The sequence below is a fragment of the Hemiscyllium ocellatum genome, chromosome 28 (genome assembly GCF_020745735.1).
Source record: "Hemiscyllium ocellatum isolate sHemOce1 chromosome 28, sHemOce1.pat.X.cur, whole genome shotgun sequence".
Classification (NCBI taxonomy): Eukaryota; Metazoa; Chordata; class Chondrichthyes; order Orectolobiformes; family Hemiscylliidae; genus Hemiscyllium; species Hemiscyllium ocellatum.
Window position 1 is genome coordinate 13,306,090 of NC_083428.1, and position 144,179 is coordinate 13,450,268.

At 42.0% G+C, this 144,179-nt stretch overlaps 1 protein-coding gene across 1 annotated transcript; it reads right to left on the reverse strand.

Annotated features, from left to right (window-relative positions):
• Positions 1-24,658: 24,658 nt before the first annotated feature.
• LOC132829125 (guanine nucleotide-binding protein subunit alpha-11-like) lies at positions 24,659-110,352 on the reverse strand. Its single transcript, XM_060846447.1, has 7 exons — positions 109,991-110,352; positions 59,796-59,980; positions 53,310-53,464; positions 48,250-48,378; positions 45,421-45,550; positions 35,910-36,063; positions 24,659-29,559 (listed from the first exon to the last, which is right to left on the reverse strand). Exons 1-7 carry the CDS (start codon positions 110,142-110,144, stop codon positions 29,372-29,374), a joined length of 1,095 nt encoding a protein of 364 aa, XP_060702430.1. The 5' UTR covers positions 110,145-110,352; the 3' UTR covers positions 24,659-29,371.
• Positions 110,353-144,179: the final 33,827 nt, after the last annotated feature.

Consider the following 144,179-nt stretch of genomic DNA (forward strand, 5'->3'; position numbering starts at 1 on the left):
ATGATTGGGGTGCAGGGTAAAACCCGATCAGACAGGGTTGGTGGATGGGGACTTTCAAAAGGAATTTGATAATGTTCCACAACAGACTTGTCAGCAAAATTACAGATTGTGGAGAAAATGGGACCATAGTAATGTGGATACAAAACTAGCTAGGTGATAGGAAACAAAACGTTGTAAAGTTCTTCCTCAGATTGGAGGAAGGGTTGTGAAATAACTGCACAGAGGCTGGTATTCCGTTACCAAGTCACCCTTTATTTACATATGCATGGTATTTGACACTGATCCAGCTCCCTGAGAGCCAGCTCCCAGAGTGAACAGAATCTCCAATACTCCTGTTTATATCTATCATCAGGGCTCCCTGATTGGATCAGGCTAACAGCCCCAATCAGGGAACTCATATTCTATGAGGTCACCCTGGCTGACCTTGTTACAATCACTACAGTTTGTATAAGGGTTCCCCAAGGATTGGTGTTAAGCCCTTTGCTATTATTCATATAATGGTCTTGGTTGGTGGTGTACATTCTAAAATTTGGGAGAGACACAGAGCTTCTAAATACCATGAGGAGGATAGTGTAGAATTTCAACAGGTTGTTTGAAAGGGTGGACAAGTGGCAGTTGAAATTCAATGTATGGAATGCTGTGAACATAGAACAGTACAGCAAAGTATAAGCCTTTCGGCCTTCGATGTTGTGCCGACCGTTTTTCCTACTCTTAGATCAGACTAACCTATATACCTTTTACCCTTCATTGTGCTATCATCCATGTAACTTTCGAAGCATTGCTTAAATATCCCTAATGTATCTGAGTCTATTACCACTGCTGGCAATGCATTCCAACATCCACCACTCTCTGTGTAAAGAACCTACCTCTGACATGTCCTCTAAACCTTCTTCCAATCACTTTAAAATTATGACCCCCCCTCATGACAGCCATTTCCACCCTGGGAAAAAGTCTCTAGCTATCCACTTTTATCAATGCCTCTTATCATCTTGTACACCTTTATCAAGTCACCTCTCATCCTTCTTCGCTCCAATGTGAAAAATGCTAGCTCCCTCAACCTTTCTTCATAAGACATGCCCTCCAGTCCAGGAAGCATCCTGGTAAATCTCCTCTGCATTCTCTCTACAGCTTCTACATCTTTCTATAATGAAGCGACCAGAACTGAACACAATGCTCCAAGTGGGGCCTAGCTAGGGCTCTGTAGAGCTGCAGCAAAACCCTGCAGCTCTTAAATTCAATCCCCCTGCAAATGAAAGCCAACACACCATATGCTTTCTTAACAATCCTCTCAACTTGGGTGACAACTTTGATGGATCTATGAACATGGACGCCAAGATCCCTCTGTTCTGCCACACTGCCAAGAATCCTGCTTTTAACCCTGTATTCTGCATTCAGATTTGACCTTCCAAAGTGAATCATTTCACACTTGCCAGGTTGATCTCCATCTGTCACTTATCAGCCCAATTCTGCATCCTGCTAATGTCCTGTTGCAACCTACAACAGCCCTCCACACTATCCACCGCTCCACCAACTTTAAGGTCATTGGCAAATGTTCTAATCCACCCTTCCACTTCCTCATCCACGTCCATCTATCATCACCCTCTGTCTTCTATGGGCCAGCCAATTCTGAACCGAAAATATGTTGCTGGAAAAGCGCAGCAGGTCAGGCAGCATCCAAAGAGCAGGAGAATCGATGTTTCAGGCAAGAGCCCTTCTTCAGGAATGAGGAAAGTATGTCCAGCAGGCTAAGATAAAAGATAGGGAGGAGGGACTTGGGGGAGGGTCATTGGAAATGCGATAGGAGGAAGGAGGTCAAGGTGAGGGAGTTAGGCCAGAGTGGGGGTGGGGGTGGAGAGATCAGGAAGAAGATTGCAGGTTAGGAAGGTGTGCTGAGTTCGAGGGATTTGACTGAGACAAGGTGGGGGGAGGGGAAATGAGGAAACTGGAGAAATCTGAGTTTATTCGTTGTGGTTGGAGGGTTCCTAGGCGGAAGATGATGTGCTCTTCCTCCAGCCGTCGTGTTGCTATGGTCTGGCGATGGAGGTGTCCAAGGATCTGCATGTCCTTGGTGGAGTGGGAGGGGGAGTTGAAGTGCTGAGCCCCAGGGTGGTTGGGTTGATTGGTTCGGGTGTCCCAGAGGTGTTCCCTGAAACGATCCGCAAGTAAGGGACCTGCCCCCCAATATAGAGGAGGCCACATTGGGTGCAGTGGATGCAGTAAATGATGTGTGTGGAGGTTCAGGTGAATTTGTGGTGGATATGGAAGGATCCCTTGGAGGCTGGAGGGAAGAAAGGGGGGAGATGTGGGTGCAAGTTTTGCATTTCTTGCAGGGGAAGGTGCCGGGAGTGGAGGTTGGATTGGTGGAGGGTGTGGACCTGACGAGGGAGTCACGGAGGGAGTGGTATTTTCGGAACGCTGATAGGAAAGGGGAGGGAAATATATCTCTGGTGGAGTCTGTTTGGAGGTGGCAGAAATGATGACGGATGATATGGAGGTTGGTGGGGTGGTAGGTGAGGACCAGTGGGGTTCTGTCCTGGTGGCGATTGGAGGGGTGGGGCTCAAGGGCGGAGGAGCGGGAAGTGGAGGAGATGCGGTGGAGGGCATTGTCGATCACGTCTGGGGGGAAATTGTGGTCTTTGAAGAAGGAGACCATCTGGGTTGTATGGTATTGGAACTAGTCCTCCTGGGAGCAGATGCGGTGGAGACGGAGGAATTGGGAGTATGGGATGGCGTTTTTACAGGGGGCAGGGTGGGAGGAGGTGTAGTCTGTTGGAGTCATCTCCTTCAGCCAATTCTGTACCCAGACATCCAGATTTCCCTGTATCCCATGCGTCCTTACTTTCTGAATGAGCTTTCTAGGGGGACCTTATCAAATGTCTTGCTAAAATCCATGCACACCACATCCACTGCTCTATGTGTTTTCTCACATGCTCAAAGAATTCAATAAGGTTTGTGAGGCATGACCTGCCCCTCATAAAGCCATGCTGACTATCTTTAATCAAACTATGGTTTTCCAAGTATTCATAAAACCAGTCTCTCAGAATCCTCTTCAATACTTTGCCCGCCACAGACATAAGACTGACTGGTCTTTAATTCTTAGGATTTTCTCTGTTCCCTTTCTTGAACAAGAGAATAACATTTGTCACCCTCCAAACATCTGACACTACTCCAGCGGACAGTGAGGATGCAAAGATCATTACCAAAGGCACAGCAATGTCTCTCCTTGCTTCCTGTAACAACCTTGGGTGTCTCCCACTTGGCCCATAGGATTAATCTATCCTCACATTTTTCAAAACGTTCAGCACATCCTCCTTCTTAACTTCAACCTGTTTGAGCATGTCAGTCTGTTTTGTGTTGTCTTCAGAAATGTCAAGGTCCCTCTCAGTTGTGAATACTGAAGCAAAGTATTTTTTTAAGTATAGTGCTGAGAGTAAAGGGTGTGTTAGGGCAACAGAGTTATAGTTTAGAAGAGTTTTAAAAAAAGTTTCAACTGGTTAGAACAGCTGCAAGAACAATTCAGACAAGGTAAAGTATTTCAAGTTGCAAAGGTACTTCAAGTTGGAGTTGAAGGAACAAAATAATTGTCCTCTTGGGGATGAAGCATGGATTGAGAGACTTGCTACAATTCAGATCAGCACCTATACCTATTACCATCGCAAGAAGATATTCACAAAAACAAAGTACTAGACATTGACACCAGGATTGCCACAGACTGACTTGGTAAATAAGAACTTCTTGGAAATATACACTAGAATCAATATTTCAAGGGAAATTCTGTGACCTTCTGGAGGTAACTAAAAGATAAATTGTTGTCTTTACTTCTCTTTCTCTCGAAAGAAATTGATCCGATTTCCTCAGAGATAACAACAAGGAAGAATAATCAGGAAGCTGAGAGCTTTGAAATAAGTGCAACATCTACTTCTGTTGGCTGCCTAAACCTTATTGTGTTATCTTTTTTCATACCAATACTAAGCCCTTTTACCGTTGTACATGTCTGTGTGTGTATATTTATGTGCGTATTTGTGAGGGCTCAAGTGACTGCATTAAGGCACGTACTCAATGTTGCGTCTTTGTAATTTTCCTCAAAGTTAGCAGGTAATAAAATTAATCTTTCTCTCACTTACAAAAGCATTGTAATTGGCTCCTTATTGCTTCCAGTAGAATATGTCGAAAAATGTGGTGCTGCAGTCCAGGCAGCATCCGAGGAGCAGGAGAATTGACGTTTCGGGCATAAGCCCTTCTTCAGGAAAGGCTGGTGTGCCAAGTGGGCTGAGATAAAAGGTAGGGGGAGGGAATTTGGGGGAGGGGTGCTGGGAATACTATAGGTGGAAGGAGGTGAGGGTGAGGTTGATAGACCAGAGAGGGGGTGGGGGTGCTGAATCCAGGAGTTGGGACTGAGATAAGGTGGGGGGAGGGGAAATGAGGTAGCTGGAGAAATCTACATTCATCCTGTGTGGTTGGAGGGTTCCTAGGCGGAAGATGAGTCACCACATCTCCTCTACACTGGGGAGACAGGCCACCTACTTGCGGAATGTTTCAGGGAACATCTCTGGGACACCCACACCAACCAACCCAACCGCCCCGTGGCTGAACACTTTAACTCCCCCTCCCACTCCGCCAAGGACATACAGATCCTTGGCCTACTCCATTGCCAGACCCTGACCACACGACGCCTGGAAGAAGAGCGCCTCATTTTCCGCTTAGGAACCCTCCAACCGTACGGGATGAATGTAGATTTCTCCAGCTTCCTCATTTCCCCTCCCCCCACCTTATCTCAGTCCCATGCCCTGTATTCAACACCGCAATCTTCTTCCCGACCTCTCCGTCCCCACCCCCTCTCCGGCCTATCATTCTCACCCTCACCTCCTTCCACCTATCGTATTCCCAGTGCCCCTCCCCCAAATTCCCTCCCCCTACCTTTTATCTCAGCCCACTTGGCACACCAGACTCATTCCTGAAGAAAGACTTATGCCTGAAACGTCGATTCTCCTGCTCCTCGGATGCTGCCTGGACTGCTGTGATTTTCCAGCACCACATTTTTCAACTCTGGTCTCCAGCATCTGCAATCCTCACTTTCTCCAGTAGGAGCTGGTTTATTACATTTTAATTGTAGCGAAGTGTAGCCTTGTGCTAAAAGGAACCATTGAGGAGACAGAAATGGGGGGAGCTGGTTCACTCCGTTTCATCTGGTGGTAACAAGGGTAAAATTCTAAAGGGTGCAGGGGCAGAGGGATTTGGGTAGAGATGTGCTAAGTCACTGGAGGTGAGAGGTCAGATTGAGAACCTAGTTAATAAAGCATATAGTATTCTGGACTTTAACCATAAGTGAATACATTATAAAGCAAGGAAGTTATGTTAAATGGTGCCTCTATCAATAGCAAAGAATGCTTTGTTAAATCCCCACTTAATATTTGATGTTCTGGTGAAAAAACTATAATTTGATTAGTCTTTCTTCCTGCCTGTAATTTCTAATTCCAGGCTGGAGATTTTTAATGCAACACTCAGCATCCTTTCCTAACTTATACAGATTTTTGATCTTACAAGGACGTAAAAGGTTAAGAGGGAGGAATGATCTGGCAGAACAGGCTTAAGAGGTTGAATGGCCTACAGCGACTCCTGTTTCTCATGATTTTGTGTTCTTAATGCCACACCCAGGACTACATGCAACACTCCAGCTGAAAATTAATATTTTGCACAAATTTATCATTTTCTCATTTAATCCTATTGTTTTTATAGACTTTTCTATCTGCACCCTTACAAATATATTAGCTGAACCACCCAGATCTTCTTTCTCCTTATCAACATCCGTGCCTGCATTTACCAAGCTTCAAACCCAGAAGGCAGACTTATAAAATCCTCCCAAAGAGGTTTACACTCAAACAAGCTAAAAATCAATTGGTCTATAATTTCATGGTTTAGCATTTCCTTTTTTTGTACAGGGATCTTCTAACCTTCAGTCCCATTTCCACTGAAGCTAATAATTAATGCTCCTGTCATCATTTCAAACTTTCTTCAATATTCTTTAGAGATGGTGAGTAAAAGCTATCTGCTTGGAGCTGGCTGTCTTGATGTCGAATGAATCATTAATTACTTTTCCAATCCCACTTGACATTAATTAGCTTTCAATTCCATCAGAAACATTATTCAATTTTACTTGCCCTTCCTTCAATCTTGCAGCTTTTTATAGTAATTTAACTTGTGCTGTCTTCCACACAGTTCTTAATTCTCTGTCTACTTCATATTTCTTGTTACTGCACGAAACTTGGCTCACTGATTTTGTGATTCAATTAGTTTAAGATTTTACAAGATATTCCTAATGTTGATAGTGATCAAATTTTATTAAACGTAAAATGTTCTAGACAGAGCTACAATATTTCTTTTTTATCATTGCAGGTCTTTGCTCCAAAATAAACATTACAGTTAACACCTCTGACTTCAGCTAGTAGCTCTGTCACCTCTGAGTCAGTAGTTCATGGGTTCAAGCCCCACAACAGAAGTTTGAACGTATAATCCAAGCTAATTTAGGTACCAAGATTTATCATCACTTGACGGTGTAACTTTCTCCATACTGTGCTGTCACATTTTTGGATCTAGACCATTTGCCGCAGATGTACAGTTGTTGTCTAGTATCTGACTTGACGTTTTTCAGGGATTGATGACATGAAGTTTGGTTGCATCATTGCAATGTCAAATGACCTAGACTGGACACAAGGACATAGCATCTTTTCATAATTTTTAGATTAGACTTACAGTACGAATGTATATGCTCTGCACAGGTTCCAGCTGCAATAGCTATCCACATACTTCCCATTTTCTCCCTTCTTTTCAATAACACTTCATGCACATGTGATTTGGTGGTGAGAGTGTGGGAGGGCAGAACTGTGTGGGTCTGTCTTCCAAACATGAGAGCTGTCAGTGAGGATGAACTATTGCCTAAATAATTGGCACACATAATTAAAGGAGCAATCCAAATATTTTGACAGGCTACATCATATTTAATTATCATAGAATTTACAGTAGAAACAACAAGTTCTGCAAAGTCCCTTCAAACTCAGAGAAGGTTGAGAACTATTGAAGATCCCATTTCCTGCACATCTTTGACGGATGCACCAGAGTATTACAGAGTATTGTCAGATACGTTTTGTTGACACCATACATACTGAATGTTACAATCAATATGTCAACAACTGTTGCACTAATGGTATCTTTGATTTGACACATAAAAGGGAAGTTGATGGAATAATCAGTCACTAGAAACTGGGAAACATCAGCTGTAATCTTACATCACAGCTCAGAATGAATCTCATGTGGAAGCAGAGGTTCCATTAACTGTTGGGGTTAATGCAATTGGCCTGTTCCATATGATGATTTGGTCATAATAGTCCCTACTAATGCCAGGTCAATAGGTGGACTCACCTTGGTTTTCATGGCACCCATGTGACTTACATGTATAGAGTCTGTTTTGCTTTGATGTGAAGCTTGCAGAATTATAATTTGTTTGGCTTTGGAGAGTCCTACTTTACCTCCGAATGATTCAGAATGAGTTGCACGAGCTTGGAGACCTTTTGGACGTGTTTTAGATTAGATTAGATTACTTACAGTGTGGAAACAGGCCCTTCGGCCCAACAAGTCCACACCGACCCGCCGAAGCGCAACCCACCCATACCCCTACATTTACCCCTTACCTAACACTACGGGCAATTTTTAGCATGGCCAATTCACCTGACCTGCACATCTTTGGACTGTGGGAGAAACTGGAGCACTTGGAGGAAACCCACGCAGACACAGGGAGAACGTGCAAACTCCACACAGTTAGTCGCCTGAGGCGGGAATTGAACCCGGGTCTCTGGCGCTCTGAGGTAGCAGTGCCACCGTGCTGCCCACAAATTCAGGCCACTCACTAATGATGATTGTTTTTTACCTGTTGCAATTGGTCATCATCTGGCATAATGTGCTGAATCTGCTCTGATTAGCTGTGGCCAAAGCAAACTGAATCAATATTAAGATAGTTTTCCAATTCATATTCAATAATGCCCACCCGTGGATCCAACAGAATATCATTGTTATGAGCAAAGTTGGAAGTTGTCTTTGAACATCAGAGCTGGTGTTTTAGGCTCCTGGTTTGCATTGTATTTCTGTATCATTACCTTTGATTTCAACAAGTACATGGAGTAATCATAGAGGGAAAATTGGGAGAGGCCTTTTGTCAGATCATTTCTAATGGTTTATAGTCAGTATGAAAAATGAAATGCTTGCCAAATCATTACAAATGAATCTATTGTATCACAAAGATGAGTGCAAGAAACCATATTTAAATGTAGGAACAGTTAGCCCGAACTAATGAAAGGACCTTCGAACCAAAAACAAAAGGCTTGTCAATTTGTAGCAGATATACTCCAAGGCTTTTCTGGGGTACGTCTATTTCCAACATAGTGAGCTTGGCAGGACGATAACACTAACTGGATGATAGAGTATTTTGGAGAGAGTAAAATAATATTCTGGAAATCTTCCTTGTATAAGCAAGATACTTTGATTGTAAAGTTTCTAAGATGCAAGAAGGAAAAAAATTGAAACACCCAAGAAGCCCTGAGAAACCATAAAACATACAGAACTGAGATGCTAGAAACCTGAAACAGAGACAGAAATTGCTGGAAAATCTCAGCAGGTCTGGCAGCACAACAGGTTCTGAATAAAGGTCATTGGAGCCAAAACATGCTCTGCTTTCCCTGCAGAGATGCTGTCAGATCTGCTGAGTTCCTGCAGCAATTTCTGCCCTCATAAGTCATCTTTGTATTGCAGTGTAGGCATCTTCTTCACATCGAGGAGAAAGTGAGGACTGCTGATGCTGGAGATCAGAGCTGAAAATGTGTTGCTGGAAAAGCACAGCAGGTCAGGCAGCATCCAAGGAGCAGGGGAATCGACATTTCGGGCATGAGCCCTTCTTCAAGATTCCTGAAGAAGGGCTCATGCCCGAAATGTCGATTCTCCTGCTCCTTGGATGCTGCCTGACCTGCTGCGCTTTTCCAGCAACACATTTTCAGATCTTCTTCACATCATCTATCTTGTTCAGGTCGAATACTGATTGATGAGTATCTAGAACTAAAGAAACTGATATAGTTCATGTTGATTTGACATTTTTGTTATTGAAAACAAGACCTTATTTTTCTGCTGAAGGGGGTTTGTGTCATGCTGTTATTTAGTTCATCCAAGAAATATGATTTCATCTATGATACAGAGACAACCTGTAGATTCTCAGTGATACCATCCATACATTGTTGGAAAATGTCGTGACTGATGGATAATCCAAATGGCAACACAACTGAGGAAACAGCATCGACTGAAAGGTTCTAAACGTTGTCAGTTTCTGTGACTCAGGGGAAAGATGTATGGACCAATATCCATTCTTCAGCTTGGAAAAATTCTTAGTGACTGAGAATTTGCAACTAAGCTTTCCAAGAGCACAAATCTGGTATAGACATTTTTTAGTGCATTATTCGGGTGCCTTGGATTTAAATATACAGGTAAGTGCCACTTGTTTTTAAAACAAATGTCATGGAGCTGTACCAATTAGTATATTTTTTTCATGCACGTGTGGCATTGGCTGGGCCAGCATTTATGGACCATCCCTCGTTGCCCTTGAGAAGGTGGTGGTGAGCTGCCTTCTTGGACTGCTGCAGTCTGTGTGCCGTGGGTAGACTCACAGTGCCCTTAGGGAAGGAATTCCAAGCTTTTCTGACCCAGGGATAATGAAGGAATTGGCAATATCTTTCCAAGTCAGGATGATGAGGGCTTGGAGGGAACTTTCAGATGATGATGTTCTCAAAACCTTTCAGATGATGTGATTCAGTACAATGGAATTTAATTTCTATTGGAGGTTTTCTTGAACACTTAGTAGAAGGGTTGATGCTTGGTTGGATACCATCTTTAGGATCTAACACTGCAGCACTTTGAAGTTGCCACTACCAATAAACTGGCATGGGTAAAGACAGCTCCAGCAGGATCTATCACAAAGCAATCAGTTGTCACCAGTTAAATATAGGAAATGTACAGGAAGCCTTGTTTCAAGAAAACTCCAATGTCCACAGTGAACATTCAACGATCTCTTCAAAGGAAACACGCCAAATATGTCCTCAAAACTTGAAATAACTTCCCTTTTCTGCAATCTTTTTAAGTCCTCCAAGCAACATTAAATATAAAACATCTTCAAACAGGATAAAGGTTTCTCATATTGCCATACTGCTGTCACCTTTGTGCATTCACTTATTGCTACTGATGAGCAGAGACGAATAGCTTTAGTATGCACTTACTGCCTCTGTGATGCACTTTATGGCTTTCTATATGGCTTTAGGGCGGCACGGTGGCACAGTGGTTAGCACTGCTGCCTCACAGCGCCAGGGACCTGGGTTCAATTCCCGCCTCAGGCAACTGACTGTGTGGAGTTTGCACGTTCTCCCCGTGTCTGCGTGGGTTTCCTCCGGGTACTCCGGTTTCCTCCCACAGTCACAAAGATGTGCGGGTCAGGTGAATTGGCCATGCTAAATTGCCCGTAGTGTTAGGTAAGGGGTAAATGTAGGGGTATGGGTGGGTTGCACTTCGGCGGGTCGGTGTGGACTTGTTGGGCCGAAGGGCCTGTTTCCACACTGTAAGTAATCTAAAAAAAAATATGTCTTTCCACCTTATATATGCAACAGAGTCTCAGGGTTCTTGTTGAGGCAGATGTCTTGATGTTTATTAACAACACTAACTACACTCCAGTATTACACAGAGTTATGCATTCTGTGCTTACTGATGCTAATTTATATTATATACACGCATCTGACTGACTCCATCGTCTCCATCTCGTGGAGAGTGTGACTGAAGGTGTTGCAGGTGCCTTAATAACAGAACAGCATATCGTGCTGTCATGTAATGGTCTTAAAGGTACAGGCCTGTCTGTTGTGATGCAACAGATTGAACTCAATCCAATTCCTGCCTGTGGTCTCTCAATGCAAATCCTGCCATCATGCTGCCACGAGTTACCAGTCTCATTCATGAGTTACCCGAGTTGTCTGATTAACATTATTAGAATTCTGGTGAGTACCCAATGAATTAAAGAGGCCATAAAGGCTGCAAGAATACTGAGCCGAGTTTCCTGGCATTCGTGCCAACTGAGATACGATCATCGATTTACTCCGCATTGACCCACAATATCCCAAAGAGAAAATTGTCTTCTGGCACCTCAACAAACCCAAAGGACAACTAAAAGTTATACATTGTTGGAAAATCCAGAGATTTGTACTTCCATAAACCTGTTTAAACTTATCAAATGCTGGATGGGCTCATACTGCCATCTTTTGGTTACTCTTTAGTTTGTCACAGATAAAAATGAAAGTCATTGTTTGGAACTACATGTAAGTAGTGTTGCCAAATCAAGTCAGTCCTGGGAGTTTGATCACATGACATTCTAAACCACTTCTGACCATGTGACATTTGATTCCCTGATGCCTGATCATGTGACTTCTGCAAATGCTTTTGTATCTCCTTTATTCAGCAAAGGAAACAATGTTTCATTATTTGTCCGCAGATATCTTTCCAATTATCACTCATCCCTTCATGGGCAATGCCCCTCAGCAGCTCTCCCATTCACCATGTTGCTGTTCCTGCTACTGACCCCTATGCATTCCCCATGCATATGTTCCTCTCTCTCCAACCCAATTGAGCCCAATTTCCAACATGAGAGAATTCTAGAATCTCCCCCATGAACACTGCTGAACCCTACATCACGAACATCCTGGGGGTTACCATTGTCCAGAAACTGAACTGGGACTAGCAATAAATAGCTACTGTGACTGTAAGAGCAGGTCAGAGGCTGGGAATTCTGCAGCCCAGATCCTTCATCCTGACTCTCCTGTGCCTTTTCACCACCTACAAGGCACAAGTCAGGAGGAGAATGGAATCCCCTCCACTTGCCTGGCCAGGTGCAGATCCAACCACATTCAAGAAACTCAACACCACGCTTGCAGCCATGCGTCGCTACCTACATTCCCTGCAATTAGACCTACCCCAGCTCAGGACAACACTCTCACAGACTTGCAAAGGACCTCTACTGGTCTTCATTCACAGAAGAATCCATATACTAAACAAACAGTTCTTCCTCGCCATATCGGAAATTAAAGACAGTAAGTACCAAAAACTTTCATGTACTTACCCCTACACTTAGGTCTTTCCCATTAAACTATGCCCTCTGGTTTTGGACTCCGCTACCCTGGGGAAAAGACCTTGACCATTCACCCTATTCATGCCTCTCATGATTTTATAAATCTCTGTGAGGTCCCCCTCAGTCTCCGAAACTACAGGGAAAACTGCCCCAGCCTATTCAGCCTCTCCCTGTAGCTCAAACTCTCCAACACCAGCAACATCCTTGTAAATATTTTCTGAACACTTACAAGTTCCACAACATCTTTCCTAATGTTGGGAAATCAGAATTGGAGGCAGTATTCCAAAAATGGCCAAACCAATGTCCTGCACAGTTGCAACATGACCTTGCAACACCTATACAATTATTCAAGACTCTGTCCATAACCCAAGTCATACTGCGGTTTTGTGCATCGACCACTGCTCTGCACAAAGATATTCATTTGTTCACAATTAAGCAACACCTATGTTAAAATTTTCGTCTTTGCTTTCCAAGCCATGGCCTTCTGGAGACCAACCTTCCACCGGACTCTTCACCAATTTTGGTCTTGAACATCCTCCATTTTAATTATGGCACCACTGGTGGCCATGCCTTCAGCTCTTAGGGCCCTAAAGCTCTAGAAATCCCTCCATTTCACAGTTTCAGCTGAGAAATTTAAAGCCCAATATTATCCAGGGCACTAACAATAGCAACACCCAAGAGATCCCTCCTGGGCAATCTGATAGGGCTGGTAACCCAACAGTGAAGTACCACAATTATTTGATCTCTATTTACTCCTCTTGTCTCCCAAAGGGAGCAATCAACATGGTCTGAGGTAACTGAGGTAATGGCCTCGGGGTATTATCACTAGACTATTAGTCCAGAAATTCTGGAATTAAGAACTTACTGACGACCGTGAAACCATTGTTGATCGTCAATAAAAACCCAGCTGGCTCACCAATGGAAGGGAAGAACCTCACCTGGCCTGGCCTACATGTGACTCCAGACCTACAGCAATGCGCTTGACTCTCAACTGCCTCCTGGACAATTAGCGATGGGCAGTGAATGCTGGCCTAGCCAGTAATGCTCACATCCTGTGAATGAATAAAAAAAAACTTGTGATAGGGTTACTATTAGGGTTAGGGTTTTGAAATGCCATCCTGAACTAATGGCAATAAAATTATTACCAGCAACAGGTGCTGAAGGGAGTGGGGTAATAAAATGGCTATTGCAAACCTCAGGAGAGCCGGAGAGGTCACAGAGGTCATAGAGATGTGCAACATGGAAACAGACCATTCAGTCCAACTCATCCATGCCAACCAGATATTCTAAATTAATCTAATCCCATTTACCAGCATTTGGAACACTTCCCTCTAAACTCTTCTAATTCATGTACCTATCCAATTGCCTTTTAAACATTGTATTAGCCTGCACCACTTCCTCTGGCAGCTCATTCCATACATGCACCACCCTCTGCATGGGAACGCTGCCCCTTAGGTCCATTCCACTTTAATTGTTTAAATATTCAGCTTTAAACATAAGCCTTATATTCTAACATGGGTTGACACGAGGTGACATGATTCAACACCTTTTAGCTTAGATTACTTACAGTGTGGAACAGGGCCTTCGGTCCAACAAGTCCACACCGACCCTCCGAAAAGCAACCCACCCAGGCCCATTCCCCTACACCTAATACTACAGGCAATTTAGCATGGCCGATTCACCTAACCTGCACATCATTGTGACTGTGGGAGGAAACCGGAGCACCTGGAGGAAACCCGCGCAGACACGGGGAGAATGTGCAAACTCCACACAGACAGTTGCCTGAGGTGGGAATTGAACCTGGGTCTCTGGCACTGTGAGGCAGCAGTGCTAACCACTGTGCCACCATGCTGCCATATCTTCTGATTCTCAATTATTGAGATATCGGTATTCCTGGGCCCCAGTGCACCCCTGATTTTAATCACTGGGTGACAAGGCTGTCTATGTCAGTGCTTCCCAGATTTCTTCCCACCGTGACTGTGTTGCAAGTGTTAAAAATTTTCATGACCTCTATGAGACCAGGAGAGGGTTACGTGCATGTGTGGGGATAGGCCTGTGAGAATGGGCATTGGGGGAGATGGAGGGTGTGGGTAGAGATTGGTAAGAGCTGGGGTGTTTGGAGTCCTATGACAGCAGACTTGTAACAGGCTAAAGCGCTGCAGATGTAGCTTGATCAGAGCTCTGTGGCAGCCATTGCTTCCTGGGTATTCATAAGCCTAACATTTCAACAGACAACCCCCCTTGGCACCTTGACCCCTATTTTGGGAAACCCTGGTCTAGGCCCCAAGCAATGAAATTCCTTCCTTTCTCTCTCCCACCTTAAGACATACAGGGAGGCGATGACCTAGTGGTATTATTGCTGGACTGCTAATCCAGCGACTAAGGTAATGTTCTGGGGACCTTGGCTCAAATCCTATCATGGCAGATAGTGGAATCTGAATTCAATAAAAATCTGGATATAAGAGTCTAAGGATGACTATGAATTGATTGTTGGAAAAACAAGGTAAAAACAATGACTGCAGATGCTGGAAACCAGATTCTGGATAAGTGGTGCTGGAAGAGCACAGCAGTTCAGGCAGCATCCAAAGTGCAGTGAAATCGACGTTTCGGGCAAAAGCCCTTCATCAGGAATAAAGGCAGTGAGCCTGAAGCGTGGAGAGATAAGCTGGAGGAAGGTGGGGGTGGGGAGAAAGTAGCATTGAGTACAATGGGTGAGTGGGGGAGGGGATGAAGGTGATAGATCAGGGAGGAGAGGATGGAGTGGATAGGTGGAAAAGGAGCTAGGCAGGTAGGACAAGTCCGGACAAGTCATGGGGGACAGTTCCATCAGGTTCACTAATGTCCTTGGGAAGGTAAGTGCCATCCTTACTTGGTCTGGCCAACATGTGACTCCAAATACACAGCAACGAACTGTTCTCCAGGCAATTAGGAATCGGCAATAAATGCTGGTCTAGCCTGCAAAACCCATATCTCATGAATGAATTTTTAAAAACCTTATTTTTTGGCAGAGCTTTGGCCATCTGCCCTACTACCTGCTTAGATGGTTCTTTGCCAATTTTTTCGAAAACACTTCAGTGAAGTGCCTTGGAAAAATAAATTACAGCTTGCCATTTTAGGAATACTAATAGTCTTGTTTGCAAAACTAAGATTCTCTCAGCATAGCAAGTACACATGCCAAGTATTAATTACTAAAATGTGTACTTTGATATTGAAAGCTACGTTATACTGCAGCATCGCTATAATTGTGCTAATTAGCAGTTGGGTTAATCAAGGCAGAGAACTTGCCACTTCTGTCACATTGATACTGAGAGTACTTTTGCGCAGTTTGGCCTCCGTCACTTAGCCCTTTTTAATTACTTCCACTAAGAGCTTGATTAAAGTCTAGACAAATCTTTTCCAATTTGTCAAAGTCTTCCTAACCTTACTGTTTTCACAGCTTTGTCCAAAACAAAAATATCTGAGAATTGATGTTTGTGTTTCCATCATATGTGTGCTTGCTTTCAAAGTCAAACTTTCTTTTCTCAGCTACTTTCGCTGAGAAATCCACCAATTAAACACAAATGGGCCAGCAATGCTTTCAATATCGCAAGGATTAATTCCCGCTCTGTGTTGGACTGTTCTGGTAGAGATTCAGCTGTAACTGGAGTAAGCTTCAGTTTTAAGAATCAGGGAGGGTGATATTAGAAAGCATTTAATCACACCTAGTGTGGTGACAGTCTGGAACATTCTCCTCCGAAAAACGTTTGATACTGACAGTCAATGGAACATTTCAATTCCGAAATTAGTAAACATTTGTTCAGCAAGAGCAAAGCCTAGTAGATGCAGTTAAGATACAGGTCAGCTATGATTGAAATGAATGATGGGAACACCTTGAGAGGCTGAATGGTCGGGCCTTGATCCTAGATTGCAAATTGGACAAATTGCAATGTTCAAACTGTTATTACCTACTTTGTAAAAGTGCACGCTCCTTCTAACGATCACAGTCTACTGCTAATTTTATAAAACAGTTTACAGTGCTCTGCTTAGCAAAGGAAACACTAGGGGCAAAGATTTCTGGGAAAGCCCTGACAATATAACCCCTGATGACCCCTGCCCCTAAACCCCAGGCCCAACTACAAACGCCAATTTGTTCAGGTTCCTTGTCTGCAATTCCTAATTAATGGAAAACAGATGATGCTCAACGTAAAAACAAAAATCGAGACTTTGTAACATTCAGGGGCACTTTGGTTCTAGTACTGATGTCCATGTATGTGTACAAATGAATAAATGCCAATCCTGAAGTGTATATAAGAAAAACAAGCAAATTCTCAAGGTGTCCCTCTAATGGCAAGGGCTGTCCACTGTCACTGTTTAAATGAGGTGACTGTCCTGTGATCCACACACACTGCTAAGGCCAATGATGCAGTTTGGTACAATCCCTTTGTAGACGAATGGCTGATCTGGGTACTTGTGGTACAGTGGTAGTGTCCCTACCTCTCAACCAAGAAGCCCAGGTTCTTCACTGGTGTGACTTGTACAGGTTGATTAGAAAATACCTGGGGTCACTGGTCAGGACTCTTCTCGAGCTGTGGTAGTGTCCATACTCTGGAACCAGGAGGCCTGGTTCAAATCTTACCTACTCCCAAGATATAGCATAATATCTAGAACATAGAACATAGAACATTACAGCTCAGTATAGGCCCTTCGGCCCTCAATGTTGCACCGCCCTATGAAACCAATCTGAAGTGCATCTAACCTACACTGTTCCATTCTCGTCCGTATGCCTATCCAATGACCATTTAAATGCCTGTATTGAACACAGAACAGAACAGGGGAGAATATTTCTCCAACATTGAGATTTTATGATCATTGATAAAAAATTTGAATACTGAATCTGTACGAGGAGAAATGGATATTCTTTTCAAGGGGAAAAGAATTGCAAGGCGATGATGAAGAAGCACAGGATATGCACCAACATCCCCCCGGAAATAATCTAACCTCAATCTGTTGTCCTCCTTTTCTGACATTAATTATATTTTGTTTCCTTTTCTTAAATTCCCGATACATGTTATGGTTGACTTGACATTATTTACCATCTATGTTAAAACGCTGGAACAGAGTGGACCAGTGACTTTTATTTCCCCCACAACCCGCTTTCTACAAAGCAAAGCCTTTTAGCTCTTGCAATATTCGGGTACAGCTTCTCCATACCCCTTGTAGGATTTGGGCATTTTTCTTCAAGCATGGTACTTAGAATTAAATTGCAATGTTATGGTTTTGTATTTTTGTATTGCTAACCGAACACTAGATGGCCACCTATCTGGAGTAATCACTTTGTAACAATTACACTTTCCTTGCATTGGGTTTTGTTAATTTTTGATGGGAACATTCTGAACGATCTGAACATAAATTAATCGCAGTAATGGACATTACAGTGGAACTTGACGCAAGCACAGATCGTCAAATCATCACCTTCAGTCCCAAAGTTTCCCTCATTCTATAAGAATACGACAGTCCAAATTGAAATCAGCTAACTAATCATGTACTTGAGAACAAATCAAAGACATCCTCAGCCTACAATTCTCTAACACTCTTCACACACCGCCCCCCTCCCCCCAACTCTTGCAAAACCAGTGAGCACTGAATCGCAAAATGGGATCTTTCTGGTCTCAATGACTTGGCTTGTCATTGGGAAATGGCTTATCAACTGAGCTGATATAACCAGAACATTTCCTGGGCAGTTAGCCACACAGTTATCAGGATTCAGGATAATATCAACAGATGGAAAGTGTTTTTACACAATCACATCACCACCATGCGCAAGCAATTTCAGTTGTAAAAGCGTTGACATGGACATCCTTGCAAACCGTCTTCCTTAACTGAATTAAACTTTAAGCAAATGCATTGAGTGTGCCCTCTAGACTGGCAGTTTATCACCATGGCTGTAGTTGACACAGTGAAGTGCCGTCATTTGGTTCAATGCAAGCTGGAAGAACTGCCTTATTCTCCACTTGGGGGCATTATAACCTTCAGGACTTGGCATTGAGTTCAATAATTTTAGAGGATGAACACCTCCTTCCATGACTATTACCCAACTCCACATCCCAGGGCCTGGCTTGACATGGGCTGCTTTCAGCACAGCCAACCCATTTTTAAACACTTATAGTCCCCATTATTAACTATCTAGCTTCTCTTCTTCCCTGGCTTACTATCATCAATCGAGGAGAAAGTGAGGTCTGCAGATGCTGGAGATCAGATCTGAAAATGTGTTGCTGGAAAAGCGCAGCAGGTCAGGCAGCATCCAAGGAGCAGGAGATTCGACGTTTCGGGCATAAGCCCTTCTTCAGGATTCCTGAAGAAGGGCTTATGCCCGAAACTTCGAATCTCCTGCTCCTTGGATGCTGCCTGATCTGCTGCGCTTTTCCAGCAACACATTTTCAGCTTACTATCATCAATCACTTTGTCTGTCCAACTTTTTTTCTCTCTCTCTCTCTGGGCCCTGTCTCCACCTATCGGTTCACTCCTTTGCCCCTAAATACCACCTCATCCTGGTTACTTTCAGTTCTGAAGAAGAAAATGTTAACTCTGATTTCTCTCCACGGATGCTGCCAGACCAGCTGAGTTTCTCCAGCAATTTCTGTCTCTGTTTGTTTCAGATCTCCAGCATCTGCAGATCTCTATTTTGTCTCAAACAAAATGCCCCGTCTACCCAGACACCAGGTGGCTCTCTGCGGTGCACTGCTCAACATCCATCCCTCACTCCAAATGATGACTATTAACTAGCCAATAATATCCATGTTACTATAGCAACATTCCTGCATAAATTAGGTTTCATGTTTTTCCCCAGAACAACATTGTTTTTATTTGTGGGATGTGACCATTTTTGACACAACCACCATTTACTGCTGTTGCCAACTAAAGGTGCTAGTGAACCACTTCCTTGAATAGTTGCAACCAAATTATTTATTAGATGTGAAATAGTTTGGCAACTCCTGAGAATGTGAAAGTTTCATTACAAGTTGGTTATTCCTTACTTGGCAAACATGAACATAGAACTAAAATTCAGTTGAATTTGCATGGCAGTGAAAATTAAAGTATCTTAATCTTCACAATGATGACTCAAGTGCTTGGTAAATCTTCTACTTCCTTTTGTGCAATGTCTCTTTAAGGTCAAAAAGCAGGGGAATATTCTGAAAGAGCATTAATTGGTTTCTGATTATGACATCATAAGACTCTGAGAAATGTTCATATGACCTGATGTTACTATGGGGATAAACAGCTGATAAGCAAAGGGTAAAATTGAAGCAAATTGCATTGTGGTTGGATTGGGTTGCATTTTCTGTTTGTCTGTTCACAACACAGAATTCATGTAAGCCAAAATCAAGGAAGGCTCTTTCTAAACAGGACAATTTTCTGTTTGGCAGTCTTTGAACAGATCCTGGTGTTGATGCAGGTCTCTTGAGAATATATTGTTGGAAACAGCAAAGAGCTAAAGACAGGAAGAACAACAGATTGTGGGTTGGACAAGGGTCCCTGCTGCACTTTAGGTGTTGCCAGAAACCACAACTCTCTTTGAAGGGGTCAGGAAGAGAGTCTCTGGAGATTCTGTGCCATTAGGATTGTCGTGACCCAAATGAGAGAGGGTTCATAGACCTGCACCTTGTAGGTGGTAAATATATGAGGACTTCTGCTGAAGTATGAATATAACTGAAGGGCTGAAATGATTGAGCGAGAAGTTAGAGATCATATATCTCCATAGAAGTGGAAAGTCTGTAAGGTTACACGTGGTCCCACATTTAGGCAGAAAATAATGGGAGTGTTTGTAACTATGTGAGGTATACCTTTGGTGCATTGACTAGTTAGGTGAAATTTATTGCTTATTTGAAAAATCCTTTGTCTTTTAATTAATGTTTGGATTATATTGATTTTTGTTGGCTTGTTTCAGAAAAAGTTTTAACAAGTGAAGTCTTGTCCAGTACTTTGGTGCACAGGCACTCCTGTCTCATTGAAAAGTTATTGGTCTCTAAAAGGGATTGTAGTACGGTTCAACAAATTATATATTTCTGTTTGTTTCTGGATGTTTGTCATATTGTACAATGTGTGTTTTAGAGAGATAACAGGTGTCAAGGTCAAGGAGGAATGACCTAGTGATCCCAAAATTCCTAGGGAGTGGAAAACTGGAAGCTTAACTCAAACAACCATAAAGTAATGCAAAGAGTTGAAAATAACTAATCTAGAGCAAAGAAAAACCTGAATTTGTGATTTATTGCTACATTGAAAAAGCTCATTTTTTTTCAACAAGCCAAGGCCCAGTTGAGGATAAAACTCAGCAGTTAGCCACTTTAAAGCTGCTTTTGAAGAGACATTATATCTGACTAGAAATTAATTTTTAAATAGCTGGTAATTTTGTTTTGAGTCATAAATTCAATAGTCAGCAGGTCACAAAGAATACAGGCCAAAGAGAAGAACAAAAATGCTATAACTCAGTTGTGGTTGGGAGGTCTACCTGACACAAGAGAGATCCTCCTGTTTATCTGCAGATGTGTCTCTATGTCTCAAAGGTTTCTTCTGTTGAGGAGATGATTCCCTGAGAATTAATTGGTTTAATTGGTCCAGATCAAGCCAACATTTCTGGAACACTTCTCACATGCAGAATGATGCCTCTGAAATCATGCCAGGATATTAATGGCAAAATGTGAGCAATAATCAAATGAGAGAAGGAGAAATAGGAGTTAAAGAATGTTTAAATAGAAATGTCTTAAAGCAGACCGTGCTGTGGAAAGGTGATATTTCTGGGGAGAAACATTCAAACTGGCACTGCAATATTGCTAATAATGAAACAGTTAATGAGATTGAGGCAGAGGTAATGAGGAATAGATTATCTTCAACAAACATTTTTTTTGTGGAGAAGGACGTAGAGCTGGAGAACATTGTGGAGGCAAGTTACAGTGAGACCAAGGGTGGGGTTTCAAGGTGAGGAATCATTTATGGGACAGTGGATGCCAGTGGAGCTTGGTGAGGATGGAGCCAATGGATGTGCATCCTGGGAGCAGATCAGGACATGGCCTGTAATGGTTTCAATTAGTTGTGGTTCTGTTCGCCGAGCTGGAAGTTTTTGCTGCAAACGTTTCGTTCCCTGGCTAGGGAACATCATCAGTGCTATTGGAGCCTCCTGTGAAGCGCTGCTTTGATGTTTCTTCCGGTATTTATAGTGGTTTGTTCTTGCCGTTTCCGGGTGTCAGTTTCAGCTGTAGTAGTTTGTATGTGGGATCCAGGTCGATGTGTCTGTTGATGGATGTTCTTACCGTTTCCGGGTGTCAGTTTCAGCTGTAGTGGTTTGTATATGGGGTCCAGGTCTATGTGTCTGTTAATGGAGTTTGTGGATGAATGCCATGCCTCTAGGAATTCCCTGGCTGTTCTCTGTCTGGCTGGTTTCAATTAGCTGTCATTTAGGGTTAAGAAAGGCCAGCAAAGAGAGCATTGCAGAGGCCAATCTTCAAAATCATATTGATGTAGATGTGAGATACATCAGCAGACGGTGAAGAGAGAATCAGAGAAAAGCAGCCATACAGAGATGAAAGAACATGGAGGGTAAGCCGATGGAACTGAGCTCGCACTATACTAAGGCTCTCCATCTGAGATGGTAGTCTCAGAGGTTGATGAAGTCGAGGGTTGTTTGGAAAGGATGGCTTTGGTTTTTGTGAGATTTTGTTGTAGGAAGTTTACGTTTTAATGTCAACCATCCCGGGCTTCAACCAGAATTCAACCTTGAAAATAACAGTCCATTACACTAAAGTAGTGGACAGCAGTGCTGCGAATGGGGTAAGAAATTCTAGCTAAGATTAACAAGCCACTCTGTCATAGAAGCTGAGCCTAAGGAACAAAACAATACAGTGCATTTAAGTCTCCAGGATTACAATTCAGTCTTGCCAAAGTATAACTCTTATTTCAACTTGTTGCAGGATTTACCATGACATGGGATTGAATGGAAAGAGCAGAATATGAAAATATCATTTCACAGAGATTGTGCAGCTGCCTAATGGTTACGTTAGTAATGATTGAAAGATCATCTCTGAAAACAATGCAAACTAGTATGAAACACAGATATTTACTAAAGTAATGAAATATATGCTTACATGATTTCATAGTGTAGAATGATTTGGAGGAGCTGGTGTTGGACTAAGGTGGACAAAGTTAAAAATCACAACACAATTCTGTGTCTTATGGTCCTGCTCCACAACCACCTGATGAAGAGGCAGCGCTTTGAAAGTGCTTCCAAATAAACCTGTTGAACTATAGCATGGTAGTGTTGTGTGATTTTTAATAATGTAGAGTGGAATACATAACTGTAGAAGGTGATTAAGTTTCTCATTGCAATCATGTCTTCATGCAACACAAATTGGTGAGGTGTAAAATGCCAGAAAAAGTATATCTACGAATATCATCATAGCACAGACAGCTACCTTAATGATTTAGAACAACATGCATTGGACAGCCAGTTGATTCCAGTGCCATTGTCTCATAAAGAAAGCAGAACTCTGAATCTGCGCACAGGTAAAGCAGGCATTTGTGGAGTCGGGTTTACAGGGAGAGTAGATTAGAGGGTCGGATGTCCAGAAGCCCTTCTTGATGTCCAGTCCATTGATCGACCACCGATTATCTTTAATCAAGAGAATCAAACCCTTGTCCCCCACCATAGCCAGCCCAATCCCTGGAGGTGACAAGTAGACTTACTGAGCTGTCCTGTTGCAGATGGCTTAATCCCAGCAGTGATGTGATGTGGCTCTCAAGTGCTCATTAATTAGCCATTTAAAGTCTTTATTTCACAGCATCATAGAATCCCTACGGTAAAAATAAGCACAACTGCAGTTAGGTGGTAGTGTGGGAGGAAAAAAGAGAAAGATGAAGAACAGGAGTGTCAGACATCCTATATATAAAAAAACACGAATGACAGAGGTTCTGTAAACTCTGAGAGGTGGCTCTGAGGAAGCCAGACTTGAATCAACTATGCATATTTAAATAAAGGGTGAGTTGGTAAAAGAGAAAAATAGAATCCCCACAGTGTGGAAGCAAGCTATTCAGGCCATCGGGTTCACACCAACCACCCAAAGAGCATCCCACACAGACCACTTCCCCCCATCCTTAACCTTATTTTCCCATGGCTAATTCAGCTAGCCTACACATCCCTGGATACTATGGGCAATTAAGCATGGCCAATTTACCTAATCTGCACAACTTTAGATTGTGAGAGGAAAACAAGAGCACCCAGAGGAAACCAAGCAGAAATGGGGAGAACTTGCTAACTCCACATGGCCAGTCACCTGAGGCTGGAATCAAACCTGGGTCCCTCGTGCTGCAAGGCAGCAATGCTAACCACTGTCGCCATGCCACCTAAATAGGTGGAGGTTGACAATGGACCTTTCTGCTTCTAACTCGATTATAGAGTCATAGAGACATACAGCACAGAAATATACTCTTCGGTCCATGCTGATCAGATATCCTAACCTAATCTAGTCTGATTTGCCAGCACTTGGCCCATATCCCTCTAAACCCTTCCTATTCATATACCCATCCAGATACCTTTTACATGTTGTAATTGTACCAGCCGCCACCACTTCCGCTGGCAGCTTGTTTCACACACACACACACCACCCTCTGAAAAAGTTGCCCTTTAGGTCGCTTTTAAATCTTTCCCCTCTCATCTTAAACTTATGCCCTCCAGTAATGGACTCCCCCACCCTTGGGAAAATACCTTGGCTATTCACCCTATCCATGTCCCTAATGACTTTATAAACTTCTATAAAAGGTCACCCCTCAGCCTGCAATGCTCCAGGGAAAACAGCTCCAGCCTATTCAGTCTCTCCCTATAGCTCAAGCCCTCCAATACTGACAACATCCTTGTAAAACTTTTCTGAACTTTTTTCAGTTTCATGACATCCTTCCGATAGCAGGGAACCCAGAATTGCATGCAATATTCCAAAAGTGGCCAAATCAATTTCCTATACAGATGCAACATGACTGCTCAACTCCCATACTCAGTGCACTGACCAATAAAGGCAAGCATACCTAAAGCCTTGCTCACTGTCTACCTGAAACTCCACTTTCAAGGAACCTGCACTCCAAGGTCCCTTTATTCAGCAACACTCCCCAGGACCTTACCATTAAGTGGATAAGCCATGCCCTCATTTGCCTTCTTCACTGTCCACTACACCTCTTGCACTAGAAGATGGCAGGGTTCAAACCCTGCAACAACCCACGAAATTTAATGCCCTTCCATCCTGTATGCTCACCACCAGCGAGGGCACTAGACCCCACCCACTACCACCACAGATAAAAAAAGCACGGGAAGTAAGTAAATCACGAAGCAGAGTTCAGGTCAGTCCAAACTTGGGTTTTGAAAACCTGCAAATTGGTAGAGATACAGCTAAGGGAAGTAAGGGTTACTTCAGTGTTGATGTCCTGGGAAAGAATGAGCTAAAATGATTTAAATATTTGTGAACTATTTATTTATAAAAATGTCAATTCTCTAAAATATAATCATAACATTGTTCATTCTCTTTACATCAAGCAATTCTGGTCCCCATTTCAGTGGCTAGTCTGAAAATGTATGGTTCACAGGTAATAGAATTTTTCAGAGATACAGTTGTTTGGTCACTTTGTACAGAAATACATTTAATCATGAATACAGAGGGAAATGTATACAAAACCACATATTATAAAATGTTCTGTATATTTAACCATATTTATATAATACACAGATTATTGCTTACATATTTATGACATGATTAAACTGAATTATAATTAATTAAATGATAATCCTTTCCTTGCAGTAATTATTTGTTATGCATTCCACAGGAAGACAGGCAGCTTAAAATTCTACTGTCAATGGTACCGGGCTAATTAAGGGAGCACCACCTGGCTATTTCAAAATTTCAGCCTTCCCACATTGAGTCAGTGTCACTAAAAGGACTTTATCTGCTGGGCTGAAACGTTCACAATCTAATTTAGAAGTTTTACAAGTTATCAAAAATGTTGAACACAATCAGTTCCATTAATATATCAATATGGAGAAGAAGATGGAGAAAGAAACAACAGCCTCAATACCTTACATTGTCATTTTAGTCGAGTGCATTTCACATTATATTCCTTTATCTTATTCTACCATTTGCAAATAGCAACAAGGTGCATTTATATGGTGCCTTCAATAGTTAAATTAATCAATCCTTTTTTATCATCCGTTTGGAAAAGATTCTCAGCACACCATATTCAAATAGTATGATCACAAACTGATGGCGGCTGGTGTAATTCTCAGTTGATCTTCTACGCCTTTGCAGCTGGCATGCACAATGTAATAACCATTTAATGTTCAATGGCTCTGTACTAAGAAGAAGGAAACTGGCACCGTTTCCGGCATGCTGTCTGCTGATTTCCCCACAGGAAGTGCAGCTAATTGAATAATAACAGGATCTGACTGGCATGTGAAGTTACTGCAGTCAAGTAAGAAATGAATAATCTGGACTATGCAGCTCAATGGTGGTTAGTGCCCATTGAACGATAGCTGGTGACAGAGTTGACACTTGCATGGACAGATGGCAGAGGTGAACAATTAATGTGAAATCACGAAAATTAGACAACAATCCCTAACTAAGTATAAAAATATTAAAGCCTGAAGCCACCTTTGGCCAGTTTTGAGAAGCTGAAACGATACTGCTCCTTTCTTTTGTCATAGAATGTTCCAGGAACAACTTGGCAAAGACCTGAGGCCTTTTGCTCACAGACTTCATGTTGCATTAATTATCGTCTTAAACCAAGATTGTGCAGATTTTGGCCTGTCACATCAATTGCTCACTCTAATCTATCAAAATTAATTCCTGTTTAATTTGATGATGTACAAAACAGGACTATCAAGAAGGTCTCAAACTTCAAAGAAGATTGAATCAGATATCTGGAAGAAAGCATCTCTTAAAGCACACATTATTCCTCGTTAAATACTAAAATCCAGAGTTACCAGTTCTTTAACGTTGTTTGCTTTTGTGAGCTAGTTTGAAAACAGTTCTCTTTACAGCATTTCTATCCTGGAAGCTTAGAAAAGTTTATTTAAGATGCAGTAAGATAGATAGTTAAATGCCTTCACTTAATGTTACATCGCTTTTGGATGTTGAAACAAACAAGCTTTGTGTTACCTTATGCTATTGCACCACTGCTGTCAATGGAACTGTAAGAACACGATGATACTTATTGAGATGTAACCCTTAAATGTTTTTGCTGCAAAAAAAAACTTACTCTGATTTTTGATGTGAAAATGCAAACTAAAGTCACCATCTAATCTGACCAGACCACAGGACCGCTTTCTCGTAAGAGAGAGGTAACTGGTGATGGTTTAATCTGAGAGGCACTACACCTCAGGCAAGGGAGGATCCTTCATGGTAATGTCAGCTGCACGGGAACCGAACTCACACTTTTGGCATTACTCAACATTGCAAACCCACTTTCCAGCCACAAGAGCTAACCAATCCCACTGGGATCAAGCTACAGGCATCATCAAATCAAACAGTACAGAAGAGATGGTTTGGAGGAACCGGTGTTGGACTGGGGTGTACAAAGTTAAAAATCACACATCACCAGGTTGGTGTGATTTGGTGTTGCGTGATTTTTAACTTTGTCCAGTGCAGAAGAGGCCCAATCAAGTCGGTACTTGCAAAGCGGTATGAAGGCTGATGCTATGGAGGCAAAAGCTAGTGACTGTAAATATCTGCCACCTGCTAATAATCCCAGCAGATAATTCAAGAGAAACATTTTCATCAGAAAACAATTACAATGTGGAACTTGTTAACACAAAAGAGCATCTGAGGCAATTTAAAAAAATGTTCATGGGATGTCATTGACCAGGCTAATATTTATTATCTCTCTCTAAATACCCAGAGGACAGTTAGTAGTTGACCACATGGCTGTAGGTCTGGGGTCACATACAGGCCAGACCAAGTAAGGACAACAGATTTCCTAATTGTTTTTAATGAACCAGATGGATTTTTATAATAATCAACACTGACTATATAATCACCATTGGGCCAGGCTCGTTTACACGCCAGATTTTTGTTAAATTCAAATGTCACCATCTTTCATGGTAGGATTCAAACACAAATCCTTCAGTCCAATGAGATTACCACAAGCCCAACTGTCTCCTCTATAGATGTGTTTACAGGGTGTGTGATAAAAAAAGTGATAAACTTACCCACGGTACAGTTACCAACTGTGTACAAGGTGTTACAACGCATTGATGTCAGATGACATGAAACCGGACTCTGGGTTGAGAGGATTTCATGCCTCTTTCACCATCCTCTGTTTACAGTGTGTTCAATGTAATCTGTTGCTGTTCACACACAATAGTGTGACTTTACACCTTACCAGAAAAGGAAGGTGGATAAACAAATGAGGGTTCAGAGAATTAGGTAAAGTCGGGGGAGGGAAAGAAGCAACGGGCGCACAAATACTGGCACAAAATTGCCACTTGGGCCAAAATGTATCTTTTTGCCTTGCACAGCATTTTGTGTGACACCTGTAGCCCAGGTCCATGTGATTCCACATGCTTCTGGAATGTCAATTGACAATGGCGGCAGTTGAAGTAGAGAAAAGGAGGCTAGCTGAACTGTCTCAAGAGCTGTCCTTATTTTCATTCGCTGGTCCAGAATCCAGAGTTGACATGCTGCCAAACATTGGCTCTACAGCACTTCAGAATCTTCAGTTTGCATGGACTACAACTGAGTTGGTCACCACTTTAGCTCTTCACAAAGGAAGTTGTTGACATTTGACAATTTATCTGCCATGGTTGCCAAACTTCCAGATTTCCCCTGGTGTCTCCAAGAATTAAAGATTAATCTCTAGATCACTGCTGCAAAGCAATATGAGGGGAAGACCAGGGGGTCAATGGAAAAAAATTTTTTTCATTTTCTTTCAAAACTTAGTTCTAGAGGTATTGGAGATGGGGAGAAAAGGCTGTTTGACCGACATTGAGGTATCTCCCAGGTAAAAGACTTCGTGTTGTACAATTTCTGTTAGATGCATCAAAGTGGGGCACTGTGAGAATGGCCCCATTAGGTAGTCAATGTGGGAGTGTGGAGGGTTGCCATCATATTATGGATCCTGTAGATCCATAGAACTGTGTACTAGAGCAGAAAGTAGAGCTTAGGCACTGCTATTCACCAAATTGGAGCTGCACGGTGTAGTAACAATGCAATATTGGGTACTGACAGCTTTCTAAAGACCTTGGCTATTTACCCTATTCCTATCCCTTATAGAAGTTCATAAAATCATGAGGGGCATGGATAGGCAGAATAGCCAAGATTTTTCCCCAGGGTAGGGAAGTCCAAAGCTAAAGGGTATAGGTTTAAGGTGAGAGGGGAAAGGTTTAAAGGGGTCCTCAGCGGCAACTTTTTCACGTAGAGGGTGGTGTGTGTATGGAATGAGCTGCCAGAAGAAGTGGCGGAGGCCGGTACAATTACAACATTTAAAAGGTATCTAGATGGTACATGTATAGGAAGGGATATGAGCCAAATGCTGAGAAATGGGACTCTATTAATTTAAGATACCTTGTCAGTTGGGCTGAAGGATCTGTTTGCATGCTGTATAGCTCTGTGGCTCTACATTGACATGAAGACACCATACAAACATTGCACATTGCCTGCCTACAAACTGTGAGTGACATTCTTTCCCCCTGGCCTTCTCACATACTGGGGTATAGCCCTTTACTGCTGATTCTGCAATCAGTCAGTCACTGTTCAAACTCTCATTTCTGAATGCGAAAAAGCAGTGGAACAACCCAGGCTTTAAAAACATATTTCAGGACATTGTGATGGTCAAACAATTGCCTTAGCAAATGCAGAATGCAACATAATAATTTCTTTTTTAGTTCGCCATCGCACCTTGGTTGACCTTCTGTCGGGCTTTTGTTGCTCTCTGGGGTGCACATTAATATATTCAAGAAAATATTTCCAGAAATGTCTTGTTTTGGTATTAGGTACTTTTCAAACTGGTGCTCTAACAGCGTAAAGAGCCTCATCCCATTGCTGGGAGCATCAGTCTGTATTTGTTTGAGGAATTTTGCTAATGTTCTCAGCTGTGCTGCATGGGAGTGGGGGTTAAAATTCCCATTTTTGCCTCTTTAAGGGGCAATGGTCACTGGAATCTCTTCATGTCTGACTACAATAAGTCCAGTTCTTCCAGGCTCCGCAATAAGACTGTGTCCCTGACGTCCATAAAAACCTTACGGATATTCTCCGTGTCTGTGGCACAGGTGAAGTGCCAGTAGATTTTTCGCTTCTCTTCGTTTTGCCTCAGGTACATTTTTAAAATAAAGTTCATGGCGGCGGAAGCATTTCTTCTGGCACCTGAAGACAAAGAAAGGTCACATTTATGTCAAACCAGAGTTCAGGTCAACTCAAGCATGGAAGAAAGTAAGAGACATTCAATACTATTTCCTGAAGGAGGGTCACTGGACTTGAAACATCAACTCTGAATTATTTGAATATCAGGACCCAGTTATTTCACTTAGAAGGGAATTCATTTCCAGTGGAGGAGGCCACTTGGCCCATCCTATCCATGCTGGTTTTTTCCAAGATCTAACTAGCAGCACTTCCCTGCTCTTACCCTAATTGCCGTTCTGATTTCCTCCCTCAATTATTATCGAACTCCCTTTTGAAAGTTACTCTGCAACCAAAACAACTCGTGGCACAAAATTACTCCTTCTCATCTCCCCTCTGGCTAGCATCCTTAAGCCTGAGCCTTCCGATTACTAAATTCCCTGTCCATGGAAACAAATTCATCTATTAAATCATAGAATTATAGAGCTGTACAGCATGGAAACAGACCTTTTGGTCCAACTCATCCATCCTGACTAGATATCCTAAATAAATCTCATCCCATTTGCTAGTATTTGGCCCATATCCCTCTAAACCGTTCCTATTCATATATCCATCCAGATGCCTTTTAAATGTTGTAATTGTACCAGCCTCCATCACTTCCTCTAGTAGCTCATTCCACACATGCACCCTCTGCATCAAAATGTTTTCCCTTAGGTCCCTTTTAAATCTTTCCTTTTGCACCTTAAAACTATGCCCTCTAGTTTTGGACTCCACTAGCTTGGGGAAAAAACCTTGGCTGTTCACTCTATCTATACCCCGCATGATTGAGTGTCTAATGATAACCATAAATTTAATGGGGGAAAACACATCTGGTTCACAAGTGCCCATTAAGTAAGGAAATCTGCCACCCTTACCTGGTCTGGCCTACATGTGACTCAAGACCCACAGCGATGTGGTTGACTCTTAACTGCCCTCTATGCAATTAGGGATGTGCAATAAATACTGGCCTGGCCAGGAATGTCACCATCCTGTGAATGAATTATAAAAAAAAACTACTGTTTGTGGAAGAGAGTTCCAAACACCTATCACTCTGTGTGGAAGTACTTCCAAATGTTTCTCCTGATTGGTCTGGCCCTAATTCTGACACTATGCTCTCTAGTTGTTGAATCCTCAACCAGTGGAAATGGCTTATCTTTATCCACCCTGTTTTTTTTTCCCCATTATCATCTTGAAGATGTCGATCCCTTAACTTTCTACATTCTAAAGATTCAAGCCTACTTATATACACAGCATTTTTACTGTATTTTCACTAACAAAATACACGTGACAATAAATAAATCAAATCAAATTTGTATAAATTCTCCTCAGGTATGCATAAGTGAAGTCTGGTTGTTCGAGCTGGCAAAGAAATGACGTACTGGTATCCAGAATCAGGGATCACAATCTGAGCATATGGGATAGGACTGAGATGAGGCAAAGTTTTTTCACTCAGAGAGGTGAATCTGTGAATTCTCTATCATTTGAGGCCAAATCATTGCATGACCAGGTAAGGACAGCAGATTTCCCTTCCCCAAGGACACTAGTGAGGCAGTTGAGTTTTCATAACAATGACTTTTTGATTAGCGTTCAACTTCTGATTCCAGAGTTTAATTGAATTCGAATTCTGCCACGATGGGAATTGAAGCCAGGTCCCCAGAACAATACCTGGCTCTCTGGATTACTACTTCAGCAATACCACTACACTCTTGTCCCCACAGTCAATAGATGTGAAGCTGGAAAAGCACAGCAGGTCAGTCTATATCCAAAGGGCTGGAAAGTCAATGTTTTGGGCCGAAACCCTTTGTCAGGACATGTGTCTCCATCTTTGGAGGATCCTAAGTGACAACTTCTGAATGGTTACACGGTTGCAGAAACAACATATTCTGCAAAGAAATAGCAGCGCTGTCCTCCCATGAATGTTGTTGCTGACTCAAGAACAACATATAGTATCTCTAATATTGTAAACTTTTCCAAGGCACTACACAGGAATATAATGAAACATGTTACACCGAATCACATATAGAGGCAATAGGAGAGGTAACCAGAAACCTGGAGACAAAGGTAGGCTTTAAGAAACATCTTAAAAGGAGGGGAGAATGAGAGAAAAGCATGGAGTTTTAGGAAGTGAACTCCACTGCTTAACGCCTAGGAGGTTTAGGGTACCACAGCTGCCAATTGTGCAGCAATAAAAATTAAGAAAGCATAGGGGTGGCACGGTGGCTCAGTGGTTAGCACTGCTGCCTCACAGCACCAGGGACCCAGGTTCGATTCCAGCCTTGGAGGTGACTGTGTGGAGTTTGCACATTCTCCCCGTATCTGTGTGGGTTTCCTCCCACAGTCCAAAGATGTGCAGGTTAGGTGAATTGGCCATGCTAAATTGCCTGTAGAGTTGGGTGCATTAGTCAGGGGTGAATGTAGGGGAATGGGTCTAGGTGGGTTTCTCGTCGGAGGGTCGGTGTGGACTTTTTGGGTTGAAGGCCCTGTTTCCACACTGTAGGGAATCTAATCTAATCATAAGAGCCCAAAATTTGAAGAACTCAGATCTTGGAGAGAAAGGGCCATCTGCATCAAATGGAACACCAAGTTACTACCACAATCTTTCAATTTTAAACAATTCATTTGTGGGATGTGGGCATCACTGGCTGACTAGGATTTAGGACCTGTCCCTAGCTGCCCTGGTGAAGGTGGTGGTGAGCTGCCTTCTTGAACTACTACAGGTCACCTGCTGTAGGTTGACTTATGATCCATTAGGGAGGGAACTCCTGAATTTTGACCCAGCGACAGTGAAGAAACAGCTTTATATTTCCAAGTTAGGATGGTGAGTGGCTTGGAGGGGAACTTGCAGGTGGTGGTGTTCCCATGTATCTGCTGCCCTTGTCCTTCTAGATGGAACTGGAGGCTGACATATCAGTCCCTATTGTTCACTTATGTCAGCTAGGATGTTTACTTTCATTTTAAAAGAGGAGGTGGCGCATTACTCTGCTTCTAACCCTGAGCCATATCTGTCCTGGTAGTGCTTGTTGGATGCAATGTAAAAAGAGCTTTACTCTATCTAACCCTGTACTATAATTAGGGGTGGTAAACTATGGAATAAATTAACATCTGCTCCACAATCCCAGAAAATGATTAATTTATGATCCATAAATTCTTGCCTTTGTTGAATGATTCAGACTCTGGATTGTTGATGGACTTCTATTTAAATTGTTTTGTTTCTGTTCAATTAGAGGTAGCATGGTGGCTCAGTGGTTAGCACTGCTGCCTCACAACACCAGGGACCCAGGTGCAATTCCACCCTTGAACAATTGTGTAATCTCCAGACAGTCAGTCATTCGCCTTGGGTTTTCTCTAGGTGCTCTTGCTTCTACCCACAGCCCAAGGATGTTCAGGTTAGGTGGATCGGCCATGCTAAATTCTCCATAATGTCCAAGAATGTATAGGCTAGGTGGACTAGCCGTGGGAAATGTGTTGCTGGAAAAGTGCAGCAGGTCAGGCTGCATTCAAAGAGCAGGAGAATCGACATTTCGGGCAGGAGCCCTTCTTCAGGGCTCATGCCCGAAACATCGATTCTCCTGCTCTTTGAATGCGGCCTGACCTGCTGCGCTTTTCCAGCAACACATTTTTCAGCTCTGATCTACAGCATCTGCAGTCCTCACTTTCTCCTAGCTATGGGAAATGCAGGTTACAGGAATAGGGTGGCCCAAGTGGGATGCTCTTCAGAGGGTCAGTGTGAACTTGATGGGCTGAATGGCCTACTTCCATACTGAAGGGATTCTACAATTTTTGATATTGTTAATATGTTAGCCTTATTCCAGGTAGTCCTCACCTCTGCAATGTATAAAATATGTGTATAATATTATATATTTTATATACACACCTTGGCATCAGATTAAAAGTCATTTCTTCTGAAAAGAAAATGATACCATGGAGTTCCTACAATTTAATTCTGCTCTCAGTGCTGTTAGAGTGAATTTAGAGTATAAGGGTTAAATGGAGATTGCTATAGTGAAGTAAAGAGCAGACATCAATTAATGAGCTTTGTACTAGAAGAACTTTATGTATCCTGGAGGTTAGTGACAGCAGGAACTTTTAGGAACCTTGTACAAATAGGAGATAATGTTAACAAAAACATTCCTTGCCTTCCTGAAAGGGGAGATTTGGAGACCTGGATTATTTGTTAAATCTCTTGTCTTTTAGAATGAACATGTTGATTCAGTTCTTTCATATGTAAATCGCAGAACATTTAAAAGTTACATTCTCAAATGAATTTTAACAATTGGTGTCATGTCGGCCCAGATAATGCACAAAGTCTGGTTGAAGATTTGTAGCTCGGGTGTCCGTTGTTGTGGTTCTGTTCGCCGAGCTGGAAGTTTTTGCTGCAAACGTTTCATTCCCTGGCTAGGGAACATCATCAGTGCTATTGGAGCCTCCTGTGAAGCGCTGCTTTGATGTTTCTTCCGGTATTTATAGTGGTTTGTTCTTGCCGCTTCCGGGTGTCAGTTTCAGCTGTAGTAGTTTGTATGTGGGGTCCAGGTCGATGTGTCTGTTGATGGATGTTCTTGCCGCTTCCAGGTGTCAGTTTCAGCTGTAGTGGTTTGTATATTCAACCAGACTATGCATTATCTGGGCCGACATGACACCAATTGTTAAAATTCACTTGAGAATGTAACTTTTAAATGTTCTGCGATTTACATATGAAAGAACTGAATCAACATGTTCATTCTAAAAGACGAGAGATTTAACAAATAATCCAGGTCTCCAAATCTCCCCTTTCAGGAAGGCAAGGAATGTTTTTGTTAACATTATCTCCTATTTGTACAAGGTTCCTAAAAGTTCCTGCTGTCACTAACCTCCAGGATACATAAAGTTCTTCTAGTACAAAGCTCATTAATTGATGTCTGCTCTTTACTTCACTATAGCAATCTCCATTTAACCCTTATACTCTAAATTCACTCTAACAGCACTGAGAGCAGAATTAAATTGTAGGAACTCCATGGTATATATACAAACCACTACAGCTGAAACTGACACCCGGAAGCGGCAAGAACATCCATCAACAGACACATCGACCTGGACCCCACATACAAACTACTACAGCTGAAACTGACACCCGGAAGCGGCAAGAACAAACCACTATAAATACCGGAAGAAACATCAAAGCAGCGCTTCACGGGAGGCTCCAATAGCTCTGATGATGTTCCCTAGCCAGGGAACGAAACGTTTGCAGCAAAAACTTCCAGCTCGGCGAACAGAACCACAACACCAGATAATGCATTTAAGGTATGAGCTCAACATGTTCATTCTAAAAGGTGAGAGACTTACCAAACAATCCAGATCTTTTTCAATACATAATTTCAGTTACATCACACTGTAAACTTTTGCTATAAATTCTGTGTCTTACGATCTTATACTCCACAACCATCCGATGAAGGAGCAGCACTCCAAAAGCTAGTGCTTCCAAATAAACCTGTTGGGCTATAACCTGGTATTGTATGATTTTTAACTTTGCACACCCCAGTCCAATACCGGCATCTCCAAATAGAGACGAGGATGTGAGACTGATAAAGACTGGGGAAAACAGCAATGGACCTAGAATAGACAGTTTGTTTCTTATGTGTATATGAAGCAAGACTGGAATTGGGTAAGGAGATGCCTGTGGCGAAAGTTTCTCATTCTTTCTGTAGCCTTCAGAGCTTGTGCTGATCTAACTGTGTTGATACTCACCCTGCGCTGCTTGAATAAACCATATCATAAACCTATACTCAGTCTCCAGTGATTGATGACTAGAAGTTACCACAAAAGTGCCTTAATTGTATTTCAGTTCTCAGTTAGGAATATTGGATAAAGGAGGTATAATGGGGAGACAATAATAAGGACATTTCTGAAATAGCCATCCCAAACACTGTAAAGCTGCTTGAGAAGTTTAAAGGCAGAATTTTCAATACTGAGCAAATTCCTCAAGACCACAAACTCACTTCAATATAAAAGGCACTGTTGCTCACAATTTTTACTCTGGAGTTGGTAGGGAGGCGATTGAATCATACCTTGCCAGCCCCAGAAGATGCCTAAAAGATTCATCTCAACTCTTTGGAACATTGTTCTAGTAGATTAAAAGCTATTAGACCTTCTAATCCATTACCCATATCTCCTTCTACCAACTTATGCCTTTACCCACTCCCATGTCTCTTCATATGTGCCATGCTCTCTGCATTCAGCAGGACATCTTTCACTTTCACCTCAATGAGCATAAATATCGACTTATTTTAAAAAAAGCAAAGCAATTACACAGTGAGGACTCACACAAAGAAAGGAAGAAAAAGCCAAGTTATTTATTTACTTACCATCAAATTCATGAAAATAGTCTCCTAAATGTGATCTAAGAATCTTCTCTTCCAAAATATCCTTTTTATTCAAGAAAAGAATCATTGATGAATTCACAAAGCAGTCAGACTTCAAAATAAAATGGAAAAGAGCAAGACTCTCCTTCATTCGATTCTGCAACAAAGAAAACTCCGATCAAATAGAGAATACTTTCAAATTTCAATTTTGAAATTGCTCCCCTTTCATTTTGTTATCCATAAGTGTGGAAGGGTTAATAATTATTTGAGTTCAATAAGGACCATGCACTGTGATGATGCCAAGAAGACTTGGTGGGAGAATAAAGGAGGATCTGGTAGGGGTCAGAACTATGGAATGGCACAACAGCGTTTGCAGCATGTCAAGCCTTTGTGTATAAGCTGGATAGCATGCTGGCTCAGTGGTTAGCACCACTACCTCACAGCGCGAGGGACCCAGGTTCAATTCCCACCTCGGGTGACTGTGTTGAATTTGCACATTCTCCCTGTGTCTTATGGGTTTCTGCTGGGTGCTCCTGTTTACCCCCACAATCCAAAGATGTGCAGGTCAGGGGAATTGGCCATGCTAAATTGCCCATGGTGCATTAGTCGGGGTAAATATAGAGTAGGGAAATGAGTCCGGATGGATTATACTTCGGAGGATCGGCGTGGACCTGTTGGATCGAAGGACCTGTTCCCATACTGTAGAGAAGCTAAGCTAATACTGGTACACAGGTGCAGAAATGCAATGATCTACATCTTGTTTGTTCTACATGACTCTTCTCGTTAGATCAGAAATTGGCTACTCATATGTACATAGACCACTTGAGCCCCTAAAGAACCCTCGTATTTGGAAGATATGGATGGCATCCAGTACAATATGCTGATCAATGTGGGATCTAAAAGATTTAATTCAGTGCCCAACTCAATGAGGGAAACAGGCTGGTAACACAGAGGAGTGCAAAGGAAATAGAAACTTCAGATTGCTGAGGACAGCAAACACCAAAGTGAACTTGTGTCAACACCAACATTGAATGACACAAAGAATTTCAGATTTGATAAGAAATGGACTAAAACAGAAGAAATTTTCAGCTCCAAACTAGAGATATAAGCTGCACTATGAGGTGTGGTTCTATGGGAGGGGTGCTGAGTCCAAGTTCAGCCAGTGAGTGAACAAACATTGGAAACTGGCTAAGTCAAAACCTGATGTAAAGGGGAAACTTTAAATGACACAGACTTTCAGGCTAGAAGAATGAGAATTTTAAAAACAAGTTTCAGCTCAGATTGGCTGTTTTGCCATAGTATGTGCAGAACATGATGCCTTCTATATCAAAGTGGGTTTGTGGACATGAGGAATCAATATTGATTACTCTGCCTTTAGACTTCCCATAATGTCAGCACACAAGTACACAGACACAGCTTGGCAGTGGAACAAAGATGGCACTGCCTGGAACAAAGATGATACTGCCCACATAATCACAGTGCAGGACAGAATCAAACATCTGAGAATCCATTCACTGAAATCAACACCTATGAAATTTAAAACCTCAAAAGATGTCCTCAGGTGTTTAGATTATGCAAAGAAGTGTTGCTCTGATTTTATTGAAAGTTTCACAGCCATTTTTACATTCAGGCCAATTACTCCATTTCGGAAGACTTCAGTCCAGCTAGGAAAGGCAGGAAAACCACCAGAAAAGCCACAAAAGGCAGATAAACATATATTATAACTGTGAAAGTCAGGAATCTTCCTGTACAGCTACAAAAGTGCAGAATCCTCCATTAAAAGGTGCAAAGAGCAGAAAAATCCTCCAGAACAGCCATGTTCAAGTAAACGTGTTGCTGGTTAAAGCACAGCAGGCCAGGCAGCATCTCAGGAATAGAGAATTCGACGTTTCGAGCATAAGCCCTTCATCAGGAAGGGCTTATGCTCGAAACGTCGAATTCTCTATTCCTGAGATGCTGCCTGGCCTGCTGTGCTTTGACCAGCAACACATTTTCAGCTGTGATCTCCAGCATCTGCAGACCTCATTTTTTACATGTTCAAGTAAACCTCAATTACTGCAATACAGAAATCTTTAAAGACATTAAAATATGTTATCGCATTAAAAGAGCGTAGCATCAGAAATGGTGCTCCCTGAAAGATTTAATTTCAAGATGGGCCAAACAGAACAGGAGATATAGAATAGCTTCTAAACTGAATACTAAGTCAGAAACTGAACAAGTAAATACAATTCTGCGCAGAATTGTGATTACAGCAGATATTATTAGTGTCTAAAAGCTGTTCATTTTCAAGGATACTAAATCCTTGGTTTTTTCGCAAGAGGGGTCATAAACAGGCCAGGCTCTGAAACCGTTTGATACAGAGATGTAAACAGACAAGTCTTTACGCCAAAACTTTTATGTTTTTAAAAGTAACCTGTATAAGTCAAGGGGGCGTGGTGAGCTCTCTATCTGGTCAGTTCAGGTCAGAACTAGTTAGGGTGTTCAGCAGTGGACGGTGTGGAAACAGGCTGCTAGGCTCTCTCACCTCCTGCCCTTCTAAGCCTTTGACTTGCAAGCGTCTGTTTCATTTTTACTGTGTTCTAGGGGTTTGCTTATTGGTACTGTTGTGTATATTCACAACAGCATAATTAAGTCTGGTTTCGATAGACTGAGTTCTGTAGGGGTTCTTTGTTCCGTTCTTCCTGTTTCATTGCATAATCTTGTGAATAGTTTTGTCTGTTTTAAAACCTGACAGTCAACCTATCTAACTTACACAAGTAGTTTTCACTGCACACTTACAGAAATAAATAACAAAGTTATGGTCTGGGCTTTAGAATGTTTTAAGTGGTCTGGCCTAGTCCAGAACAGACTGGGGCCTCTTTTTGGGATTTTAAACAGCGAGTGGTAGATGCTAGTGTCTTTATTCTGGGTGTTGCTTTGGGTGGGTAGACAAAGCTTGGGATACTAATGGCTCTTTCAGTTGTCAAGAGTTTTCTGAAAGTGGATGCGGTGACTTTGGAAGTTTTGCAAAAGGTGAATAAAACCAAGCTGCAGGAATTAGCAGATAAACTGGGGTTGGAGCTATCTCCTTCTGTGAGGAAAGCAGAGGTAACTACAGCAGTAGCTCAGCATTTAAACTTGCCAGAGAAACCCTCAGAATCTAAAGAGATGGCAAGAATTCAATTGCAAAACAAGCAGCTTGAGTTTGAGGTGAGAGATAAGGAAAAGGCAGCAGAAATGAAACTGTTTGAGTTACGGTTAAAAGCAGAAGAGAGGGAAAAAGAGCAGCAGAGGAGAGAGAAAAAGAGAGCACATTTGAACCTCAGGAATTGACACTTAAAAAGAAAAGTCAGCTTAAAAGGCTGGAAATAAAAGCTGAAGGTAACCTTAGCAAGGAAGTAATAAAAACTCATGTGAAAGAGGAGAGAGTTAAAACAGAGAGATTAGCAGCTGAAGGGGCTAATGATTATGAGCTGGTACATAAAACATGGTTTGGCTTTCAGAATCAATTTCAGTCCATGAGGGGTACAAGTTGGCACAAAAAGAGAAATCCTCACGCGGAAAGGGAAAGGTAGATCTCGGTGAAGATCATAAGGAGAATTTACAACAGGGTAAAAAGAAACCCTTGTCGGGGGACAAAGAAGTTAAAAAGCTCCAGTGTTTGCATTGTTATAAAGTGGGCCACACGAAATCACCGTTGGTAGACTAGGAGAAAGCCAGATGTAGGAAAACCGGACAAGCCTGGGAGTTTTGTTGGACTGATAACATAAAGCACAAGCTAAGTTAGACAACTGCCACAGAGTGTACAAGATGATCAGAGGTTGGTTAAGGAGGAAGTGCCAGATCTGCTTAAAAAAATATACATGTGATGGTAGAGCTTATTCACATAGGCCAGGAGTAGCAGGTAAAGAGGTTACAATATTAAAAGACACAGGATCCTCTCAGCCTCTGGTGTTGAAGGATGAGGAGATATGTACTTCTGAGGGACTATTGCCAGAAAAGGTGCTGTTAACAGGAATTTATGATGAGACAAGAAATGCTCAGTTATGTAAAGTGAGGCTAGAGTGCCCAGAGAAGAGTGGAGAATTTGTGGTAGGAGTAGTGGACAAACTCAGCTCCAGGAATACAATTTGTCCTTGCAAATGATATAGCTGATTCACTGGTAGGCGTGCTGCCTAAACTAGTTGAAAACCGTGGAGACTCAAACAAAGGAAGAAATGCAGGGTGTTTATCCAGGGATCTTCCCAGATTGTGTGGTCACAAGAGCACAGAGTCACAAGCTGAAGCAGGACAGACCAAGTGGCACAGATAAGGAAGCTGACATAGTTTTATCAGGAACATTTTTGATCAGATAAGTGGGACAGAACAGGAGCAAATAGGTAAACATGCAAGTATCTTTAGCGCTGCTAAGCTTATTGAATTGCAGCAAAAAGATGAGGATTTTTTTTGGAGTGGAAGTAAGGCCATTCGGCCCATCGAGTCCACTCTGCCATTCAATCATGGCTGATGGGCATTTCAACTCCACTTTCCAGCATTCTCCCCGTAGCCCTTAATTCCTTGAGACAACAAGAATCTATCAATATCTGCCTTGAAGACATTTAGCGTCCCGGCCTCCACTGCACTCTGCAGCAATGAATTCCACAGGCCCACCACTCTCTGGCTGAAGAAATGTCTCCGCATTTCTATTCTGAATTGACCCCCTCTAATTCTAAGGCTGTGTCCACAGGTCCTAGTCTCCTCGCCTAATGGAAAAATTTCCTAGCATCCACCCTTTCCAAGCCATGTATTATCTTGTACGTCTCTATTAGATCTCCCCTTAATCTTCTAAACTCCAATGAATACAATCCCAGGATCCTCAGCCATTCCTCATATGTTAGACCTACCATTCCAGGAATCATCAGTGTGAATCTCCGCTGGACACGTTCCAGTGCCAGTATGTCCTTCCTGAGGTGTGGGGACCAAAACTGGACACAGTACTCCAAATGGGGCCTAACCAGAGCTTTATAAAGTCTCAGTAGCACAATGGTGCTTTTATATTCCAATCCTCTTGAGATAAGTGACAACATTGCATTCGCTTTCTTAATCACGGACTCAACCTGCATGTTTACCTTTAGAGAATCCTCGACTAACACTCCCAGATCCCTTCTTATCGGCACCCTGTTTCATTGTGTTCTGCGATACTTTTAAATGCTGTCTAGCCAACTCCCAGCTCTATTTAATTGTTCTCTAAAATTTGACACATAATCGAAATGGGTGGTCTCTGAATTCTGACTTATTAATTTCTCTTTAATCAATTTTAACGGTCTTAAATCACAAATTCACAATTTTGCAATTGGGGATAAGGTATTGGCGCTACTTCTAGTAATTGGTGAACCTTTGAAGCCAGGTTTAGTGGACCTTATCAAATTGAGAAGAAGTTGAGTGAGGTGAACTAGCTGATAAGGACTCCAGACAATCCTTACATGAATATTCTCAAAAGGTATTTCGTTAGGGAAGGAAAGCAAGAGGAGAAGGTGTTAATGATTACAGCACAGAAGGAAGAGCCAAGTTCCAAGGATTCTGAATGGGACATTCCTCAAATCAAATTGGACAATGAGGAAGTTGTCAAAAATTGGGATAACGCATTGAGTTACCTTCCACAAGAAAATCAAAATGACCTAAAAGAGTTATTATTATCACATGGGGAAGTACTGACTTAGTTGTGCATGATGTAGAGATAGGAGGCGCTGTTCTGATTAAGCAACATCATTGTAGGCATGACCCTCTAACGTCGGCACAGGTTCAGAAGGAGATAGAGTGCATGCTCCAAGATGGCATAATCAAAGTGAGTTACATTGAATGGAGCTTACCTACAGTCATGGTGCCAAGACCATGTGGTACCCAACGGTTATGTATGGACTGTCGCAAAGTCAACTCCATTACAAAGACTGATGCATATCCAATTCCGCGGTTGGAGGACTGTGTCAAAAATGTGGGACAAGCAACTTACATTTCTAAGTTGGAATTGTTCAGAGGCTACTGGCAAGTACCTCTGTCAGAGAGAACAAAGGCAATTCCAGCTTTCGTAACACCAAATGGACTGTATCAGTTTAAAGTCATGTCATTTGGTATGAAAAATGCTCCAGCCACATTTCAGAGACTGACTAACAAGGTCATTGCCGAGTTAACCAACTGTTGTTTACATTGATGACCTGGTGATTCATAGTCACTCAAGGAAGGAACATTTACAGCATTTATCAGATTTGTTCGATCAACTTTGGAAGGCAGGCTTGGTGGTAAACCCGGATAAAACTTAATTTGCCAAAGCCCAAGTTACCTTCCTGGGCCATGTTACTGAACATGGGCAAATGGCCCCAGGGGATGCGAAAATGAAAGAAATTGGGGAATTTCCCACACTGACCATGAAAAGGGCAGTATTACAGATTCTGGGATTGAGTGGAATTTACCGAAAGAGTGTGCCGGACTTGAGCAGTGTGGCTGCTTAAGTCACCAAATTGTTAAAAAAGGGCAAGACATTTCAGTGGACAGCAGACTGTCAAAAGGCATTTGACAGCCGAAAAACTGTGTTAACCACTGCCCCAGTATTAGCCACACCGGATAACACAAAGCCTTGTGCATGTTTGAATGTTAATCATATCGTGTAGAGGTGTGTTTTAGACTAATAATCAGTTTGTTTTTGAATGGTTTTGAAAAATGAAGCCATCTTTTGATATTGATAGGTCATTTTTTTAAAAAGGGGGGAGGTTTCATAAGGCTGGTCCTTTTTTCTAAAAGCTGTTCCTTTTCTCAAGGCTACTGCGTCCTTGGTTTTCCAGAGGGGTCATAAACAGGCCGGGTTCTGAAACGGCTGGCTTTGATACAGAGGTGAAAGGCCATTTTGTTTTTACGCAAACAAATGAGTCTTTAGGGCAAAGCTTTTATGTTTTTAGAAGTAACCTGTATAAGTCAAGGTGTGTGGTCAGCTCTCTAGCTGGTCATTTCAGTCCAGAACGAGTTAGGGAGTTCTCCTGTTGGCTGTGTGGAAACAGGCTGTTAGACTCTCTCACCTTCTGCCCTTCTAACTTTGATTTGTAAGTCTTTGTTTCATTTTTACTGTGTTTTAGGGGCTTGCTTATTGGGACTGTTGTGTATATTCGCAACAGCATAATTAAGCATTCAAGGAACAGGAGATTCGACGTTTCGGGCATAAGCCCTTCTTCAGGAATGAAGAAGGGCTTATGCCTGAAACGTCGAATCTCCTGTTCCTTGGATGCTGCCTGACCTGCTGCACTTTTCCAGCAACACATTTTCAGCTCTGATCTTCAGCATCTGCAGACCTCACTTTCTCCTCCAACAGCATAATTAAGTCTAGTTTAGATAGACCGAATTCTGTAGGGATTCTTTATTCTGTTCTTTCTTTTCATTGTGTAATTTTGCGAATAAATTTTTGCCTGTTTTAAAACCTGGTAGTCGATCTTATTCTGGGTAACTTTCACTGTACACTTACCAAAACAAACTGCGAAGTTATGGTCTGGGCTGCCTGCTTAAGAATGTTTTGAGTGGTCTGGCCTAGTCCATAGCAATTGTTTGTAAAAGAAAGGATAGATGTGTTCAAAGAGAAACTGAAATCCTTTGACAATTAGTTCAACTTTAGAACTAATAAAATTCTTGAAAGAACAAGATTCCACAGAAAAAGACAATATCTAGGAAAGTTTATAAATGATTTCATTCATGATCTTTGCTGACGAGAGGTGTGATGCAACTATAGAGACTTAAAGTGATAATTCACAAGAAACTGAATTGTCATTCTTAATGTGGACATTGATAGAGTATTTGTATAGCTCACAACACCTTCTAGACTACCCTGTATATTTGCAACTTTCCCTTCAAGGAATGGTGCACCTGAAACTCTACATCTCTTTGTTTGATAACACTTCCCAGTGCCTGACCATTTACTGTATAAGTCCTGCCTAAAATGCAACACCACACATTTATCTAAATTAATCTCAGCCCATTGACCCATCTGATCACGGTCCCATTGTACTCGGAGGTAAAGTTTCTTCACTATCCATTTCCCTACCTATTTTGGTGCCTTCTGCAAACTTACTAAATATACCTCCTTTATGCACTGGTCAGAGGCCTCCAGTCTGAAAAGCAACCCTCTACCTCCATCACCCTCTGACTCCTACCTTGAAGCCAATTTGGTAGGAAATTGATGAGGTCCTCCTGGATCCCATGTGACCTAACCTTATTAATCAGTCTACCTTGTCAAATATTTTGCGGAAGTCCATATAGACAACGTCTACCAATCTACATTCATCAGTCTTCTTTGTCACCTCTTCAAAAAACTCAATCAATTTAGTGAAACACAATTTCCCACACAGAAAGCCATCCAGGTTGTCTTTAACTCTGCCTCAAATAACTTTGATTGCATCTTTATAAAATAAGAAATGCAAATCAAAAATCCATTTGTCTCTACTTCAGGAACCAAGTTTGTAAATAATGATAATACATTACAAAGTTTAAAAAGTTCTGAAGAGCATAAGCAAGGGATATAGGGAGAAACCTTTCTCCTCAATACAGAGGTTAATTAGCAGGTGTCACAGTTTTAACTTAAGTAGTAAGTGGGTTCAGTGGGGATTTGAGGGAAAATGTTTTCACCTGGTTATAAGTATCTGGAACTCATTGCCTAAAGGGGCATCAAGGCAAGAACCCTCAAGACAATTCAGAATTATGTAGATGAACACTTGAAATTCCATAGCTTACAATGCTGAAAGATTGGATGAAAACAGATGGGTGTTTGAGGACTTGCACAGACACAATGAACTGAAGGGTGCTGTAAGAACTCTATTATCACAGCGGCGATCTGGGATGGGTAGGTAGTTAGCTCAGTGATTGCATGGATGGTTGTTGTTTGGATTGGTGAGGTGGTTAAAGAATCAGATGGTGGGCTATTTGATTTAGCCTTGAGCTCATCCCTGCCAGGAAACCTGTCACTGCAACGAAATGCATGCGAAACTGACAAGGGTGGATCTCCAGTAATTACATTGTCTCGTCAATTATAAAATTGAATGGACAATAAAAATGTCAAGGAACCTCATTATAAAATAAATGTCACTGAAAACTATTTCAAATATTAAAGAGGAGTGACAAGGAACTACATTCCATACTCCCATTTGCTTAAGTTATAATCATATCAATATGCCCTCAAAGACTGTATTTAAACCAAGTTCAAGCTGCACCATATGTAAGAGCTGTTTGCAATAACCTGATTGCTGATGAAGGGTCTCCCCATTACCAGAGCACTGCAGGAATCCAAGAACATGTTGGCCATGAACTTCCATTAAAACCGAGTGGTCTCAAAAATCTGAAAAATCATATTTTGCATGCACTCGAATTTCGGATTCACAATGTCAGCTGCCAGGATACCTGCTGACAAGACAGACTTACAAAATGACCACATAGGAGTTAATTCCCAACAGTCCATAAAGGAAGCAGAGGTCTATGGCAAGGTAACTTCACACCATGTAGTCCCCAAGGATCGAAGGAATCTTACCTCATTCTCACTCTCTTCCAGGACTTGATCATATTCACTGAGGGAGGCCAGGAATATAACCGATATGACATTCTCAAAGCAGTGAATCCATTTCCTCCTCTCCGACTTCTGTCCTCCAACATCCACAATTCTAAGAGTTAGAGAAGGACAACTGGTTCAATCAGGCATAACAATAGATTGTGGTGTTCCAGAGAAAAGATCCAAACACATGCAAGTTATTATTGCTTTTAAAAATAGTCACAAAAATAAAAGTTTTAAATATGAATCATAGGATACTTGGTTCAGCAGCAAATGTTAATACTTTTTTTTAAAGGAATAAAACAAAAACTAAGACAAATTTTTAGATTCCTTAAACCACACTCAGTGGTTCCAGTGAGATTTATTAGCACGTCATCCAATATCAATTAAATAAATCTAGTTCAATTAATTTTATGGAAATTTAATTATGGGTTACCCATAGCCAAAGAACAGCATTGAAACCTGAGTCTATAATGGGAAATTCCTGGTGGATTTGTATCGCACACATCAGAAAATTGTGAACCTGCAGCCCTGATGTTCCATCCAGCTAAATGAACGGACAACAAACTATTGGCTTCTCGTGAGATTCTTGATTCTACTAACTTCTTCTGCTCCAGTCATGAACCTTGTGTGAAAAGTTATGCCTTGTTTTAACTTTTGCAATGCGTTCCCGAACAGAGTGTAACCAGGGCTAGAAAACATTGCACTTTTAAGAAGAGTAGAGGCCATCAATTTCCCTGTTCATTTGAAAACTATTTTCTAATTGTATTATTTAGTGTCCATATAGATCATGGAGACTGGACAATTGAAAGCACTCAAGCATGAATTAGATATGTTTTTGATTGAAAAGGCAGTTCATGTGGGATATTCAGAAATGTGGAGTCAAGATCACAATCAGATCCACCATGATCTTTTCAAACGGCAGAGCTGGGTCAATGGGCCGAATGGCCTACTCTTGCTCCTATTTCTTGTGATCTTACTAAAAAATATTACCAAGATTTGTCAATTTCTCCAAGTACCATGATCTATTTGAATTCTTTGAGTCTGGTTCAGTCACGCCTTCTGCTCCCCAAGCTAAATTAATGAATAAACAGCAGAGGAGATGAGAAAAGTAGGAAATGAGGGGGAGAGAAGGAGAGGACCAGAAAATGAGAGAGGGATGACAGAGAGAGAGGTTGAGTTGGAGAGGCAGTGAAAGAAATGTGAGGGATGCAACCAGTACCAGGACAGGGAGCTAGATTAGGGCCCAATAACTGGGCAGAAGAGAGGCCCTTTGTACTCAAGTTGGGTGCAGGGCTGGGAGGGGGTATCTCAGGGATCTGGCCTAGGACCAGCAGTGGGACCCATGATTTCTATCCATTATCCTGGATCGAATGAGGATTGTGAATGAGATAGGTCTGTGGAAGAGACAGTACCAGTGAAAAGAAAGAAAGCAGATGAGATGAATCTTTTCAGTCCAGTTTTGGTTTTGCTACCAGGAACAACTAAAGTCGAAATGACAGCAAAAATGAGAAAGGAATTGAATCATAGGATCCCTATAGTGTGAAATCAGGCTACTTGGCCACACCAACCCTGTGAACAGTATCCCATCCAGACCCATCTTCCTATCTTATCCCTATTACCCTGCGTTGGAGCCACTGGTTACAAAAGCTCAACAACATCTCTTCTTCCTCAGGCAGCTGAGGAAATTTGGCATGACGGCGAATATCCTTGCCAACTTTTATAGATGTGCCATCAAGAGCATTCTGTCTGGACTTACCACTACCTGGTATGGCAACTGTACCATTTAAGATCAGAGATGGTTACAGAGAGTGGTGAACTCGGCCCAGACAATCACAAAGGCCAACCTCCCATCGATGGAATCCATCTACCAGGCCCGCTGTCAAGGAAAGGGCACCAACATTCTCAAAAGTCCACCCCACCTTGACAATCTCTACCATTGGGGGGAATGTACAGAAGCCTGAGCACATACACCAGCCAGTTTTGAAACAGTTTCTATCCTACTGTTGTTAGAATACTGAATGGACTCACAGACGCTTAACATTCGCCTGTACCTGTGTTTTTGTTTTTGCCACTGTTTACCTATTATTTCCTATCTATGCTATTTAACTCTGTGATCTGCCTGTATTGCTCGCAAGACAAAGCTTTTCACTGTGCCTCGGCACACATGACAATAAATTCAATTCAAGTCATTTTCCAAGGCCAATCCAACTAACCTGCACATTTTTGGACTGTGGAAGGAAACCAGAGCACTCTCATGCAGACACAGGGAGAGCATGCAAACTCCACACAGACAGTTGCCTGAAGGTGGAATTGAACCTGGTTCACTGGTACTGTGAGGCAGCAGTATTAACCACTGAGCCACTGTGCTGTCCTCAGGCTAGATTAGGCTCCAATAACTGGGGCTCGTTAGATGAAAGGATAGAAAAAGAATGAGAGAGGAAAAAAGGAATAAAATTGAGAGAGGTGGAAATAAAATACATTAAAAATTACATTGCTGGGCTGAATTTCAAACTCCCTAGCAAAGCATACTTTAGTTATTGTGTGAGTTAGCAGCAGACATATCTAATGGAAAATTAGATATAAAACATAATCACATCACTGAACAATATGTTTCTCTCATTTTAGAAATATTGATGACTTCCATTCCAAAAGATGTATTTCACTCTATTCATGACAATTAGCAAACAAATGAGAGCGATTAAAGAGGTTATTTTGCTAACGTCTTTTGCTAATGTTATTGAGCAAGGATCTTGTAGCTTCTATAACTTGCACTTTTCTTCTCTTTCCCACAAAGTGATTTCAGCCTACCTTAAGGAGACCTGATGCATGTTAAATGAATACTCATTGATGCCTGTTGTTGGTACTCGAACCCTCAAGACATCTTGATCTGTTGGGATGTAATCACTGGCTGCAATACGATCAATGTCTGTCAGGTAACTGCAAAAGAAATAAACAGACCCCTGTGAGTTAGTAGAATGGAAAGGATGAATGAGTAGACTTGTGTCCTCAAGTTACAGCACTGAAGTACATTAATATAGACTGTTCAAGGGAGGGAACTACAGGAAAGATATATCATTAAGATCTCCCAATTTGGATCATTTGATCTCCAAAGTGCACAGTACCAGGCTATTTCCCATTTCTTCTCGATGTAAGCAGCTGAGAAATGGCCTGAGTTGGCAATTCTATATGGAAACTGTTCATCAATAATTTTAAAGAGAGAGATTGCTTAACATGAGTAAATATGAACTTTCACTAAGAAGTTAAAATATTTCAAATCTGAGAACCAAATCCTCATATTGTTTTGGTTGGAGGTGGGATTATGGGTGGTCAAGTCTTGGGGATGAAACTGGGGCTTAAAATTTCAAAAAACCTGGGACCTGAAACCATTTGGTCGCCAATAATCCAGCTTCTGGTTTAATACTATCAAAGATCACGATATAATAGAGAGGCTTAGTGATCCAGCAACTGATGCATCAGATGTAAACTCTGCAGTTCTGCCATATCCAATGATGCATGCTGGTGGGTGATTTAAGCTCCCAATTGGAGGAAGAGACTCCACAAATGACCCATTCTCAATGACGGGGGCAACACATTATCTGGGTGTGGAAATAAAAACCCCAAAGAACTGAAGATGCTGGAAATCAGAAATAAAGACAGAAATTGCTGGAGAATCTCAGCCCTATAACCTTGCATTTCCCACGGCTAATCTGCCTAGCCTGCACATCTTTGGACACTTTGAGCAATTTAGCATGGCCAATCCACCTAACCTGCACATCTTTGGCAACGTCTGTGGAGGGAAAGCAGAGTCCAGTGGCCCTTCTGCTGACCTTTCTTTTATCCATTCTGAATAAGGGTCACTGGACCCAAAAGGTTAACTCTGTCCTTTCTCCACAGATTCTGCCAAATCAGCTGAGTTTTCCCAGCAATTTCAGTTTTTACCTCTGTTTAAAAGATCAGGCAACCATCTTCAACCAGGAGTGCTGAGTATTTGACCATTTCGGCCTCCCTCAGAAGTCCTAGCATCATAAATGCTGATAATCCCTCAATTTGATTCACTCCATGTGATGACTGAAGATACTGGATACTACAAAGGCTATAAGTCCTTACAACATTTCAATGAATAGCACCAAGGACTAGTGCTCCAGAGTTTGCCATGCCCTTAGCCAAGCTACAATGCTGGCACCTACACAAAGTGGAAAATGTCCTGGACACAAAAAAAAGCAGGATAAATCTAATCCCACCAATTATTGATGCAACAGTCCACTTTCAACCATCAGAGTGATGGAAAGGGTCACTGACAGTGCTATCAAGCAGCACCCATTCAGCAATAACCTGCTCACTGTTACTCAGTTTGGGTTCGGGCAGGACCACTCAGCTCATTATCTGATTACAGCCTTCCCCCAAATATGAAAAAAGATCTGCATTCCAGAAATGAGATGAAAATATTTACCTTCAACATCAAGGCAACATTTTAGGGAGTCTGGAATTGAGGAATTAAAAAAAGAAAGAACTGCATTTGCTGGAAATCTGAAACACACAGTTCTGAAGACAATGTTTACTCTGCATTTTCTCCACAGATGTTGCCAGATCTTCTGTGCTTTGCTTACAATTTCAGGTTTCATGACAATAAGGAGCCAGAACAAATCTGAAGTTAAAGGCTATTAAGGGAATATTCACCATTGGTTGAAGTTGTATCTAGCACAAAGGAAGATGGTTGTGGTTGTTGAAGGTCAAGCATCTCAGCTCCAGGACACCTCTACAGGAGTTCCTCAGGGTAGTGTGCAAAGCCAACTGCTTCATCATTGACCTTCCCTCCACTATTAGCTCAGAAATAAGGGGGAGATTTGCTGATAATTAATTGTACAATTTACAGAATCATGCATGGCTCCTCAGGTACCAAAACAGCCCATGTCCATATGCAGCAAAACTACATAATGTCCAGGTTTGGTCAAAATAAGTGGCAAGTAACAGACATGTCACACTAGTGCCAAGCAATCTCCTTCTCAAATGAGGGAATCTAACTATTTCACCCTGACATTCAATATACACATTGTGGGACCACGAAAAACTGAAATGAATGAGCCATATGAACACAGTGGCTACAAGAGCTGGACAGTCTGCAGTGATAACTCACCTCCTGTCTCCTCAAAGTCAATCTACCATCTACAAGCCACAAATCAGGAGTGTGATGGAATACTCTCCATTGCCTAGATGGATTCAGCTCTGACAACACTCAAGAAGCTTGACACTATCCAGAACAAAGCGAGCCACTTGAGTGCAGCCCCTGTTCAATCCACCACCTTCAACATCCACCAATGGCAGCAATGTGTCCCATCTATAAAGGTGTACAGCACCTCACAAAGGATCCTTTGCAGGACTATCCAACCAGCTCTACAACCTAGCAGGACAAGGGAAGTAGATTCATGGGAACACCAACACCTGAATATTTTCCCCTAAGCCATGTGCAGTCCTGATATCACCATTGCATCATTAGCGTCAGGCCAAAGTCCCGGTACTCCCTACCTAGCAGCACTGTACCTACACCCCAAGGATTATAGCTGTTCAGAATGTAGGCTCAGCATTGCCTTCTCATGAGAAATCAGGAATGGGTAATAAATGTTGTTCAAATCAGCAATGCCTACAACCTACAGGAATTAAAGAAATGATTGGGAAGTGTAGGAGGCAATAAACCTGCACTTCACAGGTGAGTCCAATATTTAACTAGGTATCTTAATGTAATAGCCATTTGGATTTAACTGTTAAGATCTGGGTTTGTGAGTTAATGGGGTGAGGGCGTCACTGGCTGGGCCAGCATTTATTGCCCATCCCAGAAGGCAGTTAAGAGTCAACCCCATTGCTTTGGGTATGGAGTACAGGTAGACAGGATAGTGATCAGAGCATTGAGTATAGGAGTTACGATGTCATACTGCGGCTGTACAGGACATTGATTAGGCCACTTTCAGTTCTGGTCTCCCTGCTATAAAAAAGATGTTGCTAAACTTGAAAAGGTTCAGAAAAGATTTACAAGGATGTTGCTGGGTTTAAAGAGTTTGAGCTATGGGGATAGGCTGAATAGCTTGGCACTATTTTCCCTGAAGCATCAGTGGCTGAGGGGTGACCTTATTGAGGTTTATAAAATCATGAGGGGCATGGATAGGCTGAATAACCAAGGTCTTTCCCCCAGAGTAAGAGAGTACAAAGCTTGTGCAAACATCAGCAAACATCCTCACTTCTGATCTTATAACGGAGGAAAGGTCATTTCAGAGGGCAATTGAGGGACAACCACATCGCTGTGGGTCTGGAGTCACATGGAGACCAGACCAGGTGAGGATGGCAGTTTCCTTCCTGAAGGACATTAGTGAACTACATGGGGTTTTCCAATAATGGTTTCGCAGTTATCAATAGATTCTTAACTCCAGATTTATTTTAACAGAATTCAAACTCCACCATCTGTCATGGCAGGATTTGAACCCAGGTCCCCAGAACATTAGCTGAGATTGTGGATTAATAGTCTAGCAATAATACTAACAAAGAGAAAATGCTGGAAAATCTGAGCAAGTCTGGCAGCATCTATAAGGAGAGAAAAGAGCTGACATTTCGGGTCTAACTGACCCTTTGTCAAACCTTTGACAAAGGGTCAGTTAGACCCGAAATGTCAGCTCTTTTCTCTCCTTACAGATGCTGCCAGACTTGCTCAGATTTTCCAGCATTTTCTCTTTTTTGGTTTCAGATTCCAGCATCCGCAGTAATTTGCTTTTATCTAGCAATAATACTACTTGGCCATCACCTCCCCTTATGCAGTCATGCAAAACAGCAACAAGCAATTCACCTTGTGGAATTCTCTAAGGCTTAAAAATCCCTCAAGGAATAAACAAATGACCAATTCCACAGCTTGGCGTGACTGCAGTTTATAATCCCTTTCAGATAGCACTCCCATTGGCTGCTTTCCAACTTGTCACACCCAAGGCTCATGACACAGAGGTAACAGCACTGACTGACATGAAATTTCTACAGGACTCCTAACTGTGTCATTATGGAATATTAATAAGGTGTTCTTGAAGAGCTGCCAATTCTTTAAATGAAGTGTGGGACAAAGATTGGAACAGGCGGCAAGCCAATTTAAAATCAGCTGTAATTTAGGCTGTATCTATGAACAGGGTAGTCCTGAGATGAAAATCCCATCTATCATTTCCACTAGAAAGGATTAGGGGAAATTATTTCATATTGGCATGGAACAAGTTAGCACAGAAGAGCATTAAATTTCATAATATAATTCACTTCAAAAGGCAACAAGGTGTAATTCTGAAGACTGATGGGATAGAGAGAGAAAGTGGAGAAAGCGAGGACTGCAGATACTGGCGATCAGTCGAAGAGTGTGGTGCTGGAAAAGCACAGCCGGTCAGGCAGTATCCAAGAAGCAGGAGAATCGAAGTTTTGGGCATAAGCTCTTCATCAGGATTTCACTTCGGGCATAAGGCCTTCCTGACAAAGAGCTTATGCCTGCACACTGACTGTCCTGCTCCTCGGATGCTATCTGACCAGGTGTGTTTTTCCAGCACCACACTCTTTGACTGCTGGGATAGAGACCAACCAAGTGCCTGGGGTCTGAGACAAAACAAAAATACAATGAAATTGTGAAAGCAAATTTCCCTACTTCCCTCCACCATCAAAGTAAGCACAGACAAATGGAAAAAAGGTAAAGGATTGAGTTAACTCTCCTCTCTCCATCTCTACAGAATCTGCCCAATTTGCTGAGTTTCTCCAGTACTTTCTGTTTGCATTGCAATGATTGGCATAATTGCTGACATTAAGTGAATTCCTGAACAGGAGGGAACCTCAGAAAGGAAATTAAAATAACAAAGACTTACTAATTTGTAGAGTCAAGCAACTGGTACTCCCGACGTCGTTCATAACACATTCTCACTCCTGGATCATTCCATAAGCTTTTAATTGCATCTGTATGGTGCCTTTCAAGAGTAGTGATTTTATAGGCTTCTAAATCCTTTATTACCTGAGAATTTTCCTGTGAATTAAATAGGAATGCAAATTGTAGCACTAACATAGATTGGATTCCCTAAATTCAACAAGCTTTAAATGGCTACATAAATTGAAGTTAAACAGAAAGACCTGCTACAGCAACACGATTGATTATAGTGTGGCAAGTTTATATACATAAAGCCACCTTAATTGTGGTGATGCGAATTTGTAATAGAGATATAAACATAACTGAGTAGGTAACTTGAAAACTGGGATCAAATTAGGTCTGCCACTCTGGTCAATTATTCTTTGTCTCCTAATTATAATTACATTTAATTCAAAAATTAGTTATTTGTCACGAAAAAGTCACAGAATATTACTGAGCAATGAATATATAATCTTGCATCCGGAGCACTGCTTTTCTTCCTTATATTCCTTATGGAAACATCATGTGACAGCATGGAGAATTACACTTGAGTTCGTAAAAATAACTGTTTCACAATGAAAAGTCTAACATACAGTGGGATGACTCCAAATGCCAATCTCACACAGAACCTGAACATTGCCCTTAAACTCTAATCTTGAAATCATTCTGATCCTCTTTTTGCTTCTGCTGCTGACATTCTGGTCCATGGACTTTGTCAGGTTGAGATTCAATGGGGGGGGCCTTTTCAACATTCACTTCCTTAGAAAGTAGAATCGAGTTTGGGTGTATAACCAAGGACCAATCCATTCCCACCACTCACTGCCCTGTTAAACTTCAAGATGACCCTACACTACTCTAAACAGCTGCCTGAAGATCAGCCACTGTTCAACTGTCAATTTGTCCAAAGGTAAATCCTGCTCACCCATCATTCTCATCCCAATTCAACACATTCCTCATCTGTATTTACTTTTGAAGCTCTTCAGTGTAATACACATAGGCTCTGAAGCTGGCTGTTGTATTAGCACTGTGCATAGCACTTGCAGCAAGAGATTGAATTGTCATATGGTAGGGATCTATGGGGTACCTCACCTGGAAATGTTTTCTTTCCTTACTAAAGTTAATCCCTGACTGAAGGCTTGCTCAGTGGAATGCAGAGACACCACTTATTCTCCACCACTTTACCCAAAATCCATGCTTCATGGATGGGTATAAGAACAGGAAGAGTTTCGAGGGATATGGGCCAAGTTCTGGGAAAGAGGGCTACATTACTTTAGGTCATCTGGTTGGCATGGATGATCTCTATGACTGCCAACACAGCAACAAGACTCTCAATACTAAGAAGATCACGAGTGAACCAAATCTTGTTGCTAATGAACATCTGCATTCGTAATTCCAATAAAAGTTGCTGAAAAACAGACATTTTCTCTCTTATTAGCCAGTATGGTGGTTAATTGTTGTACCTATACCACTGCTCTAGTTGAATTTAGTTAACTCAGTGTTGACCTAGCCACAACCCTGTTTCAGCAACAGCAACTACATCACTCAACCTTTCAGGAGAATGTGTGAAACTTTCAAGACCAAACAAAATGTGAGTGGGAATGACAAATACTTGACAAACAAGTCACATCTTTATTATGTTTAAGAAGTTCAATGCATGTGGTTAATATTATATGAGTTCTTTTTTCCATAAGAAGTACAGTTATTCCCGTTCTGAATCGGCTGTTCTGTTTGCATTTTTACATGTCAAGTCTATTTGTGCATATTATTACACAATATCAATGTAGTAAGTTTGAATATTTTTAATCAACTGGTCAGGCACGTTAATACACATCTCTGGAGCAAGTCGGGCTTGAACCCAGACCTTCTGACTAAAAGGTAAGGACATTTCCACAAGGCCCTTTTTAGCAGTAAATTTGATTTTTTAAAATTTAACCTTATTTTCTAACCAACCTGCTCAGAGATGTTATTACACAGCTTCTCAGCGGGCTGGACTTGAACCCAGGTTTCCAGGTTCAGGGATAGGGATACTATCACTATGCCATAACAGAACCCCAAGCAATAAGTTTGCATAGATCTTGTCAATTGAAATCTGGTTCATTCCATTGTTTCTAAAACGCTTGACATTAAATATCTGACTAATACCCTCCACACAGCTGGAATATGAGCTAACGGTTATGCTCGACAGCTGGGCTATGAGATAGAATTTCCAGATCCGCTTCCATTACCATCAGTCTCCTCTCCATGGGAAGCTTACCATTCTGAACAATGGGAGCAGCACTCTTATCAGAAGCTATCTGCGAGTGTAATCACTTTGTTTTAGCTAAAATTAAATCCATGGATACTGGGAATCTGAAGTAAAAGAGCGGGTGAAAGTTGACAGAATTTGGAAAAAATAATATTGGGATTCCCATTAAACTATCTCTCCTTCCCAAATGTTGGCTGATTTGGGGCATAAGCAATTCTTCCTTGTTAAAGAGAAGGTATAGGAAGTCCACAGTAAAAAAGAACTCAATTTTAATTAAAAGGCTCTTTTTGTCTCAATCAAAATTTCTTGTTAATATTTTATGTTCAACAATGAATGTTGCTTCGTAAACAACCAGAAGCTTTTCAGAGTCCTTTTGTTTTTAGCTATTTAAATTCTTCAACAATTAACCAAAACTGTTTATCAAGATGTTAACAGAGAAATGTTTTTTGATGCAGTCTTCGGTATGATTAGATTACTTACAATGTGGATACAGGCCCTTCAGCCCAACAATTCCACACCGACCCTCCGAAGATCAACTCACCCAGACCCATTCCTCTACATTTACCCCTTCACCTAACACTATGGGCAATTTAGCATGGCTAATTCACCTAACCTTCACATTTTTGTGATCGTGGGAGGAAACCAGAGCACACCTATGCAGACACAGGGAGAACGTGCAAACTCTAGACAGACATTTACTTGAGGCGGGAATTGAACCCGGGTCTCTGGCGTTGTGAGGCAGCAGTGCTAACCACTGTGCCACCGTGCCACCAAATGTATGTTATGTATGGTATGTTATGTGGCCAAAGGAATTATTACTGTTATTCAGAATCTAATACAAAAGCATGGATAAACAAAAATTCCTTCACACACTGCCTTTTTCAGTCCAATTGTCTACAGGAAGAATTTCACTTCCATTGTTCTAGCATTAGTTTAGGAGATTTGCTTGGTCATCCTGTTTAATCACAAGCTGATATAACCTTTGTTCCTGCTGTTAGTTTATCACCAAAATTACATTCTATCACCACCAAAGCTGAGCTTAGCTACACAGACTTGAAGGTGCCTTTGTGGATGCTTACTCACTGTAGTGACTGTAACAATGTCAGTTAGCTGGACATCATGGAAGATGTGTTCTCTCATTAGGGCAGTTAATCTGGTTAATCAAGGAGCCCTGGCTGACATATAAAAAGGATGAGTGTCAGAGATACTGACACTCTGGTGCCTGACTCTGCATGAAGCAGTACAAAAGTCAAGGACTGTTCATGTGTAAATAAAGAATGACTAGCTGACAGGATACCAGCCTCTGTGGAGTTATTTCACTCGCCTCACACTGTACCTGCTCAAGACCAGAGTCTTCCTAAGGCTGAGTATATATTAGTTTTGAGGGAGAGTCCCAGGTCCAGGCACAACATAAATTTTGAATTGATCAAGAACAAATCAAATTTATTGGGGCTTAATGAATTACAGTACCACAATGCAAACAGAATATGTTATTAGATAGAGGATAAGGATTTCGTTCCAGCCCGCATTAGGAATTTTTATGGTACAAATTGAGGAGGACAAAACATATGATTACAGGGTTATGAGGATGGAGAATGGAATGCAATGATAATGGGAGGCAGTGATCTAGTGGCAATGTCACTGCATTGATAATCTAGAGGCCTAGACTATTGTTTAGGGATTGTGGATTTGAATTTAAACATGGGAAATAATGAAATTTGAATTTCAAGAAAATCTGGAATTAAAAAGCTTGTCTTATGGTGACCATTGCTATGGTAACGGTGACCATGAAACTATGATCAATTGTTTTAAAAATCCATCTGGTTAACTCGTGCACTTTAGGAAAGGAAATCTGCCAGCCAAAATGTGACTCTGGTTTCATAGAAATGTAGGTGACGCTTAAATGCCCGCTGGGATGTCTCTAACAAGAGTTTGAGGGTTAATTGGGTAAGGGTATTAGACACTAGCCATGGTGGTGATGCCCACATCCCAGGAATAATTACATACAGTAGAAACATACAGATTGCATAGCCTGGTACACTGGAATATAGGCCAACGAGGATTAAACATAGCAAATGTGATCAGATAGAACCCCTGTTGGTGAATAAGTATAGCATAGAAAATGTGGGCAATACAGGAACAGCAACTTCACACAAGGAGGGAGTGCACCTTCTGTAGTTCAGGCATCAACAAATAAATACTAAAGGAAAACAGGTAACGATCACTTACTTTAAAGTAAGTTATTGCTCTATGAATGGAGATAACATATGCTTCGTATAAGTGAGCATGGAAGAGAGACATCAGCACTGTCTGGTTCCAGAACACTGACAACCTTTCAGGATGTTAAGTATTTTATCTTTCCATAGTCTCCATCACAATCGTTCTTACTGAATGGAATAATTCAGAAGTGAAGCAAGAATGGCTTTCTCTCCTATAATGCAATTTCTGAAGCCTCGCTGTTCCTGTATAGAACTTATAAGAGACATACTTTATGAATAAGTCTCAAATGAAATATTTCCCTTTCTATCTCCCTTTCCATGCTGCTTGTTGTCACAGCTGACAAATGCTGGCTACCTGAACTAATACACTTTACTGGCAAAAGCAGATCGATGATATATATGGTGTGGGATTATCTACTTGAGATTGTCTGAGAAATTGCTTCATTCTGCCAAACAGATAATATTTCTGTCAGGATCCTGTTCCTTGTTGCACATACAATTTAATATTGAAACAAAATTGCCTTTTGTCACTGAGGTTCCCTGACCTCATCTTCCTCCTTTTTCTAACTACCTCTTGTTTATAGATACATTCTGCAGTGAAAAGCCATATCTTTAATGGTACATTATTCATTCCAAATGTTTAAGAAAACATTCTAATATTTTATCAAGGAACCTGTGCTATGAATCAAAATGCTGAACTTTTAAAACAAAATGATTTTGAGGATGTGGGCCTTACTGTGAAGGCCTTGTTTATTGCTGACTGTAGTTGCCCTGACAGTGTGCTGATGGTCCTTCTCCATATGAACCACTGAACCACCCAGTGCTGATGGTAATGACTCTCCAAAGATGGTGCCAGACAAAGGATTCCAGGACAGTGACCAACACCAATAAAGGAACAGGAAGAATGCTGGGTGAGTGTAACCTGGGGATGATGGAGTTTCTGAGGCGCCCTTGTCCATCTTGGTGGAGACGTTATGGGAATGTGAGGGACTGTCGAAACAACATTGGCAGGCGCTGCTGTGCATCGTATAGAACACAGTGGCTCAGTGGTTAGCATTGCTGCCTCACAGAGCCAGGGTCCTAGGTTGGATTCCAGCCTTCGGCAACTGGTTGCGTGGCGTTTGCACATTCTCTTGGGGGAATGCATGGGTTTCCTCCAGGTGCTCCAGCTTCCTCTTACAGTCCAAAGATGTGCAAGTCAGGTAAATTGGTCATGCTAAATTGCCCATAGTGTTAGTTGCATTAGTCAGAGGGAAATGGGTCTGGGTGGGTTACTCTTCGGAGGGTCGGTGTGGACTGGTTGAGCCAAATGGTCTGTTTCCTCACTGTAGGTGCTGCTGTGCATCGTATAAACATATCTATATAGCTATTTATACAGATAGATAAACTATATAAACATTGGCAATGGAACAGCTCGATGGATCCCATTGGCAGGGGCATCTGTAAATCAAACTACTGAATATTGAGACACTATAATGTTGGAGTGGCGAGGCAGCAGTGGGGTAGATCTGGCCCTTTAGCCAGCTCAGTGTGCTGAGCTGCTGTCTGCCTGTCTCAGGTAAACATTAAAAATCTCATGCAGCTATTTGAGAATCAGTCACCAGTTCTCCGAGTGTCTGACCAACATTCCTCTTTCAAACAACACCAGAAACAAAAGATTAACTGTTCATTCATCATCTGTTGTTTGTGGGATGTTGATAGAAAGGAACAACTGCCAACTTTACGATTTGATCATACTTTTTCATTAATTTTGGCACCAATGCGATCTCTCAAAAGCTTTGGCTGGCAGAGAAGCCACTGGACTGACTTTAAGAATGAATCCTATTCCTGTTCTTATTTATTAGGATACTATCCATAAGATGTAATGGAAACTGTTTAAGTGTAGACAGCAGAGACATCATTTTATAAAACAGGCAATCTAATCCCAATCCAGAACAATCAAAAATTTACATTAGCCATTTTTTAACATCATTCCTTTTATTCTCACCTTATTCTCCTGCAGCTGATATTGTATATTCAATGTGTCCATAGCTCTGACAAGAGACTGTACTGCAGTGATAATGTTCTGAAAGACCAACTTTGCAAATGCTTTTCTGTCTTCCTCTGAGTATCCAGACCCATGGATGATCCTCATCTGTTTGATGAATGTGCTCTTGCCACTTTCTCCAGTGCCTGGTTTTAAAAGAGACAGTGAGGTACAAATTAGAATCCTCAACTGTGACAGATCACAGAAACCAGCCAGAAGCGGCTGGGAGGAGCAGTGCATTGTTCTGTTGTATCATCCTGCACACAGATTTGCTACACGGTGAGTCCCTGGTTTCAAAGACAAGCTGACGTTGGAAAGACATGGCCAGAAAGGAAGGTGTTTATTGGAAGTTCAAGAAGCCCAGACCTTGGTGCATGTCTCTAGCCTGCTTGCAATGTTGTGTGAGTAGACAGGGAAGCTATGGAGCTCTAAGGTTATAATTAGTAAGTGGCATTCGAGGATTGAAATATATGGTTCTGTATTTCTGGAATCCTGGGCTGACCAGCCCAGAAGCAAGATCCTCAACACATTTACTAAAATGTATTTTATTAAAATATTTATAGTGTTTGACTCTCAATCCCCAAGTCTAATGTACCACACAAATTAAGGCTAGTTATGAAAGGGAACATAATTTGGTGTATTGGTTTCAGAACAAATAATCCTAATGTTACATTATCTCGAACACATATTCCAAGGCAATTAACTCACTTGCCTCAAGTTCAAAATGAAGAATTTAAAAGAATGGCACATCCCACTTTTATTTCAGGAACACTATAAATCGGTAATATGTGCCAGGCTTGCCAGCCAAAGAGCTATCTGAGGCTTAACTGGTAGAACCCTTCCCTCTGAGTCACAGTTGCACATTCAAGTCCCATTCTAAGAGTCTGAGCACAAAATCAAGGTTGATGCTCCAGTACAGTATTGAGGTAGTGCTAATCTATTAAATAAGACTTAAATCAAGGCAGTACCATCCCTCTCACGTGAATTTAAAAGATCCTGTGGAACTATGTGAAGAAGAGTCAAGATGTTTTGCCTCCTATCCTGGCTAAAAATTAGCCCTCAAACAACGCTGTACACAAATGTCCTCATCATCAGCACATCACAGTTTTTGAGGACTTAGAGTCATAGAGATGTACAGCACGGAAACAGACCCTTCAGTCCAACCCGTCCATGCCAACCAGACACCCCAACCCTGTCTAGTCCCACCTGACAGCACCCTGCCCATATCCCCACAAACTCCTCCTATTCATATACCCATCCAAATGCCTTTTAAATGTTGCAATTGTACCAGCCTCCACCACTTCCACTGACAGCTTATTCCACACACGTACCACCCTCTGAGTGAAAAGATTGCCCCTTAGATCTCTTTTATATCTTTTGTCTCTCACCCCAAACCTGTGTCCTCTAGTTCTGGACTCCCCCAACTTAGGGAAAAGGCTTTGTCTATTTATCCTATTCATGCCCCTCATGATTTTATAAACCTCTATAAGATCACCCCTCAGCCTCCGACACTCCAGGGAAAACGGCTCTAGCCTACTCAAACTCTCCCTACAGCTCAAATCCTCCAGGACTTGCTTCATACAAAATGTTTCCTGTATTAATCTGCACTATAACATGAAAAACAATTCACAAGTAATACACTGGTTTTAAAGAGCTTTGGTACATCCCGAGGCTGAGAAGTTGCTGTAGGAATGCCTTTATTATTTAATGATTACTACTTCTGGATAAGATATACAGAACACAATTTTGGATGGCTTTTATTTGATTCTTAACAATTGTGCCAAACTGAGGAGGGTAAAGACTCTCAAAAGTGGGAACAATGCAAAAAGCATGCTGCAGCACACAGGGAGCTGCAGAACGAGTCAATGAGGATGTCGTCCTCTCGCTATCGCAGCCCCTCAAACACTCAGAGCATCGGATGTTTTGAACAGAGGATGGTTGCAGCAGATGGTTGGAGACGCAGCATCAGCTACTGCCACACTTAACTCCTCCCACTAAAATAAATGAGAAACATTTTGTGGTTAACTTTCCATGCTTAAGGCTACTTTAAATATTCCCTGGGTCACGTACAATTAAAATAAATTAGTTAAAACATTCATCTGTTATACTAACATTGACACCTGCAGGCAAGGAAGTAAATGCACTCTCAGTACATTGGAGGTGGCATAGCAGTTTGGAAACTAATACTTGAAATTGAACACACTAGTTCTCCATTTTATAATGTACAAGACAAGGTGGAGAAAGTGAGGACGGCAGATGCTGGAGATCAGAGCTGAAAATGTGTTGCTGGAAAAGCGAAGCAGGTCAGGCAGCATCCAAGGAGCAGGAGAATCGACGTTTTGGGCATGAGCCTGAAGAAGAGCTCAGGCCTGAAACGTCGGTTCTCCTGCTCATTGGATGCTACCTGACCTGCTGCACTTTTCCAGCAACACGTTTTTAGTACAAGACAAGGTGGACCAATATTCACCAGTTTTACTGGTTTTTCCTTCTTTATGATAAAATATTGCCATTAGCAACATGTATCATTGACTTTGAAATACTATATCTTGAGAATCTCATAGAGTCACTTTAATATACAGCAAAAACAAATGCAATACTTGGGAGATATTATCAAGGTCCATTTCTGTTTTAATGTACGGGTGTGTGTGATGCCAAATCATTTTCAGTTCTGATATTGGTAAATAAATTGAAATTAAGATTGTAATCCAATTCAAAACTGTGCTCCATTGCACAAAACAAATACCATTTATTAACACAGCTATAGACTCAGACCATAATAATTTAGAGATTGCCTAATTAATCTATTCAGGGACATTATTAGACACCGCTGGGGCAGGGTAACTGAACCTAGGCTTAACGGCAGCGATGTTACCACATTGCCATAGGCACTCTCCCATAACAATATTCAAGTAAATGTAATTCAAGTACTTTCTCGTGTACAAATCTACAATTGTGGTTAATTGTAGCTCCCCTACCACCTGGTCAACACAGACAATGCAAAAATACTGAAGAATGGAATAAATGAAAACTTTTAAAAATGGGTACCTGTTAAGAAATGAAAATTTTATTTCTATATATACATAAGGGAGAGGGAGAATTTTATCTGCAGAATCACTTCCCATTTTTATATATTCTGTTTTCCCCTTTTACACAATTCGATGTCACCGGCTGTCTAAGTGGTTTTGTGTTTGGTGCCATTTGTGGCTGTTCTACACAAACATGGTCAATTTTTGCTCACATGATATACTTCACTTCCACATGGAGGCTGTGTGTTTAAACGGTATGGCGTTGTGGTCAGATCAGCCTGTGAAGTGCCCCTGATTCCTAGCGTAACAGGAGTTTCAATTGCTGGGAGAGAGCTCAGAGACCCAGGTTCTCTCTTCAGTTTTTAAGGTAGATGACATTAAGGGGGCCTGATTGAGTAATATCAAAAGGGTAAATGAAAGCTCCCGTAGGGATAGGTGGCAGGTTCAAATTTGAGAAAGGCACATTTCTTGCTCATGAGATTTTTCTCAAGTCATGGATAAAATGTGTTGGGGAGCAGAAACAATGAAGCACCTGTAAAAGCAAAGTAATCCAGAACTGGGAAGCAGCAGGAATATTAGATTAGATTACTTAAAGTGTGGAAACAGGCCCTTCAGCCCAACAAGTCCACACCGACCCAATGAAGCGCAACCCACCCATACCCCTACATTTACCCCTTACCTAACACTACGGGCAATTTAGCATAGCCAATTCACCTGACCCGCACATCTTTGGACTGTGGGAGGAAACCGGAGCACCCGGAGGAAACCCATGCAGACACGGGGAGAACGTGCAAACTCCACACAGTCAGTCGCCTGAGTCGGGAATTGAACCCGGGTCTCAGGCGCTGTGAGGCAGCAGTGCTAACCACTGTGCCACCGTGCCACCCACATATATTTAATGAAGGTTCCTTGGGCAGAGAATTCCATAGATTCACTATTCTCTGGGAAAAGGAGTTCCTCCCCATCTCTGTCCTGAATCTATTCCCCCTAATCTTGAGGCCATGTCCCTGAGGAGACACGCCAGTGGAACTTTCAGGGTAGCCCATCCATGAACTGTTGGATGCAGCCTGATAGACTGAATGGACATTTCTCATTTCTGCTGTCCTCTGTGCATTAAGAACCCTGCCTGCCCATTACAATTGTGTTTGACATGTTGTTTCCATTGAATGCTGAAGATGCAATGTGGTAAAATGCATCATGAAACTTGACGTGCACATCAGAACACAGTCAGATGATCCTTAAGTAAACAGAAGCAGGAATTTACAGATTTAATTTCATCTGCCAGAAAACCGGTGACATTGAGTAAAAATATGTCAACAAGCAGTCATCTTGTTTTCACACCAGTGAGAGAAAGTGTTTAACCACATTGTGTTCCCAACAGACAAAGCAAAGAAATCAGGAGTTCAGACACGGCCCTGAAGGAGTTAAAGGCATTCACTGATTGCAGAAACATTTGCTTTCAGCTTAAATCAAAGTGATGAGATGCTAGTGTTACAGAAGTCATGCTGTCCTTCACACTCTCGGATTGTAGTCCATTGTCAATGCAGCTTTGGGACAGCTAGGTTATTTAGCTTTAGGGAAAAGTCAGGGGTGTATCGCTGAGCAAGCAGCTTGCATAACAAGGTCACATGTGTCATATACAGTTGTCAACAGATCTCCCGAAAGGTTCAAGAAAGGATTCTGCAGTGATACAATTGGTACATTGGCTGATTCACAGAAACCCTTTGGCAGTTTTTATCCATTTCCTGGCATTTAATAAATAAATTATAAATGTCTCTAAACTTGTACAAATTTATTGCTTATACCCCCCATACCTGAGAGGACGCTGTCGGCGGCGACTTGTAAATTTTTCATTGTACTAGTTTGAGTGCATGTGACAATAAAGCTAATTCAACACTATCATATCTTTCCAGTTGATTGGATCCTTCCAACTGGTTCACAAGATGTGAACTATGGCTTGGATATTCCTTCCAGGAGTGAGAAATATAAATTGAAACTCAGGGTACAACCTGAACCCTGTCTCTGAACAGGGGAGGGGTTTGTGCTCAGGGTACTTACTGATTCCTCAGAGCCATGGTGTTGGTGAGGATCTGCTAGCCCTGACATATGCAGCTTCTAATAAATAGCAGAAGCTGGCATTGGCCAGAAATAACAGCAATGCCTTAACTTGGCTCTCCATTGTCCTTGTGTACTGGATTCATCACATCTGTGAGAGCCCCAGATTTACAGGAGTGTGTGGGTCCTACCTTCATGTGATCGCAGCCATGGAACAGAGCGAGCTATGGACACTGCCAGGGTTATGATCATACAGAATGTGGGTGTGGCACGATGAAGATTGGTGGTGTTATTGGGCCAATGTGTCCATTAAGTGTGTACCCTGTCTGATAGCATTCCAAAGACTGTGCTACATTGGGAAGGCTCCATGATTTGGAGGAGCAGCTGTTGGACTAGGGTGAACAAAGTTAAAAATCACACAACACAGGTTGTAGTCCAACAGGTTTATTTGGAAGCACTAGCTTTCGAAGCGTTGCTCCTTCATCAGGTGGTTGTAAACCAGGGCCATAAGACACAGAATTTATTGTAAAAGATTACAGAGTCATGCAGCTGAAATGATATATTGAGCAAACCTAGATTTGTTGAACAAATGATTTATTGAACAAATCTAGGTTTGTTCAATATATCGTTTCAGCTGCATGACACTGTAATCTTTTGCAATAAATTCTGTGTCTTATGGTCCTGCTTCACAACTTCCTGATGAAAGAGCAGCATTCCGAAAGCTAGTGCTTCCAAATAAACCAGTTGGACTATAACCTGGTTTTGTGTGACTTTTTAACTTTGGGAGGTCTCAGCACTGCAGAGGCTTCTGCTGTCCAATGCGAGTTCTTATCACCTCATCCCGTTTTCTCTGCAGGTGGGAACATCCAAGCAATGGGACCAACTTGCTCATTGTCACTAGGTCAAGCTTCAGTTGCAAAACTTAGAAGGACCACCCTTACACTCCACCAAAGACACCTTCCATCAATGGGTTCTCGTATAGGGTGTGAAAGGGTGGCATTGGTGCAATGAGAACTGTGCCAGTGGATAAGAGGAGGTGACAAAGGCAACTTTTGAAAGTCTCACTCAGTGTGGCCCTGCTCAGCTGGAGACAACTGCAAGGGCCTCATGACCACCAGAAAGATGTCGTCAACAGCAACAAGTGTGCTCCCATGTGTTCCCTTGAGGCAGAATGGACTGAGCTATACCCTTTCAATTCACTGCAAGCTTCTCCTAAATTTCATATTGAGGATTCATCTATGTTGCTTCTCATTGTCCTCCAGCTGATGTTTCCTTAGGGGCACATTCGAAAGGGGAATCAGTAACCTAATGGATACTGATCTTGAGGCTCGGCTGATGTTTTGGGGGCCTGGGTTTAAGTCATGCTGCAGTAGAATTTAAATTCAATAAACAATATTCTGGATTTGGGAATCTACTGATGACCATGGGAGCATTGTGGATTGTCAGAGGAACATATCTGGTGCACTGGTGTCCTTTAGGGAAGGAAATCCTCCTGTTCTCCTTGCCTGTTCTGGCCTACATGTGACTTCAGAACCACACACTGTGGCTGGGGACAAGGTTCCTTATGGGAAACTGGTTAGCAAGGTTAGATCTCATGGAACACAGCAAGAACTAGCCATTTGGATACAGAACTGGTTCAAAGGTAGAAGACAGAGGGTGGTGGTGGAGGGCTGCTTTTCAGACTGTAGGCCTGTGAACAGTGGAGTGCCACAAGGATCGGTGCTGGGTCCACTGCTTTTCGTCATTTATATAAATGCTTAGGGTGTAAGCATAGGAGGTATGGTTAGTAAGTTTGCAGGTGACACCAAAATTGGAGGTGTAGTGGACAGCGAAGAAGGTTGCTTCAGGGTACAATGGGATCTTGATCAGATGGGCCAATGGGCTGAGGAGTGGCAGATGGAGTTTAATTTCGATAAATGTGAGGTGTTACATTTTGGAAAGCAAATAAGAGCTGGACTTATACACTTAATGGTAAGGTCCTGGGGACTCCTGCTGAACAAAGAGCTTGGAGTGCAGGTTCATAGTTCTTTGAAGGGCAGTCGCAGGTAGCTAGGATAGTGAAGTTTAGTATGCTTCCCTTTATTGAGTACAAAATTTGAGAGGTCATGCTGTGGCTGTACAGGACATTGGTTAGGCCACTGTTGGAATATTGCGTGCAATTCTGGTCTCCTTCCTATCGGAAAGATGTTGTGAAACCTGAAATGGTTCAGAAAAGATTTACAAGGATGTTGCAAGGATTGAGCTATAAGGTGAGGCTAAATAGGCTGGGGCTGTTTTCCCTAGAGTGTCAGATGCTGAGGGGTGATCTCATAGAGGTTTATAAAATCATGAGGGACATGGATAGGGTAAATAGACAAGGTGTTTTCCCTGGGGTGGGGCAGTCTAGAATTGGAGGGCATATGGTTAGGGTGAGAGGGGAGAGATATAAAAGGGACCTAAGGGACAACTTTTTCACACAGAGGGTGGTGCCTGTATGGAATGAGCTGCCAAAGGAAGTGGTGGAGGCTGGTACAATTGCAATATTTAAAAGGCATTTGGATGGGTATGTGAATAGGAAGGGTTTGGAGGGATATAAGCTAAGTGCTGGAAAATTGGACTAGATTTGGTGAGGATATCTGTTTGGCATGGACGAGTTGGACAAAAGGGTCTATTTCCATGCTAGTACATCTCGATGACTTTATTGCTGGCACAAATTGATTTCACCCCCTCTATTTTTCAGAAGATGAATGAGTGATCACTTGGTGTATGACCACAGCCTTGAGAAACACTTTGAGGATTAGTTAGGTACAATTGCCAGCCACAAAAAGCAAAGAAATTGAGTAGCATCCCACGTTCTCTGAATCTCGGGCCTGAGGAACTTGCTCAGTGATATCTCCCCTGGTTAAATGAAGAGCGTGACCCAAATATATTGCCAGGATGAATGCAAAGAACGAAACATCCTTCACTGTCAACTTATAGCAGAAGTTAAGGATTCAGGATAAGTTACCACCCACAGTAAGCCAACAACCTGGGATCTGAATAGCACTTCCTCCCTCGGTAAAAGGTGTTTCTATACTTGCATCATATCTACCAGTGACATTTTCAAATGAGTGTGACACACAATATAATAATTTTCTGCAGTTCAGTCAGATTGATGGAATGTAAGATGAGAGCAGCCAAACTGGTTTCACTTGAGATCATTGTGTCAGACATTACTCGGATAATTTGTCTTTGGTGGAATTCACCTTCAATGCTGAAATTAAAGGGCAAGGCACTAACCTGCACAGTATCCCTAAAAATGTGTTAATATCAAGCTATTAACATTAAAATGGAAAAGGGTAATGTGTGTTACTTGATTAATTAATCATGTGCTGATAAAAAGGCCACAGCGGGTCAGAGCTGTAAGACGTAGATCTGATCAATAGATTCTGTTCAAGAGAAGCTCCATGTCTATGTTTCTAATTTATCTACAAACTTGGATCCAGTTAACAAAGCTGATTGACACCACAAAGTAGCACAGCCGCAAACAGTAGTGTTTTGTTCTTGAGCTCAAATGTAGTTGTGTACAGTGTATGGCGTGATGGTTCAGTGGTAAGCACTGCTGCCTCGCAGGGTCAGGGAGCTGGGTTCAATTCCACCTGGGGAACAACTGTCTGTGTGGACTTTGCACATTCTCCCTGTGTCTGGGTGGGTTTCTTCTGGGGGCTCTGGTTTCCTCCCACTGTCCAGAGATGTGCAGGTTATGTGGATTGGTCATTGTGCATGTTAAAAACAATGACTGCAGATGCTGGAAACCAGATTCTAGATTAGAGTGGTGCTGGAAAAGCACAGCAGTTTAGGCAGCATCCGAGGAGCAGGAAAATCGACGTTTCGGGCAAAAGCCCTTCATCAGGAATAGAGGCAGAGTGCCTGCAGGGTGGAGAGATAAATGAGAGAAGGGTGGGGGTGGGGAGAAAGTAGCATAGAGTACAATAGGTGAGTGGGGAAGGGGATGAAGGTGATAAATCAGGGAGGAGGGTGGAGAAGATAGGTGGAAAGGAAGATAGGCAGGTAGGACAAGTCATGGGGACAGTGTTGAGCTGGAAGTTTGGAACTGGGGTGAGGTGGGGGAAGGGGAAATGAGGAAACTGGTGAAGTCCACATTGATGCCCTGGGGTTGAAGTGTTCCGAGGCGGAAGATGAGGCATTCTTCCTCCAGGCATCGGATGGTGAGGGAGCGGCAGTGAAGGAGGCCCAGGATCTCCATGTCCTTGGCTGAGTGGGAGGGGGAGTTAAAATGTTGGGCCACAGAGCGGTGTGGTTGATTGGTGCAGGTGTACCAGAGATGTTCCCTAAAGTGCTCTGTGAGGAGGCATCCAGTCTCCCTGATGTAGGGGAGACCTCATCAGGAGCAACGGATACAATAAATAATATTGGTGGATGTGCAGCTAAAACTTTGATGGATGTGGAAGGCTCCTTTGGGGCCTTGGATGGAGGTGAGGGAGGAGGTGTGGCTGCAGGTTTTGCAATTCCTGCGGTGGCAGGGGAAGGTGCCAGGATGGGAGGGTGGGTTGTAAGGGGACGTGGACCTGACCAGGTAGTCACGGAGGGAACAGTCTTTGCGGAAGGCAGAAAGGGGTGGGGAGGGAAATATATCACTAGTGGTGGGGTCTTTTTGGAGGTGGCAGAAATGTCATCAGATGATTTGGTTTATGCGAAGGTTGGTAGGGTGGAAGGTGAGCACTAGGGGGGTTCTGTTCTTGTTATGGTTGGAGGGGTGGAGTCTGAGGGCGGAGGTGCAGGATGTGGACGAGATTCATTGGAGAGCATCTTTAACCACGTGGGAAGGGAAATTGCTGTCTTTAAAGAAGGAGGCCATCTGCTGTGTTCTGTGGTGGAACTGGTCCTCCTGGGAGCAGATACGACGGAGGCGGAGGAATTGGGAATACAGGATGGCATTTTTGCAGGAGGTAGGGTGGGAAGAGGTGTAATCCAGGTATATATAGGAGTCGGTGGGAATTGTCTGGGGATGTGCAGGCTTGTCATGGGAAGTGTAAGTTTGTAGGGCAGGTATAGAGTCAGAGATGTACAGCATGGTAACAGACTCTTCAGTCCAACTCGTCCATGCCGACCAGATATCCCAACCCAATCTAGTCCCACCTGCCTGCACCCGGGCCATATCCCTCCAAACCCTTCCCATTCACATACCCATCCAAATGCCTCTTAAATGTTGTAATTGTACCAGCCTCCACCACATCCTCTGGCCGCTCATTCCATACATGCACCACCCTCTGTGGGAAACAGCTGGGATGTTCTTCAGAGGGACTGAATGGCCTGCTTCCATACTGTTGGGATTCTAGGATTCTTTACATCAGAATTGAACTTAGTTTTTGTAACTGCGTGATTTTGATTTTGTTATTCTTTGTATCCTTGTGGTATTATCTGTTTTCATTCAGAACTCTCACTGCAGCCCCAAACATTCCACTGCCAAATCCCATCAGGATTTCAAGAAGTCATATAGCACAGAAACAGACCCTTCGGTCCAACTCATCTGCACTGTCCAGGTATCCCAGTCTGACTTGGTCCCATTTGCCAGCATTTGGCCCATCTCTCTCTAAATCCTTCCTATCCATTTACCTTTTAAATGTTGTAATGTTACCAGTCTCCATTACTTCCTCTGGCAACTTCTTCCATACATGCACCATCCTCTATGTGAAAAAGTTACCCCTCAGATCCTTTTTAAATCTTTCCTCTCACCTTAAACCTATTCTCTCTACTTTTCGACTCTCCCACCCGAGGAAAAAGATGTTGTCAATTTATCCTACCATCCCCCTCATGTTTTTATGAACCTCTATAAGTTCACCTCTCAGCCTCCAACCATGCAGGGAATAAAGCCCCAGCGTATTCAGCTCCTCTCTTTAGAACAACCCTTCCAGTCCCAGCAATAACCTTGTACATCGTTTCTGCTCCTTCTCAATGGGCAGCACAGTGGCACAGTGGTTAGCACTGCTGCCTCACAGCACCAGGGACCCAGGTTCAATTCCCGCTTCAGGCGACTCTCTATGTGGAGTTTGCACATTCTCCCTGTGTCTGTTTGGGTTTCCTCCCACAATCCAAAAATCTGCAGGTTAGGTGAATTGGCCATGCTAAATTGCCCGTAGTGTTCGGTGAAGGGGTAAATGTAGGGGAATGGGTCTGTGTGGGTTGTGCTTCGATGGGTCAGTATGGAATTGTTGGGCCGAAGGGCCTGTTTCCACACTGTAAGTAATCTAATCTAAGTTTAACAACATCCTTCCTGTAGAAGAGCCACTAGATTTCATGCAATATTCTAAACATGGTCTCATCAATGTCCTGTACAGCTGCAAAAAGGCTTTCTTTACCACTCTGTCTCCCTGTGACTCCACTTTCAAGAAACTATACACACCTGCACCTTAGGTCTCTTTGTTCGTTGCTGAGGGACAAAAACTAGTCAGGTCCCAGGACAGAACTCCCCTCAGAAAGAAAAGCAGAAGTTGCTGGAAGAACACAGCAGGTCTGGCAGCATCGGTGGAGAGAAATCAGAGTTAATGTTTCAGGTCCAGTGACCCCGGGCCTGACGGGATATATCCTAGGATTATGTGGGAAGCAAGAGAGGAAATTGCAGTACCGTTGGCAATGATCTTTTCGTCTTCACTGTCAACTGGGGTGGTACCAGGGGACTGGAGAGTAGCGAATGTTATGCCCCTGTTCAAAAAAGGGAATAGGGATAACCCCGGGAATTACGGGCCAGTTAGTCTTACTTCTGTGGTAGGCAAAGTAATGGAAAGGGTACTGAGGGATAGGATTTATGAGTATCTGGAAAGACACTGCTTGATTAGGGACAGCCAGCACGGATTTGTGAAGGGTAGGTCTTGCCTTACAAGTCTTATTGAATTCTTTGAGGAGGTGACCAAGCATGTGGATGAGGGTAGAGCAGTGGATGTAGTGCACATGGATTTTAGTAAGGCATTTGATAAGGTTCCCCATGGTAGGCTTATGCGGAAAGTCAGGAGGCATGGGATAGAGGGAAAATTGGCCAATTGGATTGAAAACTGGCTAACCGGTCGAAGTCAGAGAGTAGTGGTAGATGGTAAATATTCAGCCTGGAGCCCAGTTACAAGTGGAGTTCCGCAGGGATCAGTTCTGGGTCCTCTGCTGTTTGTAATTTTTATTAATGACTTGGATGAGGGAGTCGAAGGGTGGGTCAGTAAATTTGCAGATGATACGAAGATTGGTGGAGTTGTGGACAGTGAGGAGGGCTGTTGTCGGCTGCAAAGGGACTCAGATATGATGCAGAGCTGGGCTGAGGAGTGGCAGATGGAGTTCAACCCTGCCAAATGTGAGGTTGTCCATTTTGGAAGAACAAATAAGAATGCGGAATACAGGGTTAACGGTAGAGTTCTTAGTCAGGTGGAGGAACAGAGGGATCTTGGGGTCTATGTACATAGATCTTTGAAAGTTGCCACTCAGGTGGATAGAGCTTGTAAGAAGGCCTATGGTGTATTAGCGTTCATTAGCAGAGGGATTGAATTCGAGAGTCGTGAAGTGATGTTGCAGCTGTACAGGACTTTGGTTAGGCCACATTTGGAATACTGTGTGCAGTTCTGGTCGCCTCACTTTAGGAAAGATGTGGAAGCTTTGGAGAGGGTGCAGAGAAGATTTACCAGGATGTTGCCTGGAATGGAGAACAGGTCGTACGAGGGCAGGTTGAGAGTTCTCGGCCTTTTCTCGTTGGAACGGCGAAGGTGACTTGATAGAGGTTTATAAGATGATCAGAGGAATAGATAGAATAGACAGTCAGAAACTTTTTCCCCGGGTACAACAGAGTATTACAAGGGGACATAAATTTAAGGTGAAGGGTGGAAGGTATAGGGGAGATGTCAGGGGTGGGTTCTTTACCCAGAGAGTGGTGGGGGCATGGAATGCGTTGCCCATGGGAGTGGTAGAGTCAGAATCATTGACGACCTTTAAGCGGCAATTGGATAGGTACATGGATGGGTGCTTAATCTAGGATAGATGTTCGGCACAACATCGTGGGCCGAAGGGCCTGTTCTGTGCTGTATTGTTCTATGTTCTATGTTATATGACCCTTCCTCAGAACTGATGGTCGCTAGGAAAATGTTAGGTTTTTTTTGCAGAAGATAGGGTAAGGGTAAGGAGTAAATGATAGGTGCAGAAAGAATCCAAGGAGAGTGTAAAACAGTTGAACAGACAAAGGAGTGGAAAATGGTCAGCCTGGGAGATTGAATTACTGCTAATGGAGACTACTACTGGCTAATAATGGGTTGTGTTTAATAGTAGACATTGTGATGACAAGAGTCAAAAGGCATGATGCTGGAGAAGCACAGCAGGTCTGGCAGCGTCCGAGGTGCGTTGACGATTTGGGCACGAGTCCTTCATCAGAAATGATGACAAAGCCTGTGTGGGGAAAGTATGGCGAAGGTGCTCAAGGCTTAACTTTGTTGAACTCGATCTGGAGTCCAGCAGGATATAAAGTTCCCAAGCAGAAGTGAGATCCTATTCTTCCAGCTTGTGCTGAGCTTTGCAAAAAACCAAATACCAGCTAACCCATCTTACACATGAGGTTTTGATGGAATGTAAATTGCCAAGGGAAACAAAAACTGGGAGAGATCCTGGGAAAGAATCAGACAATGTTCCTAATCACAATCCAGTAAGAATATTGATAGAAGGATTACTTGCGATAGAATATTTGAAGAATCCTTAAGAATAACATAGAGACCTACAGGCAGCAACGAGTGTATTACCACAGACTCTCACAGCACAAAAGGAAGCTCCTCAAGCCATGGTGTCTGCACTAGCTCTTAGCCATCTAATTAGTCCCAATCCCTTGCTGTTTCCCTGTAGCTCTGTTTGTTTTTCCTTGTCAAGTATTGACCTTTTGAAAAGTTCCTGTTGTATCTGCTTCTATCACCCTTTTCAGAAACATATTCCAGAGTATCAATAAAAGAGACGAACAAGGGGATTCTTTTGATGAAGTGGTAATGTCCTCACGTCTGGACTAGGAGATCCAGGATGAACAGGTATGGAAACGCATCCCTTAACAGGTTGATTAAAAAATGTCTGAAACAGACAACCATGAAATTACAGTTGGAGGTCATTGAGTTTGAAGTGAAGGAATAAAAACCTTCCAGAATGTAACAAGGCTTTATCTGTATCAGATTAAGAAATCAAATATATGAAAGAAGAATATTTGTATTTTTTTCAAAGGTAGATGTACATTTTGAACAATTTCCTTTGAACTAATCCTGAGGGGACATTACTCATTGTGGAATGTTACTGTCAGATTATCATCAATCCTGTGACATTTTAGATGAATATGTTCCAACTAAAATAAATGTTAGTGATTTAAAAAACATTAATAATAACATATTGACCATGTCTCTCTTCCCATGCTTAAACATGGGAATTTCATTGTATACTTAATTTCACACCATAGTAAACAATGTTTATTTTAGTAAGAAATGCTATTTGAAATAATCCTAAAAAGGCTGAATCTCCGTGATGAACCTGGCACAAGACATTTTGCTTTATCCAGCTGTCAAAAGCATATTTCCCACCTCCACATTATCCACCCATGCCCATTCCCCCACCCCACCCCAACCAGCTCAAATTCAACCCATGAGACGTATTTATAACTAAGCATAGTTACTTGCATCAACCTTCACTAGAGTTCTCAACGGTACAGCTTAACATTTTAAGTTATACTCAGGTGAGTACAATAACCTGATGACTGTGCATTGATAAACTGCCCTTCCAGCTGCTTAAACCTTAAATTTTGGAATTTTATCTGCAACCAATGTCATCTGTGACTCAGTCTAACCTGACAGTTAAATGGTGATGGGTTAAAGTCACACTGTAGAGGTTCCAGTGTAAAAGTCTAGGCTGATACTTCATGGTAATATTGAGATAGTGTTCTGTCTTTGGAATAAAATCTAAAACCAAAGCCTATCTAGTCTCACTGCTATTTTGAACAAAAGCATGCAGATACCGCCTGGTCTTGGGCAATATTTATCGCTCGCTTAGTCAGAAGTCACACGATGTTATGACATGTTATAGTCCAACAGGTTTATTTGGAATCTCAAGCTTTTGGAGCACTACTCCTTCGTCAGGTAATTTTTCACCACTTGATGAAGGAGCAACACTCTGAAAGCTTGTGATTTCAAGTAAACCTGTTGGACTATAACCCCGTGGCGTGAGACTTCTGACTTTGTCCACCCCAGTCCAACAATGGTACCTCCACACAGTGTCATTTAGAACAGATTAACTGCCCATTACCACATATCTCAAAATTTGTACAAGCGATGGCAATTCAAAATGTGCTATTGTCTGTAAAGCATTTTTCATTGTATGTAAATAGAAAGCCTTTTTTGAAACAGCCTATTTTTCTACCTCTTCCACTTTTCATAACCCTGTGCCTTACAATATTTTATCTTGTTTAAGATGTTATGCTGTTAGGGACAGAATTCCAAGACTTTGACCCAGTAACATTGAAGGAATGGACATATTTCCAGGTCAGGATGGCGAGTGGCTTGGAGGGGAACTTGAAGGTGGTGGTTTTCCCATGTACCTAATGCCATTGTCCTTCCGGATGAATGTGAGTTTGGAAGGAGTTGTCTCAGAAGCCTTGGTGAATTACTGCAATACATCTCATGGATAGTATACACTGCTGCTCCTGTGCATCGGCAGTGGAGGGACTTATTGTTTTATGGATGTGGTGTGAACCAAGTGGGCTCTTTTGACCGGGAGGGTGTTCAACGTCTTGAGTGATGTTGGTGCCGCATCCATCCAGGCAAGTGGGGAGTAGTCCATCGTACTCCTGACTTGTGCCTCCTCCATAATGGACAAATTTTGGGGAGTTACTCGCTGAAGTATTCTTAACCTCTGACCTGCTCTTGTTGCTTGATTTATATGTCCAGTTCAGTTTCTGGTCAATGGTAATGCCCAGGATATTGACAGTGGGAGTGATGGTAACGCCAGTGAATGTCAAGGCAAAATGGTTAGATTCTCTTTTGTTGAAGATGGTGTGGGGCATCAGTAAGATGGTGTGGCTCTTGTGTGGGGCAAATGTTAGCTCATATTTCAATGGAGTGAGAATCACAACAAAAGAATGGTAGCTTTGCATATAGATGGACGTTCTCCTTTTCAGTGTAATGGGATTTACAGGTGATAGGATTGATGGTACACAGTAAGAGGTCTGTGTGGAGTTTGCACATTCTCCCCGTGTCTGTGTGGGTTTCCTCCAGGTGCTCCGGTTTCCTCCCACAGTCCAAAGATGTGCAGGTCAGGTGAATTGGCCATGCTAAATTGCCCATAGTGTCAGGGGTGAATGCAGGGTAGGGGAGTGGGTCTGGGTGGGTTATTCTTCGGAAGGTCGATGTGGACTTGTTGGGCCGAAGGACCTGTTTCCATACTGTGGATAATCTAATCTAATCAAAGTCAATTCTGGTGAAGATGACATATGGCAGGACTCAGTCTGGGCTGAGGGAGGTCAAATGATTTCAACAGGCTTAGAGATATTAGGCAGCAAGAAAATGGATCTCAGGACACAACAGCAGCTGAGATGCCAGTGGATGGTATCAAATATAGCAAGAGGTGAGCTGGGAAAGCAAGTGAAATTCAAAATGACCGAACAGTGACCTCAAAAGGGTTATTACATAAAACCAGACTTACTGGCATGAAATAACCTTTGGTTGCCAGGGCAATTTCTTTTGCTGTTTAGGTAATATTGAAGATTTATATATGATTGCAATAAATTGATGGCGCTAAAGCGTGAATTCCTGTAGTTGATGCTTTTTAATATATACTAATTGTGTTGATTTCATAAAACAGCTGGAGGTTATCACTCAAGATCATTACAGTGATTACAGCTCAGGCATTTACTCACCCTGGGACTGGTGCAGTATTCACGCAGCTTAACATACCACACGAAATCAAGAAACAGAAGCTGACTAGATGCAGAAACATAATTTCCCTGGCAACTCCTTGGCAAGCATTATCGAACTGAGCAGAGTGAAACAACAATATTTTTGAGGCAGCAACCTCACATTGAGGAGTTTAAGTTTGCTACAATTGATCCTGCCCCACCACCAAATGCACTTTAAGGCTGTTTCTTGGAGTTCTTTACCCGGCTGACTTGGGATTAGTTTGGATTGTCTGTGGGATGTGCCAACGTTTATTGCCCATCCTTAATTACCCTGGAGAAGATGGTGAGCCGCTCTCTTGCACTGTAGATTTGATTACTTACAGTGTGGAAACAGGCCCTTCGGCCCAACAAGTCCACACCGACCTTCTGAAGTGCAAGCCACCCACACCCGTTCCCCTACATTTACCCCTTCACCCAATACCTAACCCACATTTTTTTTTGGACTGTGGGAGGAAACCCACGCAGACATGGGGAGAATGTGCAAACTCCACACAGACAGTTGCCTGAGGCAGGAATTGAACCTGGGTCTCTGGCACTGTGAGGCAGCAGTGCTAACCACTGTGCCACCATGCCGCCCATGAGTTCATGAGGGTTAGGTACACCACCAGTGCTTTTAGGAAGAGAGATCTATGATTTAAACCCAGCAACAGTGAAAGAAATGTCCACATCAGGATGGTGTGTAATACAGAGAGGAACTTGCAGGTGGTTGTGTTCTAGGTTATAGAGATCACAGGTTGGGAAGCTGCTATTTAAGGATTGCACCCACCACTGCCAATGTGTATTGTCAGTGAATGGTGAAGGTGGTGGATCAGGTGCCAATCATGCAGAATGCCTTGTGCTGATACTCACTTCACCCAGTCAGGTGAGTGGAGGGGACTCCAAAACACTCCTGACTTGCTCCTTGTAGATAGTGGACAGATATTGGGGAGACAGGAGGTATGTAACTTGCCACAGAATTCCGAGTTCTAATCTTCCCTTGTACCCATACTATTTATATGGCTGGCCTAATTCAGATTTTGATAGTAAACTCCAAGATGTTGAAACTGAGGATATCAGTGATGGACATGCCATGGAATGTCAAGAGGAGATGGTTGGACTCTCTCTTGTTGGAGATGATCATTACCTGGGACTCGTGTGGTGCTAATGCTGCTTGCCACTGATCAGCTATGGCCTGGATGTTCTCCATGTCTCACTGCATTTGGACATGGTGAGTCTCACTGTATGAAGAGTTACAAATGGTGCTGAACATTGTACAATCATCGATGACCATCTCCACTTCTGATCTTATGATGTCAGAAAGTTCATTGATGAAGTGGCTGAAATGATTGGACCTTGAACAGTACTTTGAGGGACTCCTGCAGTTTATTCTGGAACTGAGGTGAATGACCTCCAACTCTACAACAATTTTCCTTGGTACCAGGGGTGGCTGGTGGAGAGATTCCCCCTTGGTTCCCATTGACTCCAGGTTTGATACCACTCTAGGTCAAATGCAGACTTGATGTCACAGGCAGTCACTCTCACCGTACCTCTGGAGTTCAGCTTGTTTGTCCACATTTGAACAAAGGCATTAAAAAGGTCAGGACAGAACCCAAATTGAGTCTGAGTTAGCTATTACTGAGCAAGCCCCACCTGGTAGTGTAGCCAATAGAATCTTCTATCACTTTGCTGTTAATGACAGCAGATTAATGGAGTGAGTTAGAGTTCTTCTGCATTTTCTGGGCATGGAAATGTCAAAACTCTGTAATTTCCATGAATGGATGGCCATGTTGTGGTGTCTGGAACATCTTGACCAGGGGCATAGCCGGTACTGGAAACCAAATCTCCAGTTCAATTGGCAGTATATGGTCACAGAATCATAAAATCCCTACAGTCTCCAAAGAGCATCCCATCAAGACTCAATACCCCACCCTATCACCATAACCCTGCATTTAACATGGCCAATCCACCTAACCTGCACATCTTTGGACTGTAGGAGGAAACCAGAGGAAACTGACTCAGAGAGAATGTGTAAACTCCATACAGACAGTACTCTGGGTTGAAACTGAACCTGGGTCCTTGGCTCTGTGGGAAAGTAGTGCTAACCATTGAGCCAACGTACCATCAGGACACTTAGTTTTCGCTGTATCCAGTGCCTTCAGTGTTTCTTGATATAATGTGGAGTGAATCCATTTGGTGAGAAACTGGTCCCTACGACAGTCAAGTGTTATGGTGAAATTTGAACTCACATCCCTACATCATTAAGTTGGGTCCCTGGTCAACTAGTCCAATAACTTTATTGCTAAGTTACTGTCCACCTTGAGTATGTTATAGTCGACAATGTTTCTAGCTCCAAAGACCGAACACCTGAATTATTTAATTTTGAGAAATACTTGGTAAGTTTCCAAGTTATTTAAAACTTCTATCTACATCTCCTTGTCTGATATACAGCAGATGACATCATATCAATGGCATTGCCATGGTAACTAACTGGATTATTCAAGTCTGTTTTCAAGGCTATTCCAGACACAAAAATAGTGACTGGCAGAACAACACAGAGCTGAATCACAATCAGCATTCCCATCAGCTACATACTTCCCACACAAAAACCAGTAACATCTGGTCACCATTCTGTTCTAAAATTCAACCTGACAAATCAATTAATCACTAGTGATCAGCGCAAATTTGGGTCAGAAATGAAGCTCAAAACAGGGTCATTTTGGTTAGTTTTAGCCAGAACTTAGTGAGCTTTATGTCTAAGGTTCAGTTTGGACTATCTGAAAGTAAAGTATTTCTTCCTGAGCCATATAAATGAAATCAGCTGAATCCCAACAGAACTTTTTCCCTTGTTTGAAACAAAACAGTTGCAGTCAATTGTTGTAATATCACCTCAACTCCAATCTCTGATAAGAACAATACAATTTTCATCCACTAACGAATTTGTAACACTGAAGTCTGGCACTGTGTATTTAATCAACTAGGCGAAAGTGATTACTGCAGATGCTGGAGATTAGAGTCAAGAGTGTGGTGCTGGAAAAGGGTGGATAGAGATGGGGGTAAAGGTGATAGGTCGGAGGGGAGGATGGAGTGGATAGGTGGGAAGGAAGATAGACAGATGGGACGGGTCATGAGGACAGTGCTGAACTGGAAGGTTGGAACTGGGGTGAGGTGGGGTAAGGGGAAATGTGGAAACTAGTGAAGTCCACATTGATGCCCTGGGGTTGGAGGGTCCCGAAGCGGAAGATGAGGCGTTCTTCCTCCAGGCATTGGGTGGTGAGGGAGTGACGATGGAGGAGGCCCAGGACCTGCATGTCCTTTGCAGAGTGGAAGTGGTGTGGGGCCTTGGATGGAGTGAAGGGCGAGGTATGGGCACAGGTTTTGCAACTCCTGCAGTGGCAGGGAAGGTGCCGGGAGAGGTGGGTGGGTTGGTGGGGATCAAGGAGAAGGAGCTGGATGAGACAAAAGTTCCAGCACCTTTCAGTGCCACTGCAGGAATTGCACTCCTGATGAAGGGCTTTTGGCCGAAACATTGATTTTCCTGCTCCTCAGATGCTGCCTGACCTGCTGTGCCTTTCAAGCACCACTCTAATCCATATGGATTTCACCAGTTTCCTCATTTCCCCACCCCTCCCACCTTACCCCAGTTCCGATATTCCAGTTCAGTACCATCCTCAAGACCCATCCCGCCGACTATCTTCCCTGCACCTATCGGCTCCGCCCTCCCTTCTGACCTTTCACCTTTACCTCCACCTCCATTCACCTATTGCACTCTTAGCTATCCACCCTCCCATTTATCTCTCACCCCTGAGGCTCCCAGACTCATTCCTGATGAAGGGCTTTTGTCCAAATCGTCGATTTTCCTGCTCCTCGGAAACTGCCTAACCTGCTGTGCTTTTCCAGCACCATACTCTTGACTGCGTATACTATATACATACATATATATATTTTTTTTATATTTATATATATATTTATATTTATTTGGTTCAGTTTTTACCTTTTTTCAATAAAAAACAAAAGAACTGCAGATGCTGTAAATCAGAAACAGAAACTGCTGGAAAAGCTCAGCAGGTCTTGCAGCATCTGTGGAGAGAAATCAGAGTTAACATTTTGGGTCAGGTGACCCTTCCTCAGAAGTGTTCTGTTAACAGAAATGTTAACTCTGATTTCTCTCCACATTTGCTGCCAGACCTGTTGAGCATTTCCAGCAATATCTGTTTCCTTTTAACATTTTTCTCCAAATGTTCATGAATGGCTATGAACAAGAATAGGTTCATAAGGCAACAAATGCTTAGATCCCCCCAAATAAGCATTTTATTGTTTCAGGGGGGAATACATTGATTTATATTAATGCTGTCAACTTACGAGACTAGACAAAGTCAATAATGTAATGACCTAAATTGTTTAATTCATTTTCACAGATTTACAACCTTGGTAGGGTGCCTCAGAAAATACAGGTTAACACATGACCTGGTCATTTTAGGGTAGGAACCTACTATCCTTAACTGGACTGGCTTACATATGACTCCAGACCCACAGCAATGTGGTTGACTCTTAACTGCCCTCCAGGTAATTAAGGATGGGAAATAAATGCTGTTCTAGCCCACATTCTGGGAGTGAATGAAAAGAAAAACGCACAATGTTACCAGGATGTGAATCATTTGAATAAAGGTTTTAATGAGGATGCTGCTGAGAAGAAATTTTGACCTAGATGTCCTGCTGGAAAATAAAAAGGAAAGTAACTAAGAAGTAGACCGATTGAGTACACCAGTGCATTTGGACTTTGTTGCATGGACAGTGAATCAAAGGTCTTTAACAGATTCTGTCAAGTGACATGGAGACAGTTATTTACTCGCTTGGTAATAAAGAACTTGAATATTGTCAAAAAGGGAGACATGTTGCCAAATTTTTCATCTTGTGCTTATCACCACTAACACAAGAATGTCAAATTTCTAATGACCAAACAATTTATGCTAAAAGAGAAAAAGAAACTGATTTTCCATGGCATTGCTGTGGAGGTAGTAACGGAACTACAGCATGTCCAAATTCCCAGGTAATTTAAGAAAGGTTTAAGGCTTAACCACATCCCTTTTGTTTACAGAGGACCTGAGTTGTGTATGAATGTACGTTGCTTCTAGTAATGATTCCTGCTCAACTGATACCCATATGTAGCTCATTTACACTTTCTGGAAGTGTCACGTATTCATATGCAGGGAACTGTGAACTAAAAAATGGATCATGTTCAGCCTTTTGTGAATTATCTGAGAGCTTCGGGAGTATAGCTTTCTCTATGGTAACGGGATGTCCAATCATTGTTGACTTCCAACCATTGGTAGCCTCTTCTCTAATTGTTGGGAGCTTTTGAAATTTAGTATTCTTGTTTTTATTGTGATGAGCACAAGATAAAATGAAACATGTCTCTCTTTTCAACAACATTCAATTATTCATGTACAATTGATAGTGTGCCAGATTTCTGCTTTAATCTAGGCCAGCATTAAGACTCGCAACAAAGCCTTCAAACTTCTAAAAGATTTTGTTGCCAATGACACTGCATGTTTTGCAGTATGGATTCATTGTTCCTGGTTCTGATTACAAGCTTACTGAATCAGAGGGGGTTTTATTTCAATTTACTCAACCTGCTAAAAGCTTAACTGGTTCACTTATTTGCATTAACTTTATGTTCACAATAGCTAATTCTTTGACTCAAGTTTTAATGCTGAACTGCAAACGTGTTTTATTATTCCTACATGGTCTGTGCAATTTCCGGTTAAGCAGTTTAAGATAGCACCCAGGTAACACTGTACTTGGGATCCAAACTGTGGTGGCACAGGGTATTGTGTTGCCAGCTTGCGCCAACAATTCCCCATGTGATCAGTTCTTGAACATAGCCAAGTGCATGAACATGGAAACTTTCTTAGTCAGAGGACGGAAAGTTCAACAGCAGGTAGTGGGCGACACGGTGGCTCAGTGGTTAGCACTGCTGCCTCATAGCACCAGAGACCACGGTTCAATTCCCACCTCAGGCGACTGACTGTGTGGAGTTTGCACATTCTCCCCGTATCTGTGTGGGTTTCCTCCGGGGGCTCCGGTTTCCTCCCACAAGTTAGGTGAATTGGCCAGGCTAAATTGCCCAGAGTGTTAGGTGAAGGGGAATGGGCCTGGGTGGGTTGTGTGTCGGTGTGGATTTGTTTCCACAGTGTAATTAATCTAATCTAAGGCTGACCTGCCGGCTATTGCTAATCTGTCAGCGGTCAAAAAGTAGAAAAGCATAGCCAGTTCGGCAGCATCAGAGGAGCAGGAGAGTTGATGTTTCAAGCATAAGCTCTTCATCATTCCTGATGCTCGAAATGACTCTCTTGCTCATCAGATACTGGCTGTGCTTTTCCAGTGCTGCACTTTTTGACTCTGATCTCCAGCATCAGCAGTCCTCACTTTCTCCTAATCTGTCAGCAATCCAGTTGAAGCATCATGTGGATAAATCAGGACCATCTATAAATCTTCGCAGACAAGGAATCACAGTAGTTTATATATGATCACCTAAGGATATCACAGTTCTCAGGCTCGGGGACAGGCTGCCATCGACAAAAGGATGTTGCCAGGAATCAAAAACAAGGAAATTCATTCTGTGTAATTTTGGAAAGAGAGGGCTTTGAACTGATCCAACTGACATTTTCAAGATTAGAATTGGGATCGTGAAAAGTAGCTCAAGCTGGTTGGAAGGGATGGTAGTGCGGTGGTAATCTCATTAACCTGGTCATTTAAAGACAGAGCATGATACTTTACATAGGTTATATAACTCACCATGGTCACTGGTGGAATCTAATGTTTAGAATTGAAAATTCATAACTACAATTAATTTTTAAAAATTACTTTTTGTAAAACATATCTTGTTCACTAATGTTTTTTAAGGAGGGAAATCCTCCATCCTTATCTGGTTTGGCCTAATTATGACTCATAGTCTGCAGTAGTGTGATTATTCCTTAACTGCCCTCCAAAATGGCCAAACAAATCATTTTGACATAGATAGGGTGACTGGTCAAAATCTCTTCCCCAGGGTAGAGGGCATAGGTCTAAGGTGAGAGGGGAAAGATTTAAAAGGGACCTGTGGGGCAACTTTTTGACACAGACAGTGGTGCATGTATGGAATTAGGTTCAAAGGCAATTAGGGATGTTAGATTTGCCAGTGATTGGACATCTAATGATAAAAATAAGCAAAGTCAACTGTTCAATGGGGACAAAACTCAAAAATTAGAAAAATGTAGAATGAAACTTACAAGATAATACATGGCTTGGAAAGGGTGGAAGCTAGGGAATTGTTTCCATTAGGTGAGGAGACTAGGACCCATGGACACAGCCTTAGAATTAGAGGGTGTAAATTCAGAACAGAAATGTGGAGATATTTCTTCAGCCAGAGAGTGGTGGGCGTGTGGAATTCATTGCCACAGAGTGCAGTGGAGGCCAGGACACTAAATATCTTCAAGGCAGAGATTGAGAATTTCTCGATGTCACAAGGAATTAATGGCTACGGGGAGAATGCAGGTAAGTGGAGTTGAAATGCCCATCAGCCATGATTGAATGGCGGAGTGGACTCAATGGGCCGAATGGACTTACTTCCACTCCTATGTCTTATGGAAATCAGATCATGATTCTTTAAGGGGCAGCATGGTGGCTCAGTGGTTAGCACTGCTGCCTCAGAGTGCCAGGGACCTAGGTTTGAATCCACACTTTTGCAACTGTCTGTGAGGAGTTTGCATATTCTCCTTGTGTCTGCATGGGTTCGCTCCGGGTGCTCTGGTTTCCTCCCACAGTCCAAAGATGTGCATGTCAGGAGGATTGGCCATGCTAAATTACCCATAGTATCCAGGAATGGGCAGGCTAGGTGGATTAACCATGGAAATGCAGGGTTAGAGGGACAGGGTAGTGGGGTAGGTCTGTGTGGGATGGTCATTGGAGCATTGGTGCGGACTTGATCGGTCAAATGGCCTGCTTCCACACTGTAGAGATTCTATGAAGGTGAAGACTGATCATTGAAGAAATTGTGAAATGGACTCAAGAATTGGTGAGACAGCTTTCTGAAAAGACTGAGTTTGATAGATAAGATGGGGAAGTGTAGCTTGTGTTGATGAAATGACAGGATTTGTTCAACTAAGTGACCTTTGAACCTGTTCCTAAAGTTTTCTACATTCTAATTTTCTAGTGTGAGAGAAATTAAAAGAAGCTGGTGACAATATTATGCACGGTAATCAAAAGAGAGGAAACATTTTGGGAAGATAGAGATCAATGAAATGGCAGCGATCAGATGCAACTCTGTAAGAAAATGAGAAACAGATGCAATATACAGAAATGAGAAAGAGGAAACTGTGTGTACTGAAAAGTACAGCCTTGGAGAGTGGGAGAAGCAAACTTGGAAGGGTGGAATGGTGAATGAGAGAGGTGGCAGTGTGCCAATAAATTTTTGTGGGATGAGACAACAGCATAAAATCATTCTGAATCCATATGGCACACTGGTTATGAAGTAATGTGCAGCAGCCATAGAGTTATACAGCACAGAAACAGATCCTTCAGTCCAACTCGTCCATGAACCCAAACCAACCCAACCCCATTTGCCCAAATTTGGCCCATATCCCTCAAACCTTTCCTATTCATTTACCCATCCAGATGCCTTTTAAATGCTGTAATTGTATCCATGTCTACCGCTTCCTCTGGCAGCTCATTCCATACACGCACCATTCTCTGTCTGAAAAAGTTGCCCCACAGATCCCTTTTGAATCTTTCCCTCTCACCTTAAACCTGTGCCCTCTAGTTTGGGATGCCCCTACCTTGGGGAAAAGAGCTTGACTAGTCACCCTATCCATGCTCCTCATGATTTTATAAACCTTTATAAAGTCACCCTCAGCCTCCAACGCTGCAGGATCAGTAGTTAAGTATGCTCTAATGGGCGGCACGGTGTCTCAGTGGTTAGCACTGCTGCCTCATAGCGCTAAGGACCCAACTTCGATTCCAGCCTTAGGCGACTATCTGTAAGGAGTTTGCACATTCTCCCCTTGTCTGTGTGGGTTTCCTCCCACAATCCAAAGATGTGGAGGCCTGGTGAATTGGCCATGCTAAATTGCCCATCGTAGTAGATGCATTAGTCAGGAGTAAATATAGGGTAGGGGAATGGGTCTGGATGGGTTACTCTTCGTAGGATCAGTGTGGATTTGTTGGCCTGTTTCCATACTGTAGGTAATCTAATCTACATCTGAATGGCAGTGTGCATGAGGGGCCAGCAGCATTGTGGCTAATTGACTGGCCTATTAATCTGTGGCAACATGAACTCTAAATCCCGCACAGGGAGCTAGGGATATTAAATTCAATTAATAAAATAAAAGTTACAATAACAGTAACTATTGCCATTTAAAATCTATCTGGTTCACTAAAGAATCAGCTGCCCTCAGCTGGTCTGCCTATATGTGACTCCAGACCCACAGATGTGTGGTGGACACTTGCCTGCCTCCAATATGGCTTTGTACATTGTTCAGTTAGCAACAATTAGGAATGAACAATAATTGCTGGCATGAATGAATTAAACAAAATACCCCTTTCGCTAGTATTGCATTGGAGTCCCATACTTTGAATAGTTAGTCACTCAACTCATTTTCAGGCCTATTGAATGTGATTCTGGCAGCAGAAATGGTGCAATAACTTTTAGAGTGTTGCTGCCCAAAGCAAGCAATGAAAAACACTTCTTATTGGTCCACTTTCCTTAAAGTTTCTGTCAACTTCTTTTCTGCTGTGGTGCCTGATTTTACAAAAAGAAAACCCACTGGGCTACAATTTGCTGTAAACTGATGGAGAGTCAAAAGGCAGTTGCTATTATTAACGTCCAAATCAGCTATCAGCTTGCAATAAGCAGATATAGCGTGAATTACAAATCTGTACAAATTCATTGAATCAGAATAATGCAGCACAGAATGCCATGTGAACCACAATGTTTGTACCAGCTCTTCTGTTAAACTATCAACGCAATTCCACTTCCCTGCTGTATTCAGAAATCCTTGCAATTTCTTTTCTTTCCCATTTTAATATAACAACTGAATTTACCTCTGATTCAAGCAGTACATATCAGATTATAACTCGCCATATAAAAATAAATGTTTCTTATGCTACTTCTAGTTCTCTTTCCTAATGACTTTTACTCATAAGGCTAATTAACATTTTTTTTCTGTTACTGGAAACAACTTCTCCTTACTTATTTTAGCAAAATTGTTGTGGTTTGAACAACATTTTCAAATATCCTCTTAAGCTTCAATAAGATCAGTCATAACTTCTCTCGTCTCATTACCCATCCGAAGATATGTGAAGATCACATCTAATATCCCTTCTAGTAAGCCTCTTATGCATCCTTAAAGCCTTATCCATTCTCCGTAGAGTGTGGTGACCAAGATTAGATACAATTCATCAGCTGAGACCTAACCAGTGTTTTACAGCATGATGTCTTTGCTTTCATACGGTTTGTCTCTATTTGTAAAACCAAGCGTTTTCAAGGCTTTTTTAACAATCTTTTCAATTTGTCCTATCACAATCAAAAATGTGGGTGTATACTCTCTTAGGTCTCCCTGTTCCTCTGTTCAGGAACACAAAAATCACACAACATCGGGTTATAGTTCAACAGGTTTAATTGGAAGCACTAGCTTTCAGAGCGCTGCTCCTTCATCAGGTAGCTGTGGAGGACACAGTTGCAAAACACAGAATTTATAGCAAAAGTTTACAATGTGATATAACTGAAATTCTACATTGAAAAATACCTTGATTGTTTGTTGAGTCTTTCATCTGTTAGAATGACCATGATAATTTCATTTCTTTCATATATAAATCACAAAACTTTGTTTTAAAACTTACATTCTCAGGTTAACCCAGGTTAACTCAGGTTCTTTAATTCCTACTGGGAACAAAGCAAATGTGCCAAGTCTCTTAGGAATTCATTTTGACCTTTTGCTATTATCTGAAGGTGAGATTTCTTGGATTCCTTCCATTAACAGGCGACGCTTTGATCCTTTTTGGTCTTTATCATCCTCACCTTCTCACTGACTATCCTTTTACAGTTTGTCAATGTTACACTGGTTGTTAACTTGTTAACTCCCTTTGTCTTTATTTGTTGTCTTCTGTTAAGAAATCCTACTATAGGATGTTATGAACCTTCCATTGTCATAAACACCCTCCTTTTCAGTCTTATTTTAGTGTCAATGCCATTATACTTCGTGGAAATCCTGGTTAGAATGTCTTTCCTTTCCACTCATGGGAACTTGTCGATTACAAATCCAAGATATTACATCTTGGAAAGTCTCCCTTTGTCAATTACATTTCTTTACTAATCAATTTTTAAATTTAATTTATCTGGGCCAGATCCGTTTTCAACTTGCTGAATTCAGTCATTCACCAGTTAAGTAGTTTTACACTTGATTGTTCCTTGTCCTTTTCGATAAATATTATTAACTGGAAGATGTTATGATCACTGTTCCCAAAATGCTCTCACACTGAAACATGCTTCCCTTGTCACACTTTATTCTTCAGATCTAGATACAGTGCTGCATCTTCCTCTGAACATGAAATACATTGATAAAGAAAGTTCTTTTGAGCACAATTCAGAAATTTCTTCTTCTTTTTACTCTTAACACAATTATTATCCTAACCAAATCAGGACAATTGATGACCCTTTATCACTACTCCATAGTTACTGTGTCTTTCATAATTTACTTTCGTATTTTCTCTTCAATCTCCAATGCACAATTTGCTGGCCTGTGTTATATATCATGTGTCATAATGGACAATCTCCTGTTCATTAATTTTAACCATAGAATCACAGAATGTACAGCACAGAAATGGACCCTTCAGTCCAACTCGTCCATGCTGACCAGATCCTAATCTAATCTAGTCCCATTTGCCAGCATTTGGCTCATATCCCTCTAAACCCTTCCTATTCATATACCCACCCAATTGCCCTTTAAATGTTGCAATTGTATCAGCCTCCACCACTTCCTCTGGCAGCTCATTTCATACACGTACCACCCTCTGCATGAAAATGTTTCCCCATAGGTTCCTTTTAAATTTTGCCCCTCTCATCCTAAATCCATGCCCTCCAGTTCTGGACTCTACTTATCCTATCCAGGTCCCTCTTGATTTAATAAAGCTCTGTAAGGTCACCCCTCAGCCTCCAACGCTCCAGGGAATCCAGCCCTAGCCTCTTCAACCTCTCCCTATAACTCAAATCCTCCAACCCTGGCAACATCCTTGTAAATCTTTTCTGAACTCATTCAAGTTTCACCATGTCTTTCAGATAGGAAGGAGACCAGAATTCCAACAGAGGTCTAACCAATGCCATGTACAGCCACAACATGACCTCCTAACGCCTATACTCAATGAACCTGCACTCCAAGGTCTCTTTGTTCCGCAACACTCCCCAGGACCTTACCATTAAGTGTCTAAGTCCTGCCCTGATTTGCTTTTCTAAAATGCAGCACCTTGCATTCATCTAAATTAAACTCCATCTGACACTCCTCAACCCATTGGCCCATCTGATCAAGATCCTGTTGTACTCTGAGAAAACCTTTTTCGATACCTCCAACTTTGGTGTCATCTGCAAACTTACTATCTATACCAAATCAAACTTACTATCTATACCAAATCAATTCTGCCTTTGAATCCTCGCCTACAGCAGACTCTCTCCAGGGTGATATATATTGCTGTATCATTGACAGTGTTCTGCCTTTAGCTTCCTCTAAATGACAACTCTCCCATAAACATCCTGTGAGTTTCAAGTGTTTGCTGCTAAGTAAACTCACCCCACTAAGTTTGGGCCGGTACTTAATCATATATTAAGTATTTGTTTCTGCAATGTCGGTTTGCGGTTCAGAAAGGGAACAATTTAATCTGTTACGCATCACTTGTTCATATGCTGAATTGTTGTTAAAGATTTCAAAGTTATTTTTCTTACTTTTCCTTTTTGTCTCTTTTCCCTTTCTCAATCTGATCTCTTTTCATTGCATTGTCTTGTCTGGATTCCCCTTTTCCTAACTCAGTCCTCATATTCCACTTGTTGTAAAGGTATACCGTTTGTCCCATTATTCATTAAAGTCTCATTGAAAGAGCACACTGCAAAGACATGACATTTCAGCAAAATCGTAGCCATTATTAAAAATGTCACTGTAGTTACAAGCACATAATGCCGACAACTCAGAATGGATATATTGTTGCTTGAAGGAACACAACTACTTTGTTAATGAAAGAGTTTTGGTATCCTAAAAGAGATTCATTAACATTTTGCCTTTTCACCTTTTTCATTGTTTTTCTCTATTTGTTGAATGCCACACCTAGGTCAGCATTTATTGTTCACTCCTATTTTGGATGTTGGGTTGCTGCAGTCTGTCTGGTGTAGGCACATCAACAATGCTGTTAGGGAAAGAGTTCCAAGATATTTACTCAATGATAGTGAAGGAACGGCATTGGATTTCCAATCAGGATATGGTAGTGCTTAGAGAGGAATTTGCAGATGATGGTATGCCCATGAATCTGCTGCCCTTGTCCTTCAGATGGTAGAGTTCACAGGTTTGGAAGGCATTATCATAGGACCCTTGGTGACTTGTTGTAGAGGGTCTTATAGATTGTACATACTGATGCTATTGAGTGTTGGTAGTGGAGGTACTGAATGTTTAAGATCATGAATGAGTTACCAATCAAGCACTCTGCTCTATTCCACACAGTACTGGGTTTCTTGAGTGCTGTTACAGCTGTACTCATCCAGGTAAGCGGAGAGTACTCTAATGCACCTTGTACATGGTGGACAGGCTTTGGAGAATGAGGAGGTGAGTTACTGCTGCAGAATCACCAAACTGTGACCTGCCACAGGCCACAGTATTTCTATGCTTGATAAAGTCATCAAACGCAAACATAATATACAAAGCACTTAAAACTTTGCAAATAAAATTTCAAAAAAAGGTAAGATTTCTCTCTCAGTCAGTCAGGAATAATACCTACCTCTTTGAAATTAATAGCCAAGGATAAAAACATGCAAATATTCTGCCTTCAAATATGCAATTTAAGAAGTATTTAGATGTGTGCTTGCAATCCTTAAGGTGAGTGGAGGAAAGTATAGGGGAGATGTCAAAGGTAGGTTCTTTACACAGAGAGTGGTGGGTGTGTGGAATACACTGTTGGTAATAGTAGTTAATGTCCAGAGACATTATGGACATTTAAGCAACTGCTGAACAAGCACGTGGATAGCAGTAAATTAAGGGCTGTGTAGGTTAGGTTGATCTTAGATTAAGATAAATCGTGGGCCGAGGGGCCTGTACTGTGCTGTACTGCTCTATGTTCTAAAGCATACAAGGCTATGGTACAATTGTTGGAAAAATGAGAATATTTAGGTGGTTGTTTTAGACTGGTGCAAACTGATCAATATGAGAACCTTTCTCTGTGCTTTAGATCTCAATGATCCGAGTAATTGTGAAGAACAGTCTATTTCCCATGTTCACCAAACATTATAATGTAATTCTATCATCTCAGCCTTAAGCCCAGGGAATTGGTAATATAACACCAAGTTGAACTGATGTAGGGTATTTTATGCAAAAAAAAGTATGAAGGCACCTCTTAGGAGAGATATTAATGCTTGAATAGGAAAAACATCGCAGGGCAATGAGAATAGAAAAGGAGAGTGGAATGAATTGAATAACTCTTTCAAAGAGTCAGCACATGTATGATGGACTGCAAGGCCTCATTCTCTGCCATCTGATTCCATGAACTTTGAAATACATTCCATTATATTTCCAGAGAACTGAGGGTATATTTAATGCTGAGATAAACAGGTTTTTAATCATTAAAGGAATCAAGGGTTTTGAGGCAAAGTCAGGGGAGTGGAGTTGAGAATGATCAGATCAGACATGATCACTTTCAGAAGAATCGATGGACTGAGTGGTTTTCCTCAGCACCTACATCTTATAATAGTCACCGGGTCATAGAGTTGTCCAGCTAGAAACAGACCCTTTGGTCCAAACAGTCCATTTGTAATTTGCATCAAGGCTATAGTGATGGTGAACAACTATGTAGGACTGTTGTCCTCACTATTGTGTTACTACACAGCGATGTGCATTTGTATAACATTTATCACATTCCAAAACACTTGACAATGTATGAGAATATAGTGGACATTGTAAAAACACTGTGCTACCACACAAATAGCATTGATTAGTTAGCTGACATTGTGACCAAACATCTTTCTGCTGCTCTTCAAGAAGTGTAATGGAATCAGAGTACCAACAAGAGAAGGGAGAGTACTCCTTGATTTGTCATCTGTCCCACGCAAAAGGTTTTCATATTGAAGTTTGAACCTAGACATTCTGAAGAGGGACGTAAACCTTTAGTCTTCTGAGCATGAAGAAAGAGGACAACAAACGCAGCCAAGTTCATTTCACTAACACAATGCAGCTTTATCTAGGCCATAAATTGGGCTGAATGAAAAATATATTTTATGAACTTTGACAGGCCTTATAGGTGCCAATATTGCACTTGCACATTCAGGGGCAGCAGTCCAAGAGAAGCAGAACTGTGAAAACATTTCAGTTTGTGCTATAAGATAGTGCAGCGCTGTTACAACTTGTTTCAATTCCAGCACATATAAGGATAGGAAAACGGCAGGCAGGCAGACTTGAGATATCAGCTGTGTTTATTTTGGCTGCTGGTGCCCTCACTTTGATAGTCAGGATTTACAGTGATGGGAAATCAAAGTCTGAGTTGGATCATCTACTGTGGAATTTCAGAACCCCAATAGTGAAGTATATTTCTATTCAAATCCATTTTGTGAGATAATGGACCTGTTGACTGATTTTATTGTTGTGTTAAGTTTGGTGGAATGGTGTTGCCATGAGGCCAAGTGTGTTTTCTTGCTATATCTCCACAAACCCACCACATTACTTGGCGTTTGAGCCTTTGTGGCATGAGTTGCCCATCTTAGAACATGCCATTCCAAGAGGACCTCGCCACTCAGCAGGGTCCTCCATAAGACCACCATCATCATTTGAGGCCTCGTTGTCCTTCAAAGCCTGCTACACATCTGCGGAGGATGGCCATCTTGAGCTGCTCAGCCACGTAAGACATCAGGAGAAAGGGGACGGTTGACATCACACTTCTTGGAAAAGGACCTGGAGGTCCTTGTGCATGGGGTCAGAGGCCCAACAAAGGAGGCCATGCCAACATTCTCAGATCGGGAGTTACCAATGGGGAGGCAGGGCCACTTCCAGGGAGAGGAGCACCGGGCAGTGCTGCAAGAAAAGGTCAATGATCTTCTCCGCTCTACTATTCTGCTCTCTGCTGTCTCACGCTTTCTGTGCTACTGCACCCACTTCCCACCAATGCTAATCTGACACCCTCACTATTGGTATGCAGCAGCTTCCCTCACTTGATTCCATCACTCCTTATACGTCCACATCACTAACTCCCCACATGCCCTCCGCTCTGCCTATTCACTCCCTCAGAGAACCCTCAACACCTCTCTCATACATGCACTAGCCCTAACAGACATGTGACCCGCTGGCATCTAAAGATTCGCCCCCTTCAAATTATTACAAGAGAAACCATCTCATAACAGGCCTGAGCAATACCGTACAGGTTTGAGAGGAGGGGAAGAAAGTCAGATATCTGTGTCTTCACCCCCCACTGAGGAAGGGATTCTTGCGCTTGTGAGAGAAGTCAGGGATTGCTCCATCAGGGAATTATTGTACCGACACCTGAGTAAGTAACACCAGTCATCCACTGCAATGGTCACATGAACCAGATGTCAAATACCACAACTAATCAGTAACCACAACACTTATTGCCAGTTATGTTTCACAGGTGAACCCACCCTCCCAGAGACCAGCTCATCTACTGCACAGAAGAGGTCCTCAACATTCTGAGGTCATCAGGCAGATGTTTGGAGAGGCCATTATCTCTACTGACTCCTGAACCCCACCCCCCAGCAACACAGGACATCACAATGGCCTTTATAAGGGGCACATAGTGAATCCCACATACCTGCATCTCTGTACATGAGTGAAGCAGAAAAGCCCAAAGCAACTGCCACTTGAGTTTATTACATGCAAATGATTTTAAAAATTCAAATTATTTTACAATAAAAAATACTGAAGTGTCAGTGAAGGGTCACCTTTAGAGTTCCTTGTTTGGTTGACTGTATTTGGGTTTCTTTGAGGCATTACTCTACATTCAATCAATGTTAGCTTCTTTCATTAATATCTTTGTGACACATTTATTTCTCAACATTGATTCATTAAACTCCACTTCCACTGTGTTCTGTTTACAGATTGCCTCAAGGCTTCTTTCTCATGTCCTGCCTACACTGGAGACTGCTAAGTTGCAAGGCTACAAGGACAGAGTTTTTCTCTCGGAAAGAAATATACACACTCACGGAACACCTGGACGGTTCTCTGTCTTTAAAAGGAACCTGTTTCTATCTGTCTGTCCTATGTTTAGAACACTTTGTCACTAGTCCAATTTTATTCCTTCTCCTAATGTTAGCTTCAGTAGCAATGAACTATTCACCTCGAGGGCTCCCTAAAGCTTAATCTAAATGCAGGTAAACAAACTTCAAACAATCCAGCACCACTCTCAGAACTCAAAATGAAATGAGAGCGTATGTGCATTGGATGTGAGAATAAGAGATATAGTTAGTAAGCTTGCAGATGACACCAAAATTGGAGGTGTAGTGGTCAGCAAAGAAGGTTACCTCAGATTACAATGGGATCTTGATCTGATGGGCCAATGGGCTGAGGAGTGGCAAATGGAGTTTATTTTGATAAATGCGAGGTGTTGCATTTTGGGAAAGCAAATCAGAGTAGATTAGATTCCCTACAGTGTGGAAACAGGCCCTTCAGCCCAACAAGTCCACACCGACCCTCCCAGACCCATTTCCCTCTGACTAACCTGTGGGCAATTTAGCATGGCCAATTCACCTGATCTGCACATCTTTGGGCTGTGGGAGGAAACCGGCGCACCCAGAAGAAACCCACTCAGACACGGGGAGAATGTGCAAATTCCCCCAATGTCCTGTACAACCGCAGCATGATCTCTCAACTCCTGTACTCAATACTTTGACCAATAAAGGAAAGCATACCAAACGCCTTCTTCAGTGTCCTATCTACCTGCGACTACTTTCAAGGGATTATGAACCTGTACTCCAAGGTCCATTTGTTAGCAATACTTCCCATAGGGTGGCACGGTGCCTCAGTGGTTAGCACTGCTGCCTCACAGCACCAGGGTCCCAGGTTCAATTCCAGCCTTGGGCGACTGTCTGTGTGGAGTTTGCACATTCTCCCCACGTCTTTGTGGGTTTCCTCCAGGTGCTCCGTTCTCCTCCCATAGTCCAAAGGTGTGCAGGTCAGGTGAACTGGCCGTGCTAAATTGCCCATAGCATTAGGTGTATTAGTCGGTGTGGACTGGTTGGGCTGAAGGGCCTGTTTCCACACCGTATGGAATCTAATCTAATTTCTCCCATGGTAGAACAAGAATCTGTCTACCTCAACCTTGAAAGTGTTCAATAGCTACAGCTCTCTCCAGAAAGAGTTCCAAAGGTTCACAATTTTCAGACAGGAGAAAGTTCTCATCATCCCTATCTTAAATGAGAGGCTTCTCATTTTTAAAATTGTGCCCACTAGTCCTAGTCTCTCCTAAAAGGGAGGAATTGGCCATACTAAATTGCCCATAGTATTCATGGATATGTCGGTTAGATGCATTAGTCTCAGGTAAATGTAGAGTAATAGGGTAGGGGAATGAGTCTAGGTGGGATACTCTTTGGAGAATCAGTGTGGACTTGTTGGGCCAAATGGCCAGTTTCCACACTGTAGGGATTCTATGATTCTATGATCCTTTCAGTATACACTCAATTAAATCCCTGCAGCATCTTACATATTCTAATAAGATCGCCTCTCATTTTTTTAAACTGCAAGAGATACAGGCTTAGTCTATTCAACATTTCCTTGTTCCTTTACAGGTAATTAAAATTAAACTTTAAGAATCAACAGGAAATGTCAAACAGAATTCAGAGTTTCTTGGTTACTAGAAAACAAGTCTGGCAAAATTAAGTTACTGCAGCAAGATTGTAAGGTAAAAGCTATTTCATAGAGTCATAGAGATGTACAGCACAAACCCTGAGGTCCAACTCATCCATGCTGACCAGATATCCTAAATTAGTCAAGTCCCATTTGTCAGCACTTGGCCCATATCTGTCTAAATCCTTCCTATCACTTATCTAATCAGATGCCTTTTACATGTTGTAATTGTGCCAGCCTCTCCCACCTTCTCTGACAGTTTATTCCAAACACTCACCATCTTCTGCATGAAAAAGTTGTCCCTCAGGTCCCTTTTAAATCTTTTTCCTCTCACCTTAATCCTCTGCCCCCTAGTTTTGGACTTCATGACCCTGGGAAAAAGAATTTTGCTATTCACCTTGTTCATGCCCCTCTTGATTTATAAACCTCTATAAGATCACCCCTTAACCACCAACATATCAGGGAAAACAGCACTGGTCTATTCAGCCTCTCCCCAGAGCTCAAACCTTCCAGCCCTGAGAACATCCTAGTAAATCTTTTCTGAACCCTTTCAAGTTTCACAACGTCTTTCCTGCAGCAGGGAGACCAGAATTTCACATGATAAATATGCTTCTGATGCATTTACATCCTTTTTTAAAATAAGGAGACCAAAAATGTACACAGATGTGGCCTCGCCAATGTTCTACACCATTGAAGCAAAACATCTCTACACTTAAGTTCCATTCCCCTTGAAGTAAATGAAAATGTTCATTTGCCTTCCATGTCACTTGCTGAAACTGCATACTAAGAGTTTGTGACTCAAATGACAAGACACCCAGATTCTCCAATGCTTCAGGGTTCTGTGCTCTATCATTACTTAAATAATCTCTGTTCTTCCTCCCAAAGTGGACAAGTTCACATTTTCCCACATTGTACTCCATTTGTCAATTACACATTTTTTCCCACTCATTTAAACCACCCATAACCCTTTGAGGACATGGTTACGTTTTCTTCACAGTTCACTTCCCGATCTTGCTTTGTATCATCAATAAAAATAACAACCATATTTTAGGTCACTTCATCCAAATCATTTGTCTAACTTGTAAGTAAGTAAGACCCCCAAACCAATCCCTTTGGCACACCACTTGTTGCAAACTGCCAATCTGAAAATGACCTTTATATGCCCGGCCTCTGCTCCTTATAAGGAGAAATTGAGAACAGCAGATGCTGGAGAGTCAGAGTTTTCAAGTGTGGCGCTGGAAAAGCACAGCAGGTCAGGCAGCATCCAAGGAGCAGGACAGTCCTTCATCAGGAATGTGGTGCAGGGAGAGGGATGAGAGATAAACAGGAAGGTGGGGCTGGGGCTGGGGGTGGATGTGAAGGCAATAGGTGGATGCAGGTGAGGGTTAACTTTCTGTGATAATTGTGGTAATTGTGGGTGGTAATTGTGATAGGTTGGTGAGGAGAATGGAGCAGATAGGTGGGAAGGAAGATGGACAGGTAACACAGGTCAAGAGGGCGGTGCCGAGTTGGAACAATAGATCTGGAATGAAGTGGGGGGAAGGGGAGATTTGTAAACTGGCAAAATCGATGTAGATGCCATGTAGTTGAAGGGTCCCAAGGCAGAAGAAGAGGTGTTCTTCCTCCAGGCATCGAATGGTTTAGATTTGGCTCCCTCTAAGCCAACTAATCCTCTATCCTTGCTAATACATCACCCCTTCACCTTGTACTCTTAATTTGAATAGTAGCCTTCGGTGTGGGACTTCTGTCAAATGACTTCTGGAAATTTAAGTACAGTGTATCCATCAGTTCTGCTTTACCTACATTACTAGTTACTTCCTCAAAGAGCTTGAATAAATTAGTCAAACGTAATTTTCCCATTTTCAGAGCTATGCTGATTCTGCCTCATAGCTTTAAGATTTTCTACGTGCCCTGTTGTAACCTCCTTCAAAAAAGACTTCTGTATTTTATTTACAAAAGATATTATCCTGACTGGCTGATGGTTGCCTGATTTCCAGGCTCCATCATTTCTTGATTACAGGAAGTGCTATCGCTATCTCACAATTTGCTGGGACCTTTTCAGAACGCCGAGATTTCAGAAAACTGAAAGAAACAATCCATTATCTCAGAAGCCACCATTTCTAATCACCCAAGAATGAAGTCCATCAAGGCAAGAGGAATTATCAGATTTTAGCACTAATAATTTTCTCAGTAGCTGTTTCCTACTGATTGTAATCAGTTTAATATTCTCACTTCCTTTTACCTACTTATTCACAATTATTTGTGGGCTGCTATTTGTATCCTTTCCAGATGCAAATATTTATTGAAAACAGAAAACGCTGGAAATCACACAGGATCAGGCAGCATCCATGGAGAAAGAGCAAGTTAATGTTTCGAGTCTGGAAGACTCTTCATCAGAGCTGGTGTGAAATGTGCAGGGACAGCATTTATTCTATAGTTTGGGCGGGGTGGAGATTGGGGTATTGGGTGTAGCTGCTGATGGAGAAATGATGTTGATAGCTCAGTGTGGAGGGGGCAGCATTTATGCAAAAGTAGGGGATGGGGTGTAGGGTTGAGAGTGTGGTGCTGGAAAAGCACAGCAGGTCAGGCAGCATCCGAGCAGCAGGAGAACAGATGTTTCAGGCATAAGCCCTTCATCAGGAATGAGGCTTGTGGGCCGGGGAGGCCAAGAGATAAATGGGAAGGGGGGTTGGGGTTGGGGGAAAGGTAGCTAAAAATTTCACAGGTAGATGAAGATGAGGGAGAAGGTAATAGGTCGGAGAGGAAGGTGGAGTGGATAGATGGGAAAGACAACGGACGGGTCAGGAGGTTGGTGCTGAGTTGGAAGCTTGGGACAGGGACAATGTGGGGGAGGGAAAATGAGGAAACTGGTGAAATCTATATTGATCCCGTGTGGTTGCAGGGTCCAAAGGCAGAAGATGACACGTTCTTCCTCCAGGCATCGGATGGTAAGGGTTTGGCGATAGGGCAAGCCCAGGAGCTGCATGTCCTTGGCAGATTGCAAGGGGGAGTTGAAGTGTTAAGACACGGGGTGGTGGGGTTGGTTGCTGTGAGTGTCCCAGAGATGTTCTCTGAAATGATCAACAAGTTGGAGTCCTATCTCCCTGATGTAGAGGTGAACACATTGGGTGCAACAGATACAGCAGATGATATTGGTAGAGGTACAGGTAAATTTCAGGTTGAATGTGGAAGGATCCTTTGGGGCCTTGGAAGGAGGTGAGGAGAAGGCCTAGGCGCAGGCTTTGCACTTCCTGCAGTGGCAGGGGAAGGTGCTGGGAGTGGGGTGTGGGCTGGTGGAGGGGCGTGGACCTGAGTCGTGAATGGAATGATCTCTCAGGAATGCTGATAGGGGTAGGGAGGGAAATATATCTCTAGTTGTGGGGCCATTTGTAGGTGGCAGAGGATCATGTGATGTATAGGGAGGTTGATAGGATGGAAGGTGAGGACCAGAGGGTTCTGTCCTTGTTGCGTTGGGAGGGGTGGGATTCAAGGGTGGAGGTGTGGGAAGTGGAGGAGATGTACTGGAGGGCATAGTTGACCATGTGAGAGCGGAAATTACAATCTTGGAAAAAGGAGTTTTCAAAGGTGGAATTGGTCACCCTGGAAACAGATGCGGCGGAGGTGGAGGAATTGGGAATAATGGATGGTGTTTTACAGAAGTAGGGTGGGAGCAGATATAGTCTAGATAGCTGTGGGTGTCAGTGGGCTTGTAGTAGATGTTCGTGGTTTGTCAGTCACTGGAGATGGAGATGCAGAGGTCCAGGAAGGGGAGGGAGGTGTCTGAGATGGTCCAGGTGAATTTAAGGTTGGGGTGGAGTGTGTTGGTGAAGTTGATAAACTGTTCAACATCCTTGTGGGAGCATGTGGGTTGCGCCAATACAGTCATCGATGTAGCAGTGGAACAGGGGGGAGATGGTGCCACTGTAGTTGTGGAAGATAGATTTTCCACGTACCCGACAAAGAAGCAGGTATAGCTGGGTCCCACGCAGGTGCCCATGGCTACCTCTTTGGTTTGGAGGAAGTGGAAGGATTGGAAGGAGAAGTTGTTAAGGGTGAGGACCAGTTCAGCCAGGTGAATGAGGGTGTCAGTGGAAGGGTACTGGTTGGGACGGCGTGAGAAGAGGAAACAGAGGGCTTGAAGGCCTTTATCATGCTGGATGGATGTGTACAGGGATTGGACATCCATAGTGAAAATGAGGCATTGGGGCCAGGAAAACGTAACTCTTGGAGGAGGTGAAGAGTGTTGGTGGTGTCCTGAACATAGGTGGAGAGTTCCTGGACTAAGGGGGCATCTCTGGGACACTTGCACCAGCCAACTCCACCACCCCTTGGCTGACCACTTCAACTCCACCTCTCAATCTGCCAAGGACATGCAGCTCCTGGACCTCCTCCATTGCCAAATCCTTACCACCCAACACCTGGAGTAAGAACGCCTCATCTTCTGCCTTGGAATCCTCCAACCACACGGGATCAATGTGGATTTCACCAGTTTCTTCATTTCCCCTCCCCCGACCTTATCCCAGCCCAAGCATCCAACTCAGCACTGCCCTCCTGACCTCTCCATCATCATTCCCATCTTTCCGCTCCATACTCCTCTCCGACCTAACACCTTCCCTCCGAACTTCATCTATCTATTGCATTCTCAGTTATCTCCCCCCCTACCCCAACCCCCTCCCATTCTCTCAGCCATCCTGGCCCACATGCCACATTCCTGATGAAGGGCTTATGCCCGAAACATCCATTCTCCGGCTCCTCAGATGCTGCCTGACCTGCTGTGCTTTTCCAGTACCATACTCTTGTCTCTGAACTCCCGCCTCTGCAACCCTCACTTTCTGCCAGCAGGGTGTAGACTGCTGGGGGAAATAGGATCATGATTGTTCAGATTAAGTGAATGGAATGTGAGAATGGCAGAACAATGGTATGTCTAAATGCCAGACTGGAAAGAACAGACAGTCCCACAAAAGTGAGGAAAGGATGCGAATATTTATTTGCCATTCCCTCATTTTCCATTATTAATTCCCAACCTCACTCTAAAAGACCAACGCTCACTTTGGTTACGTTTTTTATTTTTGGAATACCATAGAAACTATCTTCTTTTTATGTTTCTAGCTGGTTTTCTGTTGCACGCTAATTTCCCTGTTCTTATTAATCTTTTAGTTACTCTCTGCTATTGTGCGTATCAAGTCCAGTTTTTGACTTGCCACTCAACTTTGTAAAAGGATGCATTTTTGCTTTCTGCTCCTTTAACCTCCTTAAAAAGCCAGGCATGTTCTTTTTTCCTCTGTGTATTCTAAAATATCTCCTCAAAATAAGTGCTATTGTATTATTGCCAACCCTTAATCTAATTTCCCAGTTCATGTTAGCTGCTCAGTCTTGTGACAAAGTTGCTCCTTTAACAAGGTTATGCTGTCCTAGGCATTTTTTTTTAAAGAGAGGTCATAAATGGCACATGGGGTGTAATTCTTTAGGGCAAATTTGATAATAGCTAACAGATATTGCCTCAGACAGAGGCTTTCAAGTTAAAAATAAAACACTTGTACAACAAAAGGTGTATGACCAGTTCCCCCAGCTCAACTTTTCTCTGGTTTTTTTTAGCAGTGGTGTGAAGAATAACTACTGGACCCAAAACAGATCCAAGCTGGTACTCTCTCTCTCTCTGACTTCTCTCCTGTAAGACCCTGTGTTTGATTTTACCTTTTGTGTCAAAGGGGTGTTTATGGGGATTGTTGCAAGTATTTGGAACAACATCATTAGTTGGGCTAGTTTGTTGGATTATTGGTTAGGATACATGAGTTGGTATTCTGTTGTCTGTTCTTTGTGTTTCATTCAGTAATCTTGTAAATAAGTTCTGTTTTGTTTAAAACTAAGTGGTTTGACCAACTGATTCTCTCCTGGAATACCCACGTTACACCTACCTAAAACACCTTGCAAAGTTAGGATCTGGCTACATTCTTGAAATGTTTTGAAGCGGTCTGGCCTGGTCCATAACAAATTGGGAGCTGGTCTGGGATTTATTTTTAGTTCCAAATTGGGATTAGAGTTGTTGGACTCGAAGGCAGCGAGTGGTATGTGCTAGTGCCTTTTGTTACGGGTATTGATTTGGTTGGTTTAAACAGTGCTTGGGATAGCAATGGCTCTTTCAATCATCTAGGGGTGGAAGAAGTGACCTTGAGAGTTTTATAAAAGGTCACTAAGGGTCTAGATTAGAGTGGTGCTGGAAAAGCACAGCAGTTCAGGCAGCATCCAAGAAGCAGTAAAATCGACATTTTGGGCAAAAGCCCTTCATCAGGAATACCGGAGGTGATTAAGGCCAAGCTGCTGGAATTAGTAGACAAGTTGGGAATGGAGCTGCCTCCTTCCATGAGGAAAGGAGAGATAATTACGGCAGTAGCTCATCATTTCAAGTTGCTGGAAACGCCATCAGAATCTTTAGAGATGGCTAAAGGTCAATTGAAAATGAAGCAGCTTGAGTTAGAGGCGAAGGACAAGGAATTACGATTCAAAGTAGAGAAAAGTGAAAAAGAATGAACTGCTTCAGCAGAAAATAGAGAAAGTTAGAGTTTGAACTTCAGAAATTGGCACTTTGACAGAAGTTCAAAATTCACTTTGTGAAGTAGGGAGAATTCATGTGGAAGAGCAGAGAGTTAAAATGGCAAGATTAGCAGCTGAAATGGCTGATGGTTATGAGTTACCAATAAAGCTAAGTTTGGCGACCAGAATCAATTTCAATCCATGAGGCATAGAGATTGGGGAAAAGAGAAATCATCACTTGGAAAGGGAAAGGTAGACTTCGGTGAAAATCATAAGGATACCTTACCACAGGGTAAAGATGAAACCCTTGAAGGGGACAGAGAAGTTAAAAAACTCCAGTGTTTTTACTGCAATAAAGTAGGCTACTGAAATCACAGTGTTGGTGGGCCAGGAGAAGCATTGGGAAGCCAGATGTCTGAAAATAGGATAAACCAGCGAATTTTGTTGGAATGGTAATGGAAGGCACATGGAGGCTAGAAAGCTGCACCAGAATGTACAAGCTGGTCGGCGGTTGGTTAAGAAGGAAGTGCCAGATCTTCTTAAACCATATACCTGCAAGGTAGAGTTTATTAGCAAAGGCCAGGAGTAGCAGATGAAGAGGTTACGATATTAAGTGTACAGGGTCCTCTCAATCTGTGACGTTGAAAGATGAGGAGATATACACTTCTGAAGGACTATTGCCAGAAAAGGTACTAGCAACAGGAATTCATGGTGAGACAAGAAGCGCTCAATTATGTAAAGTGAGGTTAGAGTGTCCAGGGAAGAGTAGAGAATTTGAGGTAGGAGTAGTGGACAAACTGTCAGCTCCAAGAATACAATTTTTCCTTGTTAATGACATAGCTGATTCACTGGTAGGAGTGCTGTCTACTGTGGTTAAAACGCCAATGGTAATTCAGGCAACTGAACTATTGCAGGACACATATTCTGGAATTTTTCCCAACTGTGTGATAATTGTACTTAGTTAAGTTTAAAAGTCTAGTTTTCGATCTGCTCTTCTTTCCTCACAGTCAATATGAAATTCAATCATATTATGATCACTGTCATTTAGTGGTTGGTGGTGGAGTATTTCATTTTGAGGTAATTTAATAATCCTGTCTCATTCCACGATACCAGACCTAGCACAAAAAAACCCAAAAGAACTGCAGATGCTGTAAATGAGAAACTAAAACAGAAATTGCTGGAAAATGTCAGCAAGTCTGGCAGCAACTGTGGAGAGAAATCAGAGTTAACATTTCAGGCCCAATGACCCTTCTTCAGAACTGATGGTAGCTAGGAAAAAGTTGTTTTTTATGCAGATGATGAGGTGGATGGAGGGGGTAAGAAGTAAACAATACATAAATAATGGAGCAAATAACAGTCTTCCTAGGAGAATGAATAACTGGTAATAGAGATGATTAGTAGCCAACAATGGTTCGTGTATAATAGCAAACCACGTGATAACACAGCTTGGTGTGTGGAGGTTGGGGTTAGGGGCATGGGAGAAGGTGTGTCAAGCCCTAAAATCACTGAACTCAATATTGAGTCCAGAAGACTCTAGAGTTCCCAAGAGGCAAAAGAGTTCCTGTTCTTCCAGCTTGCACTGAGCTTCACTGGAGCACCACAGAAAGCTTGTGACAGAGATGTTGGCCAGAGAGCAAGGTGATCTCTTAAAGTGGCAGGCAACTGAAAGCTCAGGGTCTTTTTTGTGAATATAATGTAGGTGTTCTGGAAGGCAGCCACCCAGTCTATGTTTGTTTCCCCAGTTTCAAGGTCTCCTCTCTATTATACCAAACCCTTCACCTTTTCCTGGTTTGGGGCAGTATCTTAATCTTCACTTTGTGTGGGCTTTCAAATTGAAATAAAAATACATTAAACATGAAAGTTTACACATAAATTATGTCACATAGAATTCTGGTAAAATAGCATCAAAATCTGGATGAACATTATTGTAAAATCAATATAGCAAATGGGACCAAGAGACTTCTAGCAAATCCTTGTCTGTAATCTCACTAAATTCCCATTGATCAATGATTAATCACTCAGGGTGGATCATTTTCCAAATGTGGTATCCATTATCTCAACTGCAGTGTCAGGTAAAGGGGACAGTGCCTTATATCCAGAAGTAACCCTCATCCTTACCTTGAGCACCATGTCAGCGATAGGGTCTTTTCCTCTGTACTCAGAAAAGATTGTGCACAAACTGAGCAAGATTTTTCTCTTCCGATTTCACCAAACTGCTGCCCATATGACCCCCATACATATTTCAATTATGTCCACCATACCGAGTCGCTTTGATATTCATTTCTAGCAATGATAAACTTATTTTATTACCCACATCCTAGCTCCTTGTAATTACAGTCTTCATTTTATTATCTATATCCTGGTTTCCTCCACTTGCAAACCTTTGGACATTAACTGTCCACTTGTGCAACTCCCAAAGAAGCTTTAAATTCCAATTGTATGATATACAACACTGAGCTGTTTCTGTTATGCATTGTTCTTCTCTTCTCACCCAGTGATGACTTATGAGTTTCAGTTTTGTCCTAAAAATCACTGTCTTGACCAGTGACTTTGTAGACAACTGTTACTATTAGAATGCAATAAAGACCCTGACCCATACCTGATTTTATAATTACATGCTCAAAATCATTTTTCTTTGCATCCAGTCTGTTGGACTGCAGCACACAGTTACTTCAGACTGCTTTCCTGTTAAGTACTTGCTTACACAAGGAAGTAGGTCTTTACTTTCCACTTTTTTCACATGTTCTCACAGAGTCAAGCTAGCAAGTTCAGTAAAGGTCACTTTTTTAATGCTACTGTGTCTTATACATGTTCACATAGCACAGCAGGGATAGTTAAAGTCATAATATGCAAGTGAAAATGTATTAGATACACTGTCATTTCAATTACTTTCATCAATATTACACTGTGAAAGCTGGCTGTGTGCATTTTGACTGCTGTGATTCCTGTATCACAGTGATAACACTGCATTGAGATACCCTGTTAATCTGAAGGGTGCTATGTAAATGCAACTGTTCTGTGATAACTCATGACTCCCTAGCTCAGAGGCAAGATTACCATCTCTGAGCTGAGGCACAGTTTACTGTGAAACACAGCTGCAAGTCCACCATCATTATAAAAATATTTCAAGAAGAAACTCAATTTACCCATTGTTTTACCATAGAGATCAGAGAAACAAATGGGGTGTCTGATGCAAAACTGTGCTGTAGATGTTACGTACATTTGCTTATTAGCACCAAGTGTTTTGGACATGTTAGTTCACATATGCCAGTGATGTTTAAAAGGAGCATCATTATTGTATTGGAAAGTGTGAAGCAATTGCAGCTGAGGAACAGCCTTCTCTGAAGACACTGTGCTAAACAAAGCCAAGTTGGCTGCTGGAGCAAGTTCAGACTGCTACAAATTCCAAATGTACAGAAGCACAGTCAGATTTCTTGACTTCGTTCCTTTGCCTTTTCAATTATAAATGAACATAGACAGTCTTTGGAGGCAGCTGCATTCTGCAACATCAAATTAATTTCTTCCTGGCCATGTTGTAACATGCACCACTGATTCAAAACTGAGATGTTGTCTGGAATTATCACAGATGAACAAACAGTGCTAGTTCCTTGTTAGACTTGTACTTAGACATTTTCTATGGAGATTTGGGTGGCAGCTTACTGTCATCCCAACATTAAACACGGGCCTATGGGACTTATGTGAAATCTTCTACATCTCCATACATAATCAGACTAAAGAGCTAAGAAACAGCATGAGAAACAGTTGGTGCCAGGTAAATTAGTGCATTCAATATCAAATCAGAGATGGAACGTGGAATAAAGAAATGCATAGAAAATTATATTAAAGTTGAAAGAGATAAAAGAGACAGAAAGCAGAAGTTTAAAAAACAAGTATTATTTGCAATTATTTGAATCTCTAACAATAATTAGATGTTGCAGGTTTGAAACTCCACGTTTGTAGAAGGTAATTTTCAGTGCCAGAAAGAATATTTGGCAGCAATTAAGATTTACCGTGCTATTAAAAGGGTGATTATACTGAAATAACAAGCCCTAACTTGTATTTTCGTGAGTTTCATCATTATCTACATCTCCAGAACAGCAACCTCTCATTGCTGAATATAATTAGATGATAAGCTTGATACTGTGATGTTGTTTAGAAGAAGTACATTCAAGAACATCGCATTATAAAAACAGAAAGTGCTGGGGAAACTCAGCAAGCCTGTGGAGAGAAAAGCAAGAAAGAGAGAGAGTGTGTTGATGTTTCCAGTCCGACATGAGTTCAAATACGAGTTCCAAAAAAAGAGTCATATTGGACCAACATTACATTTACCGCAGCTGTTCAAAAAGGCAGCTCATCAAAGATCAAGAGCAATCAGGGACGGGCTTTAAATGCTGGCCTTGCCTGCAACTCTCCTATCCCAAGAATAAAATGGAACAAAAAGACGCAGACTCTGTCACATGTCAAAAAACACTCTATCCAGGCTGTAGCTAAGTTATGGTCAAGAGTGTGGTTCTGGAAAAGCACAGCAGATCAGCCAACATCTGAAAAGGATGAGAATCGATGTTTCGGGCATAAGCCCTTCAAGAGCCACTCATTCCTGGTGAAGAACTTATGCCTGAAACGTCAATTCTCCTGCTCCTCGGATGCTGGCTGATACTTTTCCAGCACCACACTCTTGACTCTCATCTCCAGCATCTACAGTCCTCACTATCTCCCCATAGTTAAACTATGTCTGTGCCAGCTCAGTGGTGCATCCTGGGTGCAATGCGGTCCTGTGCTTTGTTCAGTTTTAGTGCACAGGGAGGAGCCTTGAAGCCAAGTAAACCATATTATTGTAACTGTATTGATATGAACACCCCAATCATCCACATTCAAATCAGAAAGTGAGGCACAATATTCTCACCTCAATTAATTCACTCCTCTGTCTGGGCAATTAACCTGTAGGGGTTCATAACCTTTATTAGGTTAAAAATGCCAGGAAGATGCCAGGTTTTCACCCAAGTCTGGAGTCCAGTTAGCTAATCCTAATTAAAGCAGCAGCTAGACTGTCTCAAATTGCCTCAGCCGCTGATGCTAGGGCAAGCATGAGGGATCCAGGTGTCTGTTTCCCATTGTTATCTCTGACCCACTTCACTCCCCTGCTCCGAAATGTGTATGTGAGTATTGGGTGAGAGCAGTATTTAGCTTAATTCTGTGACTCCCTGGAGCTGAATTCCTGCCAAGGTTCACTGACCAGAAAGAGGTCTCATTGAAAACCACACCCTATAATGAGTCAAAAGCTGTGCGAAGGGGTGGAAAGAAGCCAAGCACGCTGTCTTTTTAAAAGTAAACCTTTACGTTCATTACAGCAGTTACAGGAAGTTTGAAAGGTGAACAAAATGTTGTGGCAAAATGGCAGGGCTTTAATGTATGAATGTGAAATAAGGTTTATTCAAAATCTGAATAGATTAAAAGAAATAATTATTATTGCTGGATTGAGGACTTGAGTCCTTTGCTCAGCCTATAAAATAAGTGATAACTGAAAATGTCCCCGTCTGCACACCCCTAGTTATCCAGCTGTGTGGCACCGTACTCTGGCACTGGGTGAGGCTCTGGTCTCTGCAGCTGGTAGTGCTGTAGGAGCTGCTTCCTTTCTGAGCTTGTGATGTTCCAATCTGGGTCCTTCCACAGGGTAAAGGGAAGAGAAACTCTGGTTGCAATTATGTTCCAGCTATTGGTTTGTGAATTGTGTGGGGCAACCTTCAACAGAAGGTAAACAGGCCTGAACCTGACTAGCAATGTCTGTTTTGGTTCATTTTGCCAGTGATCTAATTTTTGACATAAGGTGAGGGTGGGTGTATCCCACCTGATCCAAACATTGAAAGATATTCCTAGGGAATGCTTCAACCATACACAGATATCCAAAGTAACTTTGTATTGTGGCTTCACACATGGCCAAAGACATGCTATAGACAACAGAACCCCTGCCGAGATCTGGTGCTTTTTCACTGCAGTTTGGGGCACTTTGGATTGACAAAAATGTTTTTCACATCAACATGCGTGTGATGACATGTCATCAGTGGTTCAGAAGGAGCCCTGATTTCCTCTGAGTCAGAGGTTGTGGATTCAAGATGTACTCATGGGTCATCAGTCTGTAATCCAGGCTGATACTGCTGGTACAGTACTGATGGAGTGGCGTGCCTTCTCTTGGATGAGATATTAAACCAAGCTCCTTTTCCCTGCTCAGATACATGAAAAGTCTGTTCCTAAGGAAGTCTCCCTGGTGTCCAAGGCAAATATTCATCCCTTGGTTTGGAGACGCCGGTGTTGGACCGGGGAGTACAAACTTAAAAATCACGTAACACCAGTTTATAGTCCAATAGGTTTATTTGGAAGCACTAGCTTTCAGAGTAGATTAGATTAGATACTTACAGTGTGGAAACAGGCCCTTCGGCCCAACAAGTCCACACTGACCTGCCAAAGCACAACCCACCCAGACCCATTCCCCTACACCTAACACTACGGGCAATTTAGCATGCCCAATTCACCTGACCTGCACATTTTTGAACTGTGGGAGGAAACCGGAGCACCAGGAGGAAACCCACACAGACATGGGGAGAATGTGTAAACTCCACACAGAGAGTCGCCTGAGGCGGGAATTGAACCCGCGTGTCTGGCAGCGGTGCTAACCACTGAGCCACCATGCTGCCCACTAAGTACTGCTCACCTGATGAAGGAGCAGCGCTCCGAAAGCTAGTGCTTCTAAATAAACCTGTTGGACTATAACCTGTTGTTGTGTGATTTTTAATAATATTCATCCCACAACTGACAACTAAAAGTTGCTTCTCTCACCATCAGGGAATGGCTGCTGGTTGGGGCTTCCTCTGGGTCAGATGGTTCCTGCGGTAACTACACATCAAGGAGCATTTCAGTGCCTTTAAAGCATTTTGTGAAGTCCACAGAAATGCAATTCTTATCTCTCTCTCCACCCCACCACCCCCCAACATGTGTGACATCTTTATTCAGAGCTGATTGAAGACGAATGTTCCAGTTTACGCAGCACAGAGAGAGAAAAATCTGCAAAACACGTGCTCTCAACACAAAACAAAATGCTGGAAATCACAGCGGACCAGTCAGCCTGTGATCTCCAGAGTTTGCTGTTTTCTGTACAGGTTCCTGCATCTGCAATCATTTGCTCCCATGTTTCGTACATGTGATACATTTCAAAACATAACTTGTGTTTTATGTTGTCGTTTCTGTTCCCTTTAGGGTTGCATGCTGGACATGGATACACAGGGATCACCCAGGAACAGCAAACCTTTCAGCCTTTTCTCGCCTGAGTTCCGCCCACGTGCAAAGTTCTGGCGATTAGGAACTCAAATTCGTAAACCCTAAACTGCAAGGTGGAGATTCTGTCTTACTTTCGACTTTTTTCAGCGAAATCCTTAGCAAACTCCCCCCTTTGCCCCGAAAGGGATAGTTCAGTGGGCATTTCAGACCTCAGTGTGCGACATGAAGTAACGTTATTAATGAATAAGTTAAAGGAAGCGCTTGGGGTCTGGGCAGAGGGGAAATTTCACGAAGTCTCTCTGCACTTACCCAGCAGCAGGAGTTTGAGTTCTCGCTTCCGTCTCTGTTTCTGTTGTTTTAACGCCTTGTTGATTTTTTTGTTGATGTCAAACGCCACTTTCTCGTCCTCGGACAGACAGCAGAAACAGCGGCGACAGGATAGACAGCGCCAACACGAAGCCATGCCGGAGTCCCTGGTGTGTTCACATGCAGCTGAAACTCAGCAAACACCTCCTGGCGAAACTTCCCTGAACTCAGGCAGCAAGAGCTGTCAGCCAGAGAGAGAGAGAGAGCAGTGCTTCACATCTCCCAAAATGGCTCAAAACTTCACTCCTTTCACAAGAAGCGAAGCATCGAGAGAGACCGAATCTAACTCCTTTAAAACTCGCGGATTGGAAGCAATCCTTAAACATTTCACACGATCTAGAAGGGGTCAGGAGTCAGGGTCACGCCCACGGTGAAATCATATTTAGCTTGTGTTGAATGATGTGATTTTATTCAGCCCTGAAGTGCCCTGACAGTACATTGTTTGCAAATGAAAGAACACCATTGCAATACAGTGGAAATCAGAGAGGGTTGTGAGAAATGAATGCCATAAAATTCCACTTTTCCCAAATATTAAAGACTTTGCCAACAGTATTAAAACGGGATTGAGAAACTGTGAGGACTTTTGTTTCGCGAGGGGTGGTGGTTGGTTAAAGATCCAAATGAAATGTTGCCAGAATTTGGTAAGTATCTCCAGCCCGTTGTGCAATGTTTTCCTGTAACTCAGTGACTGTGACACTTGGTAAGGCAATGAGAAGTACATCAAGTGCTCCTCTCCTCGATAATGGTTAGAAATAAATGTGTGTGAGAGAGAGAGGGAGGGAAGGATGAGAGGAGGAGGGTTGGGAAGAGTAATGAATTAGTAACAAGACTAGGCCATTCGGCCCCTCTCGGCTACTTTACCATTCACTGAGATTATGGCTGATCTTATTCTGGCCTCAAAGTCACATTTGCACCTCCCCCCAGTAATTATTGGAGAATCTTGTTGGTCAAGCATCTATCTACCAGTGCCTTGAAAATATTCAATGACCCATCTCCTCTCCAGTGCACTTGAGCGGAGAGATTTCTAAAATCTCTCAATCTTCATTGAGAATCAATTTGATATGATCTGCATCTTAAATGGAAGATGCCCTTATATTAAAGCAGTGTCGCCTAGTCCAAAATTTATAAGTTGATTAGATAGCGGAGCAGATTTGGCTATTCGGCCCATCGAGTTTGCTCCACCATTCAATCATGGCTGATATGCTCCTCACTCCCATGTTCCTGCCTTCTTTCCATATCCCTTCAGACCATCACCAATTAAAAATCTGTCAAACTCCTCCTTAAATTTACTCTCTGTCTGAGCATCCACCACACCTTGGGGGAGCGAATTCCACAGATTCACAACCCTTTGGGAGAAGTAGTTTCTTCTCAACTCTGTATTAAATTTGCTACCCCTTATCCTAAGACAGTGCCCTCTCTTCCTAGAATGCCCCACAAGAGGAAGCATCCACTCCATGTCTATTTTATCCACACCTTTTATCAGCTTGAACACATCAATTTGATCTTCCCTCAGTCTTCTAAACCTCCCCACAGGAAAGGAGCAAAGTGAGAGAAAGAAGAATAATGAGAAGAGGGAAAGAGAGACAAGAGGAGGAAGGTGGGGATATCAATCAGGTGGGCCCGTTGAGAGCAATTGAGAGATCCTAGAAAACTGCCAAAACGAAGGATATGTAGGTTAGTTTGATCTTAGAGTAGGATAAAAGGTTGACACAACGTCAAGGGCTGAAGGGCCTGTGTGCTGTACTGTCCTATGTTCGATGTTCGGTTAAAATTTGCCAACTGTCATGACACACATTAATTAGTACCACCTAAAACAAAATCAGACAAGTTGGTCCCTTCCATCAATGCTGCCCTTGATAAACAGCGGCTAAATTCTAAACCTGTTGTGTGACAGGGCTGGAGACATTTTGATGTGGTTGGTATAGGCTGGCCTTTCTCCCTAAAATATTTCTTATATCCAAACAGTAGCTACAAGTTCCAAATGCAAATCAAGATTTTTGTGAACCGAAACCTGGGTCTGACTTGTATGAGTTGGTTACAACTAGGATCTAAAAAGATTCACAGTGAAACAGCAGAGGATCCATCTTAGGTCCACTGCGCAAAATCCAAAACCTTCCATTGCACCAGAACATCACAGCCATGCTGAAAACACTTATCTAAGACTTATAATTAAATCAGATTACGTATGATTTAGTACCACATTTAATCCTAGGATGAGCTGATGGTCTCCTATTTGTGTCATTACTAAGACAGCCTCTTTCCATTTCAGTAACATCATCTGAGTTCTTCCCGTTCACAGCTCGCCTACTGCTGAAACCTATATTCATGCATTTGTTACATTGAGACTTGACTACTCTAATATTCTGTCAGCATTCTCTAAAATTCGAGCTTATTCCAAAACTCCACTGCCCGTATCTTAATTCGCACCAAGACGTGTTCCCTATCAGCCTTGTGCTTGCTGGCCTACGTTGGCTCTCAGCCAAACAATGTCTTGATTCTACAGTTCTCATCTTTGACTTCAAATCCTTCTATGAGTTCACCTTTCTCAGTATCTCTGCAATCCCCTGCAATCCCATAATTCTTTGAAGTATCTGTGCTCCTCTGATTCTGGCCTTTAGGCCATTGGTTGCGATGTCTTCAGAAGCCTAGGCCCCAAGGTCCAGTATTCCGACAGTAGGTCTCTCCACCTTTTTTGCCTCACTTCCTCCCTTTAAGACACTCCTTAAAATCCATCTCTTAGACCAAGCTATGGGTCATCTGACCTTTATATCTCCTTGGTATTAAACATTGTTTTATTATGCCTCAGTATGGTGCTTCAGGACATTTTATTATGTTGGAGGAGTTATATAAATATACTTTTTATTGATAAAAATGGGCAGACAGTGTTTGAGCAGTTGCATTTACTATTCAATGTGATGTTTCGAGCATAAGCCCTTCATCAGGGTCTTCGAAACGTCGAATTCCCTATTCCTGAGATGCTGCCTAACCTGCTGTGCTTTAACCAGCAACACATTTTCAGCTGTGATCTCCAGCATCTGCAGACCTCATTTTTTACTACTTATTCAATGTGATGACAATGTTGACTTCTTTATTGTCGTAAATGAACTACCTTGTTTCCTGTATGTAGCTATCAGTAGATTACATTGAGGGGGAGTGCTGCATAAATAAAAAAAACTTGTTACAGGGAAAATCTTTGTTTTGATTTCTTTTGAATGTAACAGGACTAGCAATGTGGGGACAGACTTGTTTCTGTTTCTTGCAACTGCTTGAAGTGAAGATATATTACAGGTCAACTGAATGTAGTGCAGAGCATTCTAGAAACATACACCAGACTAGAAAGCATCCGTGGAGAGCAAAATGGGGGATATTATTTCAGGGTGCCAACCTCTTATCAGGACAGAGAGAGGTTAGAGATGAACAGCTTTTAAGATCAGCGAATGGATGGCAGGATTCATTGAATAATAAAAGTGATGATGGAACAAGGAGGTGGTTATGAGACAAGTACTTGGGTCTGGAGGAAGTGTTCCCCCCTGCAGCAGAATAGCAGAGGAGGAAGGAAGCAGGGAAAATGTGGCAAAGAAGACGAGATTCCCAAATATATTCCTTTGTTGGAACTTCCCTGATGAATCTGAAGCTATTCCCACCCAACATTTATGTAAGTGTATCGTGTTGGCATCATCATCATCATTGACAATAAAGGGTTTCTCACAAATTCAACATTTCTATTCATCAGTGATTCATTAACATTGCATATACTCATGACGGAATATGAAGCATTTCTCTTCCAGCCATCTACTAACTGAACAAGTAAAAAGGGATTTTCCAAAATATAATTTTATCCTTTTTGTTTGTAATTGGTAGACAAAGTGCCTCCTGGATTTTTATTTGTTTTAAACATCCAATGATAAGAGTGCACAATCCCACTCCTTACAGTGTCAAGGGAATCACTCAATAAGAGAGTAATGGGGTTGGTTATTTCCAAATATCCATTATTAATTAATGCGTATTTTATAGCATGCCTTTATTGGTTTTAATTTGACTTTGTAATAGTCCAATCTGAACTGACCTCCACGTTGTTGGTACACAATATTCACATGCACATTCTGTTACTTTAGCATGATTTACAATCATGTTGTTGACAATTGAGAAGTGCTGTGTCCAGACAGTATTTGTGTGGAGTAACAACAGCAAATATATTAATCCAACAGGCCTTTCTGAGATCAACTTCGAGGGGACTTGTTCCTTTTTTTTTGTTTTATGATAGATCTGGTCAGCCTGACATCTAGAGATATTTATTATGATACACGGCACGACTTCTATCTTTTTTTACATGCAAGTACTGATGCTCTGGAGATGGATAAATAGCTTAGTTGAGAATGGAACACTGTTGTAAAGCTGGGAAGGCAGGGGATGGCTACTGATTTATAGAATACAAGTTAAAACTTCATAGATCCTGTTCTACTGTGCGTTGTATATTTTTCAGGATGCACTGTGAAATGTATTTATGTAGAGTGTTCAAACATCTTGGATTGTTCTCCTGAGAGCAAAGACTGCTAAAGAAAGGATTGATAGAGGTATTCAAAATCATGCAGAGCTTTGGTACCATCAGGTAAGGATAACATTTCCAAAACTAGAAAGTTCTGTAATTTAAAAAAAAACATTTCAGATACTTGATGAAAGATACAGAGGAGCACTTCTGATCAAAGGTCATCGTTATGAAACTTTGGCCCACATTTTGAGATTTCCAGATACTGTCATTCCATTGGGATTCCTATCAAGGCACACTTCGAACAAATTGCCATGGAATATTGTTTTGAATATCTTTATGCCTAGAACAATCCAAAAGTATCCATTTAAATCAGAAACTTTGGAATGTTCCAATGAAATTAAGTAGAATAGTTACTCAAGTTAGTTCACTAAATACATGGTCTAATTTGGTTGGGCAATAAATGCTAGTAACACCCACATCCCATGAATGAATAAATAAAAATCTTTATTTAACTGATCTCATATTTACCTCACACTTAGACAAGTACATTTCCTCCAGCTTCATCATCTTCCCCAGTCCTGAACCAACCCACTGGGGTCCAACAACTCCCCAGCCTCCCACCTCCCCAACCCAGGAACTGACATCCACATCATGCTATATGTGTGTGCTATATGCTCTGTTCTTATTCTGTTGACTATAGCACTGTAAGTGAGGAAATCAGCTGCAGGATATTTACATTTAATTTAGGAATAAGCAATAAATGAATTCAAAGAAAGATATAACATACATAGGAAAATTTTAGAAATGCATATCCTGAACTGTCCAATGCAACTCATAATGTTCCCTCACATGCATTGCATTGTACCTGTATTTGCTTAATCTGCACACAGGCCTAGAATTCACTCATCTTCTCTTTTGTATATTATAATGGGTACATTCATGAGAAGCCTACCAATGGTTTATTCATATGCCATCCCAGCAGAATTTTCATGGTTTCACGTTCCTAACCAAAGGTATCAAAGGAAGAGAAAAACAAATGTAAACCTTAATTTCAAGCTTTGCTCCATAACTGGTTGAGCAGGACATGTGAGGACTTGAACCTGAGGTTTAACCTTGTGCAGAATCTCCACGAGTTGGTCTTGCCCTATCTCATAAAGGATTCACCAGGTGTGTCACTGCACTTATTGGTATCAAATGTTATGCATTCAGTGGTACTGAGGTTTGCTACATTTATTTTCATCCAGTAAACCTTTCAGATATTTGCAACAATTTTATGTTGGCAAAACAGAAGCAGGAAAAGAGCGGGAAGGAAGATGAGGTCAATTAAGAGATTTTAGGTAAAACCAAATTTCAGATTTTAAGAGAAAGAGGACTAAAAGAAAAGTTGCATTTGTATAGTGCCTTTCATATCTTCACCACGTTCGTAAACACATTACAGCAGATGAAGCTCTTTAGTCATATAATCACTGTTGTAAAATGGGCAGCCAATGTGCTAACAGCAAGACCCCACATACAGCAATGACACCAACACGACTGATGTTGATGCCATGTTGGTTATTGGCCAGAACAGTAGAGCACCTTCCTGTTTTACTTCCTGTTGTGGTAGGAGCTCTGCTACAATGAACTGTGGATCGTTGGTTTTAACGTCTCACCTAGAGAATTCCCACAGTACAGCATCATCTCAGGATTGTTGCTTGATCCAGTGATCACATTTGATCATACAGGCAAAGTCAACAAAGAAAAGTGAGTTTGTGAAGGCATGTATTGTAGTCAGCATCAATGCAATTTCAACACAGGCAAACCTACAAATACAATAAATATATTCAACATAATCACAGTTTTCCTTTGTTGCCATTAATCTGGTGTTTATCATGGGAAAGGTAATGACTCTTACGTGTTAAGAGTAATTCATTACGTTAATTATCTTCCATCCAAATTTGTTCTGGATCCTGAATGGCTAATTTTATCTGCCAGTATTCAGTGTGCATAATAGATTAGTGTAATACTCAATGATTTTTTTTTGCCATTGCCCAACAAGAATGTACCTTACCAGTGAATGCCACAATAGTAACACAATTGACTATTACTCCCATTTTACCTTGGCAATTTCACATCAAAGAAGGAATTAGAACCCACTTAACCAGATATCAATCATCAGAAAAATGCTGGAATTTGTTATTAAGGAAGTCTTAACAATGCACTTAAAGTATCAATGTGATCAAACAAGGTCAACATGGTTTTACAAAAGGGAAACGGTGTTTGACAAATTTATTAAGGTTTTTGAGTATGTAACTGCTAAGGTAGATAAAGGGGAACCTGTAGAGAAAGAGCACTTTTCTTTCCAAAAAAGCATTTGATAAGGAGCTACACAGAAAATGCATCATGACATCAAAGACTGATGTGTTGAAACGAATATGGAAAAGCATTCTTTTTTAAGTCCCATCACCTTAGTGCTAAGATTGACCATGTCAACATTCCCACATCATGGTGTGGTGATATTCAAACCAAAAAATTCATGTTTTGAAAGAAATTACTTATTCTTGATTATTGAACAGCTGTGTCATGTTTTTTATTGGAAGTTTTATCAAAATAATGATGAGAGCTAAGGTTACAATTATATTAGTGGACCAGTAATCCACAGGTTAGAATACTCCAGACATTGGCTTGTTCAGTCACAGGGGGATCAATGACAGGAACAGAGACACTGAGTTGAAGTTATTGTGCCATCAAAAGAGCACAGTAAATTCAAAAGACAAGACTAATGGTCCCAAGACTTGAAACCTAGTCCCCACTGCTGTGGCTGTGGAACTTAGATTCCATTAAGAAACCTGAAATGATAAATTAGCATCTTTAATGGTGTCCATGTATCAACTAAGTTATCATAAAAAACATATTTGGTTTGGTAGTGTGCGCTTTAAGGAAGGAAGCTTTTTAACCTTAACCAGTCTGGTCAATATGTAACTTCCAGATCCACAGTTCCTAACCACTCTCTGAAATTCCCCAGCAACCCACTCAGTTAGAAAGTAGCTGACCACCATTGTCTCAAAGGAAATTAGGGATGGCCTAAACATCGATACCCACATCCTGTGTGTGAATGATGAAGTAGAAAAATATTATTAAAGGTGTAGAAAAGCAAAATAAAAGTCAATTTCAGACATTTAGAAGTCCATAGAAATGCACTTCCACATGAAGTGCAATGTAGTTAATTGCTGGGATCACTCTATTTTGCCAGAGCGAGAAGATTGCCCTCATTTGAGCCAGGGCATTAGGACCCAGGAGCAACTTTCTAATGACATTACAGAGCTGCTGCCTACTGGCATAAATAGCACAGTGTGAGCCGAGTTAATCAATTAGAAGATTAGTGTGAGTGAAGACTGAAGCACTTGTGGAGAATTGTCTTAATAATGCAACGTAAAGATTGGAGACTGGTATCCAGGACCTCAGATTACCATATATAGTTGTGCCAAGTTTTAATATGCAATACAGAGATGTTCTAAAGCAGCCTAAGGCTGAGGACATTCTTGACTTTGCCTTCTCTGCAACTAGTTTGTCTTAAGCCCAAGCTCTCAGATGTGGGCATGAAACTATAAGACAAAGAATCCTCTACTGTAGTAAGGTAACATTTTTCCACTTCATTAATTGCTCAACTTGAGCTCCCAGTTGCTACTCAGTCCAGACTAGCATCAGAGATCGCTTGTTCGTCTGCTATAATTTTAGTGATGATGTGGAGGAGTCGCTGTTGGACTGGGTGGGCAAAGTTAGGTATGATGAAGAAAACCCGGTTAGGTATGATGAAGAACACCCGGTTAGTTATGATGAAGGAGCAGAGCTCCGAAAGCTAATGCTTCCAAATATACCTGTTGGATTATAACCTGGTGTTGTGTGATTTATAATTTTAGTGAACATTCCAACTCGTTGTCATTATCTGACTCACTGCTACACCAACCTCTTGGCTAACACCTATTTTAATGCAGTAATGTCTCAGTATACAATGTTCTATTATAAACCCTATTGGTAACAGCCCCTTGATTCAGACAGTGATTCTGCCAGGAATATATTATTATGCAGGAATGATTTTAACTGCTGAAAATGTGTTGCTGGTTAAAGCACAGCAGGTTAGGCAGCATCCAAGGAACAGGAAATTCGACGTTTCGGGCCAGAGCCCTTCATCAGGCTCTGGCCCGAAACGTCGAATTTCCTGTTCCTTGGATGCTGCCTAACCTGCTGTGCTTTAACCAGCAACACATTTTCAGCTCTGATCTCCAGCATCTGCAGACCTCACTTTTTACAGGAATGATTTTAAGTCAACCAACTCAAACAAGAAACAGAAGAGTTGGAAAGATATTTAAAATTCACTCAAGGGACGTGGGCATCAGTGGCTGGCCAACATTTATTGCCCATTCCTGGATGTTCTTAAACTGAGTGGCTTGCTAGTTCATTTCAAACGGCAGTTGAGAGTCACCCACATTGCTGCAATCTGGAGTCACATGTAGGCCAGACCAGGTGAGAATGCCAGATTTCCTTACAGGACATCAGTGAACCAGATGTTTTTTTTCCCTGACAATCAGCAATGACTTCATGATCATCAGTGGGCTCTTAATTTCAATTTTTAAAAATAAATGGAATTCAAATTTCACCATTCTCCATGGTGGGATGAGAACCTAGGTCCCCAGAACATGAGTTGAATTTCTGGATGAAGAGTTTAATGATATTTCCACCAGGCCATCACCTTCCTGGACATGAGGATGAGTGTATGATGGGTGGGAGAAATGGATTTGGGTCAGCTGCTGCTATTGTACAGTGCACAACTTCACTTTTCATTGACTTTGTTATAGAGTAAGATCAGAAAGGGTGCTTGATCTGAACCTGTCATTGAGTTGTTGAGTTTTCTGAGCTGGATTTTTGCTCATTTTCTTTTACATTTACATTAATAGGCAGGGAACGGTAGCATGCCAGTGAATTTCCTATATGCACAGTCAGCTGGTGAGGATCCTACTCATTGGCAAGAAAAATGGAGCTATTGAGAAGGTTTCCATCCCAACCACGGATGTGTTCGTTCTAAATTGTCTGTTCTTCACTTTTTGTGGAGTGGCGCCAGCGTTTATGACATAAGCAATTACAGGGGACCACAGCACATCATTGGTGGAACTGTTCAGAATTATGAAGTGAGATAAGTTAGAATATGTTATCTCTATCCAAATAAACATTAAACAATCACCAGCCACTAGGGTCTCAGTGTATTTCACTGTGTTTCTGACACTGCCAACAAAATACAGAAAAATAATTAAAGTTGTTTTAAGAAGAAAGGTAGTTACTAAGTTGGCTGAAATGTGTCTTTGTCTTGGTAATGAACAGCTAACAGACAGTTTATTTTTCAATATATTTACTGTGTGTGTTTATAATCCTTCATAATTTTTGTCTTTAACTCCTTTTGTTTGGAACCATATGTTTGACACGAAAATAATGTCTTAGCCTTGACTCAGTCATTGTGCCGCTTCCTCTGTTTTGTCTGAAAATTGTCGCTTTAAATGCCAAAACAGTAACTATAATTCAATGAAGTACTGAGGAGTGCTGTACTGTTGGAAGTGCTATGTTTCAGATCCGATCCTGCCTGGTGTATTCACGAGATGTAAATGGTGATTGTAGCAGGAAGTTCTCCAGGGGTACTGGCTGATGAATATTCGTCAGCCCACACAGTTTGTTATGTCATTAGGACCTCATCTTGTAAACATTTGTTGCTTATACAATATGTAACAACTACATTGTGAAAGTACTTGATTTATTTGGTTACTTTGAAGACATGAATGTTTTGTATAAATGCAAATTCTTTATTGGTATTAATGGTGTACAAAAAATGATTTAGGATACATTATGTGTAAAATTACACCAGCACGATACAATTTAACCTCCCAAAACTTAGAAAATCCAAAAAGGGAACTGTAATGATATTGTCAGATAAAGGCGTTGTTACCAAATTGGTACTGTGAAACTTGTAGCCATATAATTGCATAGATTTAATTTGCTGCTGTATACTAACTGAATATTAAAAGAACATTATATTTCCCTACTGATTTCGTATAATCTCAGGAATACACAGATATATACCTTCAAGCAAGCTTTCTTTTTAGAAGCTTGGCTGTGTTGCATAAGATTCTTTTGGACATACAGCACAGAAACTGACTATTCGGCTCAACCGGATTATGCTGGCATTTAGACAATAGACAATAGGTGCAGGAGTAGGCCATTCAGCCCTTCGAGCCTGCACTACCATTCAATATGAGCATGGCTGATCATTTCTAATTAGTATCCTCTTCCTGCCTTATCTCCATGACCCTTGATCCCACTACCTTTGAGAGCTCTATCCAACTCTTTCTTAAATGAATCCAGAGACTGGGCCTCCACTGCCCTCTGGGGCAGAACATTCCACACAGCCACCACTCTCTGGGTGAAGAAGTTTCTCCCCATCTCTGTCCTAAATGGTCTACCCTGTATTTTTAAGCTGTGTCCTCTGGTTCGGCACTTACCCATCAGCGGAAACATGTTTCCTGCCTCCAGAGTGTCCAGTCCTTTCATAATCTTATATGTCTCAATCAGATCCCCTCTCAGTCTTCTAAACTCAAGGGTATACAAGCCCAGTCGCTTCAGTCTTTCAGTGTAAGGTAATCCCGCCATTCCAGGAATTGACCTTGTGAACCTACGCTGCACTCCATCAATAGCCAGAATGTCTTTCCTCAAATTTGGAGACCAGAACTGCACACAGTACTCAGGTGTGGTCTCACCAGGGCCCTCTACAGCTGCAGAAGCACCTCTTTGCTTCTATATTCAATTCCTCTTGTTATGAAGACCAGCATGCTATTAGCCTTCTTCACTACCTGCTGTACCTGCATGCTTGCCTTCATTGACTGGTGTACAAGAACACCCAGATCTCTCTGTACTGCCCCTTTACCTAAATTGATTCCACGTAAGTAAACCACCATCCATTCCTTTCTTCCCAATACACCTGTCTAGTTTGCCTTTTAATGTATCTATACTTCCAACCACTCCCTCTTGTACTTAGTTCCACAGTCTTCCCACTTTTTAGATGGAAGAAGTCTCCTTCAAATTCCCGTTTTGAACTTTTGGCCGTTATCTTATGCTGATGGACTCTTCTCAAAAGAGAAAATGTTCTCTGTTTGCAGCTGAATAGTCCATCAGAATTTATTTGCAAAGTTGCTGCTAAATCATCTACCAATAACCTTGATAGAATGTAAATGTTGCTGATAAACTTCAGTGTATCAGTTTAGATGTGAACGAGAATTAATAATGGGGCCAAGAAGATCCCAAAGAGATGATGATCTAGCCATTACTGCATAATACATTGACAGGAAGTCAGTTGAGTGGGAAACCAAAACTTATCAGATGGTATGATGGGATTCAAATCCATGAACTTGCAGCATTTACCTGGGCCTCTAGAAAAGGAGTCCAATGATATTACCTCGACACCAGCATCTCCCCACCCATACAGTGAGGGTTTGCTGCAATCTGTCTGCAATAAAAACAGAAAACGCTGGAAGGATTCAGCAGATCAGGCAGCACCTGTGGAAAGAGAAACAATTGTAGAGTCACAAAGATGTTCAGTATGGAAACAGACCCTTCGGTCCAACTCATCCATGCTGACCAGATATTCTAAATTAATTTAGTCCAATTTGCCAGCACTTGGCTCATATTCCTCTAAGGAGAAAGTAAGGAGTCCAGATGCTGGAGATCAGAGTCGTGAGTGTGGTCCTAATGACATAGCAAACTGTGTGGGCTGACGAATCTTCATCAGCCAGTACCCCTGGAGAACTTCTGTCAATAAGAAATGTTTGTGAGCAATTATTCTCAACTGTTCATTTGTAGTCTCTTGTCACACCTCTGAAATGAAACACCTCGTTATCTCAATATTGTGCACCACTTCCAACAGTTTATTGGACAAACTGGTGATCATTACATATTTCTATAAAATTCATCAGATAATTGCAGACAATATGTTCAATGTAAACTAAGTTACAGCCGTATATAGGTATAAAAATGTACAGTGATTGATAGTTCCCTTTTAAGGAACTTTAATTATAATTCTGGTCTCCCTGCTGTAGGATGTTTGTTGTGAAACTTGAAAGAGTTCAGACAAGATTTACAAGGATGTTGCCAGGGTTGGAGGGTTTGAGCTACAGGGAGAGGCTTATTTTCCCTGGAGCATCAGAGGCTGAAGGGTGACCTTAAAGATGTCTATAAAATTATGAGGGGCATGGACAGGATAAATAGTCAAGGTCTTTTCCTTGGTGTGGAGGAATCCAGAACTAGACGACATAGGCTTAAGGTGAGAGAGGAAAGATTTAAAAGGGACCTAACGGGCAATCTTTTCATATGGGGATAATGTATATATGGAACAAACTGCCAGAGAAGTGGAGAAGGCTGATACAATTCCAACATTTAAAAGACATGTAGGTGGGTAAATTAATCGGAAGGTTTAGAGGGATATGAATTGAGATTCCTACCACATATCCTGAGACTGTGCCCTGTGGTATAGACTCCCCCAACCGGGGGAAACATCTTTCCTGGATTTTGTCTGTCCAGCCCAGATAGAACATAATACATTTCAATCAGATACCCTCTCATCGTTATAAACTCTAGTGGATACAGGAGGATATTGTCATTGGAGAATCCTGCCAAACCTAGTATCAGCTGAATGAACCTCTGCTGTAGTCCTCCTATGGTAAGTATATGGTAAGTGGGCGGCACGGTGGCACAGTGGTTAGCACTGCTGCCTCACAGCACCAGAGATCCGGGTTCAATTCCCGCCTCAGGCGACTGACTGTGTGGAGTTTGCACATTCTCCCCCGTGTCTGCGTGGGTTTCCTCCGGGTGCTCCGGTTTCCTCCCACAATCCAAAAAATGTGCAGGTTAGGTGAATTGGCCATGCTAAATTGTCCATAGTGTTCGGTGACAGGGTAAGTGTAGAGGAATGGGTCTGGGTGGGTTGCACTTTGGCGGGCCGGTGTGGACTTGTTGGGCCGAAGGGCCTGTTTCCACACTGTAAGTAATCTAATCTAATCCATATTCTTTCTTACACAGGGAGTCCAAAATTGCCTTTGATACTCCAACGGTGGTCTCACCAAGACCCTGTAAAATTGCAATAAGGCGTCCCTATATCTGAGGTTAATGCTTCAGTGTGGAGGAAATTGGGTGCCCTTGTTCATAAATCTCAGAAAATGAATATGCAGGAATAGTGTCATAAAGGAGAAAGAAAAGTGAATTCTTGCATTTATTGCTAAAACAATGGGGTATAAAAGTTGGGGCGTGTTGTTGCAACCATTAGGAAGACTGTGTGAAATTTTGGTCCCCTTACTGAAGGAGGAATGTATTGAAGTCAGTGTGTTTTGACGAATGGGAGGAGATCTAATTGGGGTACAGAAGATGCTAAAATGAATTGACAAAGTAGACATAGAAAGGATTTTTTTTATATAAGGCGACCTAGAATGAGAATTTTGGAATAAGGGGTAGCAGATTTTAATCAGAGATGAGAAGAAATTACTTCTCTCAAAGATTCATGAACTCATGGAATTCCCTACCCCAGAGTGTGGTGGATTCTGGGACATTGAGAAAATTTAAGGAGGACAAAGACAGATTAATAATGGGTTAAAGGGTCATGGACAGTGGGTAGGAAAGTAGAGTTCAGGCTGAGATAAGATCGGCCATTATTATATCAAATGATGGAATAGGCTTGAGGGGCTAAACTGCCCACCCATGCTTCTAGATCATATGTTTTTACACAATAATGGCCAATATTCCATTTGTCTCCTTTGTTATTTGCTGCATCTGCCTGTCTCTTTTCATTGCCTGGTGTACAAGGATACCCAGATCTTTTTGTACATTCACACTTTCCTAATATATGTGGATCTGGATTGGCTCAGGTTTGGAGGGCTGAGGGGCCTGTTCCTGGGCTGTAAATTTTCTTTGTTCTTTGTTCTCTTTGTTCTTTGTATATCACCATTTAAATATTGCTCTTTCTTTCAGTTTCTCACATTGAATGTATGCTTTCATCTTTCACCACATTGTAGTGCAACTGCCATGTGTTTGCCAACTCACTCAACTTGTCTAAATCACCTTAAACCTCTTTGTATCCTCCTCACAACTCACAATCCCATCTAGCTTTGTGACATCAGCAAATGTGCAAATGTTGCTGTTAGTTCCTTCATCCAGGACATATATCTCTATTGTCAATACCCTAGGGCCTAAACACCTATCCTTGCGGTACCTCACTAGTCATTGTATGCCACTCAGAAAAAGACCCATTTAATCCCGCTCTTTGTTTCCTGTCTGTTAACCAATACATGACCCATGCTAATATGAATGCTAAATCCCACCACATTTAGCATTCATGCTTCGCTGTGTCTGAACATGCATTAGGTATGCCAGTTTTAAAGAGGGCGGCACGGTGGCACAGTGGTTAGCACTGCTGCCTCACAGGGCCTGTAGACCCGGGTTCAATTCCCGACTCAGGCGACTGACTGTGTGGAGTTTGCACGTTCTCCCCGTGTCTGCGTGGGTTTCCTCCGGGTGCTCCGGTTTCCTCCCACAGTCACAAAGATGTGCAGGTCAGGTGAATTGGCCAAGCTAAATTGCCCGTAGTGTTAGGTAAGCGGTAAAATGTAGGGGTATGGGTGGGTTGCGCTTCGGCGGGTCGGTGTGGACTTGTTGGGCCGAAGGGCCTGTTTCCACACTGTAAGTCTAATCTAATCTAAAAAAATTCCCCTCCCGCCCGCCCCATACCATGTCCTTTAACTTTACCAATGAACCTTTTAGGAAAGATCCTCTCAAAAGCCTTTCTTAAAATCTAAATGCACCACATTCTCCCTCTTCTCCTCATCTCACTTCAAAGTGGCCTACCCTGGATCCTTAATCTGTGACCCTGGTTCTGGAATCTCCAGTCATTGAGTCACAATCACCTGCAATTACCCTAGTAGTTCTGTTAGCATTTTATAAGTTTCTGTGAGTTTCCCACTCATTCTCCTAAACTCCAGTGAACATAGTCCTCACTGGTCCAGTCTGTCTTCATATGTCAGTCCTGCCATCCCAGGAATCTGACTGATAAACTTTCATTTCACTCCATCCATTGTCAGAACATCCTTCCTCAAAGGTGACCAAACCCGCACGAAATACTTGAGGTGTGGTCTCTCCGAGGCCTGTACAATTGCATCTGGTCATTCCTGCTGCTTTACTTGAAACCTCTCAGTCTGAAGGCCAATAGAGCATTGACTTCTTCTCCACCTGCTTCTCCCTGCATGCTTTCTTTCAGCGATTGGTGTACAATAACATCCAGGTCTTGTTGCACTCGCCTTTTCCAAATCTGTCACCATTCAGGTAATAATCTGCCTTCCTGTTTCTGTTGTCAATGTGTATAACTTCATATTTATCATGATTTGAAGGTGCCGGTGTTGGACTGGGGTGGACAAAGTTAAAAATCACACAACACCAGGTTATAGTCCAACAGGTTTAATTGGGAGCACTAGCTTTCAGAGTGCTGGTCTCAGGAAGGACATACTGGCACTGGAGCGTGTCCAGCGGAGATTCACACGGATGATCCCTGGAATGGTAGGCCTAACATATGATGATTGGCTGAGGATCCTGGAGTTGTATTCATTAGAGTTTAGAAGGTTGAGGGGAGATCCAATAGAAACTTACAAGATGATGCATGGTTTAGAAAGGATGGACGCTGGGAAATTGTTTCCATTAGGCGTGGAGACTAGGACTCGGGAACATTGCCCTAAAATTAGAGGGGGTCCACTTAGAACAGAAATGAGGAGACATTTCTTCAGCCAGAAAGTGGTGAGCCTGTGGAATTCATTGCCACAGTATGCAGTGGAGGCCAGGATATTGGGTGTCTTCAGGGCAGAGATTGATAAGTTCTCGATCTCGCAAGGAATTAAGGGCTACAGGGAGAGTGGAGTTGAAACAATCATCAGCCATGATTAAATGGCAGAGTGGACTCAATGGGCCAAATGGCCTTGCTTGCATTTCTATGTCTTTTGGTCTTATGGTCCTTCATCCGGTGGTTGTGGACGTTAAGATTATGTTCACGGAATGTATAGCCAAAGGAGCCCAGTGTCATGGAGATTGATAAAGCAAACAATCTTAGATTAAAACTTTCATCTTTTAGAATGGGATATACTGGTTTCTGTTCAGGTATACAGGTAAATCTCAGAACTTCTATTAAATTGCATCCTCATGGTAGCTCAGCTTTTTACACAACAGATGCGAAGTCTGTCTGTGTCCCAATGCGGTGTCAAACTGACAAAACCTCTGTGTAGTTTTACAGAGTTTTACATGGATTCACGCAGCTTGTGAGCGGAATAAATGAAATTCTGCAAAAACAAATTCAACCCACAAGCTTATATGTAGTCTATGTAGGAGCAACAGATTGAATTTGCATGTGAGTGTTAGTGTGTGGGTGTGAGTGCACGTGATAGAGTGTGTGTGTAAGCTTGGTCATATGTGTGTGTCAGCGTGATGGGGTGTGTGCGAGAGGGTGAGTGTGTTGGTCTGAGTGCAGAGGGTGTCTGTGTATGCATATGAGAGAGAACGTGTGAGGGAAGGTCTGAGTATGTAGGAGAGAGAGTCAGTGAGTGAGAGAGTGTGTGTGTGTGTGTGTGTGTGTGTGTGTGTGTGTGTGTGTGTGTGTGTGTGTGTGTGTGTGTGTGTGTGTGTGTGTATGCGTGCGTGTCTAGTGCAGTGGAGTCACCTGTAATATGACATGAACCCAAGATCCCAGTTGAGACCATTCCCATGTTTACCAAACTTTGCTATCAGCTTCTGCTTAAACATTCTGCGTTGTTGCTTGTCCTGAAGTCCACCTTGAAGGATGGTCACCCGAAGGTCCGAGGCCGATTGTCTCTGACCACTGAGGTTTTCCCCCACTGGGGGAGTACACCCCTGTCTGGCGATTGTTGTACGATTTCTATTCATTCATGTCAGAGCATCTGCTTGGTCTCGCCAATGTACCATGCCTCAGGGCATCCTTGCCTGCAGCGTATAAGATAGACCACATTGGTTGAGTCACATGAGTGTACATGGTGGGAGGTGACTCCACGTATAATGGTGTTACGCGTGTCAATACTCTGACATGTCTTGTAGCGGCTGCTATGGCAGGGTTGTATGGTGTTGTTGTCCTGAAGGCTGGGCAGTTTGCTGTGAATCATGATCTGTTTAAGGTTTGGTGGTTGTTTAAAGGCGAGAAGTGGAGGCGCAGGGAAGGTCTTGGCGAGGTGCTCATCCTCATCAATAGTGTGTTGCAGGCTGCGAAGAACATGGTGTAGTCATTCAGTGTCTGGGAAGTACTGGACAATGAAGGGTACCCTGTCTGCTGCAGCCTATGTCTGTCTCCTGAGGAAGTCATTATGGTTTCTTGCTGTGGCACATCAGAATTGGCAGTCATTGAGTTGAACATCATATCCTGTTCTTTTGAGGGCATCCTCTTAACTCATAATTTTTATCTCTCATTTATCTACATAATATGAAAAGGGCACATAGTTGGCACTTAAAGTTAGTAAGGCACCAGGAGTAGATGAGATGCATCCACTTTGCAGAAAGTGAGAATGGAACTTGTGGAGGTAAAATTGCAATATTTCAATCTTCTGTAAACTCTGGTGAGGTGCCAGAAGACTGGAGAATTGTGAACAGTACAGCTATGTTCATAAAGGGCTATAAAGATAATCCCAGCAATTACAGACCAGTTAGTGTAACTTCAGGAGTGGGGAAACATTTGGAAGCAATTATTCAGGATAGAAAATGGTTAATTAGGATGCTTAACATAGATTTCTAAGGGGGGAAATCATTCTTAACTAATTTGCTGGAGCTTATTTGAAGAGGTAATGGGAAGGATTGATTCGATTAGATTCCTTACAGTGTGGGGACAGGCCCTTCAGCCCAACCAGTCCACACTGACCCTCCGAAGAGTAACCACCCAGGCCCATTTCCCTCTGACTGATGCACCTAACACTAGGTGCAATTTAGCATGGCCAATTCACCTGACCTGCACATCTTTGGATTGTGGGAGGAAATCCACGCAGACACAGGGAGAATGTGCAAACTCCACACAGACAGTTGCCTGAGGCTGGAATTGAACCTAGGACGCTGGTGCTGTGAGGCAGCAGTGCTAACCACTGAGCCATCGTGCCACCCCTTGACAAGGGCAATGTGGTCTGTGTGGATTTCCAGAAGGAATTTGATACAGTGTCTCACAATGGACTTGTGAGCAAAGTTATAGGCCATGGTATGTAATGAAATTTAACTCCAATTAGCAAATCTATAATTGAGGGCCAATCATTATTGATGTTTTACCCATTTGGGAAGGAAATCTGCCAATCTAGGCTGACATGCCCCATATCAATGTAGCAACTCTTAACTGCCTTCTGAAATGACTTAACAAGTCAGTCAGTGGGAGGGCAACTAGGGATGGGCAATAAATGCTGGCTTAGCCTGCAATACCCATAACCAATGAAACAGTGAAAGTGCAGAGAGCGTGCTTTCAACTTTCTCTCCCTTTTCTCATTGCCCTCAAGCATTGTATATGTCCACCTGTTATTTTTAATTGGACTGCAAGCGCACCCTCTGACCATACACTGGCCACTCTGACAAAAACTTTATTGGATGATTACTGCCTGCACAGTGAAGGGCGAGGGGGGCGGTGTGGATATGCTATGGACCAGGTCAGATATCCCAAAATGTAGTAGGGAGATAGCCTAGACCCTAACTTTTATATATATTTAAAGCAAATGTAAGGTGCTATGTTCCAGATGGAATTCAATTGCTCCACGACTAGGCTTTAAAGAAAACACAGTTTACTTACAACACAGTTAAAATACAATATAAAAATTGAGATAACTTTAACTCTGTTGAAATACTTAACAACATAATGTATTATTTAACCCTGAGCCAACAACTATTCCAATACAGGCAGCATCCCATGAATACATACTTTGGCAAAAACGGAATTCAGCAAAACATTTCTGGTTCACACATGCTGTGTCTCTCCAGTCAGGAAGAAAGCAACAGCCTGTCTCTTTGGATTTTCGACGAGAAAGCCTCGCTATCTAAGACTGCAGCAGAAGAATGCTCATACTTTTAGCTTCAGTAGCCCGCAGGCTTTCAACTAACTGAAAGCAAAACTAAAATTCTTCCTAGGTCTGTGTGGGCCCTGATCCTACTTACGCATGATTCTTTTGTCTAATTTAAAAAGAACATCCAAGTGGAACTGCAAAGCTGTTTACCAACTGCCTGGCCGAAGGAGACATTTTGACACTGCTGTGGCAAAAAGACAAAACGGATCTCTCTTAAAGGCACTGTACCATCACAGTTGAGACTCATATTTACTCTCAATGTCGACATCTCAAACCCAAATCCATTGGGATTTCAGGAAGCGTAAATAATTCAACCACCAAGTTTCTCAAAGATCCAAAGCTTCCACCAGAGGGAGCGCAGAGAAGACACTTAATTACACCACATTAAGAATTTATGCCAGAAATGGACAATGGCTCAGATTTGAACCACGACTAAATGTAGCCTCCGTTGGTGCATCAATCCTTACCACAATGGGCAGGAGTCTCACTACAGATTGCATTGTGAGGAATTAGCATGCGTTCTGGTTTAGCACGTGTTCTGTCAACACAAATTGCCTATAACGTGACTGATAAATTGTGGACACTGTTTAGACAATGTGAACTTTCTACTGATAGTGATCGTCTATTAACGATCTTGTATAACGCAATTTTCTATAGGGGTTTCCCATAATGAAATTTTATATAGCATGAGGTTGCAGAGGAGTGCAACAATTGCGTTTAGCAAAATGACCTGTATAACAGCAGACAGATTACTTGGTATGGAACATTGAAGCCTCATTTAAATGTAAAACCCACCTATTAAAATCAGACACCTTTACTACATTCTGAAGTTGTAGATTTATTACAAAGTCTGTTCCAGCTCCTGCTTATCTCTGTTAAATTTTGGACCCTGGACATCATTATCTAGTGTTTAATACAACTTTGCATGTCTTAACACGTCAAAAATTATGAGATAATTTCTGATGTAATTCTTCTTTTGCCTGTAAATCTCATAGTCTGATGATGTAATTCATTTGATTAAAACAGGGAACAGTTACAGCAGAAATGTCCATCTCTAGACAGCTTTGTACCTTATTTTCCTCTCTGACATCAAGATAAGTTCACTGATTGTGAAGTGTTAGTGGGGACCACATCTGAATAAAGCTGAATTTGGACAATGGGTTACAATAAACTCACAAATGAGCGTGCGAAACAAAAGCACAGCTGACCCTTATGACTCAGTTATGTTGACTGTCATAAATTTCAAAACAGACTGCTTTATCTGAAAGCACATAAAATGATATAACGCAACTCAACAGTTTCAATTACTCCAGGTTTTTAAAAATATTGATTCATTCTAATTCTCTGTTAATAAAAAACCTGAGGTTGCAGCACATAAAAATGATTCAACTGGGCTTTCACATCGTGCTGAAATGTTTGTAATTGGAAGAGAGCAAGGAAACCTGAGAAGATTGAGCAAATGGTGCCTCAATGTCTTCCTACTTGGTGATAACTCAATTTCAACTTCAGTCTCTGGAATGTTTCCAACTTGTTTTGGAACCCAGAGCATCATGTATTCTACACAGCATCAGGCTCGCGGTACTGCAGGGATTTATCAACTGTACAAGTGACACCGTCAGGTGAGTCATACCTGCACAGCTGCAAGTGTGCTGAGTGGCTGTAACCAACTGAGCAACAAGCTTTGATCAGCAACTTTAAAATACAATGTCCTTAAAGAGCTTTTAATATCCATGTAACCTCCATATGATGGTGCCTTATTAATGTCCCTGCTTCTGTCCAAGTCCTGCTTCATTATCGATGGCCAAGGAAGGTGTCTCACGTTAGTTGAGTGTCAACGTAGAAATCAGCACAGGTTACCTTTAGAGTGGAATGGATTCCTGCTAAGGCATATGATGGAGCATCTACCAACACTACCCACAGCTTTGGAATACAACATGCATGAAAGATTAATGTTGCTAACAGCAACTTGCAGGGTCGGTTAGCTCAGTAAACCACTGGGTAAATCTCATCAGCACTGGGAAGCAAAGTCCTCAGTGGGCAGTAATTGTCCACTTTGGGTATCGGTTAGCACGTGGGCAAGATGTCTGACAGACTCTCCCCCTCAACCAATACCACCACTGTTCCAATTCTGTGGGTGGACGTGTCTGCAGCATATGTGGTACTCACTGGGTTTTATGTCCTCCACCTACCTACCCTTACAAATACTGACACACTATATTTCCTCACTCTGTTTACACACACACAAACACACACACATCCAGCATTAACCTTGTCAAAACAATGGGTATGATTCTGGCAGAAACATATTGATTGGATTTTATCCAACAGCAACCAGTCTCTTTTTCATTTGGAGGTTGCACCTTGATATTTTTGTAACGATTCTCTGCCAACAGCAGGAGGTGGGCGATGTGAGCCACAAGGAAGATTGCTGGGTGCATGAATACTTGGATTTTATTAGAAAAGTCATGATTACTTTGTTAGGTTGTAAGGGCCTTAAAGAAACATGCTTCTAATTTAAATTTAAGAAGTACATAAAGTTCTCTATTTTATGAAAAGATGGGTGATGGCCTAATATTGAATGCTGCCTGGGACATTAAAGGAATTCACTCTGTAAACCTCAGCCTTTTTGTACTTCCTTAAGAAGCTGCTTAAAAGCTATCATTTTATTTTCTGTCCAGATATTTCTTTCTTTGACTGCATGTTAAATTTGTCTGAGTGAGCTCCTGTGAAGCCCCTTGAAATATGTTTTCGTACTGAAGATGCTAGATATCAGAAAGTTGTTAATATTTAGTTGTTAATACAATCACCATTGAACAATGATACATAAACTACAACTCTTCTATCCCTTCTTCCAGGTGGAGGCTACATGCCCTGCACCACAATGTACGACACTGATGCAGATTGCAGAGAAAGGTTTGTTCAGAAATGATCTCATTGAGGAAGAGGACGTGCAATCGATGTGAAAAGCAAAGAGGAGAAAACCTGAGCAATCTGCGATTGTCATCCTCGATATTAGACTGCTTCCTTGAAATTAGCCCAGGATATTGGTCAATTTACCTACTTTTTTTTTAACTGCCTAGTTAATATCCAGTTCATGCAAACATTGACGTTTTGTGCTGGCAGCTGCTCTCTGTACAAACGTACTCTGCAGTAACATATTGTGACATTTGCAGTGAAAGGTTTACGATTGTGATGTCACCCTCTGCTGGTTTACGGTAACTAGTTCGCAGCCGAAGCTTCAGAAACTCTACAGTGAGCAGACACTGTATCTGATTTTGGCGCAGCTATGGATACCATAATAAGTCCATAAAACTTAATGTTTGACTCTTCTCTGAAATATGATCTGGGCAACTTTCTTGCAACGTGTTGCCAAGTCTCTTTCATGTAGGTTAAGTTGACCAGACGTCCCTGTGAAGCAGTGAACTTGCCGACTCCTTGATGTCCCAGTTTTAATCCCCTCTTCCAAAGTTGTTGGATTCTAACTGTTGCCATTCTATAGGGAATCTAACAAAGTGTCAATACCAATGCATTATTTAGGACCATGATTTTCAACCTGAAGTTATTGACACGAATTCAGGCTGCTGCCCCCTTAATTGCTGCCTCTATGTTGCTGTTAATTTGAAGCAGTTGTTTCCACCTGGATTTCCTCTTTGTCTCTCCTGCTTGCTGAAGTACATTTCTCCCTGTAGCTGGTACAAGTAAACTTGAGTGTCCATGGTGAATAGCAAAGGGATTGTGGATTGCTTTATAGCCAAACCAAATCCTGTCTTCAAGGATGACTCCCATATGGTACTGTCTCCCTAATCCATGCCCACCATCCCCAGATTCCACATTGGAATCCCTTTGATTATGTTGCTGCCCCTGCATGGCACCCAAATGGCTCAGATGAATATCATAAGTGGCATCCTATGTGACTGTGAGAAAAAAAAATAATCTTCACAGCTTGGCTACAACCATTGACATGGTTGACCATCCCATCCTCCTGAAATGTCTCTCCAATGTCCTTCAGCTGGGTGGAGTGCACTCCATTGGTTTCATTCTTATGAATCAAAGCAAATCTGGGAGCATTAGACCATAAGACTATAAGACATAGGAGAGGAAGTAAAGCCATTCGGCCCATCGAGTCCACTCCGCCATTCAATCATGGCTGATGGGCATTACAACTCCACTTACCCGCATTTTCCCCGTAGCCTTTAATTTCTCGAGACATCAAAAATCTATCAATCTCTGCCTTGAAGACATTTAGCGTCCCACCCTCCACTGCACTCTGCAGCAATGAATTCCACAGGCCCACCACTCTCTGGCTGAAGAAATGTCTCCGCATTTCTGTTCTGAATTGACCCCCTCTAATTTTAAGGCTGTGCCCACGGGTCCTAGTCTCCTCGCCTAACGAAAAAAATTTCCTAGCATCCACCCTTTCCAAGCCATGTATTATCTTGTAAGTTTCTATTAAGTCTCCCCTTAATCTTCTAAACTCAATGAATACAATCCCAGGATCCTCAGCCATTCCTCTTATGTTAGACTAAACATTCCAGGGATCATCCGTGTGAATCTCCGCTGGACACGTTCCAGTGCCAGTATGTCCTTCCTGAGGTGTGGGGACCAAAACTGAACACAGTACTCCAAATGGGGCCTAACCAGAGCTTTATAAAGTCTCAGTAGCACAACTGGGCTTTGATATGCCAACCCTCTTGAGATAAGTGACAACATTGCATTTGCTTTCTTAATCACCAACTCAACCTGCATGTTTACCTTTAGAGAATCCTCGACTAGCACTCCCAGATCCCTTTGTACTTTGGCTTTAGGAATTTTCTCACCATTTAAAAAGTAGTCTATGCTTTTATTTGTTTTGTCAAAATGCAAGACCTTGCATTTGCTCATGTTGAATTCCATCAGCCATTTCCTGGACCACTCTCTCAAACTGTCTAGATCCTTCTGCAGCCTCCCCACTTCCTCAGTACTACCTGCCTGTCCACCTAACTTCGTAGCATAGCCAAACTTCGCTAGAATGCCCCCAGTCCCTTCATCCAGATCATTAATATATAATATGAACAGCTGCGGCCCCAACACTGAACCCTGTGGGACACCGCTTGTCACCAGCTGCCATTCCGAAAAAGAACCTTTTATCCCAACTCTCTGCCTTCTGTCAGGCAGCCAATCCTCAATCCATCCCAGTAGCTCACCTCAAACACCATGGGCCCTCACCTTGCTCAGCAGCCTCCCGTGTGGCACCTTATCAATGGCCTTTTGGAAGTCTACATAGACCACATCCACTGGGTTTCCCTCGTCTAACCTACTTGTCACCTCTTCAAAGAATTCCAACAGGTTTGTCAGGCATGACCTCCCCTTACTAAATCTATGTTGACTTGTTCGAATCAGACTCTGCTCTTCCAAGGATTTAGAAACCTCATCCTTAATGATGGATTCTAGAATTTTCCCAACAACCAAGGTTAGGCTAATTGGCCTATAATTTTCCATCTTTTGTCTTGATCCTTTCTTAAACAAGGGGGTTACAACAGCTATCTTCCAATCATCTGGGACTAGTTCAAATCCCACCATGACAGATGACAAAATTTGAATTCAATAAAAATCTTGAGGAGAAAGCAAGCTTAATGGTGACCACGTAACTACTGTCAACTGTTGTAAAAACCCATCTGATTCACTAATGTCCATTAGGGAAAGAAACTGTCATCCTTATTCGGTCTGGCCTACATGTGGCTCCAGACCTACAGCAATGTTGTTTACTCTTAACTGCCCTCTGGACAATTAGAGATGGGCAATAAATTCTGGCTTAGCTAGCATTGCCCACATCCCAACAATGAAAACAAAGCCAGCAAATCACATGCAATGATCACCAACATCCCTCTACTTACTGACCAACATCTGCTACTTGATCAATGACTCGATCTGAAAATTATCATGCTTGATTTCAAATCCTTGTTTTGGTTTATCTCTGTAAACCCCTCTAGCCCTACAAAACTTTGAGATATCTATGCTATTGTATGTCTCGCATCTTGCACATCCTCAAGATTAATTGCTCTATCTTTTTAATAATGAATCTTTCTATCTCTGCCTTTTCTCCATGAACGTGTTCTTTAAAACCTGTCACTTGGACCAAGTCTTTGGTCATCTGCCATAATATGTTCTTCATGCCAAGTTTTAATTTTATGATGTTGCTGCGAAACATTTCATTATGCTGAGGGCACTTTCGAAATACAACACACAAATGTTGTATTAGCTATCTCTCTTGCAGAATGAAAGACATGTTGCTGATTTTGTTTTGTCTGAAATTATCAGGACAAATGCAAGAATGCCAAATGTCAAATAATAACAATAATTTGTCACATGGAAGAAAAGGATGCTAATTGATTGGCAAGTTAATGCTGATTGGCTGAGATTTTGCCAAGCAGATGCCAAGTAATTTATAAAAAGATCAAGATAAATAGCTATGTCAGCATCCCTATAAGCATAGTGGCAATAATTGGCTGCTATATAAGAATTTTGGTTTTGTTTAGAATGGTTTTGTGACGTTATTGTCCAGTAAAAACTATCTTTACCTTTGTCTTAATGGCATTAACACATAGCAAACTGGGGTAATCAGGCCATCCTGCCCATCTGTAATAATCCCCTATTCCCCCACACTCTCCAATCCCATTATACACATTTATAACAATTACAGCAACAAAAAAAAATGGTTCACTAATCCCATCTTCCGCTCAGGAAGTTGTGCTTGAAACGAGTATGGGTCAGAGAATTAGGAATGTAGAGTACCAGCGCTATCTTGATCAATACAACTTGAAGTTCAGCTTTTCCAAATTAGTTCGCAGTATGAGGCTCCTAACCCTTCACTTACATATGTCTTTCAGGTTATAGGCCTCACTGATGAGGTTACATTTATTGTTCTGGTTGCCCCCAGTGGTTTTAGCTCAAGAAAGAAGGTAAGGAGGGAAAAGGGAGGAAGAACAAGGGAGAAAAGATAAAAGGGGAAAAGGATGACGAGGGGATGGGGAGAGAGGGTGAAGAGGAGCAATGAAGGGAAAAAGGAAGAGAGAAGGGGAAGGAGTGATCAGAAAGAGAACAGAAGGGATCAGTGACGGAAGAGGTAAGCAGGAAGGATGGGGAAGAGAAAGGTCTTTTGAAAAAAAAAATGAGGCTGGCTAATGCAGCAGTTTCACCTTTTTAGGGGTCACAGATTAGTTTGTTTATTATTGTAGTTGGACATACTATAGTGTGACTTTTTAAAATATTAACCTGTTTTATAACTAAACATTTTGAGTCTATGACCATGATTAAAGCTCAATCTCTGTTTTTTTAAGAGGTTAATATCAATGAGTCAATCATGGAACTGATGATGTCACATGCAGGACACTCATAGAGAAGAGTCTGAGATGGAAACTGCGAGAAAAGCAATACTCTGTATTTGTCTGCAGTGCATATATATGTCGTATAATGTGCTTGGTTCTGAAAGGGCTAATGCTGAGGAGTGCATTGAGAACGATCCAATATGTTAAGGACATATGGACTTGAGTAAGAGAATGGCTGTGGGTCTCAATGAAACAGACCAACCCCTTGAGGTCTCCCTCTTGGTCTTTGGAACAATGTCTATCAGCCGAATATTTTGCGTAGCCAATTGCTGGATTGCAATGGCCACATTTTGTTAAGGAGAAGAGTTTGATCTTAGTAGATTACCAAGTAATTTTTTTCTATCACATCAGACAATGGAGTGGCACGGTGGCTCAGTGGGTGGCACTGCTTCCTCACAGTGCCAGGTCACTTCTAAAACATGACCACTTTGGCCTGAAGTCTCATCTGTTTACATATAAACAAAAATGCCCCTAAATACCCTTTAATCTCTGTACCAACCCAATCTAATCAAAACTGGGAGCGGTTTTTGACCCCTCTGAAAAACACCAAGGACACCATAGCCTTGAGAAAAGGAACAGCTTTAGTAAAAAAGGAACCAGCTTTGTGACACCTTCCTCTTAAAAGAATGAACCATCAATATCAAAAGATGGCTTCATTTTTAACCCTTCCAAAACAAACTGGTTAGTAGTCTTATACACACATACTCTATACCATCGACAAACATTCAAACATTCACAACCACATGCCAATTCAGGTAGTGATACACCCACCACTGAACGCCTTCCTATCTCATTCGAGTCTCGATAACACATCGGCAATCACGTTTTCGCGACTTGCCACATGCACAATTGTCAAATTGAATGGCTGTAACAACAAACTCCATCTAAATAGTCTGCCATTTTGGTCCTCACATTTTTGCACAAATGTCAATGGGTTATGATCACTGGATACGATTCATTGCTGGTAATATAGACCCTGAAATGTTGTAATGCCAGCACCAAGCTCCAAATCTCTTTCTCCACTTTTGAATATTTCTGTTGATGAACACTCAAGTTCCTGGAAAAATACCCAATGGGTCTTTCCATCCCTTTGTCAACCTCCTGCAGGACCACCGCACCAACATCCACATCACTGGTATCGATAGCCATCTTGAAAGGCTTTGTGTAATCCAGTGTGGTTAATACTGGGGCAGTGGTTAACACTGTTTTTAGGCTGTCAAATGCCTTTTGACAGTCTGCTGTCCACCGGAACCTCTTGTAATTTTTTAACAATTCGATGAGTGGAGCATCCACATTGCTAAAGTTCAGCACACACCTTTGGTAAAATCCACTCAATCCCAGGAAATGTAATACTGCACTTTTCATCGATGGTGTGGGAAATACCCCAATTACTTTCATTTTTGCATCCTGTATGGCCATTTTTCCATGTCCAATAACATGGCCCAGGAAAGTGACTTGGGCTGTGGCAAATTCACTTTTAGCTAGGTTGAGGACCAAGCCTGCCTTCCGAAGTTGATTGAACAAGCCTGATAAATGCTGTAAATGTTCCTTCCATGAGTGACTAAAAATCACCAGGTCATCAATATACACCATACAGTTGGGTAGTCTGGCAATGACCTTATTAGTCAGTCTCTGAAATGTGGCTGGAGCATTTTTCATACCAATGGCATGACTTTGAACTGATATAGTCCATCTGGCATTACGAAAGCCAAAATTGCCTTTCTCTCACTGACAGAGGTACTTGCCAGTAGCATCTGAGCAAGAACAACGTAGAAATGTAAGTTGCTTGTCCCACTTTATCGACACAGTCCTCCAACTGTGGAATTGGATATGCATCAGTCTTTGTAACAGCGTTGACTTTGCAATAGTCCAAACATAACCATAGGGTACCATCCGGCTTTGGCACTATGACTATGGGTGAACTCCATTCAATGTAACTCACTTTGATTATGCCACCTTAGAGCATGCGCTCTATCTCCTTCTGAACCTGTGCCAACTTTAGAGGGTTATGCCTATAAGGATGTTGCTTAATCAGAACAGCATCTCCTATCTCTACTTCATGTGCGGTTAGGTTAGTACTTCCCAGTTTATTCCACTATATCTCCCCATGTGAAAGTAATAACTCTTTCAGGTCAGTTCGATTTCCTCATGAAAGATAACTCAATAATTTATTCCAACTTTTGACAACTTCCTCATTGTCCAATTTGATTTGAGGAATGTCCAATTCAGAATCCTCTGAACTTGGTTCTTCCTTCTGTGCTGTAATCATTAACACCTTCTCCTCTTGCTTTCCTTCCCTATCAAAATACCTTTTGAGCATATTCACATGTCTGGAGTCTTTATCAAGTAGTTCACCTCATTCAATTTCCTCTCAATTTGATAAGGTCCACTAAACCTTGCTTTTAAAGGCTCACCTGTCACTGGAAGTAACACCAATACCTTAATCCCGATTGCAAAATTACAAATTTGTGGTTCTTATCCACTTCCTGTTTCAGTGTGTACTGTGATACTTTTAAATAAAGTCTAGCCAACTCCCCAGCTCTATTTAAAACATTCTTTAAAACTTGGCACAGTCCAAATGGATGGCCTCTGAATTCTGACTTATGAATTTCTCCTTAATCAATTTTAACAGTCTTCTTACTTCATGACCAAAACTTAATTCAAATGGATTGAATTTGGTTGATTCATTTGGTGCATCTCTGATTGCAACAAATACAAGTGGAACTCCCTTATCCCAATCATCTGGGCAATCCTGACCATAAGCCCCCAACATGGTCTTTAATGTTTGATGTCATCTCTCTAGCGGTCCCTGCAATTTTGGATTGTACGTGGTAGATTTTAATTTCTTTATTTCCAATCTATCCATAACCTCTTTCAATAGTTTGGATGTGAAGTTTGTTCCTTGATCTGACTGGATCTCTATTGGTAGTCTATATCTAGTAAAAAAAAGTAAGTAATTCTTTTATAACCCTTTTAGCTGTGATGTTGCATAATAGGATAGCCTCTGGAAATGTAGTCGACACATCCATTATTGTTAAAGAATACTTATTCCTGCCTTTTGTTTGAGGAAGGGGACATATGCAATCAATCAAAACTCTTGTGAAAGGTTCCTCAAATCCTGGAATAGTTATTAAAGGTGCAGGTTTTTCTCCTGCCTGTGGCTTTCTGATTAGCTGACCTGTATGACAAATCTGGCAATATTCAATGACATCCTTGTGTAGTCCAGGCCAGTGAAAATGTCTTTGTATTTTAGCATATATTTTCTTCAGCCCTAAATGACCTCCAAGTGGTAGCTCATGCATCACTCGCAGCACCTTCTTTTTGTACCCTACTGGCAAAACAACTTGATGAATCTCTGCCCATTTCACATCTGCTTCAATACATGATGGTCCCATTTCCTCATTAAGACATCAGTTGTTAAGTCATAAGACACAAGGATGCATTCACTTTCCTTCTCTGTATATGCCTTTTGACATAACTGTTTTAAATCCTCATCTTTCTGCTGTAACTCAATCAGTTTAGCAGAGCTAAAGATACCTGCATGCTTACCTATGTGCTCCTGCGCTGTCCCACTTACCTGATCAAAAAAGTCTCGAGTAAAGCTACATCAGCTTCTTTATCTGTGCCTCTTGATCTCTCCTTCTTCAACTTGTGCCCCTGTGATCTGGTGATCACACAATCTGGGAAGATTCCTGGATAAGCATCTTTCATTTCTCCAATTACCTGCATCTCCTCTGGCTTTTCAACTAGAGTAGGCAGCACGCCTACCGATGAAGCAGCTATATCATTTGCAAGGACAAATTGTATTCCTGGAGCTGAGTTTGTCCACTACTCCTACCACAAATTCTCCACTCTTCTCTGGGCACTCTAGCCTCACTTTACATAACTGAGCACTTTTTGTCTCACCATGAATTCCTGTTACCAGTACCTTTTCTGGCAATAGTCCCTCAGGAGTACATATCTCCTCATCCTTCAGCATCAGAGACTGAGAGGATCCTGTGACATTTAATATTGTAACCTCTTTACCTGCTACTCCTGGCCTATGTAAATAAACTTTACCCTTGCATGTATATTTTTTAAGCAGATCTGGCACTTCCTTCTTAACCAACCTCTGATCATCTTGTCCACTCTGAGACAGTTGTCTAACTTCCCTTGTGCTTTTTGTTACTAGTCCAACAAAACTCCCAGGCTTATCTGGTTTTCCTTCATCTGGCTTTCTGCTGGCCCACCAACACTGTGATTTCATGTGGCCCACTTTATTACAATGAAAACACCAGAGCTTTTTAACATCTTTGACACCCTCAAGGGTTTCCTTTTTTTTACCCTGTGGTCAGTTATCCTTATAATCTTCACTGAGATTTACCTTTATTCTTCCACATGAGGATTTCTCTTTGCCCCAGTTTCTATCCCTCATGGACTGAAAGTGATTCTGGGAGCAAAACCATGTTTAATGAACCAGCTCATAAACATCAGCCACTTCAGCTGCTAACCTCGCTGTTTTAACTCTCTGCTCTTCCACATCTGTTCACATTACTTCCTCACTGAGCCTACCCTCAGCCTTCTTAGCTGACTTTCTTTTTAAAAGTCAATTTCTGAAGTTCAAAAGCTCTCTTTTTCTCTCTGTCCTGCTGCTCTCTCTTTTTCCCTCTCTTCTGCTTTTAGTCGTAACTCAAAACTGCTTCATTTCTGCTGCCCTTCCCTTATCTCTCGCCTCTAACTCAAGCTGCTACTTTTGCAATTGAATTCTTGCCATCTCTATAGATTCTGAGGGCTTCTCCACCAGGTTTAAATGCTGAGCTACTGCTGTACTTAACTCTCATTTGCTCACAGAAGCAGGCAGTTCCAATTCCAGCCTCTCTATAATTTCTGCAGTCTTATTAACCTTTTGCAAAACTTCTAAGGTCACCGCATCCACTTCCAAAAAACTTCTGGCGACTGAAAGAGCCATTAGCATCCCAAGCTTAGTCTACCCAATCAAACCAACACACGAAATAAAGACACTAGGCCTGACCTGCTGCGCTTTTCCAGCAACACATTTTCAGCTCTAATCTCCAGCATCTGCAGTCCTCACTTTCTCCACACTAGCACCTACCACTTGCAATCCTGCAAAGAGCCCCCAGTCTGTTATGGACTAGGCCAGACCACTCAAAACATTCTTAAGCAGGCAGCCCAGACCATAACTTTGTAATTTGGTTTAGTAAGTATACAATGAAACTTACCAGGAGTAAGTTAGCTAGGTTGACTACGAGGTTTTAAACAGACAAAAGTTTATTCATAAAGCACAGAATAAAGAACCCCTACAGAACTCAGTCTATCCAAACTAGGCTTAATTATGCTCTTCCGAATATACAAAACAGCCCCAATAAGCAAACCCCCTTAAAAAACAGTAAAAAATGGAACACATGCTTACAGGTTGAAGTTAGAAGGGCAGAAGGAGAGAGAGAGAGAGAGTTTCGCAACCTGTTTCCACACAGCTGAACCCCTAACTAGGTCTGGACTGCACTGCTCACCTAGAGAGCTGACCACTCCCCTTTCATTATGCCCGTCACTTCTAAAACACTTTGACCTGAAGTTTCATCTGTTTACATATAAACAAAAAGGCCACTCAAAACCTTTAATCTCTGTACCAAACCAGTCTAATCAGAACTGGGAGCGGTTTACGACCCCTCTGAAAAAATTCCAGCCTCCTTGAGAAAAGGGCCAGCTTTTCGAAAAAAGGGACCAGCTTTACAAAAAAAGGGACCAGCTCTATGACAAAATAGTCCCCGTTTCTCACCCTTTCTGTTAATCGGAAAGGTGACGGACGCTCTTATAACTGCGCCTTGAAAGACAAATCACATAAATCAGTGAACCAAGCTTCATATAATAACACTTCTATTGCAATTATCATCTGCGTGGGAAACAATCTAGATTGTGTTCAAAAGCTGTGTGATTGAAATTAGGTCAACTAGCTTTAAATAATATGTCTAGAGAGTTGAAAGCTAATTAATGCGGAATGTGATTGGAAGATTAATTACCTATTCATTACAGAGCAGACAGTCAGCTCCATATGAACCGATTTTACTTGCAAAGTAGAAATGCTGAAAATGGTTTGAAAGAATGTCAGGGACATTAATCATTATTTTCATTGGAACTAGAACTGGAGGTTGGGAGATACCTGTTCAAAAAGGAAATGATAAGGCAGTTAATGTTTGGTTTGTTTGAGTGGAAATTACGAAGTGTGTTCAGTATGGACATAACTTTTGGGTGTGAAACCTTGTATCCCAGAAGCTTTTAGAAGCAATTCCAACACAGATCATAGAATCCTTACAGTGTAGAAGCATGCCATTCAGCCCTTCGAGTCCAAACCAACCCTCTGAAAAACACCCCACCCAGATTCACGCCTCCTACTTTATCTCTATAACCATGTATTTCCCATGGCTAATCGAGCTAGCCTGCTCATACCTGAACAATATAGCATGACAAATCCACCTAAACTACATATCTTTATATTGTGGGAGGAAACCAGTGCACCCAACAGAAACGTATGCAGACAGGGGGAGAACGTGCAAACTCCACACAGACAGTCACCTGAGAATGGTCCCTGGAGCTGTGAGGCAGCAGTGCTGACCACTGTGCTACCATGTCACGTGCTGATAGGTCCCACAGGAAAAGGTACACCTTGGGTTAGAGAGTGCAGAGTAGAGGAGTTGTATGAGCAGCTAATATATTTCATAAAGGTGGAAGGGCATATAGAAACAACTGTTAAATGGTAAAACTCTGTCATACAGTCATAGAGTCATAGAGATGTACAGCATGGAAACAGACCATTCAGTCCAACCCGTCCATGTCGATCAGATATCTCAACCCAATCTAGTCCCATCTGCCAGCACCCTGCCCATATCCCTCCAAACCCTTCCTATTCGTATACCCATTCAGATGCCTTTTAAATGCTGCAATTGTACCAGCCTCCACCAGTTGTTCTGGCAGCTCAGTCCATTCACGCACCACCCTCTGTGTGAAAAAGTTGCCCTTTAGGTCACTTTTATATCTTTCCCCTCTCACTCTAAACCTATGCCCTCTAGTTCTGGACTCCCTGACCTCAGGGAAAAGACTTTGTCTATTTATCCTATCCATGCCCCTCATCTATAAGGTGACCCCTC

Bases quoted from the DNA above. Each gene is read 5' to 3' on its own strand.
- LOC132829125 (XM_060846447.1), bottom strand. From the start codon at position 110,144: ATGGCTTCGTGTTGGCGCTGTCTATCCTGTCGCCGCTGTTTCTGCTGT. The intron at 36,064-45,420 runs GTAAGATTCCTT...TCTTTGTTGCAG, and splicing joins TGGAAGAGAGTGAGAATGAG to AATCGAATGAAGGAGAGTCT. The intron at 29,560-35,909 runs GTAAGTAAATAA...CTTTGTCTTCAG, and splicing joins CTATTTTCATGAATTTGATG to GTGCCAGAAGAAATGCTTCC.